This window comes from Pholcus phalangioides, unplaced genomic scaffold, assembly GCF_987345545.1.
Source record: "Pholcus phalangioides strain wild (caught in Gottingen) unplaced genomic scaffold, Ppha-v1.0 ptg000017l_1, whole genome shotgun sequence".
Lineage (NCBI taxonomy): Eukaryota > Metazoa > Arthropoda > Arachnida > Araneae > Pholcidae > Pholcus > Pholcus phalangioides.
In genome coordinates, this window is record NW_028301610.1 from 51,768,852 (window position 1) to 51,888,353 (window position 119,502).

The 119,502-nt window shown below is 36.7% G+C and overlaps 4 protein-coding genes across 4 annotated transcripts; 1 reads left to right on the forward strand and 3 right to left on the reverse strand.

Moving 5' to 3' along the window:
* Window positions 1–55,793: 55,793 nt before the first annotated feature.
* Window positions 55,794–105,466, forward strand: LOC149074088 (EF-hand domain-containing protein 1-like). The gene is made up of 7 exons (XM_089246456.1): window positions 55,794–56,008; window positions 91,058–91,196; window positions 92,757–92,990; window positions 99,239–99,359; window positions 99,572–99,776; window positions 103,159–103,299; window positions 104,631–105,466. The coding sequence occupies exons 5-7, from the start codon at window positions 99,639–99,641 to the stop codon at window positions 105,000–105,002; spliced, it is 651 nt and encodes a 216-aa protein (XP_089102582.1). The 5' UTR covers window positions 55,794–56,008; window positions 91,058–91,196; window positions 92,757–92,990; window positions 99,239–99,359; window positions 99,572–99,638; the 3' UTR covers window positions 105,003–105,466.
* Window positions 76,649–77,119, reverse strand: LOC149074089 (uncharacterized). Its single transcript, XM_089247315.1, has one exon. It carries the CDS (start codon window positions 77,117–77,119, stop codon window positions 76,649–76,651), a length of 471 nt encoding a protein of 156 aa, XP_089103441.1.
* Window positions 105,467–111,546: 6,080 nt separating the features above from the next.
* Window positions 111,547–113,181, reverse strand: LOC149074090 (SCAN domain-containing protein 3-like). Its single transcript, XM_089247316.1, has one exon. The coding sequence runs from the start codon at window positions 113,179–113,181 to the stop codon at window positions 111,547–111,549; it is 1,635 nt and encodes a 544-aa protein (XP_089103442.1).
* A 5,589-nt stretch (window positions 113,182–118,770) lies between these two features.
* LOC149074091 (uncharacterized) lies at window positions 118,771–119,199 on the reverse strand. The gene has a single exon (XM_089247318.1). The coding sequence runs from the start codon at window positions 119,197–119,199 to the stop codon at window positions 118,771–118,773; it is 429 nt and encodes a 142-aa protein (XP_089103444.1).
* Window positions 119,200–119,502: the final 303 nt, after the last annotated feature.

The following is a 119,502-nucleotide window of genomic DNA, read 5'->3' on the forward strand; positions in this document are numbered from 1 at the left end:
TGAATATTGTGTTGCATATTCATCATAGTCGTGTAGCTGTAGTTGTTTATTCAGGAACAGTCACAATTTTTGCTATAGCTGAATTCCTAAATTCTTCCCCTTTGAGTATCAGGGAAACTCTTTTTCCTGACTACTTAGATTCATTTTGATTGTATGATCACTTGTCAACATTTTTATGCTGTGTTTAACACTTCTATGTCTTATTCATGAAGAAAAGCTAATTATATATATATATATACACAGTATATATTAACTAATTATTATACATAATATAACTAATAAATATAAGCAACTAAAATGTGTACATAATAACTGGAGGGGGGAAAGGAATTGGGATATATACACCTTTGATGAAAATAAAAAAATTGTGTTGTTTTGATTTTTTTGGTTAGGAAAAATTTATTCCGTACAATCACACTTGCAGCACGATTAGATCTGGAGTTGAGTTACTTAAATCAGTTTTCAAATTATTTTTAACTGTAAATAAATTTTCAGAATTAACAATTTTGCTTGGGGGGGGCGGTATTTGGGCACTTACCTTACTAACAAAACATTTTAATTCAGTAGTATAACTAGGTTTAGTTTTTTTTTTACATTCATTGCTAAATATTCTATTGGTACAGAAAAGAGCTGCAAAGAAATCCCTCGACACTGAAGAATTAACTAATTTAAAACACAAGTATAATTAAGTTAAGCACATTATATACGATATTTACTAATTTCTCTGATTTTTCATTTCAGAATACCTTAGCTTCAATAATAAATTTAAAGCAAATGATTCTGATGATCATCTTCCGATTCATATAAATCCTTTTTAAACAATTCCCAGCTGGAATAATTTTCCTTCCCCCCCCCCCCACGATGGCCCACAACTGTGGTCTACCACCATTTAACTCCCACATATTTCACACTTTAATATGGAAGCTATGTCAGATTTGTATTAGCCCTGCAATTCCTAAAAAATAATATTTTGCGCACTTTCATCTCGGATTTTACTACCCGCTTCTGCGTCGTGGCAACAGAATTTTTTTTTCAAAGGATAGCCAACTGAAAGTTGGACTAAATTAAATTTAGTCTACCACCACTGCGCATTAGCAGCCTAGCGAGTCTGAAACTCAGATTTTCATGACGTGAAACGCAGAACGGCTTGATGACTGGATATTTACGATAGATTTTTCAGATTTCGTTTTTTTTTTTCTAGAACAATCTCGGAAAATTGTATTACGATTCGAACGGACGATTCTTCAAAAAATTGCATTTGCAATCTCGTGAAATCGAAGCAAATTTACGTGGTAAATACGCTGTCTCTGACGTGGGTGGGTAACTGCGAACGTACCGTAATTTCCGATATATAACCAGCAGGAGGAAAACCCTCAGAAATTGGAAAATTCAGTATAATAGCCGCTCTCATTCTGGGCCGCAACTTGATATTTCGTCTGCCTCATTCATTTTTAAGGTCACAAGACCTTATCGCGATCATGATAGACGGTGAGGAGGAGGAAAAATAAAATAAGTTGGTACACACACAGGTTTTCCCCACTCCGTACTTTCTTCTTCTTAAAACTCGGAAAGTATGCGTCCCACGGGAAGCGTGAACAAAATTCTTATGCATCCTTTTCCGAAATTCCTGGTATTTGACGCGTAATAGCGCGTCGGCGGCATCTCCGCTGAGGGAAAGATTATCATCGAGTAAAGGGTTCAAACAACAGGTTGTTTTTTGCATATAGGCTAGTAACGCTCAACTAGTAACGCTTCTAGATGAGGTTTATCGCCGCTGTCAACCCCCCACCCTCCTCTGGAACTGTACCGAAAGTAGCTGAACATTGTTCGCGATTGGCCAACAAAAATTTCACTTCCGAATTTTTGCACATGCTTCAAATGACCGATTTGACGATTAAGAGGCCGAATGGACACTTTCGATTTGGCGAACTTAATCTTTTATTTATTCCCCAAATGAAATATTTTGTCGCGATTTGGCGCAATGGTCATCGGCAGCGCGAACCCTGTCCCCCACTCTGAAATCAGAATTTCCAATAAGTCAAAGTTTTTGTCTGCATCTGCACATTTGACTTATCGAGATTTGACTGTATTTTGGTCATAATGGATTGTTCAATAGTTGGTTTATTACTGTGTTTCCCAAAGTGAGCAATATTCCCCCCCCCCCCCCCGGTAGCGATGGAAGGGTCCATGGAACCGGTAGAAGCTTTGAGTTCAGTATAGGATCCTACGAGTTGGCTTGAGTTGGGGATGATGAGAAGAAACATTTTATGAAGAAGGGGAGAATGGGACAACATTTTTTTTTAGATGCTAAAATTTCAAGTCAAGTTTGAGAAAATTGTCCAGAATAATTTTCTTAGCTATCTCATCTGACTGATTTAAAAAGCAGAGTAATAAAAACTAAAACTACTACGAATTGAACAGAACCATGGTAAAGTCTTGGAATTGGTTTCATGAAACATGAATTCTGTCTCATCCTGTTAGGTTTGCTTCTTTAGCACTTCCTGGCCATGATGTTTTTGCTGCCCCTTGTCTCACCTCTTTCACTTCTATTTCATTATCATGTTTTGTTGCAATAAATGTACGTTATTTTCTACATAATGTCCTGCTCGCTAAAATCTAGTATATAATACACCTCTTCTTCAAAACACAACACTTATATATAGTGACCCCTTTCCCCCCCCCCCCTTATGGCTGATATGCTAACAAGCTTACAAAATCTTATGTTGTCCTCAGACTTTAATTTTGTATTCAAACACAGAAAAAGTTTAGTTGCAAATACAAAATTTTTAGTCATTATCATAACCTGGAGTTTGCAATTTGTCAAGTCCTGCACTAAATTGATCCCAAAAAGTCCCCCCCCCCCCAGGAAGAATTTTTATTTTTTTGCTTTCAAAAGCATGATCAATGAGTTACATCAAAAAGAAAAACAACTCGTAAAAGTTCGCCATTATAGCTTTTATTAGAACTGAATTCATAAGCTGATAACCAGTAAAAAATGATTAAAATGAACAAAAACATGAATGACCACTTACTTGTCGAGGTCTGGTCTCTTGATATTGGAGTAATGACGGATTAAATACAGTTTGTTTTGGAGCATATGAGTATGATCCATATTCTTCAATGATTTTCTGGATATGAGCTTCAAGTTCTTCACAGGCCTCTTCATAAAGTAGTTGAAGAGTTGTAGGAACTTTATGTTTGTGCTGGAAAGGATAATCTTTGGATAGTAGGAAACATACTGGAGGATTATGGCTAAGTGATATCAATGCCCTGCAAGATAAGAAAAATAATTAGAAAATCCTGAGAAAGCAACATACATTCATGCATGTATTTTCCCCCCACTTATGTTCAGGTGAAAACCACTCAGATTTACTGATTCTGAGGCTAAAGCAATGGTAAGTTTCATACACATTTTTATGAATGCTACTACTAAATAGATGAACTCTAAAAACCAGGTTACTCAAAAGTAATAAAAGAACTAAAAATTCAATAATTTAAAAAGCGTAGATAGTAGTGAGATCTGGTTTTGCAGCACAAAGACGGATAATATTTTAATTATGAATTAATTTGTTGATAGAATAGTTATATTTACCACCAACTATATATATACATACATTGAGTACCTGTGCTTTGCCCCCCCCCCCCCGGAAAAAGTTGAAATGACGGCCCTGTGTTGTAAATATGAAATCTATACTTAATCTTTCTTAACCATGAACCGCATTATATATATTTTTCCTTGTTTTTACTTTTACTGTGAGTGGCAACTCTCGCGGGTATATGTTGTTATCTTCGGCCATGTAAGCGGTTATACCTAAACTTTACTTATGAAATAAATGTTTTCTTAACTTCAAGACCTTTATTAAGTTTGTTTAGGCAGTAAATATAAGTGATTATGGGCCCAGCAACAATTCTATTGTGCGGATGTGTAATAGTTGATTGACAGGGCCATAACGTAACTGGCAGTACTAAGACTAACGAGGCGATTTGCACGTGTCTGTCTTCTTCCCTGTTCTTTGAGAGATTTCGATAATCCGGTATGGATAAATTTGGTTCCATAGGGAAATTAGAGGGAGAGAGCAACTGGGTGAGCTGGAAGTGTGTGTTTGACATTGAGCTCCAGCTTACGGTGCAAAAGGCCATGCCTATTGTGTTAGGCAGGTTGACGAAGCCGGAACTGCCTGCCGCTGCCGCGAAAGAAGAAATGAAAGCTTACTCGACGGCCCTTAAGGTATATGAGGATGCGGAAGCGATAGCCTGATATATCATAGGCTCGAGTGTTCGGGCTGAGCCTAAACAACACATCCTTGCATGCAAAACAGCAAGAGAAATGTGGAATGCCCTTCACAGTGTGTATGAGTAGAAGAATAAAAGACGACTTGATCTGTTATACAGTCAGTTATTCTCATACTCAAAAGATGCCACTCACAGCATTGCCACGCATGTGTCGAAACTACGGAGGATTTGGCAGGGCATGCAGGAGGAACTAAAAGATGGTGTTCAACTTCCCAAATCTATGTTGTTGAACAGAATTTTGAACACTTTGCCTAATGAATATCTGGAGTTCAAAAATGCATGGGAGTCCGTTCCTCACACTGAAAGAACTGTTTCTGGCCTCACAGAAAGGTTACGTTTGCATGAACAACGGTTTGAAGAGGCAAAGCCTGCTGAAAACAGGAATGTTGCGTTCGTTGCAAAGCTATTGGTAAATATGACGAAATTCAACTGCTATACCTGCGGTCGTCCTGGGCATTTGAAAAAGAACTGTTTCACCTTAAAGGCGGGAAATGCTGAGAACGGTGAAGCTCGCAAGTCAGGACTTGCTGGTATGCATAGGCGTAAACTTCTATACGGCCCATGGGCCCGAGCCCCCCCCCCAACATTTTTGAAGACGCGGGTCAGCCCCCCCAAAAATTCGTATGAATATGGCTTATTCATTTTGCAATGATGAAAAATTTTTTTTTAACCAAAAGTTATCCTAATTATGAATTAGTTAATGGAAACACAATCTGCTTAAAATTTTAGTTCTTTTAAAAAATCTGGATGGTCTTTGGCTTTCTTGTTCCATGACAATACGTTTATCTCATTTCTTCCCTGCCGTTCAATCCCCAATTGCACCCTCCATCGGTTCCAATCCTTACTGCCAGAAGGCACGGCTGAGAGGAAGATTCTTTGAGGTGTTGAGGGGGCTCTTTCTTCTTTGCCTGTGGCAAAAACTGAGTGTCTCTTCTTTTGTTCACTGCGACAGGAGGACGGCCATGGCGCCGACATGAAAATAAGCCTAAAGATGCATGGAGGGGGAAGTTTTAAAATTGGGAAGCAATGATATTGAAACCGAAATAAATTACACTCTATAAAGAATAGGTGCCAGAACCTAGAGATGAGGCCATTTGAGCCCCCCCCCGCAATAAATTTTGTAAGGGGCTGAGCCTCCCCAGTAATTACTGAAAAAAACCATTGTGAAATGCATTCCCCCCTCTCCTTCGTACACGCTTGAGTCCCGTATATGCGGGAGGACCAATAACTTTTAGGCCCCCCCCCCAATGTTTTTTTGAAAAATATTGGGGAAAAAAGCACATTCTAAATGCCCATTCATAACAGATCTTGAGGACCGATGCCGAAACATTTTTCAAGCCCCTTTGTAACAAAATTTGACTGGGGGTGGGGTAGAACATAGAATCAAATAAACAACAAGTGAATTATAATATTGATTTTAAAAAAGGAAATGAAAAATAAATGATAATTTTTCAAAGGTCCAAGACCAACCCATAATGGGCTTTATTGGCCCATTCGTTAAGTCACCACTACATTTTAACAATGAATACAAAATATTATCTTTATAACTAAGGGATTCCTGAACTATTTACGTTCGCAGCACTCATGGAAATTTTAAATGTTGCCCAACACCTCAGCCAACGTCTTCCTAAAGAGTGTAGTCAACACCATAACCCTTGTTTTGTGGAACAGATTTGCACCCTCCACTAATATAATTTGACTGGCTCTTCGTTTTCGTAAGAATGCTCATTTAGGAAAGAAAATTAGAATTTTTTTTCTGAATTTTTGAGTAGGAAAACTGAACATCCTAATCTAAATTGTGCATGTGCATCAATAAAAATTGTACAAACTGTATAATTTTTATCGATGAGGTGACTGAAAAGGCAGTGACAGCAACGCCAATGAGGTATGTGATATCCCCGCCCCCTCGACGTTTTCTCCCCATCTGGTTGGGAATTTCGAAGATAAGAAACTAAACTAAAACTAATTCAATAAAAAGTTATCAATTAGGTCATTGCAAAGATGGCCTACTGCACATTATCGGTGGGGGGGGGGGGAGAAAGGGAGATAGCCTACAAGTTGGCTACAAGACTCATTCATTCATAAAAAAAATATCGCTCACAAATTGAAAAGAATTTCTTCAATTTAAAAAGTAAAAATTAATCTTCAATTACCTAAGAAAGCAGGTTGGCCACCCCTTTATAAATAGTGAAATGCATGCACAATATCGGTATGTAAGTGCCGCAAAATGTATCTATTTAAAATTCAATAAATCATAAATAGTCAGTCCTCGGTATAACGTCACTTGGGGACCAAATAAAAATGACCGGAAGCTGCGATAACTTGATAACGAGTAATCCCATTTCACTAATTTTGTTGGCAAGGACTATAAAAGAGATGTTATAGGCATCCCCTATCCTGCATCAGGGCCTCAGGCTGGGGCCTTTGGTGGATATAGTGAATTTTTCGTGTGTAAAACAAAAAATGATGGGGGGGAGGGAATCGCCCCCCCCCCCCCGCACTGGAGCCCTGTTAGTCCAATACCTTCTAAAGCAGCTTGCTCTAGAAGGTGTTGGTTAGTCCCACCATTGAGCGGAGGGGAGCATGTTTATAGTGCAATGTATGTCTGATGATGTTAATAGTTATGACTTTACAACGAGATCTTTGGACGAGAGATCTTTTCAAGCCTCTCTCTCGGTCATCCGTTTATAAGATTTCAAATTGAAAATTAATTCAACAAAGAAAAAATTATACATTGATAGGTTTCCTTTCCATGTTTAGCGAGAAAATTCTTTTTCTATGAACACAGGACCATAGCGTGCCTTTTCGGGGCCCCCAGGGCACACTTTCTGGGGGCCCTTGGAAAGGATTATTATTATGCAAAATAAATGTACATTATTTTGTGGCGCCCAATTAGGCATGTGGCCCTGGTGCAATGCCCTGGTTGCCCCAGCCTAGTTGGGGGGCCTGTATGACCATATAGTAGTTATTCCAGACAACCAGCTTTCGCGGGTAGATAAAGGCAAATCGCTTTGGGACAAGATCAAAGAAAAGCGTTGGGTCGCAATAGGCAGGATTAACCATTGAGGACAACAAAGCACGTACTTCTGACACGGGCATCAGAAAAGAGCAATCACTAATTTATTTTTTCTTAGCTGACGATTGTTTACTGTCTCTGTAGATCGGCTGGCGACAGAAGTAGAAAATGCCATCAGTGAATCCTCTTGAATGCACTTCTGTACTATGCCTGTGACAGATACCCATTACGAGTTTAAAAAAAAAGAAAAAAAAGGAGAAAACTGTTCAACAGAATACACCCCAACCCCCCCCCCTCACTTGTTAACTTGGGAACTGGTTGACGGGTCTATATCGCTTCCTGTACGATCTCCTTCCTCTTTGTTTGTACACCCCTCTGGAGGTAGCAATGTATTATATGATAGCAATAATGAGATGGATGTTGTAGTTTTCCTGTCAGCGGCGCTTGACTATTTTTGTTCCACTGTAGAAATTTAGTAGTCTTTCTAGAATACAACTGCCCTGAAGCGAGGCGGAGCATACACAAACACACACATCAGGGGCGTAGCCAGAAATTTCGTTCGGGGGGGACCAAAGTGACAGAACAATAGATTTGGCCATCTTTTTCCCTTTTTTCGGTCATTTTCTCACATTTCGGGGGGGGACCAGACCCCCAAGTCCCCCCCCCCTGGCTACGCCCTTGACACACATATATATAGGCGAATTCCGAACAAAGACGCACACGAATGGGCAGCCAGATGTATTGGAAATTTTTCCCTGAGGAAGCGTGAGAACTTTCCCGAAATTTTCAGTCATGGATACCGCCATCTAACTGAATCATGTGTTTATAGGTGTTTAAGTAACACACATCTCTGTGTCCCTCCTTCAGGAAGCTAGCACAGTGTTACATTTTTATGTTGTCCAGATGTACTAACCATGAGAAAAAAACGAAGAATAAGACATCCGAAATGTTCACAAAAGATGAATTCGGCTGGTCAAATGGTGATTTGACCAGCCGAACTATAGTAGTTACAAAAGGTAATTGCCGACAAATGGTTGCGCACGAAGACGTGAGAAATTTTTCTGTACAGAGTTGACAATACAGAAAACAGGATTGTCATATTAACTATAGCATATAAGAACAGGAAGAAACATCCAGTTGTTTTTGAATCCAAGTGTCATCGTTGAGTGTTCATGTTACAAATTTTCAAGTCAACGCTGATCGATCGTTGCATCCTTACTCATCCTTCATGATGAAGGAATCATCATCAAAGCCCAATTTGTAGCAGAGCAACAATAATCTTGGTAAGTACAACCTCATTAGCAGTTTCTCTAATTTTTTGGGAATTTTGCGGTTGCATAAAATGTTTATACAGATATTCTTGAGGCCAAAAGCTTTTACGACAAACTTTGTTTGGAACAAGATTGTTAAAGAAATCTTAAGTACAGAAGAACCTCGATTATCCGAGGGTGGATTTTCCGGAGTTCAGACATTACAAAACTACGAAAGGTGAAAGAAAACCGACCATGAAATTATTGATCAGACAACACAAGAGATTTTGGTAATAATATTCGGTGATAGTGATTAGAAGAATGGGAACAGAGATTGTTATTGAAGTTATGATCAGTTAGATCAGAGTATCCTATAATGGGCAATATCGCCCCTTGGGGGCATGGAAAGGTCCGGGGGGGGGATGAGAAAAAAACAAATTCTGAAGAGGAGGACGATGAAACAAAAAGTTTGGAAAACTGTGAGTTGGATTATTCAAATTTGTTTTGCTTAAACAGTGGTCTCTAATAACAAGGAACAAAATAAGTCGAAAATAATTTGTGTAAAAAAAACATCTTATGACACCCAAATTTTTTGGTTTTTCTGCAAGTCAGGACTTTGACTTGAAGTGTCCCTAGAAAAAAGTGGACAATTATAACCCTGCATAAATAGGGTCAAAGATGCTTAGTTTATTAGCGAATAGAGTAAATACTGTGCTGTTTAAATTAAATGGGCCACTTCATGCAGAAATTAGGACCGGTTCAGAAACTATATAATTGTATAGCTAGGTTCTTGTGTGTATTTTTTGCGTAAATTTAAATGTGAGTATTTGACATGAACAACATGAGGATACAATAAATATTTATTTTAAATCAACGAAATGTATAAATATGCGTTTCATTCGAACTGTTTGCTATTGCTGCTATGTTTGGTTATTCCTGGTGATTTAAACCGTGGTTTTCGATAGGCCGTGGTCAGCATTACATGATTGAAAATTTTTATATCATTAGATTATTAAGTTATTTTTGTTAAAATTAATTTTTAGGATAAAATATGAATGGCATATCTATCACGTGGGTGTTTATGGTCAAAACTGATACAAATTGATTTATTGAAAATGATTGCAAATAAGATAATGCTTGACCAAAAATAATTACCGGTCCTGCAGGTCCTTCGACGTTGAAATTTTTTACATACATCAGTAGTATATGAGCAAAAAAACACTAAAATTTCTGTTAATAAGCACTCGCTCAGACGTATATTATATGTAAACAAAGATTTTCCCCCAACTGATTTATGAATTTAAAAAAAAGTATACTTTTACTGATATCAGTATGACTTTTCAGTATTATACTAATACTGAAGTGTGTGTTTGTTAAGAAAAATAAGCGAGCTGCTATGCCAATGGGTTTTTAAACGTTTGCTATCTGCGGCGCACCTTAATATTAATAGCAACTGATCACCTATGTTGGCCAAATAAAATCGAAACCAATGTTTTTATACCCTCTATGGTTCTCCTCTATAAAACGTATTGAAACGATGTAAATTGGCACTGTTAGCATATTTTTAACTGAAACAATACATCATCACAGCAATTTAATTAATTATACTGGATTTAACTAGCTAAAATAATTAATTAAGGGTAAAATATAGTCTGCCTTAATTTTAATGTTACCTATAAACAGATAGAATTTTGCTCAGCAAAGTTGAATAGTTTCGTCCTTGAATTTCATTTCCATTTCCCTCAATTTGGTGCTATAATATAAATCTCTGAGCACGTAAAATTGGGACAGCTCTCAAATATGACACCAACAAGGAATCAGCTTTTTCTAGATAGATAAAAATTATTGTACTTATATAGCTGTACCTTGTACTGAAATGACACTAAAGGATGTACTTTCTGAAATACCAAAAAACCTGTTTGTAGTTTTTTGACCATTTACCATGTCTATTCAAAAATCAACGGGACTACATAGGGTTAATGCGCAAAAAAGTTGCTCTTCCTTCACATTTTTTTAATTGATGCAATAAAATTATTGCATCATTGATTTCATAATGAGATTATCACCATATCAGATATTATCTACACCGAACTTTTGTCATTAATTACGCAATAATAATTTTCTCATTATTAATACGCGAAAGAGCTCAGTATGGTGTTGCATTTTTCCTCTCTTTAAACACTGTACTCACTCAGACATTTTAATATTTTTGTTTTGTTTGTTTATATTGAATTTTTTGCAAATCAAATACGGTACTCCTGTACTATATTGAAATGCACATTATTGAACACAAATGAAACGAAATTAAGTATTTCTGCTCGAAGAAATGCCGACCAACAAAAAACCAAAATATCAAATCGTAATATTTTCAGTGATTCTGTCCTCTTCACCCCCCCCCCCTATAAAAAGAAAAAGAAATGAACATGAAGTAAAATCATTTGTCAAACATTTCATAGAATAGCGGCTCTGGCTGCATAAGCCTATATGACCATGCTTTTTGAATTTTTCATCGAGTATAAATTTCAATACTGTTTTAAAACATTGAATGATTCCTGTTTTGATGTCATTTGAATATAGCCGATCTTGACAAATCAAAAACTATGTAGGAAACAGCCATATTCCTGAGGAGCCAAGCATGGTTTTTGCTGAAGAAGTTTTTTAGATTTTTTCAGGACTTACGGAGACCCCCCCCCCTCTCCCATGTCGAAAGCCACACTGTTTTCGTCATCCTATGATTCCACTCTAGCAATCACATGCAGAGAATGTTTGGTGCCGATACCGATTTTCTAGTCACCATGGTGACCTGGAGCCCAAGATTTGTCAAGCCCTGGTATATAGGGACAGGGTTCGTACCCTCCTTGAAAATCCTTAGAGAAAAAGTTCATTTACAAGTCTTTAAAAGTCCTTGAAAAAAGTTATAATCATTTTCAAGGTGTTTGAATTTTTTTTCGTGAATTTCTTCCATCAATTTTTGTCTTACCCCCCCCCCCCTCCGCAATCCCCGCTAAACTACTTTCTGCTGAGATGGAAACGAACTGAACAACAACGATCATATGAGTTACGTCAGTGTTTCTCAAAGTGTGCGTAGTGGCTTCTAGCGGTGTAGCTAACCTTTGTCAGGGGCGGCGCGACAAGCTGGAATATTGATTTGTATGCTTATTTATTCTTTGAAAAGTGGTTCTTTTATAAGTAAAAATATCTACCAAGCTATTCCGTGGAGTCGCGGATGAACCATGAATTGGGCAAAAAGCCGCTGCTGACAAAAGTCAGAACCTTTGAGTTACGGGACAATGTTCAAAACAGAATACATGGTCACGCATATCTGAGGTATTTCTGAGCTTTAAAAGGTGTTGCTCTTAAATCTGACAGAAAAATACTGCACTTGAGATATTGCTCTGAAGTTATTTCAAACTATTAAATTAATGAATGTCAGTTGCAAACACGACCGCAAGTAGATGCTTGGTCGGCCAGGGTGAGCATGCATTTTGACGCCCCTTTGTAATGTTGAAAGAGAGGTTAAATGGTGAAATTGGCACCCTCTCTGGTCCAGCGCATGGTGCACCAGAACCTTTGAACAGACTTTCCTGTAGGAACCGGGTATAACATATCGATATAACATATGTACTGAAAAAGTTCTTGGGGCCAGGCTGGTCGTTGATCGCCTGCGGATGTGACCACGGAATGGAGGTAGCTTCAACAATATCTGTTGCAAGTTCCGAAATGAACTGACTGCTAACGGAGGTTGATTGTTGACCGTAGATGCACGCAAAAACAGTTCTTTAAAGCAGAACTGATTTCTTTTCAAAACAGCTGAACTCTATGCTTGATTGACTTTTTTCTTGAATATAGAAATCGAACAACACAGACGAATTTTTTGTTTAAGTTCATAAATAACGCATTTTTGTATTTCAAATCTTGAAAGGAACATCATAAGAGCGCTTGAGGTTTATGAAACAGCAATGTTATGTCAATCTTAGTGCTGTATTTAGAGTAATTTTTTTTGTAATATAATTTTTTCTTGATTTCAATTTCATGAAATATGGTTTTGAATTACAATAATTTTTAGTTTTCTTAGGGAAATTTTTGCGGAAGAGTAAGGTGGAGATAACGTTTCAGTTATACGGTTTTTCATTTACACGACGCTTTGACCCGACTGTTCAGCCACGTGCTTAAAAACCTCGTTTATACGACGCGATGAATAAACGAGGTTCCATTGTATGGGGCTTGAGCCCCCCCAACATTTTCAATAACTTTACGCCCTTGCTGGTATGCAGAGCGAAGACTATTGGCTTGTCGATTCTAGTGCTTCACACCACATTTCATCCAAGCCGCACTGGTTCTCCTCATATGAACAGTTTGATACTCCAAGGCCATTGAGACTGGGTGATGGGCGATCCATGTTTGCCAGAGGGATTGGTGAAATAAGAATTGAAATGCTTGTCAATGGGACTTGGGAACCAGGCAGTCTCACTAAGGTTTGGTACGTTCCAGATTGTGACCAAAATCTTTTCTCGTCTGGTGCTGCATTAGATAATGGCCTACACGAGTATGCTAACAGTAAAGTACGTGACTTCAAGAAACCTGGTGGTAAAACTGTGGCTGTCAGTATCAGACATAACAGTGTGTATAGACTGTTAATGAGAGTTTTGAGTCCAGAATCAGCTTGTGTGAGTGTGGACAATGATAGTTTACAGCTATAGCATGAACGTTTGGGACACCAAAATAAGCGCTATGTGCAGAAGTTTTTGAGGCAACATGGCATTGAAATGAAGTTGGATGATGAATACCGTGATGCCTGTGTATATGGAAAAATGCATAGGCCTAGTTTTGGCTCTCGTTGAGATCGTCCTACTTCACCTGGTCAACTTGTTCATGCAGATGTATGTGGACCTATGCCAGAGAAATCACTTGGTGGAAACAGGTATTTTGTAGCATTTAAAGATGATTACTCCAAGTATAGAAGTGTATATTTGATAAAAGAAAAGTCTCAAGTGAAAGATATGTTGTCTAGGTTCTTGGCTGAGGTCAAGACAGCTGGTTATACCCTGAAAGAACTGCTAACTGATGGAGGTGGGGAATTTAATAACACACATGTCCACAAAATTGTGCAGAAGGAGGGTCTTGCTCATAGGAAATCGATGCCTTACACTCCCGAACAGAATGGGGCCATCGAAAGGGAAAACCGAATTCAGGTCGAAGCCGCTAGGTCAATGTTACATGCTAAAAAACTCCCAGAGAAATTATGGGGTGAGGCAGTAAATACTGCTGCACATGTTTTGAATCATACACGGCCAACTCCTGAAGAAGACAAGTTCCCCTTCGAATTGTGGTTCAAGAAAGCGCCAGTAATTGACCATTTGCGAGTCTGTGGTGCTGAATGCTTTGTACATATTCCCAAGCAAAAGCGAAGGAAGTTTGACAAGAAGGCTGGGAAGGGTTACTTAGTAGGATGCTGTGGTAACAAAGATGGTTATCGAGTGTGGTTACCAGATAAGGATGAGGTCATCTTGACTAGGGACATTGTTTTTAAGTGTGAATTGTCAAAAAGGATATATATGAACCAGTTGCCAAAATTTTCTTCAGAAAATGCTTGTGAAGAAACTGAAGAAACCAGTAACAATACAGGGGAAGCTATTCCAAGTCAGAAGAGCACTGGGGCTGAGGAAAGTCTGGTTAATTTCAGAGATCGGTCTCAGTTGCATAAACCATCAAGATTTGAAGGTTTCGTTATGCTTGCGGAGGATAATGAACCAACAACACTCAAAGAAGCATCGCACTGAATTTGAATGATGTTGAAAACTGGAAAATTGCAATGCAAGAAGAACTGGATTCACTTGCTGAAAGTGACACCTGGAAGTTGGTAAAATTGCCAGAAGGTAGAAAAGCGATAGAGAATCACTGGGTCTACAAAATTAAGAGAAACACAGATAGTACAATAGAGCGTTTCAAAGCAAGGTTGGTAGTGAAAGGTTTCTCCCAACAACCAGAAATAGACTTTCATGAAACATTTAGTCCCGTAGTTCGTTGGAGTACAATCACAAATGTTTTAAGTATAGCAGCCAGCGAACAGCTAAAACTAGCTCAGTTCGATGTAAGAAGTGTGTTTCTTTATGGGGAGCTAAACAAAGAAATTTATATGAAGCAGCCCTAAGGATTTGAGGATTGATACGGACGAGTTTGAAAGTTGCAGAAAAGTATATAAGAACTGAAACAGACCCCCCCCCCCTAGATGTTGGAATTATAGATTTAATGATTTCCTTCGGGGTTGTGACCTGGAACAGATGGATAGCGATCGATGTTTATTTGTCAATGAGAATAAGTCATTATTTTTGGTTCTTTATGTTGATGATGGAATCATTGTTGCAAAGGAGGAAAAACAACTGGAAATGTTTCTGATGAAACTGAAAGAGGAATTTAGCGTGAGGGTTGAACCCGCGAAATACTTCCTGGGAATGTAGATCCAGTGTTTGGATGATGGTTCTATTTTTATTCACCAGGTAAATTACTGCAATAAAGTTTTGAACTGCTTCAATATGTTAACTGCTAATCCTGTATGTATCCCTATAGATAAGAGTATCTTTGCAGGAAAATTCTGATGCATTAGATGAAGACGTGCCATACAGAAAAGCAGTAAGAAGCCTGATGTACCTGTGTATAGTGACTCGTTCCGATATTGTCTATGTGATAAGTGTGTTCTCTCAAGTCTTAGATAAGCCAACAAAAGTGCATTGTGGTCTGATCAAGAGTGTTAAGGTACTTGAAAGGAACATCAAAACTGGGTATTTTATACAAATCAAGTGTTCGAAATAAATGGGAAGCCTTCAGTGATGCTGATTATGCTGGCGATGCAATTACCAGAAAATATACTTCTGGCATGGTCTTCAAATATAGTGGAGGAGCCATCACCTGGGCAAGTAAGCGCCAGAGTTGTGTTTCGCTCTCTACTACAGAAGCTGAATTTGTCGCTGCAAGTCAGGCAGCTAAAGAAGCCGTTTGGCTGCACAGACTTTTTTCAGACCTGTGTACGACAATTACTGTGCCAGTCTTACTAGTTGACAATGAAAGTGCCATAAGATTGATTAAGAATCCAGAATTTCACAATAGAACAAAGCATATAGATGTGCGATATAAGTTTGTTCGAGAAAAGTTTCAGAGTGGATAACTAGATGTTCAGTACTGCAGTAGTGAAAATCAGGTAGCTGATATATGCACAAAACCTTTGTCAAAAGTTCGATTTGAAAGACTTTGTCAATTAATTGGCATATGTGAACTTTAAGAACATCATTTAAAGTGCTTTCTTTGTCTTCATTATTTTACATATATGTTGAAAGTATAGATTCTGGGGAAGTGTTGTAAATATGAAATCTATACTTAATCTTTCTTAACCATGAACCACATTGCATATATTTTTCCTTGTTTTTACTTTTACTGTGAGTGGCAACTCTCGCGGGTATATGTTGTTATCTTCGACCATGTAAGCGGTTATACCTAAACTTTACTTATGAAATAAATGTTCTCTTAACTTCAAGATCTTTATTAAGTTTCTGTTTAGGCAGTAAATATAAGTAACCCTGTATATGAACCTCATACACATTCTTCTGCGGAATTTATAATGAATCAGTACATGTCGGAATGTGTATTCTGAGTGTATGTGTGGCCACATTATGTTGTGAGAGTTATGCTTGTACCGTGTGCTGGCTCGTGCAACCTCCTGCCTTCCATATTTTGAAGTGAGGATGGTAAATGCTTGAATTTTCATGACATGTAAGCATATATTGTAGATCTGCCTTCTCTCTGTGAAAAGACATTTTCAAATTGGAGACCAGCTCACATTCACATGTCACGAAGTTGGGAAAAAGCAGAAAACCAACAGGTACACTACAGCATTTTCTACAGCAGTTACTTGGCACTTTTCGAATAGATCCGTCACTATACAAATTACTGCCACAATTGTTGGTGGCTTGGTGCCGAATGTAATTGTTCTGGTAATGAATTTTTCTTTTCAGTCGAGATTCATCAATTTTTAGATTGCATAAATTTTTACTTTTCTTGTTGCTTTTGGATCACCTGGTATATATAGTTTCCATTTGAATTTAAGAAAACTAGTTCTCTGAGCTCAAACCATATCCCTTGTTTTCAACATCTTTCCCATTCCCGAACCAATTGTTCAAGTCTGTTCGAGTTCGTAAAAATGAGCGTACATGTAAATAACATCCAACAATTTACAGAGAAAATGTGCGAATTTAATTTAAAATTATTATTTTCATACTTATATTGGAAATGAAGTCAAAGAAATGGTATGCTTGTGATAATGTTTTTATCTAGGAAAAGATGCTTCAATTTGACCCTTTTTGTCACACTGTAAGAATTTTCTTTACATGAGGGCTAACTAGACCGAAACTTGTAGTTCATCACTGATTCCAAATAGTAGAGGTAAAATTTTGAAATTTGTTTTTTTTTTACAAAGAAAAGTAGCATAAAGCTGAACACACAACAGGAACTTGTCATACACAATGGTTATTCCCCTTACCTTGAAAACAAACTATACAACATCTTGAACATGCTGGTACATCATAATGATATCGAAAAAAATTGTTGATGACAGAAAAATCAAAAAATATTTTTTTACTCGCTTTCTTAGTGATAGCATCTTCAATAGTTCATCAGCTCATGTGGTGATTGGCTATCCATCTTATGTGTCGTGTCCATGGCCATATATGTCTTAATTGAGTGAATATATTTGATAAAAATTGATTTTCTCTGAAGTATCATTTACTTACTTTTAGAAGAAAAATTCTAATTGATTCTCATCAATCTAGGGATTTCAAATCATTTTAAACTAGGTGAATCATCTTAGACTAAGTGAGGTTATATCATGAGGTGAATACTACAACTATCAACAGATAACTGAATTTAAGGTGTGTGTGTAAAACATGTTCTTAAGAAAAACATACTTCATTACTAAATGAAATGTTTCTTTTGCATTATTCGCTAGTGAAATTCACAAAAACTGCTCTGCTTGGAATGAAAGAGATACGAGTTGCTTAATTTTAATATACGAACAAACTTGTTAAGGAGCTTCATCTTTTGTGCTTTTCTAAAAATCATCTATTTTTGAGTTATCTTATTGTAGTATTAACCCTACAATACAAGAAACTGAATACAAGAGTGGAACACTCACCTTTCATGTTTTCCAAAGAATAACAGACTTGCTTTCCCATTGATGACTTTCAAAACCTGCATTTTGAAATTAATTTGAAAAACATGTATAATAATTTGAAGAGAACAAGATTCTTCACACGAATTTTTCATTCTTTTTTTGAGTACTACAGAATACTAACCAAACAAACATTAGAATGAACTTATCAAGACATCAACATTTTAACTGAAAATACTGTATTTTAAACTATTTTGCTCAATTCATAGTACTGCAAGCAGTAGATATATAGAATTATGAGTGATTGTTATTATGATATAGCACAAGAAAATTAAAAATAATAAAAATTAAATGATACGAATTGATATACAGTGGTACCTGAACCTATGATTGCCTCATCTTGTGAGTGATTCAAGAAACAAGAGAAAATTATTCACTCTGAAAATGAATTCACTTGGGGGGGGGGGAACTTATTCAAAGGAGGAGTATAAGGCAGGCCATTTTATAAAAAATTTGGACTGGTGGGGCACTAGGAAAAAAGGGCACTCAACGCGGAATAAGTTCCAGTATGTTTGTACAAATGTATATGCTTGTACAAATATAACTTGTTTGTACAAATGTATGAATTGTATATGCAGGCGAAAATTACAAATTTTAATAATATTAATTAAGAAATTATTAATTAAAATATTGACTAATAAAATTATTAATTATTAAACTCATTAATTATAACTGTAAATTTTGCTAATGATTCAATTTTTTAAATTAATACTCTATTAATATTATTAATTAATCAAAATTATTACATTTATTTCATACTGATATCCAGAAATAAAAAAACTATTTTCATGATTCACAATCGGTAGAAAGTAGAACAGAACAAAAACTAGGTTCAGTCACCACGGCTATATAAGCCCCATGCCACAAGGAGTGTGGCCAGTTGATTTATAAGTCCCATTGACTTGAATATTAATGATGTGATATACTAGACAAGAAAAGGGAACAAACATTGCATAACATGTGCAAAACAGGGAGGACGGAGATGTAAAACTTAAAAAAAAAAACATAGCAAATCTATCAGAAGTCTAACAAGCGAGATGCAATCAAAAATTATGCACAATGGGAATAATGACAGATTGTGTGCTGGCATTGATTCAAAATATTAAAAAAACATGCGAGGTAAAAAATTATTGCATGTACATAATGAAGCAAGGTGAAATTGTATATGCAGAATATAACCATTTGCAAAAATCTATACGAAGGTACGCAAAAAATGCATTAAACAGGTAAAAAACAAGAGGGTGCGCAGCCTGATCAGAGAGAATTGTCCAGTTCTGGCATTGATTAAAAACAGTTTTAAAAATATATGCGAGGTAGAAAATTAATACACGTGCAAAAGAGTTGTATATATATATAAACATTTGCAAAAATATATATTCTAAAGTATAGTGTATATCCAATTTGTGTTTATTTTTTTCAAGTCGGTCAATCATGTATAGTTTCTTAGTAGCCATTTCAGATCTAGTTTCATTCCTCGGCATCACTCATCTTCATCTGATTTTTTCAGCTCCTGCAATACAGTTTGAAGAGAGAACTAGAAGTAACAGGGGTTGATACAATTGAAACAACCGTGTTGGTTGATTGATTCTGTAGATTTTGTTCTGATGACGTAGATTTGTTTTCGAAAAAAGATGAAATTTTTTCGGCATTTGGAAGCACAGTCTACAAAATCTGCAGATAGTTTTTTTTTAATATCGTTCGGATGATGGCATTATTCTAGAGTCAGAGCTACCATTCTTTAATCCTGTGAAATTAAATCATGTGTTTTATTTTTCAAAAAGCCCGAAATAATATGTTGTGTGTATGGTGAGATTTATATTATCAAGAGAGGCTTATATGTGTGTATACATAATTGCCTAGAATTGGTGTGTTAAATAAGTTACGACAAATCGCAGTACCAGTAGTGACTTGTGGTCATGTTGCATGAAAAAAAGAATCGAAAAAAATGGGAGTAAAAAAATTCTCAAGCTCTTGGTAATACGGTAACGGGTACTCTAAAGTCTAAACAATCTTAGTTTTTCATTTACTTGTTTCTTTGTGGATATTATTAGAGAGATATACAGAGAAAAATCCTTTTTGATAACATTTTGCCGAACGTGACAGTTGTAATTGCTAAAAAGAAGAGTGATTATTATACTATTTTATTCTCCCTCAATCTGTGTCACAATTAAGGGGGGAACAGACGAGTCTAACGTCCCAATCGCTAGCCTTGAGAGGGCACGAAATCCACCCTTTAACTACTCTTTTTTCCAATACACGAGAGAAGTGCCAAAATACATGTTTTCCTCATCTGACAAAGTATTTAGTTGCAGCCCGCTCTCAACCTTTATTTGTACTCTTTATTTATGCACATCCCTGTTCTATGTATATGTTACGATAAATATGATAAATCCGGTAAATATGCATAATCACAAACTATTTTGGTAAGTTTGATAAATTTTGTTCATATATTGCAAGTTTAAACATTTACATATGCCCCCGGAATGTTATAAATGTATAGACCTGCGTATAGATGGATGGTATCAAGAGAACCCCTAGAAACTATGAATACAGCATATCAGGGGTTCAAAGTATGGGTTGCGATCCTCTGGGGTGGGAGGGTCGTAAGATAATTTCCAGAATAAAAACATGTTTGACAAAATATTTATTTTGATCAGAAAAACTAGTAGCTGAGGTCATTTGAGGGCCCACCAACAATAGATAATGTTAGGGGGCTGCTGCTGCCCTTTCCACAATAATTTAGGAAAAAAAATGCAATGTACCCTCCCCTTTGCTTACGCGATTGAGCCTCCTATATACGGGACGCCCAGCAACTTTCAGCCCCTCCCCAACCTCCCAATCTTTTCTTCACGTCCGAGTGGTAAAAGTGACCACAGACAGACAGCTCAGAAGAATTAAATTTTTCAAGTAAAATAGTAATGTGACTATTTTCAAAATGCAACACAGCCCCATCTTAACCTATGGGCCCATGTGAGCATGACCCGGGGTTTCATATCCGTTGGTAGTGAGATCCGTACACAATGAGATCTGGGGGTACTATGATTTTTAAATGTGAGTATGTAAATATAAGTGAGCTGTAATTTCCAATTAAGTATCGGACTCCAAAACATCACTTTGCCCGATGTTGAGACGGTCATGCATACATGCCAAAAAATGAAGCTTACCCAGGGTAGGCGTGGTCTCAGGGTGATGTGTCGGGAAGATCGGTTTAGCTTGTAAGTTCACTGAATCACCCAGTTTTGCACAGATGTTATAGTGCAAAACAAAAAAAAATTTTGTTATTGCTATAGTTTGGTTTTGCCCAACCACTCAACAAAATTTGAAAGAGAAAATTTACTCACTATCTCCCATATTAAGGTCACTTCATTCTTGACAACCGGATTTCGATGAACAGTTCCCTTTAACTTGAACACTCAGTACGGACAGTTCATTATTTCATGTCATCCTTAGACGGACGAATCTGCTTGACCAATTGAACGATTAATGTCCTCTGTATCTGCTGAAGCGACGGTCCGTGCACATGCTTTACGATGTAGGAGCATCAAAGTTCTCCATCTGTACTACCACTCGGGGTAGTGTGGACATGGATGACGTAGCATCCTTAGACTGGACTGCAAGAGACAGCTGCTGGGTTTCATCTTATATGACTTAGCTGCTCCTGGGTTCCTGGCATTTAGTACGAAGGTGTAACAGCCGGTGAACCTTTCCTGGATCAGTTGGGAGCAACTGATATTACGAAATGACTCTTCATACTGTTTTTTTTATAGCTGTTTTTCTTGAACTTACATCTTCAAGTAAAATATTACGACTTTTGGCAGTTCTAAATTAAATGGGGTTTGAGTAGGGTGACCATACGTCCCGTATTTCCCGGGACAGTCCCGGTATTTTCTCTTTTTTTGGCCGTCCCGACTTTTTGGCAAAAGTGTCCCGGTTTTTCCCGTATTTCACACGAAGCCTACTTGAATTTTTATTCTTTATTAAAGTCGAAGATTGAAATTATTTTTCAACTCAAATTATTTTATGATAGTTACAACTATATATGGGATATTAATCTCCCACATTTGCCTTGGTAAACGTTTTTATTTTTCTTGGAACACATTTTAATCCACTGCAATTTTCAGTAATGCATCATTTCCCGCCACTGTGATTTTTCCGTAATTTCAACAATATTTGGCAACTTTGTTTGGTTTTGGCATCGTTTTTGGCGATACTTGGCGATGTCCTGTATTTTCCCGTATTTGGAATCCCGATGTCCCGTATTTCTCTCGAGGAAATATGGTCAGCCTAGGTTTCAGTGACTTGACTTGGGATTTGAGTTTCAGGGGATCTTCAAGTTACGTGGGGGGGGGGGAATTCTTCAACGGCGGGACCGCTCTTTCTCATGCAACTGGTCCCGATAAACTGCACGCCTCCAAAGTTTTTCAGTGACAATATGTAAATTGAGTGATAGGCGGGGCTTGAGAAAGCGCATCCTCTAATTCGTCGCGCAAAATGCGTCATCCAAAATTTTACCCAATTGTATCATGAGGCGCGAACACAAACATGAAACCAAAAGAAAAACATCTCTCAATACGGGGTCGATTTAAGAAAATGAACGGCTTTCAGCAAAGTTTATAATGACAACAATAATTTTCAATATAAGATTTCCGGTTTAAATGCACAAATATTCATCAAAATCAAAAAACATTAACATCATTGTGTGGGGGAAAAAATTAGCTTTCAAACGATATGCGACATCATATATAAATATTCTTGTTTCGCGACATGCCGAAAAATTTAAATCCAAACAAAGGAAATTCTTAGAAAAATTCAAATTCAACACTTTCTCGATGACAGAGAATAATTTCAAGCATATAACATTATTTCAAAAGTTTCTCTCCCTCACAATATTTTACAACACAAGTTTTTTTCTAAAGCATTGGAAACAGTGGAGAGAAAAGGGGGAAAAAAATTAAATTTTAAAATTGAAATACACGGTCTCAAAATTATTTAACTCTTGATTAACAAAAATGTTTGCTTCCCTTATTTTAAAAAAAACATCGACTCAGAATATGCAAAAAGCGAAAAATCGGCTTTTCAAGTATAAAAAGAAATATACAATAGATTACGAACAAGTGAGAGAGAAAGAGAAAAAAGAAAAGGAATCTTATCTTCCTTTTACATGTACGGGAGGCATTTGCGTTCGTGCGGGAACAAGAAAACTGACTCATCAATATGGCGATGATATCTTTGATTATCAGTGAATCATTAGGTGTGTCTCTCACAAAAGAAAGGATATATTATTCAAAAGAACACGCATTTTCTTGTTCAATTTAACTCGGAATTTCACAGGAAGAATCATAAAAATTCAAGGAATTTGTTATTGAGTTCAAAACATTGAGATGTCAAAGCAAAGCATTCAATAATTTGGATTTTCCGACAAACACATACAGTGTGATGCATAAAGAGTGTGTGTCCACTCTATACAAACGATCTGTGGTTCAGATCTCGGGCATTTTATGAATATCAGACGGAATGATAACACAAGAGGGAAGGAACTAGACAACCACGAGATTCGGTTCAGCCTTCCACAATAAAATAAAGACAGAAGCTCAATAATTATTTACACGACAAACACAAATCTACATTTAGCAAATTTCACTTATTTGACATGACAATTCTGGGTTGAAAATATGTCAGGCTTCTTTGTCAAAGGGAGGGAAGTGTCCTACTTTTCCCACCGTGACACAGACCTATTTTTCCGATACAATTCGGTTCTTCGGGAAGGGATGGTCACCCACCTTCTGGTACCATGCCTGGCCCAAGGTTCCAGAGATCGATCTTATCTGATATATCTTATCTATAAAATGTTTGTTCATTATTAATTTAGTTTTTAATAAATTCAATTCAATTAGTGCAAAGTGCCTAGCTCTCTCACTATTGGATGAGAGTTGGTAGTCCCCGGTAAGACGAGAAGGACAAGAGGAAAATATTGTCCAAAAGGCACTAAAAGAAGGATGAAGGAGGTATTTTTGCCGGGACAGTGGCAAAACTGGCAAAAACTGGTTTCATGAAAAAAACAATTTTGACTCAATGTGTATTATATGCATATGCAGAATTTTCTCGAGGATGGTTTCCAGAATTTTTTCCTTCTGAGGGGGGTTTACTTTTTTTCCAGCAAAATAAAACTATAATCTTGGCTCAAGGGGGAACCCCAACCCGCCCCCCCCTTGCATACGCCAATGATTATATGTAAACTAGACATAGAAATCATTATAACAATCAATTTTATAATGTTGTATTGCGAAGCAATCTGATGGAAAATACATATACAAATAAAGACACAGTCGGTGCTCGTTATAATGACCCACACCCACAATATAGCGATCATTCCATTACAATGACCTGTAGGAAAAGTCCCCACAACCTAGCCCTGGGGCCGGGCAATTCTCATCATTTTTTGGCTTTTTCACGCAATAAATAAATTGTAGAAGGACCCATGAAAAGTTTTACCAGGGGCCCTGATCTAGGATGTGACCATGACAACAATCACCGATCACAGTTCGGGATGATCATGGTCGTTATAACAATATACAATTCTTTTGCATTGATTTTTTTAATGATTCTAGACATAAATATATAAATGTGGGAAGTATCGATTTGTTTTATGCATGGCAAAAACATATTTTTAGCAGGGCTTTTTTACTCTACGTAGTTTTTCCTGATATGGCAAAAACTTACCAACCCTAAAAATGATTGTTAAACCAAAATTTGAGTTCAAACTGTCATTTTCATAATAAATAGAAAATAAATGCATATCAATGAATTGGATGCATACATGGAGGAAAAGAATCTATTTTTCCTGACAGTTTTTACCAACCCTGATACAGTGAAATTTTGATATAATGAAGCTCTGTGGTGAAAAAATTATTGTTGTAGAGGGACAATAGTAACAGAATCACTCTTCAAGTATTGTATATTCACATAGTGGGGGTGGTTTAGTATACACAGAAACACTCATAAAACCCACAGTACAGTGGAAAACTCGTTTATACGACTCTCATTCATGTGGCTTTTACTCATTCATTATACATGTTTGGCTCTCGGTCGCAGTTCATTCCTATACATTTTAATGTTAAAATATTTAATTCATTCGACGCACAACATCAATTACACGGCGTTTTCATTTCGACTTGAACCCCGAGATAGAAACTCCGTAAAAACTTCATTTCTGTCAATAGAATTTCAATTTTTTTGTAAACAGCTAAAGACGTCACTGATATTAATATTATTGCGAATATTATCGCCGGAAAAAGCCATAATTTTTAGTGTGATTGCAAACGGATACGTAAAAATTCAGCAAGCTGATGACCCCTTCAAAGTGGGTTCTAAAATGGTTTATTTAGTGTACGTTTTTGAGAACTCTGGAAACGCGCTGAGAGCCATAAACAAAATAATTTACATTTTTCGAAAGGCATCCATATTAAATGTACAGACCATACTTATTCGCATACATGTTCTTTCCCAGTTTTTTCCATTGTTTTAGTGTTTCGTTTCCCAGCGTTATTTTTGAAGCATTTGCAACTGGTCTGCTGGTGAGAAACATGTGCAATATATCAGTTCATTTTTTTAATTTCCAGTAGAATTTCCTTTGGTTGTGGTATCTTGTATGCTAGTTGGCTACGTGGAATCAGCTGTTCTTAATTTCTGAAAAAAAGAAAAGCCCCCCCCCCCCACCTTCTCTTGAACGTGAAATGAAAATTTCGACAAAAAAATCTGGATCTATGAAAGAGTGAAACTTGTGAAGAAATTGAATATGTCGAGTTACTTTTGGAGACGGTTGCAAAAAAAATATAATAAAAATAACTCCGTAAATATATAAACAGTATTGTTCGCCGAAAATCGTACAAATTTGTTTTTAATTTTATTCTTTTTCCTGTCATTTGTAAAATAATCGTAAGAATCCTGAAGAGAGAGAGAAAGAAAGATTAAATAAGCAAAGTCATATTGGATTAAATTTATCAAAAAATCGCAATCTCATGACCTTTCTTTGTTTTCTTCATATTCAGATTACTTTTAAGCATAATCCGAAAGTTACATAAAAATTAATTTCTGAGAATTTGAGTTACGGCTAAATAAAAACTATGCCGTGATTCGGTCTCTCGAAAGTCGTATAAACGGGGTGCTCTCTCTCTCTCTCTCTCTCTCTCTCTCTCTCTCTCTCTCCACTGTATTTATTTTATTTTCTTCATTCTCTCTCTCTTCGGATCTGGAGACCACCCAATGTCCGAATTCGACTGTTCTTGTGCTACTACACTGATGTTTATCTATATTGCTCTACAATAGAATGTTTGAACCCCGGCATCTGATGACAACCCGGTTACTAGGGTTATATAACTAAATCGTTTGACTTTGATGAGCGTAAAAAAAAAAAATCAGTAAATGAATCCTTGGCCTCTACCATCCCCCATCTGTTCTTTGACTTTTTATGAGAGCGAAAGACCTATTCCAGAAAAGTCGGTCCCTGAAAAACTTATCTTTTCAGTTGAACTTTCCTTTTCCTTTTTGAAAAAAAAAAAGGATTAGTCATAAAACATCGATCTCACAAATGGCGGAATCTTTTTTGTGCAAGACTCCCTTCATATTCATTTGAAGCTGCTTCAGGAAAACAAGAAAAGAACTTTGCCCCACCAGTGGTAATTTTTTATCTCCACTGGTGAGGCAAAATCCCCCTAGTTAACATGTTAAAAAAGGGCCTGGTATAAGGAAGAGGTGTGACAAGCTTATTTAACAATATATATCGTTCCCCCACATGCCAGAAGCACAAACAAGCAAATTTTCAAGGTTTTTTTGTTTTTTTTATCATCTGGTTGGATACCTTATTTTGCTAAGTTTTTACCTGAAATGAGAATGTGCATATTTATTGAAACACATGTTACAAAACATTTTAGGAAAATAACTTCCATAGAGTAACATGGATAGACTTAACATTCAAACGTAATTTCCCAGGCTCTTTTATCTCCCCCCCCCCCTCCGAAGGAAATTGCACAATCATGCTTCTGATATAAAGGAGACAATATGTTGGCAACTCTAAACAAGGTAAAGCCAAAAGGGAAGAGGGGTCTAGTTTTCGTCGAAAATGACATATATATACCTCCCCCTCAAACCACTTAGAGTTCTTCCCTTTTAGAAGAAATTTCTGGCTACAGCTCTGAGCACTGATATGCACAACTGCCGAGAGAAAAATTTACTGCCAGTGTCTGGGGAATGTGTGAATCTTTTTAATGACAATATAATATCACATTTTAAAGTAATAACTTGAATCAACCAGATCTTTAACATCAGAAAAATTTGATTCAGGACAAAGTTTTCATGTTGCGTGAGTTACAAACTTTCAAGAAAATGTGTCAATCTTGTAGTTTGCAGTACCACTTTATTTCCTACCACTATTGGTAAAGGTGGCTTTGAAATCAGTGCAATAGCAGTACTTTTAAAACAAAGAAAGGGAACCACCAATAGAATGCTGCAGTTCTTTCTCTCAAGTGATGCTTGAGAATGCCACTTTCACATATTCCGCTCATCTAACCACAATTAGTTCTGTTTTTGTAAACTTCTAAAACAGATACATAAATGGGCTGAAAGAAGTCACAACTATAACCTGATAATTTTTGTTTCTTTGATACAATCGTTCCACTAGTCTGCTTCCATTCAAACAATTAAATAAAGGATGACTTGAGGCTTCAAAATTAGAGGCTGCCACTTACTGGGTACTCAGCATAACCAAAATGATGTTCTCACAATGTTCGTTTTTTTCCTCAATAATTTTATCAATGAGAATGAGAAAAATTAAATTGATGAACACAAAAATCTCACCACAATGGTACACTAACAAACTGATACTCCAAACAAATTTTTTTAGATCAGAATAAGAGAGTCTCTCTGGCTTTCAAAGGTATATAACTTACCTTTAAATTTATGAAAAACAATCATTATAAATCAACTCAAAAATCCCCTTTCTCAAATAAATCCATACTGTAATGATTAATGAATGAATTAGCTAGAGTCATTAGTGTAGGTATTTAGATACAGCATGACAGGTATTCATATTGTGTCTGCCATAAAAGAATGAAAGTAAAGGAATTTCAAATAGTAGTGGCTTCAAACTAGCACTGCATTAAAATGCATTCTAAAATTTTTACAAAAGAATGGAAAATCTCCATTACTGAGATGTAATGGAGATTTTCCATTACATCTCAGTTCGCCCCTAAAACAATTAATTACTAGTACCTACACTATATCACTATATGTCACATATGGGAGAGAGAATATAATCCACGCATCACTCACCAAGTTGCAGAGAGAGACCCTTCTCCAGTCTTTAGCTTTAGCCCCTTAGACACTCATCGCAGCCAAGAAACTAATTCCTCTGATTACAACTCTCGTCTTCACAAATCATCTCTTTTTCAGTCTAGTTTTGTTACTGCATTTCTCTCTAACTCTCCAATTCTCAATTCCCCGTATCCAGATTTTCTTTCAGATTTCATTTCGGACGTCCCCCGTCCCTTGGAAAACTCCACCCATTTAATTTGATTTGATATTTACCCATCATCTATAAGTTTCTATTCGTTTCTTGAAGGTTTATTCATAAGATTGGCCACTGCCGATCCATCCCTAATTTCTTTGTCCACGCGACTCTCCCTTCAGGACCCCGAGAACCCCAACGGCCATGGCCTAACCTTTAACCTACATTGAAGCTTCCCATGACTAACACTCGGCATTTTAGATCCTCTGTTCCTCTGTTATACTTTAATTGCACCCCCTAAATAAAGGGATTCTACTTCTACTTAAATGACCGTCATCTATTCTCAATCTTGAAATTTGTCTATTCATTCATTGGTCCCCTTTATTCTCTACGATTCCCCGCTTTCTCTCCAAGAAAACACTCCTCGGACGATCCCTTTTGCCTAGGGCACCCCTGAAGTACAACCGACCAGATGCTTTGTGACGGTAACTAAAAGATTCCCTAATGAATGGCGATTGCCCCATCTACTTACATCCGCCTGTGATTGTATTTCTTTTAATTGGGACTATGTTCCCACCGCTTGGACAAAGCTTCTTCCATCCACATGATGGCACTTACTTTAAACCCTCAAGAAACATGTCTACCATCCATAAACAACCATTCTTATTTACGTTCCTGTTATTCAATTATTTGTTTGCTGTACTATAGTATATCGGTTACTGTCGCCTGCTATCGGCGCCTGACCTACAGTTCTAAATAGTTAAATCCAAAAATAACTAACAAATTTAAATACTCCAAACTATCAATTTTGAATATATCTGAAAATAATAATTTTAAATATTCCCTCTATTCTCTATTTCTATTTTAACTAGCACAAGCTAGTTAACAGTATGTTACACATTAAACAAAGGCTATTTTGTCCACAAAAGAAAGCAATATTCAATGAATGTTAGAAGAGATAACAGGATATGCCAAGGAAGTTCAACTTATCTAACTCCTTCAGAATGAAAATAAGACAAACTAGCATAAACACTGAGACAGAAAAAAAGTCGCAAAGCAAATATAGTCAGAGTAAAGCTTATCCATAAATTCCCTGGGATTAAATTTGTTTTAGTATCCTGAACTGATAGGATGGAAATGAAAAAAAGTTGCATAAAAGCCATATTATTATTAGGACAATGAAAGCTTAACTCTTTTATAGCTGGTTTTTTTCCTCAAAGAAGACTCGCCCAAGTTTTGACTACTTTTTTCTCTTCACCCTTCTATGTGACTTGGACTTGTTTTTCGGATTTCCATCTCTGACAAGATCTTTCTTTTTTTTTTCTCACCTTTCACAAATCCAAAACATACCCAAACTCCCTATCTGGGCTGTCTTCAGAAATTTTGGACTTTAAAAAGTTAAAGAAAATAATGGTAATCATAGCTACAGATACTTTTTCAAATTCCAGATAACAATTCTAAAATAAAACAATCCTCTCTCTATCAGTCATACAATAAGACTTACTTGAAACAAAGTTGATCATGTTTTTGAAACGACTGAATAAAATTATTTTTTTACTCACCTTAGCAGGCCAAAATGGATGTCCTTTGACCTTCCCCCAAACCAGAGTATGTCTTTCAGACTGCGAGAAAAATATATTCAACTGATTCAGAAAATTTGTATAATAAAATAAGGCAGTATTTATCAAACATTTCTATACATTAGTTGATACAAAAAATACTTTTAAACATTTGTACACAACTGCACTTGTCCTGTTTTTAAAACATATGAGGGTGAATCAAATATAAACGGTAATTTTGCTCTTCTGCTTAACAACAAGTTGCGAGCTAGATAATCTTGTGCGCGGCTGTTGTTTGGTTCATGAGAATTAGGGGAACCGGCTTGGTTAGCGGGTGCGCTTGACTCTGTCGTCAGTACAGCCATGAGCGAGCAAGAGGTACATAGGTCTGTTGCGCAATGGATTATTATAAAGTTTTTAACAAATGAAAAACCATCGGAAATTTTTTTCCGTGGTTACATCATTACACTCCCGAGTCGAAAATGGCAAGTAAGGAGTGGCAAAGGAATGATGAAGGCTGCCCAATGAAGGCCAAAACTCATCTCTCAGCCGGAAAAGTTCTTGCAACAATTTTTTCGACTCAAAGGGAGTTTTACTGATTGATTTCCTTCACGAACAGTGAATGCAGCTTACTACTGTCAGTTGTTATACTTGGCAAAAGGCACATATCGAAACAAAAGACGAGGTATGCCCATTAGAGATGTCATCCTTATTCATGACAACACCAGGCCTCACACCGCGTCCTTGACAAGGGATACATTGGAAGAAATGGGCTGGGTGTTGGCAAAGTGTGGTTATGCGCGAGTACAGACGGAAAGAATACGAGAATAATGATCGGCAAAATAACAGATTTATTTAACGACAGCATATTGATCTCCACTAGAAATCATTGAAAACTAAAGTCCATATTACGTCTAACATAACTGATGAGACAACGCAAACATAACACTAAGACAAGAACCACAAAAAAAAAACAGGATCCCAAACAGTTCATATATATACACTTTACAAACATGTGCGATCGCGTCATGATTTGCATATCGGATCGTGATCGATCCAGTTACAGTTGAGTTCCTTTAATTTGCATGAAAAAGAAATAAACCTAACACTGGGAAACCCTCGAACACCCTCCTTATAGCCCAGACTTGTTTTATTGCACAGACTTATCCCCCGTGACTATTTTTTATTCGCGCCCTTGAAGGAATCACTTGGAGGAAAAAATTTGGAAGTAATGAAGTCGAGGAGCACGTGCACAATTGGCTAACAACTCGCCCTAAATCTTTCTACGAACAAGGGATATTGAAGCTTCCAAATCAGTGGGAAAAGTGTGTAGATCACGCAGGAGACTAGCACTATATTGAAAAATTTTGATAGTATAATTAGTGTGTAACATTATTCAATAAATGTATAAAAAGAAATTACCGTTTATATTTGATTCACCCTCGTATAATTATAACTGATAAACTCTCTAATATAAAACTTCTTGCATATGATGCTCAGTGGAGTTGAAATATTGAAATATCAGGTTGCTGAACATGAAATATTAGATTTTGTGATGAGGTAACTTGCATTTTTTTATGAACACTCCCTGCACAACAAAGAATCATTTGAGTGGTAACTTGTAGTGTGATCATCTATGGAAGTGAGACAAATGTGGATTTTTTTTTGTCATTGAGTTAAACTTAACCATGATAAAGTCAAATTCAGTTATGTATGATCACATTCATGTAGATATGTTTCATAAATTGTACGGCAATTATCACTGATCTGTACAACAGCAAGATTCCTATGAATGCTCTGAAACACATGCCAAAAGAAATGAAAGATATAGAAAAGAGATAAGGGACTTTGGCAGCCTCTCTTATTAATATGTCCATACATGCCTATATCTTTTCAACCCTCTCACCAGTACTGACAAAATTTCTTGCCTCATCTAAAGGCTCTTATTTCGGCACTAACCACAACAGATGTACAAACAGGATATGTACAGCTACTTTTTTCAGTGTGATACTTTTCGTACCCTCCCCTCCCCTACCTTGCACTGGTTTAAAATTAGAAGAAAGCCTGCTTCGTAGAAAAAAAAAGTGAGGCATTTCAAACAGGATTTGGCAGTTTTTACTATTATATCTATGAGGCACATCTGTGTAATGAATCATGCCAGGGAAAGGGCTGATTATATTGGTAAATAGTAATCATTTTGACAATATGGATTGTTATCTTCACACCATTTGACTTAAAACCATCAAAAGTACCCTGCATGGGTATGGTTTGTCACGGGTAAGTTCAGGGTGATGTCTCAGTGATTATAGTGTTATAAGATAGTAACCATGAAATTTGTGTGTTTGTGCATTGCGTAAATGTATGAATTTTGACATCAGGGTAACATCAAATTAATATTGAGCTACAAAAAGAGCACTAAAATTAATGAAAAATGTGAACTTTTTGAATAATTAAAAAATAAGAAATTCTACCACAATAGTTGAAGCAAAACTAAATAAAGCCCTGTTTACATGTGCAAGATTGGGGTTTGAATGGGGGTGGTTTTGTGAACATAACTTGCTTGGCCATTTTTTTTTCACAAAGAAAAATTTACACACTTTTCTTTTGTGAATTTTCGCAGTTTCGCAGCCCTTTCCCATAAACCTTTGTGATTTTCCCCTACTGCCAAGTGAAAGAAACTGGCTTTTTCATATCCCATGTAAACAGTGCTAAAATGGAAGTTACAAAAAACCATATATTATATACTATAAAAAATTATAAATAATTTTAAGTTTTTATTTTGAAACAAAGGATCTTGAAATACATGAAAAAATAAGAAAGAAAAAAAAAAGACTTACACATAATTCTTTGAAGTAACCTTTTTCATTTTTGGACATTCGAAGATAGCACTGAGGGCAAGCTTCGATGTTAATGAGTTCGGTTCGCAACTCTTCAATGATAGTTTTTGCATTAATGGTGTATTCATTTTTAGCTATTTAAGGAAGAAGTGGGAGAAAAAAACCAATTGTAAGATCAGATGCAAGCCTTATTAACTAAAGTAATCTGAAACTAATGGTTCTCAGTGAGAAAAATAAAAAAAATAACAGCATATTTCACTGAAAGTGAAACTCTAATAATTATTATAAGTAAATAAAGATGAGGATGTGGTGTCCTTATAAGAAATGACTACAAGAACTAAACTGATAAGAACATACAACGCCACCTAGTGTTGTGTAAGGGGAACTAGTGAGTTCCACCTCGGACATCAAGTAGACGGCCGGGAGTCGACCCTTTTAATTCTCCATGTGGTGTCCTTATAAGAAATGACTACAAGAACTAAACTGATAAGAACATACAACGCCACCTAATGTTGTGTAAGGGGAACTAGTGAGTTCCACCTCGGACATCAAGTAGACAAGATGTCTAAATGTTCTGCTCTTTCCGCTTTATAAATTCTTCCTATCTATATGTATGTAATCTATCTAAGTCTAACGTAATACTAAATACTCATCAAAATAAATATTCATGTGTTATCCACTCGGCTAACAAAGTGTTAAAGAAAACACAACAGAGGAATCATTAAAAATTAATTTATATGAAATGCTGACAGGTTTGCATAAATAAGAACTTATAGTAATCTTAATTTCAAAAAGCCCATAGGTGATAAAATCAGAAAAAAAGATTGCTCATAAGAATGTCTTGCAATACTCACGGCCGCAAATTATATAAAATCGATGGTATATCCACTTTGCATCTTCAAGTAAACTGGCTGTACTTCTATATCCTTCAAATCTCAATTTCTATAATTATTAAAAAGATAAGAAATGGGTGTGTTTGAAATATGAGAAATTTATGTTCTTTAAAAATCTGTTATGAATTCAGGCTTAAATTTAGAGAAAACTACAAGCAGGCCACTTGTTACACTCAGAAGCCGGAAAAACTGGTACAGACAAATTTATGCAGATAAGGGAGAAATGTAACCAATCAATTTAACTCAATGCAGTGCCTATATAAGACAACAGGTAGCTAAGGAAGCTGTCAGATCCATTTCTACTGCTACAATGGCAATTCATCACAATTTAAGTGACACACTTTGGACGTAACTTAGTAACAAGCACTTGTGAGATTGGTCACAGCATTTCTGGATTGGATTGGATTTATTGGCGCAACACAGCATTTCTGAAGTAGAGATGAAATTTGTATTTTCGCGCGAGACCATCACAAGAGTGTAATGTAAAAATATAAGGACATATCAAATCTCCGACAGGTATGGGAGGAAAAGACCCCAAAGGAACAGAATCATTCAAGGGCGTAGCGGGGGGGGGGGACTTGGGGGTCTGGTCCCCCCCCCCCAAAATGTGAGAAAATGACCTAAAAAAGGAAAAAATATGGCCAAATCCATTGTTCTGTCACTTTGGTCCCCCCCCCAAAATGAAAGTGGTCCCCCCCCTCCGAACGAAATTTCTGGCTACACCCCTGGAATCATTGATGACCAACAAGAATAATTTTACATTAAGATGTACAACACTGCCTCAAAATGCTATAGATTTCAATGTTGGGCAGGGAAAAAGTGTCAGCGGGCAAACTTTAAAATGGTCCCTTCTTGATAAGGGCTTTTGCAGTCAGAGGCCCACTAGAGTACCTTAAATTATTGCAAGGCAGAAAATTATGTGACTCACCCCTGGGCTCACTGGAATGTTGACACTGGAAACATGTTGCCTGGTCTGAAGAGTAGAGTTTTCAGTTGTGTGGGTAAAACTCTATGGAACTATGAACAGGGGACTGTTCAAGCTGTTGGAGCTCTATTATGGTATGTGGCATGTGTGTAGTTGGCATGATATGGGATCCCTGATAAAACTACAGGCAACTCAGAAGGGTGACCATACATAAAAATCCTTTCTGATTGCTCATACCCATTCATGTCCTGTGTGCATTCCAACAGGCTTGGACAATTCAAAAAAGAAAATGTGACCACACATTTGTCGGGAATTGCTACAGAGTAGTTTCAGGAACACTCTTCTGATTTCAGCATCCTCAGTTGGCCACCTAAATCCTCAGACATATATATTATTGAGCATTACATGAGGTACCCTGCAATGTGCTGTATGAAAGGGATCCCCATAATCTCGCACTGGTTTTGGAATTATGGACTGCCAGAATATAGTGTGAATTGCCTGCAGCATACCTTCACACACATTAGTTGAGTCCAGGGCCATCTTAAGAGCACCATGGGCCCCCGGGCCAGGCGATTTTTCTGAAGCCCCCTACCCGGTTAATTCTAGAAAATTTCAACCGGAACCTTCATGATAATAGGTAGGTGTACCAGTTTTTCTTCGGTGTGTATCAAAATAGACTGCTTATAAGCTAATAATATGTTAATAAATGGAATAGCTTACCCCAGGAAGTAGGAAATTGTAACACAATTGACACGTTTAGAAAGAAATACAATAAACATGTTGGGGTAAATCGAGAAGCTATCCATACTTAGAATAAGACAACCATAAGTATTCTTTATGGGCATTGTATAATATTTTATCATGTGTATATATTGTTTACAATTTTTGTTAATTGCATTTTTAATTGGGTTGCTATATTTTTGAAATATATGACATCCATATTTTTATGGGCATCTTTTTCTCAGCCACCTCATTGGGCATTTTGCCTGTTGTGGCGTTGTATTTGTATTTGTATTGAGAGAGTGATCAAGTGACATTGTGAGTGATTGAGTTACCTAATGGGCGAGCGATACAATGAGCAACCTATAGTGAGCAAGTGACAGAGAGAGCTATACAGTGAATGAGTAATAGAATGAGCTACCTAGTTATTGACTGAGTGACCCAGTGAGTGAGTGAGCTAGCTCTAGTGACAGGCTGATGTCAGTGAATTTTCCCAGTGATGAATTTTTCCGTCTGTGAATTTTCCAGGCACACTCAAACATTATGTGTATGCAAGTGTCATTTGCATCAGTAAACAAACGAAAGTAACCAATTTGGTTTTTTTTCTGTAATTTCATTATGAAATAAAATTATGCGTACATCTCCCGCTTATGCATATGTCATATTTTTATGCATATTGTTGGTAAAACCAAACCAACCAAAGTTTGTTCAAAGTTGGTTTTAACCAAAGTTTTTGTTTCAAAATTCTTTAAAAAAAAGTTTAAATAATTTAAAGCTCATGAAAATATTTCATTTCATCATTATTTCATTAGTATTTGTATTTGTAAAGAGATATCAGTAATATACTCACATCACTCAAATAGCATAAGTCTACAGGATTTACAACATCAGACGATTCGTAATCAGCATGATTATGCAACTGCATGAAATCTTCCTAAAAGCACAAATAAAACAGCTCAAAAAATAAAAATCTCACGTGTAAGAGTTGAAAAATGAGCAATCAATAAAAAATGCATGATTTATACATCATTTTAGAATAAAATTCTTTAAAAATTCCCAAAGTTTTAGCTATAATGTGTTGATTTTTTTTTTAATTAAAAATCTAGGACATGGAATAGCCTATGAAATGTATAGAACAAATTTTTCAATTCCTTCATCTGAAAGGTTTTCTTTCATTTACATTACCCACAAAAAAAAAATGTATATATCTGCAGTAAACCCCCCCCCTCCCCAGTTTTTCTAAGTATGAGTGTGGTGTAATAAGTGAGTAATTGTACCATTTTAGGCCCATTGCTCTGTGACGAGACTTTTTAATGGAGAGATCAACTTGTATTTGCACCTCAAAGTTGGGTACCACAGAAAACCAACTTCAGTCAACCACCACTGTGGCAACAGTGGGGGTTGAACCCAGGTCTTTGTGATGCTCCACAAAGTGGGACAGCCACAGTGGTGGTCGGCTGAAATTGGTTTTCTGTGATTTCCCACTTTGAAGCGCAAATGTGAGCTGAAACTCTTAGTGGCTGTAGCACACACAAACTTGAAAACCATTGAGTTAACCTGATCATCTAAAGCAGTGATTACCCCCCCCCCCCACAAACTCCCTCCAAGTGACAAACAAGCCATTTGCACACCTCTACGTTATGACACGCATTGCCCTAAAACAGTTGTTTTTCATTTCAGAGAGCAAGCAGAGCACCTATTTTCCACTTGGCTGCTGGGCATCTTGAACCAAGAAGGCTCGAGAAATAAACTTCAAGACTTAGTTTATTTCCTGAAGCAGCATCTAGATGAAATTAGTGCATCAAACCCGGATCCAGAGCCCATTGATGAGACACTATCAACATCTGTTAGTAGATCTACTTGAATATGATAACAAATACATCTGGATAGCACACTGATCAAGCTGTTCCAAGAGGAGTAGCTACCAGCTTGGACATTGTGAAAAGAAGTCATCAACAAGAGACTAAATTATGATATTTTTGATGAACTAAGATTATAATTACAGTTTTTCTACCCAATTCCATATTTCTGATAGTTTTTGGTTTTTGATTTTATACTCAATTTATCTAAGCAGATTGTGACTGAACTCACTGGCGATGTGCGTAGCACCTGCCCATACATGGTCTTATTTTGTTTTTGTATCCAGTGAAGGCAGGAGTTGCTTTTATGTGCTCAGTAAAGTTCTGTGAAGCTTGAAATACAGTGTTGACATTTTCTGTCCAACAGAGCCTGGGTGCCACTCTGTTTCCTGAATCCTCAACCCCTACACCAGGGCTGCCAAGTTTGTAGCCATCAGGTTTTTTATAGCAACTAAAAAATTGGTATAGACATACAAAATTTTCTATATGTGATTGCTAAATTAGAGTTGGAGGACAATAAAAAATTTTCATAAATCATGTCAGTGTGTTTACTAAAATAGAAAAAGGTTGTTAAATCTTAGAAAAGTTGAATAAAAAAAACTATTTTGAACTATTTCCCCCAAAGGAAAAAATAGTCTGGCTCTCAAAAAAATTGTCTGGTAGCTGCCAAAAATTGGATGATGCCTAAATTTTTTTTTTTTTTTTCAATTTATCAAGCTCTACCCTACGCATGCTCTATAAAGGATAATGTAATTTCTCACGAATGAATGAGCCAACATTCAACATAAATATGCAGTAAAACTTCCTATTATGCCTACTTTCGAACAGCCACATTTTTAGGGAACAAAAACATCCCGTTGAATTAACTTTGAAGTTAGGCGCTAAATAAGAATTTCTGGCCGATCACTTTTGGACACGCAAACAAAAGAAAACTCAGAAAACTCATGCATATCCTAAGAAAAACAGTAAAAAAGAATTCTCTCAAGAAATCCCCCCCCCCCAAACCACCTACAAATATAAAAAAGCATGGTTTTGTTCCATAGGGTCAGTGGTCATATCTGCTAGCTTTGTCAACTCATTCTGATGAGTTCAAAACAACAATTTCCAGGATTTAAAGGTAAAGTTATCGATAATAGTCATAAAACATGAAAATTAGCTGGAACCTACTGATGTGGATGTATTCAGATGGAGACGAGGTTTCAAAGAACCAATCAGTTTATTTGACGCAATCCTTCCAATAAGTTTAGCTGCAAGTATGCAACAAAAGCATCCAAAAAACTTGACAGCTTGTTGTTAAAATGAAAACTAGGTCTACCCAATTTATTAACAATTGAAAATTATTCTCAATCACATATGTTTTTGTGCAAATAAATTTTAAAAGCCCGATCTGTACGAAAATGGTTTTTTTTCAATTAATTATGCTATGAATTGTTATAATTTTACAGGCAATTCAATTTTTAAAAAAAGCTGAGTCTCTCAGCAACGGTAACCTCCCAATATCAGCCTTATTTTCACAGTCCCTTTGGTGGCTGCTGTTCTTAGGCTTCACTGTATTAGAGCAAAATTTCACATACCCATTTATCACGGCTCTTGTATATTGCAATGTTCAAAAGATTTTGCAGGTCAGAAATGGCGACTTTTTCACTCCCGTCAACTGACACTGCTGTACATGCAGGACATATTTCATTATTGATGGCACCATGTTTAGAAACGAGACAGCCAACATGGTAAAGTCTTGGACACTTCTTGCACACAAATGTCTTTGCTTGCTTCATACCCGCCGCATGACATATCCAGCAAAACGAATCCTTATGTTATAGAGAGACATATATTACAATAAGAGCCGATATTATAATTGACCAGTTTGAAATAAGATACAAACTGAAAGATAAGAAAATTTGTATGAATAAAAATATATCATAAATTTGTTTCCTGAACTAACGAAATGCAGTCTATATACTCCAAATAACAAAGTTGATCCGTTCTATCCAAAAAAAAATTGAGAAATCATTTTAAATGTGGAGTAAACTAAGGGAAATGTTATTTTAACAAAAAAAATTTCATAAAAGTTTTTACATAACCAACTCTATTGTGTGTGCGAGGTAAAAGAATGAAAAGAGCACACAAACACACACCTTTTTCACCTTAACCTTTGGGCATGGATCCAATAGCCATACATTGGTTGCGCCTTCGAGAATACTGATACTGGCACTGGCCGAACGTGATGACTGCGTCAACTTTGAGGAACTCGGCAGTGAACACGCTTCAACTGCTCCAATAGTTTCATTGCCTCTGCTGAGATTTTCTGAATAAAAAACGAAAAAAGAAAATACAAAGTCAATTTTTGAACGCTGGAGGTTTCCTCCATTAAAAAATGCATGCAAAGGCATGCCTCCCTGGAAAATTTAAAGTCATTAGTTCAATTATTTACAATGAAATTGATATCAGTTTAATAGCATTGAATTATTTTTGATACTATGAATTTTGATAAAATTTCACAAAAAATATGTGAAAGCGATAATTAATCACTTAACAGTTTTGCCCGAACACTGTTCAGATGCTGCAAAAAGGGACTTTTCTGATTTGCCTGCATGCCGCTAGTTCATCTTATTTTTGCCATGCCAATCCACCGATTTGCCTGGCTTTCACAGCATTTTAGTTCGCAGTGTTTTTAATAGATGGCTCTAGTAGTACAGTAAAGATTGGATTTCAAAATGAACGTACATCAGTTTCAAGTCAGGTTTTACTCTGCTCTTTGTTTATGCGGGAAAAGGAGCAAAATTTGTTTATACTTGTTCAGTCTATCATTTAAATACAAATACAAATACAAATACCACGCCACAACAGGCAAATTGCCCAACGAGGTGGCTGACTTAAGAACATCATGGATCCCCGAGCCATTTTTTGGAGGCCCTACCTACTACTGCTACACCCCCCCCCCCGCGGAACCCCCAACGAAGAAAAAAACCCAGAACAAAAAAAATTGTATTCCAAGAATGTGCTTATTTTTGGACACAATATGGCAGAAAAAAGAAACTTAAGTGGTTAAAAACGAAATTTATCCAGTAAAATAAAGGTTATATGGTTACCATGAATGTAAAACAGCACATTAGAGGCTGAAAACGGAATTTCTCATATAGTTTACTTCACTTGCTTTGGTGGAAGGATGTAGTGTTGGGAGCGGGACATTCAGGTATCATGTGTCAGCAGATTTTAACCATTTTTGACCCCCTCCCTCTTGTCAGCTCTGTCCCACCCCCTAATGCATAGGGGGTGATCAGAGACGTATGCGGGGGGGGGCGCGCATGAGCTCCCTATGCCCCCTACACCATTAAAAATTTAGTTTTGATGCAAAAAAAATTGTTAAAATAATTCAAATATCAGAAGAAAATACCTATATTATTATGATCAATTTCTGTTAATTTCAATGCTATTTGAAGGCTAGTAACTCGAAATTTCTCTTTGAGCAATTCATTGCGGTTCCCTCTAACCTTTTGAGCCACCTCTAAAGGTCAATCTTCTATGTACAACTCTGATGGGATTGCTCTTTGAGAATATACCTAGGAAGTCTAATCACCACCATCTGGCACTGCTGGGGTGAAGTTTGCTGTATATGCACAGGGATTATTTTACCCGACCCCCCATCACCATGCACACCCTTGGTGAATCTCATTTCCATCCCCTTCAAAGAGCATGAATCCACTTATATATGGGAGTCCAGAAAATCATCCAAGGACAATGCATGTGGCACATTGAGTGAGCACAAAACAGTTTAGCCGCCCCCCTCCCTATAAGTCAGATAGGGCAGGGGGCGATCTGTAGAGGTCTACTACAGAAGGAGGTCTGTAGAAAAAGGACATATCAATGGGGGGGAATGTTAGTTCAGGTGCCCACAAACTAGGGAAAGGTTTTCCTCGTTTTCTGCATTCCCAGTTAAGATGCAACTATAAAAATATTTTACATATATACATTTTTTTAAAGAGTGGTTGAATGGTGGTTGGTGGATGACATAAGCATCATTCAAGCTCCCCCCCCCCCCCTTGTCATCCAAAAGTCAACAAATCCAAAACTTTTCCCTTCTTATCAATATGCTGACGTAATATTTGAATGGTTCCTTGAAAGAGATAGCAGATATTAGTTCCACAGGTCAAATGTTGGTTTTGTGTGCCTTTAGTGATTCCAAAAGTAGCTACACCAAAAATTGCAACGCTCATCACATAACAACCAGTGCTGCTGCAGAAACGTCTCAGAAAGAATGTTAAGAAAAGGATATCTTTTATGTAGAAAAGACAAGTATGGGAATGTTTACCGCAGAATATTTTCAGTAAGCTGCAGGGTTTAAGCTAGATAAAAAAATTCCTTTAGCAAAAAATTGAAAATGGGGAAAAAAGCTTTAGCAAAATGTTAATAATTAATGGATGGATGTATACTCATTTTGTACCTCCTGTATGCATTTTTGTGAAAGTGGCTACTTCTTCTTTGGCACTCTAAAGCTTTTTTTTGCACTTTGCAAAATGGTTGAAGTTAAGGTCAAATATCTTCAACCTTGGTCAGCTGCTCCAAAGCAGGCTATGCTGAAAAAATTTAGTGATACTTTTTAGTATTACTCAAGTACGTCATTATCCCATACGTTACAACTGTTAGAACGATTGAACGCTGGAATAACTTCACAAGGCTTCTTCACCAAACACCAACTATGGCCATATTGCTGTATTGCAATTTACTGCCATTAACGAGATGGGTTGGAAATGAAGGGGGTCTATATTGGTGGTTGCCTCAAGTTCGATTAGAGAAAATATCTTATTTAGGTATGCTTGCTCTCTGCAAAGAGCCCCCTTTTTAAATAGGAGACTGGCACGCATTCACGCTTTAGAGTTGGAAAAAAGTTTTACCACAGGACATTTTCAGTCAGCTAAGAGCCTGTTGCAGAACAACGCAGAACATTCTACTTTGAGGGGTTCAGGATGTTCAGAAAACAGTGCTCATCATGCTGACATCTATCTCCCAAAATAGAATATAATATGGAAAGGAAAAAGAGATCTATTTTCTCAATTGGTAATAAACCCCTGCTCTTGGAAAATGCTCAACCAAAACACTAATTTTTCAAATTGGAAAAATGGTGATCAGGTGAACTGCTCTCATTAATTTGTTGCTTCAATAACTACAACTTGATAATTTGAAAATTTATGATTTTTAGATACGTACAGAAAATTACACATCTTAGCATGCACTTTGATATGCTATAACTAGGAAATATGTAACAAAACTCTAAGTATAGTTATTATTGTTTGTTTCTATTTAATATTATGTAAAATATACACTTCGTGCAGTGTTTAAACATGTTTTGCTCAAAACATCTAAAATTGAGTTATTTAGTTGTAGAGTATCGACATGACATATTGCTTCTATATTGTGCCAAGTATTATATTCCCTATGGCCAGATGAAATGTAAAAATAACAGAAATAGAGCTGACCAACAGTTCCTTAACAAAATGCAAAATCATTTTGATGCCCTACCATCATTTTCATACCACAAACAGGTGCTGATTTTAAAGTGAAAAATATGAACACTCTCTTCAACATCAGTTGAAATAAAATTTTTCTGATGGCGAAAATTTATATGAAATCTTGAGCTAATTAAATAAATTTGCAATCAGAATATATGTTCATTTCGACAAAATTCACAATCATATTTTAAAAAAACGGACAAAAATTATGCAAATCATTGCACCATTTTGAAAACATAGTTTTATCATATCTTACCTTGATTTGAATTTGATGCGGATTTTCCTCTGTAAAAACAAAAAGAAGAAAAAGCAATTTCAAAAAGTTTTTTTTTTTTCATAAATGCAAATAAAGAGCAATAGTTTTCTCTACGCAACATATTTGAAGACAAAAAACATTTTCACACAAACAAAAAATGTTTTTTTTTAAAAAAAACGCTTTCAAACATTATTCTTGCTGAATTGCAAATGGAAACAAATTTGTTTCATTGATTCATTATCAACAAATCTGTACCTCAGAACCATACTATTGTATAAAAACCAGTTCGGTTTTTCTCAAAAAGTCAAATAAAAGTGGCCTAAATATCATTTTTTCCTTAAAAAATATCATATTGGTTCATTATCAGACAAAATTTTTCATTTTTATCACATTTTATATTCTTGGGGTATATTTTGATGGTATATCTTTAAATGACATAAGATTTTATAAGTGGTTTTTTCAAAAAGTCTCATAAAAGTGGCCAGAATATATATATATTTTTCATATGAAGTATCTTAGTTATTTAAAGTTATATATAAAAGCCAAAATTTCTCATTCTTACCACATTTTCTAACCTTTGGCTACATTCTGATGCTCTATCTTTACCAAATTCATGAATAAGAATTGTATCATACATCTAAATGTAGTGGTGTATTTTTTTTATCTCACAGGTTTCTTTTTCCCTTCACAAAGAAGCAGCAACGGTAGTGATATCATCATGCTAGGGGCAGGTGGTCCTATAATCCAATAAAGACATCAGCTGTCCCTAAAGGACAAAGACTAGTGTACTAGTAGTTACATTACCTCACAGACATTTTCATTTTCTTTCCGATAAGAAGTAGCACATCTCCTACTGTATATCTCTCAGTTTTAATATTCAATAGTAGTTTTTTTTTATACTCTCACTGCTAGGCCCAGTTAATCAGGGTTCTACTGTATAGTAGTAGTAACAGATTTATGAAAAATAATCAGCAATATACAGGGTGATTATAATTAAAGTTTTAATTCAAAAACTATGTAATAAGTACTGGTCAGGTTGACTTGGAAATTTGCATGGATACTCCTGAAGCAATGGAAGTTTCTTTGGCGAAAGAAAAAAGTGCAAGTATTGCAAAATGTGCAAGTAGATGATGCTGTACTTGGCCAGCAGTATAATCTATTTTGTGCAACCACATAATTTCAGCACTTCCACAGCATCAGTATGTGGATAGAACAACTTCTATCAAGATGCACATTGCAATACCTGCTGAAGACCCATTTTGACAATAACAGGATTGCACGACACCTGGCCGGCCATCAGTTCATTTGACCTTAACCCTTGCAACTTCTGGCTGTGGGGGGTACCTAAAAATGTTATGAACAGGGGTCGGATTGCAAACTTTGAATTGCAAGCTTCAGCGCATCCCCTATATGTTAGAAGTTCCTCAGGAATATTAACGTGGGGGCGCATTTGGTTTAATAAAGGTGAATTGCAAACGCATTCACATCATGACCATGGCATGCTCTGATCTGTTGTTAAACAAGGATTTTTGTGCTTTCACCTCATAGCCAGAACATGGTGGACAACATATTTAACATTTCTTGAATAAGTTGTAGTTATTTGTTCAATTACTTCACTTTTTGTGATGTTTCCATGAATTATGAAATCGTGTAATACTATAATTAAGTTATCATTTTGCCATGACTGGACATTGTTTCCATTCTGCAAGCAAATTTCCCATGTGTTGGATGATGTCATTAATTTTACATTTTAAACTCTTTTTTCCCCCCTTTACTTAATAAAATTATATTTCTTCAGGAATATTCATGTCAATTTTCAAGTCATTCTGACAATCGTTCTTTTTTTACAGTGTTTTGAAATCAGAACCTTGGTTATAATCACCCTGTGTATCGTAAATCGTCATTAATTAATCTGCATTATTTATGCTTCATTAAATACATTATATTCACCTAATTTTTATTCCAGTTTTTGCAAATTAGCTTACTAATTAAGCATACTGAAAGTAACTGGAGAAAACATCTTTATATTATCTGATTAATAATAACACTAAAAGAATTTTCAAACACGAAGTAATCCATTGAGTAAAGCAAAAGATAATTAAATTGCAAAATTTGGTTTTCGTTAAAATATAAGAAATATTTATTGATTAATTAAATATGGGAATAGTGTTAATTATATTAATAAACATTTTATTTAATTAATTATTAGAAGTTTGAATAATTTTTTAGAAATTTTATTGTTTTTAATGTTAATACTATTTAAAACAAAAAAACCCGGTTTAAACCAAAAAAAACCTGGTTTAAACCAAAAAAACCAGTTTTTTTTACCAACCCTGATTGTATGTTCATTTGAGTGATTTTACAGTATGAGGAAGAAAATAATATATCCCATTACGCATACTAGTACATACTACAGTCTGGTTCTGGCTACATCATTTAAAAATTATTTTAGCTAAAATACAATACTATGGTCCCGAAACTACAGAATTAGAACTACGAGAATACGGTAGGTAATGTCTCAATATTGAAAAAAAAAAGAACAAACAATAGTATGGTTATGAAGGTACACAAGCCTCTAAGTACCAACTAAGAATATTTGCTTTGGATAGAAACAGAACAGAATAATGCTTCTTTCAACTTTTCCAGGCATTGCTGAACCTTCTCCATGCTGATAGATAGATCTTTCTTTTTCTTCCTTTCTTTCAAACTGAGCACAACTCAGGTCTATCACCATGGGCACTTTGTGTGCTACCTATAGTGAGTTGTGCCGGAAGTGTAAGTGTGCGTACCTAACAGTCTGAGTGCATATCTAGTGATTTTTCAGTGCTGTCATCTATATTTCAGAAGTGAAGTGTAATGACTGAATATTTGTACTATTTGTAGGCCTGTTGCTGTCTGTGGCAAGACTTTTTAACACGGAGATCGACCTGTATTTGCACCTCGAGGTTGGGAGAACCACAGAAAAAAACCAACTTTAGCCGACCACCACTGTGGCGATGGTGGGGCTCCAACCCAGGTAGATAGATCTACACAGGGTTGACAAATTTATGCCATAGCCACTAAAACACTGCAATAAAACTATAGAAAAACCGCCCATGTAAAAAACAGTTTTTAGCAGTGGCAAAAATTAAAAGAATTCAAAATTTGAACTTTTATTTTCATGAAGCAAGTTCTGAGAACCTTAACTTACTTCACAAAGGTGAAATATTTAAAACTACTTTTTTTTTACCTCTGGAATCAACGCTGTTTTCCTTTCAATTAGACAAAAGGGTTGGAGATAGATATGAATAAAAACTATTTTTGCCACGCAAATTGCTTGCATTGAAGTTCTTAATAAAGTATGTCTTTTTGTAATGAAACCCAGAGCCGCCCTTAGTGGTGTGTGACAGTTGAGGTTGCACCGGGCCCTGTGCTTTGCAAGAAAGAGGCCCCACAGTTACATTAATAGAGGTGAAAAAAATATGTATGTGTATCAAATATATTTTCAAGTCTAGGATTTTTACTCTCATTAATTCTGTATTTTTCTCTCTCTGAATTCTGGAATTTTTCTCTCTCTGAATTCTGGAATTTTTCTCTCTCTGAATTCTGGAATTTTTCTCTCTCTGAATTCTGGAATTTTTCGCTCATCAAGTTTGGATTTTCAACAATTTTGAGATTTTTCTCTCATTAATTATTAATTTTCATCAATTCTCAAATTTTTTTCTCTCATTAATTCAGAGTTTTCATTGATGAGTAAGTATTTTTCAGTATTCCTGCATATTCTGTGATAATATACCAATCTTCGGGCGGCAATTTCCCAACCCCCACTAAATATATAAAATCAAATTATTTTCGCACCGGAGCATGCATCTCATAATGGCGGCCCTGATGAAACCTAACAACACGAATTGATATGAGCTGTATCACCAAAGTGGGAGTGTGGAAAATTCCTTTTCATTTCATTAGTTTTGATAAGGGTCAGTAAAGTTAGTGCCACAAAAGTTGCATTCCAAAGTATTACATAGGTAATATGTAAATAAATCACATTGACTAAGCTCACAGTATTTTAATTTTCAATCTTCATGTTAAAAATTCTGTCTTTTTTTGTTTGGCATCTCTTAAATTAGAAGCAAACATTACAATAGCTTACTATTTTAACATTGGGTGATACAAGGATTATAAAAAGAGATGACAAAATGAGGGAAATTTGGCCATATGTAATGTAGCAAAACTATTACAGCCAAGATGAAAGCACATAAAAGAGTAACACAATTATAAACTTTGTATTCCAGTTCTTTTGTAGTATTATTAATATTTTCTCTACTGCTCAAGTTCATAATCACAACTAAAATTTAAATTCACCGCTCCATATTATGAGAACTATTTAACAAACATTGAATAACATTTAAACTAATATAGGACACCTGAGAATGAAAAACATTTTTTTGGTATGTAGCATTTTTTTGTTATTATTGTTAGGAAAAATGGGTTTGTTAAAATCATGCTCAGTTTTGCTCAAAATACACTTCCACTTACACATGAAAAGCTTCCCCCAATTCAGAGTAAGCCGATTTTAAATCACTTGATTTTTTAAACAAAATCTCACACACATAAAAATTGATTTAAATTTCATTTTTCCTTTATTTAACTTCAATGATATTGAAGTAAAAGTAACCTAGTATGGTATGCATGTTATTGAAATGCTGTAAAAGTTGTCGATTAAAAGAAACATAGGAGATCTAGTCCTCAAAGCAGAATATGCATAAATCTGCGACGTACGTCGCTGAATAATCAGTGCTACAGCAGAACAATCTGGAAGAATTTTACGAAAAATGTAGAAAACTCGGTTATGGGAATTTTTATTGCAGAACATTTCCAGTCAGCCAAGGATTCATTGCAGAACAATATAAAACATTCTGCTTTAGGGATCTAGTGAATATAGACTTGAGAAACTATATAATTATATATAAATCCTTAGTTACAGTGCAGAAAGATAGCTGTTCTATTTTTGGATTTTGTGCATGGAAAAATTTCAGAAAAATAAAGTATAAAGCCTTGAATTTTATGCCCCCCTAATTGCCGATTTAAAATAATAGATATTGTACCAACATAAATACTGTTCAACTTAAAATTTTAATACAAAAAGTGAAAAAAGTCTCTAGAGTTTGCTTGTTTTTTTTACCAAAACTCAATAGAACTGTGAAAGAATAAAAATGTGTAAATTATTAAGCAACATCACGGCAAGTCAAAAACACATCATAATAAATACATCTATCAATGGTGCAAGAAACATTCTTGTCAATAATATTTTTCATTTAGGCTAGTTGAGCCCTTTGGTTGAACATTGAGGGAATAGAGAAAACCTGCACCATATGTGGCACCTTAAAGAGGTGAGGGGGAAGCCCTCATGAATAAAAGCACTTTTCTCTATAAGAGAAATATTAATCAATGAAGTTAATTTAGACACATTGACCTTTCATATTACATAAACACAGATTTTTGGTATTCATACTTCTTGGTTCTATAGTTTGTTTGCTGTTAGTTTATTCATTAATGCTGAATTAAATTTGAAAGATTAGGTGAAAAAATAGGTGATATTAAAATATGCATTCTTAAATGATTAAAATTTATTTTAGTTAATAAGCAGTCAGTTAACTTTAATCAAATAAAATTGGATTTAAAAATCATGATTTTTTTTTCCTTAACCTGCCCCCAATTGGTCATATCAATATTATAGACTTCAATAACCTTAATAATACAAATATGGGAGAAAATAAATAGTAGAAAACTATATCCATCAATATTGTTGTTCTAATAATTGATTATTACATAACATCCATAATGTTTATAGTTGAAACTTTTGTTTCAATAGTTTTATATATTTTCCACTTTCGCAAAAATCCAACCCTGGTCCTACATGAATTTAAAAAATTTGGTGTTGCTCAAAGGCTCCAATTTAGTTATCACTAATAGAAAAATTTCAGGAGCCAATAATTTTTTTTTTCAGTTGCTACAAGATTTGTCAAACCCTGTTGCACATGCACGTCATAAACATTTAATTTACACTTCCATATTTTATTACTATACTGACCCCCCCCCCCCCAAGCAGAATGTTTTGCTTTGTTCTGCAACAAGCCCTTGGATGACTAGGAAATGTTTTGTGGTAAAAATCCCCCATAACTGTTTTCTGCGTTTGTCTTAGGATTGTTCTGCAATAAAACTGATTGTCCTGCGACGTACGTTGTAGATTTTGCCACATTTTGTTTTGGGGTACTAGGCCACATTTATTTTACATCAATGCACTGAATTGGAATATTTATTACATATTTATACTTTTTCCGATTTCTCCCATTTTGCTCATTACTGAATGGTTTGGACTTCCCAACCATATCCGGTCCGAGATGGTGAATAGCCTGAAAGAAAAATCATGAAAAATATCTTTAAAATGATGATGTACTTCAAATTACGACATCATAAGATAGACAGATTCAGTAACAAAAATTTCTGAACACAGCTTTTTCTGGGGGCCTTGCAAATAAGATTAAAAAGAAAACTCTGGCAATAGCCAGTTTTCTTAGGAACGAAGCACTTTTTACTACCGGTTATAGCCTCATACTCATTTTAAGCTGAAAATTTACCCTTTCAGAGGTCCTTTCAAAATAATCAGACTGAATTTTAGTTTGGTGATTCTCAATGTGTGGCCTACGTCTCACAAGGGGGGCAATTTGAGTTTTGTATGGAGGTTTGGGAACCTTTGAACTCCCTTCATTTTTTTTTTGCATCCGTTCAAATTTTTAAATTTTAAACAATTTCTTGATGACTATTTTCTTTCATTTTTCCCTTTCAGTAGAGGGGTTTAAGTAAGATCATTCCCATGGGATTCCGCCCCCCCCTCCCCTGTGCCAATAAAATGAAAAAAATGAAGGCCATGAACTCCTTTAAAAAATAATATTCTATATATATAGCAATATACAAACAATGAGTTAATTGAGAATAAGGACTTACCAGGCTGTTAGGCCATGGTCTGCTATTTTTTTCCCAATGCTTTGTCCGCAGCTGTGTGGTGGGCATCTTCAAAGATAAGTCTGATACTACTGAATGTCTACGACATGTCTTTCTTATCAACTTTTTTGGCTTCGCTTGCTATAGGTTGCTATTGTCGACATCTGGTAGTACCAGACACACCAGTGAAAATGCCCACCTAAGCTGCGGGTGAAATGTTTGAAAGAAATAGCAGACCATGACCTAACAGTCTGATATAAATCCTTATTCTCAAGATAAATCCTTATATGCCGGCCGTCAAAGCCTATGCCAAAATAATCAGGGTTGCCAAATTTGCGCCCTGGGCTGGGTTTTTTGGGGAATATGGGTTTTTACAAAAACACTTCTTTATACAGTCAAATCCCGTTATAACGAACTCCAAGAGACCGGAGAAATCACTTCGTTATAACGAAATTTCGTTATAAAGGAATTTAAGGTTGTTTGTATTGTTCCTATGTAAACTTATTTGAGGGATTAGAAAAGTGTTCGTTAAAACAAGATTTTCGCTATAACGGTACTCGTTAAAACGGGATTCGACTATATCTTTATGATTCGTCTGACTACCTTTTTTAATGTAAGCATTTAGGTGCGAGATTCACATCTTACAATGTTACAAGAAACCACAAACAACAAATGTAACCATAAACAACTTAGATATGTAATATATGCATGATATACCTGATATGTAATATGTGATAAACATATCCAAAGAAATTATTGCTTAGTTATGATACACAATAATTTTTCACACACACACAAATCCTTGTATAAATAAATTGAAGCCTCTGTGAAGAAGCAAACCAATGCATGTAAACTGAATTTTCATTAAAAATATTTACATGTTTTTGCATCACATTTTTATAAGTTTTATACGGGCACATGAGACTTTCATAATTCAAATATCAAGAGACAAAAATAACATTAGCTCATAACGAAAAGAAAATAACTCTGTGGGATTCTTGAATTGAACATTGGTAACAAACACCTTCAAGTGAAACAGAACAAAAAGTATAGTTTTCTCCAAAACTAAGACCTAACCAGAAAATAAGCCTTAGCTTGATTTTTCAAGATGTTCATAAGCCCAACCCCAAAAATTGGCCTGTTAAAATCATCAGCCAAATGAAGGCATTCTGTAGGTCTGTTGCTATGCATGACAGGTTGTCTTGTATAAAGTGGTATTAACACTAGAACTGCAGAGTGGGCCAATATGACCCAAATCAAACTACATTTTCATTTATCTCGAAAACATAGGTGCAGATGTTAAAAATATTTTGTGACTTTTCATGATATCATATGAATATTAATTCACGAAAATTTTGTTATCTTCACACATTTCGTGTTTCACAGCTATAAGCACTTATACCTAGAACGGTGGTTTTGGTCATTTTGATCCAACGTACTATTCTATAGGAAAAAAGGGGTGTAGAATTTTCTTGGAAGTGGTTACCCTTTCTAAAATTATTTGTAAATGAAGAGAGAGTGAAGAATAAAGGTCTTTCAATGTCAAAGCCAATTCATCGTCAGAGCATATTACCTTATTTCAATGGAGGAATGGCAAGTAGAGCTAAATATTTTTTTCTTTGTAAACTTGAATACCTGGAATTCTGACGGGACTCAATAAAGATTTTGGGCAATAAAAGCTCAACTCTAAAAAAAAAAAGTGTAATTTAAATTTCTGTAGGCAAACAATGTCACAGAAAAAGAATAAAATTCTGGCTTGCACTAAATACATTTTGCTCAGATTTCCAAACCTTGGGAAGTATCAGCGTCTAACGAATCTCTCTCTTCAGAGCACAGTGATGCAACTGATCAAGCCATTTGAGAACAAGTGCGAAAAAAGGTGTCAACCGACACCTTTTTTCACTACACTGAAGCTGGCTCAAATGAGAAAAGCCAAAAAATACAAGCTTAGTAGAGACGGTTAGAAGAAATTGAAGAGTAATATTATCTGACGAAATAAAGATTGTGAAATTACAGTTGTATGGAACAATGATAATATAAGTTTTTCATTACTCAGCAAGCCAAAAGCTTCCACATGCACACAGAAACTATTTCACACTACAATTCAACAAAGTGTAACGATTGTAGTTGTAGCAATCAAATGCCCAGAAAATATTCGGCGGAGGTGGCATCACAGATGTTTTCTACAACATCCTGGATCTCACTATAAAAATATTCCTGGATATCGAAGGAAACGTTCGTGCGCTCTTGATCATGTAACTGTTCATGAGCGATCAAAATAATAATAATAATAAATAAAAATAAACGAGTCTGATGTCAGGTAACATAAAAATGTGGAAACAAAACTTAATTTTTGCATAAGTTGTGCAACTTCAACATGCAATGAATGCGCAAAAATAATGAAAAAAAAATTTGCTCAACTGCTCATCATAAATTCCACTTATCAGTAAGAAATCAATACTTATTTAGCTTTTTATTAGACTTTTTCATACTCAATTTGACACATTTATTTTACATCTTTGTCATATTATGGGATTACTGAAAAATGTTTTTGGACTGAATAGAGTAAATAATGTATACTAAATCTTATTTTTACCGAATTACATCATTTTTTTAGCTAATTTTTGAAGCCCATTTTATATTCATAAACAAATAGGCCTATAATTTTCCATTATGAATACACAATTAAACAACATTAAATAAGAGTAGGGGAAAAACCCAGAAACCAAAAATAAATTCCTGTTTTCGTTACGAAACACCATTCTTTCACAGTTTGGGTCAATTTGACCCAATCCGCGGTTCTAGGTATACCAAAAGTGCTGCGATTATAGTATTAATATACAATCATATTATTGACATTTGTATATGATGAAAATTCAAGTTATTCTGTAGTTTAAAGTTCCCAAAAATTTGGACAAGTGGAAAGCACCTGCAGAGTAATGAATCCTCAGAATGACTGCCATCTCCTCCTCTTAACCAGATCATTTTTTAACTAACTTTTATGGTTCGGGTTACATAGCTAAAAGTTTTATTTTTGACAGATCACGACACTTTTGGATACATTTTCTGTGGGGTTTGAAAAATGTGGAGAAAAAAAATTGAGGCACCATCCTGATTTCGCAGAATTTTCATTATCCAAATTCATTTATTTTACCACAATCTTCTTGCTGCAGTTTTGCATACAACTCAAGGTTCGGATATAATTACACAGAAGTGGGTGTGTTTGTGTGTGAACAATTATTCCCTTATTTTGTATGGTCAATTTTATTAATCAAATACATAGTTTAACATGCACCAAAAATGTATATTTAGACATATTAAAGGATGTACATACATGTTTAAATTAAATATTTTGAGGTTGTGAAAATAAGAAATTCAATTTTCCCCAAAAAATCTTGAGTTTTTTACAACCTTGAAAATAATGAGTTGAATGTTTACTCATTCTAAGTCACAGACCTGCAAAAGTCTTTCCCAGGACCCCTGATTAAGAACCACTGCTTTTGATTAAGTAAAATAAGTAAAGGGAAATGGAAATTACGGGGGCAGAAGCAAAGACTCTGCATTTTAAAATTTAAGGAAGCAGATCAAAAAAGTATGGTTCTTATATAAAAAAATTGTTATGGAAAGATGCTTTGGTAGGGGCATGGCCTAAAAAAAGGTTGGGAAACCACCAATTTAGTTGATCCAATAGACTCATCACAAACATTTTTAAGCTCGAATGGAATTTTAGCTTTTTTTTTTTTGCATTTTTCATTCATAGGATACAACCTAGACTACAACCAGACTTCTACATCCAAAAAGCTGGTGTCCTCTGATTTTTTTCAGCATGCCAGCTAATGGGGAAGAATAGGTTACGCTGGTACAGATGTGATTAAAGACTGAACAGCATTTCTAGTGAACATTTAGGAAATTGCAGCTTTTGAGTGTTGCTAAATGAAACTTGGAGAGTTGAACTTTTGCATAATGCTGTGATGCGTTTGAAATAAAATGATTACAGCAGTCACAGGAATTCTTTTTCGTACCATTCATTTTGAATTACTCTATATATGTTGTCAATGGCTATGATTTGGTTGTCACAATCACCATAATTCTGTGTTGTGCCTCTTGTTTGAAAATGGGTCAAAGCCAATCACACTATATGACTAAGAATGCTACAAATACAGAGGCCACAACCGAGAAAATTCCCCAACAAGGTGGCTGAAAGAATTATGCTCATAAAAAATATGGATTATAAATAGATCCAAAATACAGCCACCCAATATAAAAGCATATACCACCAAAAAAAATTTGTAATTTCTACTGTCATTATTTGTATTTTTGGATACTTCAATCAGCTAAATAACAGCTTTTAGCAAAAAATGCGTAAACATTCCTTGTGTAATGTTTATACAGCATTAATTTTTCCTTATACAGTGATACCTTGACTAATGAAGGTAATTCAATCCAGAATCACATTCATTAGCCAAAACACAACTTCTTATAGGTTTCTATGTGAAATAATTTAATTCATTGCAGATGCAGCTCAAAATTTGAAGTTCCATAAAACATTAAAAAGCACTGTAAAAAAAGACAAACTGGCCGAAGAAGCCGAGATGAACCAATTAACGATTGGATAAACGAGAATTTACAGCAAGGTGAGATACTAAAGACCATTTTAATACACTATGTACAAAACCTAGTCGGGTTCATAGATGGCCTTTTATGTGATGTGGTCAGCTCATTTCTCTGTCTCGTATGCAGATGGAAGCATATATGAAACAGAGAAAACTAAGCTCCTAGAATGTACGAATGATTCAGTTTGGTGCTTTGCACTAAGAACATGAGCACTGAAAACATTCATGTCTAAGACCCCCCCCCCCTTCTTGAAATGCATTTCCAGTTAGCTCAATCAAGCGCCCGGAGCACCAGACCTGCTTTCCGTCTCGCTTCCCCCCTTCCCCAGTTGCGGACCTGCCCCTACCACAAATGAATATGGTTGAGATTTAAACAAATAATTTGATGTTCATCAGTTCTTATCAGTTAAAACTCTTAATATGAAAGTGTAAAAAAATTCATAAAACTATCCACGACATGAAAAAGTAACTCGTAAAAGTAACACACCGTAAAAGTTCAACAATCTAATGATTATGAAAAAAAAGGCATTGTCAGCACGTACTTATAACTAGAAATCAATTCTATCACTGGATTAGTTGAAATTCAGTAGCCTTGATGAAACGGGATAATTTATAATCACGATAATACAAGTATCATTCCATCCACGTGGCGTAAAACATAACGGTTTTTTCCTTTTTCTTCTTCTTCAATTACACTGGGCTTTATGGCTGAGGGCCATTCCCTGTTTGAGAAGGAATTATGCAAAAATATAGAATATAACAATGGTGACCATACGTTCCGTATTGTCCAGGACAGTCTTTTTCTATTTTTTACAATCAGGTATTTTCTATTTTTGTGGCCGTCCCGACATTTTGGCAAAAGTGTCCCGGTTTTTCTCGTTTTTTTCCGTGAGCCCTACTTGAAGTTTTATTCTTTATTGGAGTCAAAGATTGAAATTATTTTTCAACTCATAAATTATATTATGATAATTAAAACTATAAATAAGAATATTAATCTCCCACATTTGTCTCGGTAAACGTTTTTTTCTCGTGGAATTCATTTTAATCCACTGCAATTTGCAGTAATGCTTTATTCCCTGCCATATTGTTTTTCCCGTAATTTCAGCAATATTTAGCAGCTTTGTTCCGTTTTGGCAATAATTGGCGATGTCCCGTATTTTCCCGTATTTGGAATCAAAAATTTTCAGTATTTCTCTGGAGGAAATATGGTCAGCTTAAATATAACGGTCTTAACCGAAATGATAAAGCAAAAAAAAATAAAGTGCCGTGTAATTCGGGAAAAGCCAAGCCGTTGTAAAGGCAAAACTTGTCTGTCGGTCTCTTGGCAACTTTCAAATACTGTTGGGCGTTTGGGATGGCCCAAAGGCATAAAGCCCTGTATAATTGAAGAAGAAGAAGAGGCGTTTGTTTACGTGTGCCGTTTACGTTGAATTTGGAAATGTGTGTGTCCTAGTCGGTTATCACATTTTTGTTATTTTTTTTTTTTTTAAATCGTAGATTTGCTCGTTGTTTACTTGGCGAATGAATTGAAACGTTCAGCGGCACGGCTCTACCATTTCTCCCTGGTTCACAAATCCCGCTGTGAGTGAAATTAATTTTATAGTATCTATCCACATGGTTATTTTAATTAATGGGGAGGGCCGTTAAATCTAGGGCTAGTGTTTCCGTTGTGATACCGTTGACCCTCTGTATTTTATTTTATTTATTTATGCAATATTGTTGGCCCTTGGGCCTATACAAGAGGATGCGATTGAGAATGACAAAGATATTGTTTGATGTTGGATAAAAAACTAGTGATAGAGGGAGATTCAACAATAGAGCTTGGGAGTTTGTTCCATTCACCAATGGTATGAGGAAAGAAGCTGTATTTAAAGCAGTCAGTGGAAGCAAAAATAGGTTTTATTTTAAGGGAATGGTCGAGTCTTCTAGAGATGTAGGATGGTTTGGCTAAGATACCAGAAGTATCCATGTTGAACTGACCATGGAAAATTTTATAAAACAATGTTAATCGAGAAATGAGACGAAGAGTAGAGAGAGGGAGGAGATGAAGTTCATTTTTAAGTTCGGACACAGAAATGAAAGATGACCAGCAGTCGTGAACAAATCGGGCGGATTTATTTTGAATTGATTCAAGTTTGTCTGTATTACTGGAGGTGTAAGGGTCCCAGATTTCAGCGGCGTAGGAGAGGACGGGGGATATATAAGTTTGGTAACAGAGAAGTCTGATATCCCGAGTAGAGTGTTTAAGATTGCGGCGGAGGAAGAAAAGTTTGTTAAGACACTTCTGGTAAATGTAGTCGATGTGTTTGTTCCAACGTAGGTCGGCTGAAATAATGACACCAAGGTATTTGATATGTGAAACTTGGGATAACGGTAAATGATTGATGGAGTAGGAGTATTCAAGAGGAAGAAGTTTACGGGTAACTTTCATGTGAACCGTTTTTGAGATATTCATTGGCATTTGCCATAGGGAACACCAGTCGGCGATGGAAGCCAGGTTATGTTGGAGAAGTTCTTGATCAGATTGATGGTGAATGATACGGTAAATTACACAGTCATCAGCAAAAAGTCTAGTGGTGCAGTTGAGGGATTGAGGAAGGTCATTGATATAAATTAGGAAAAGTAACGGGGAGAGGACCGATCCTTGAGGGGTCCCAGACTTTACGGAGGCGGATGATGAGTTATGATCATTAAAATGAACAAACTGTTTACAGTGTTTTAGGAAAGCGTCCACCCAATTAAGTAATTGAACGTTAAGGCCAAGGCGGGAGAGTTTGAGGAGAAGTTTATCGTGGGGAACTTTATCAAAGGCTTTAGAGAAATCTAGGAATACGATATCAGTTTGTAGGTTTTTATCAATGGCTTCAGAGAGGTCGTGGATGAAGAGGGCCAGTTGAAAGGTAGTAGAGAGAGATTGTCTATAGCCGTGTTGGTTGGGGAAAAAGAAGCTGATGGAGTCTAAGTGGATACAGATTTCTTTTGCTACAATATGCTCAAAGATTTTACAGCAGGAGGAGGTAATTGCTATTGGCCTGAAGTTAAGGGGATTGGAAAGTGAACCCGTTTTGTGGATAGGAATAATTTTATTGATTTTCCAGTCGTTCGGGAGGGTAGCAGAATTTAGTGAAACATTGAACAGGATTAAAAGATAGTCGGCGACTTCATCAGCACAGAATTTAAGAATAGAATTTGGGATGTCGTCAGGGCCAACAGAATGGGGTTTCAGTTTTTTCAAAAGTTTTAGGATACCTTGTTTGGAGAAGGATATAGGGGGTGAGTTGTGGATAGAATCAAAAAAAGAGTATTGGGGAGGAGAAAGGTCTATTGAGAAAACCGAGCAGAAAGCTAAATTGAATTCGGTAGCCATCTCTGAAGGAGAAAATGTATATTTATTTGAACTTCTCAGGGAAGTGGGACCAACAGATTTAGGTCTAAGGTAACTCCAGAATTTTGTTGGATTGGTTTTTAAGTAATGGGGTAGAGAATGAGAGAGGTATCTGGACTTTTGGACGGAAATGAGGTTTCTGAGGTCTCGGGTGGAGGCTGAAATTATGGATTTGAGTGAATTGGATTTGTTAGTTTTATATTTGAAGGCGATTTGGCGGATTTTCCTCTTTAAATTAATAATATCTCTGGTGATCCACGGATTAAAAAAAGACTTAGGAGAAACATTTTTAATTGGAACTGTAGTTAAGCATTTGTCTATAATACATTTAAAAGAGGTCCAGAGGGTGTGGATATTGTTAGAAGAGGATATGGATAAGAAATCATTGAAGTGAGAGCTAAAAATATTTTGCATAAGTGGATAATTTGCCTTGTTGAAATTACGTTTAGGGGCGAGTTTGTAGGATGGGATAGAGTGGCGGAGGGAAAAGTTAATGACTGGGATATTATGGTCGGAGCAACCCTCAAAGATGGAGGTGGAAAGGACTGAAATTCGATTGGAGGTAGCAATGAGATCTAAGGCCGAACACATACTGGGGAGACGACAAAGAGAGCGATTTCAAAAGAGAAAATACATCGATGCTTATCTCGATGTCCCCTCACATACTGACGAGGCGGAGAGAGCGAAAATGACCGCAGGCGTTCCGAAGGGTAAAGAAGAGAAGCCTTTGAGCGGGAAAAGTGACATCTCGCCAACTAGTAACCCTACCAGCCTGTTCATGCCAAATCAATCAGTTTGGCAATATTGGAGGATTCCAATAAACCAGCGGTTCTCAACCAGTGCTCCGTAGAGCCCTTATGGCCCCGTGTGAACTCCCAGGGGCTCCGTGGCCACTCGAGGAAAATAAATAAAAAAAAACCAGTAAATTTGAAAAAAATAATTAATATTTTTGAATAATAAAAATAAGTCAGAAACTTTGATGAATAAATACAAAAAATAGGTGTCTGGGGCTCCGCCATAGAAATTACATACCGGAAAAGGGCTCCGTGGGTCAAAAAAGGTTGAGGAGCGCTGCAATAAACCCATTAATCCTCAAAAGACTACAAGTCCTGTTTATATATGTTTTTAATGACTTCTTGTATCAAACCGTTGTTTCGAATATTATTATTGCATAATGTTATTATATTATAATATTATTGCATAACGATTTAAATAATTACACTTCAATCAAGATAGAGACAACAGAATTAGTTAGACACTGAATAAAAATACATGCCTATAATCCGCAGAAGATAATTTCGATACTTTCTAAACAAAATATCACCGTTAATGAGATGAAGTGAGAAGTTATCCATACACCCCTCGATGATGAAACCGTAATGTTTTTATGGCCACCGTATCATTATGAAAATGATTGTTATTAGCGATAAATGTATACGTGGTCGTTAAGCACAAATTATCAGTGTGGATCCATTATTTATGAATTATTATTATGCCGTCTTAAGAGCATCATGGGCCCAAGGGCCAAATGATTTTTCTGAGGCCCTACCAGGCAAATTCCCGAAAATCTCAACCACATCTCACTTTTGTGAAGCCTTTTTTATCTTTAGGTCCCACGGTCCTTGCCCTGGTGGGCTCATGCCTTACGACGGCACTGCTTATAACCGCCATGTTCTGTGCATAACCAATTTCAATGAACGCACGGATGCTGCAATCAACTGGTTTCGATTTTTTAAGAAATACAGAAATATGTATTGCGTGTGAGATGTTCATTATTTGCATCAGAAAAAATCTTGTGCCTCTTTCATAACACACGACATTCCAATTCAAATCCACGGAAATAACAGATATTCAGTACAATAAAATAAAAGAGAAAAAAAGCAGAAACAGTGTTTCGACAATGTTAGTAAGCGATGAGCAATCATCACGGTGTTTATCCGTTTTCCTAAAAAACGGGTTCTCAATCTCAAACATTTTCCACCCGCGCCGCCCATTTCTCTTATGAAGAGCCATTGGCGTACGCAAAGGGGGGATTTGGGGTTCTAACACTCCCCCCCCCTTAAGCCAAGATTATAGTGTTATTTTGCCGGAAAAAACGTAAACCCCCCAGAAGGAAAAACAAATCTGAACCCCCACCCCCCGAGAAAATTCTGCCGTACGTATGCCTATGTGAAGAACAGTTTTAAGCAAAGCATTTCTTTGAAAAACCTTTGTCAGGACCACTGCGAAGCTGCACCCCTGACGAAGGTTGGCGTGCACAGTTTGAGAACCCCTGCTAATCCATCAACGTGTTGACAAATACGGGGCCGTCATTCGAGGGAGGGGGGGGGCTTTGGAAAATACACTAAAAATGGTATATATACATACAAATATATATATATACTAGGGGGCTCTGCCCCCCCCTGTCGCCTTTGGCAACCAACCCCCACCCCCCTTTTCTCATCACAACATATCTTGTTTATTTCGTCCCACTTCATCAGCGTACTATGGAAAGGGACATGTGAATGCACCAGCTTACTGAAGAAGCAAATTTTATAATAAGAAAACAACAAAAAACAAATGTGATTCATCAAGTACCCCCAGAAAACTTGCCCATGGGGGGTCCCCAGACTCCAGTTTGCTGAATTTTAGTGGGGCCCAGACTGGATTTATCTCGGGCTACCGATGTGTTGCAAATTTTACATTGTTAAACAACAAAAATCAATGAGATTCATCAAGGGACACCCAAAATGAAACCTGTCAACATTTCCATGGGGCCCCGACCTGGAGACTTGTCGGACATCTCCCCGGTGAGGAGCTACGAAAATTTTAAATTTTTATCAATTTTACAACGAATGAAATCCAGGGCCCCCATTCAGCAGCAGGGACCCAATATCCGACATCCTCCCTGTGAGTGCCACGGCAAATGTTCATTTGTATCCATTTTACCAACGAATAAATTCCAGCCCCCCCCCCTCAATTACCCGTGACCGAATTCGCAAATTTTATGGGGTCCCCAGACTGGATATAGCTTGAGCTTCCGCTATCGCAAATTTTTCAATGTTAAAGCAGCAAGAAAACAACGAGATCCATCAAGGGCCCTGGAAATCAAACCTTTTAACTTCCCCATTAAGGTATATGTGCAATCCCCCCGGGTACCCCGACCCTGTGTGTTGGGAGCACTGGTGTTATATGTATATGATACATATATATACCTCTCAGCATGACCCCCCCTTCCCCCACAAGGGCAGGGCTGACAGGAGCCGGAACGATTCTTATCACTTTTTGATTTTTCACACTATAAATTAACCACAGAGGGCCCCCGAAAAGCTGGTTTGGGGGCTCGCCATCTATTCCAGTCTAGGGGCCCTGCTGTAGGATGTGGGAGCCTCTCAGTACATGCACGTAACTTGGTCCCGATGGGTTAAAGGGGTCCCGAATATGCTAGAGTTAAATGAATACTTGACCTAAAATCGTAACCGATTTCCATCACTCAAAAAACGTCACTCACTTCGGTAACATAAAATCGTCACTAATTTCGGTTGCTTAGAAACAGGCCCTTTTCGAGTTTGTGATTTTATATTATAGAGTAGATATACATAAATTGAGTTCATGTTCTTTGCCTGCCCCCTTCCCTGGAAAACGTTGAAATGACGTTCCTGGAAAAATCTCTACAAATTTTCGTTGAAATTCTAAGAACATGTTCAGTATTGAGTAGAAAATTAATGTCGTCCATGAATTCTCAACCTTTTTTCTGCGTCACGGAGCCCTTTTTAGAATATAATTTCTACGACGGAGCCCCGTACGCCACGGTTTTTTTTTTCATTTGGTCATAAAATTTACTGATTCACTTTACTTCAATTGAGTGAACGTGGAGCACCCTCAACCAGTGCACGTGGAGCACTGGTTGAGAACCGCTGGTGTAGACAGTACATAGATAAAGTTTTCTTTCTAAAAGATTTTTGATGTGTTTGTGGGGAGGACAGGTTTTTTCCGCCCCAGCGACTGCATAATGATGTATAGTGATATATAACTTATGATTTTATAGTGGTTTTCCAGTTTCCGACAGAAATTTGCCACCCTTTACATTTTGCAGCCCAGAGCAAAGGCGTGGGCATGAAAAACATTGAGAGGGCTGAAAGTTTCCAGTCGTCCCGTGACGAGCCTCGAGCCCGTATGTAGAAGGATGCAGTGCCCCGCTTTATTTATTCATTAATTGGGGAAGGGGGTTCTCAGCCCCCCAACACAAAATTTATTGGGCCCCGCCATGTTTTGGTGCCTACGTCCCATGGCAGTACGGCAGTACGTTTCTTATTAAAAGCTATTCAGAGACAATTGAAAAGATGAAATTTGAAGGATGGAATTTGCGCCCCTCCTGATACTACGCCCAGGAAACCAGACCAACCCCAACCCCTAGTTGCAGCACTGTCCGTTCATCAGAAGGAAGTTAGTTCTCTTGCACATAGTGTAGTTTTCCATGCAAAAAGCGCAATGGGATGGGCGGAAATTTGAGAAATATCTATCTCGTTAGTCCAGTAAAATTTTGAAAAATATTCACGTCTAAAAAAATGACGGGGGGAATTAATCCGTAAAATGCTACCACAACAATCGTCAAACTTTTAAATTAGGATACAAAATTAAGGATCAAAATTAATTAGGATTTAAATTAAGCACAAAAAATGGGAATCGAAAAGAAGAGAGAGCGCCAAAAGTGAAAAAAAATCCGACGCACTCCCCCCAAACCAAATGGTGTGATGATGATGATGATCCCCCCTCAGAAGTTCTCTTTTTTTTCCAAGAGAGTGAGGAGAAAAAAAAAGGGGAGAAAACTGACCAATCCCCAAATAGCGTCTGATTTTACCTCACGATGAAAACAAACCGGCTTGAAAGAATCGCGTACCTCTTGAGCTGCCTCTTTCTCCTCCTCGTCTCGCTGCCCGAGTATGTGAGGCGCAGAACAAAACAGTACATTTGTTTTCGCCGCTATTTCGTACCTCTCCTCTCACATCCCCAGTATGTGTTCCGCCTAAGGTAGAGCTGGAGTAGAGGGTGGTTCTTGTGGGTTCAAAAATGGATTGGACCAAGTTAAATTTAAGGAAGATATCTAGGACTTTGTTATTAATTCCGTGATTGCCGGACAGGGATTTCATATTTTTCCAGTCAATGCCGGGAAGATTCCAGTCTCCGGAGATAATAATAGAATGTGTGTTATAAAATTTTTCAAGAATAATTTCCAGTTGTTCAAAAAGGTGGAAATCAAGAGAGGGAGGGAAATAGACAGAAAAGATGGCAAGTGGGGGACAGTTGGGTTGAAGCCATTTGGCTCCAACAATTTCGAGTTCGGAATCTAATAGAATTTCAGTTAAAGGGATAGAATTTTTGAAAATAAGTAAGACCCCGCCCCCCCCCCCGAGAGTTTCTATCCTTTCGAAAAGCATTGTAATCGGGTGGCAAAATTTCGGAATTAGAGATTGTATTATTTAGCCATGACTCTGTAACACCAAGAAAATGGGGATTATGGATGAGTAAGAATGATTCTAGAAAATCAGTTTTATTTTTCAGGCTGCGAGTGTTAATAGTTCCCAACTGGAAGGTATTTTTTAATTTGGAGGTTGTGTAGACGGAAGGGTTGCTCGGGGGGAGTAGCCTAAAGGGGGTACCAAGGAAATATGGGAGGAGAGGGAGGGCATAGAAAGGTTCGAAGCAGCATGAGCGGGGAAGATGGGGCGGATATCATTAATATCGGGATCCCAGACATATTTGGTATTATTTATGAGTGCAAAATTGTGGATAAGTTTTACTTTAATGCCTTCGTCACGGTATTTTTGACTGGCTCTCCAAATTTGACCACGAAGCTTGCTTGTATCGAGAGAGAAATCTTCTGAGATAGATATGTTGCTGTTTTTAAGTTTCGAGGCATTTTTTAGAATCTCACTTTTGATTTTAAATTTGTTGAATTTTATTATGGTAAGTCTGGATCCGTGGGTCTTTTTGGAACCTAATCTGTGACAGCGGTCTATCTCACTAGGTGAAATATTTATGTCAAGGTGATCAGAACAGCATTGGATGATTTTGGATTCGAGGGAGATTCGAGGCTGTAATAGATGCCAATGGCTGGAAACAGAGTTCAGTAACACTCAAGACAGGTTTTTCTAGGAGCAGGTTATCTGCACCGTGATTGGTTAAAAAACCACCAACCACTCTGACTGGTTAAAAAAAACTGAATTTGGAACAGGTGCTCCTGAATTTCAACCAATCAGCATTTTCACGCTGCATACGGCGCAGAAATTCTATTCCTAGTAAACCCCGGCTTTCAGACGGGTTTTTCTAGGAGCAGGTTATCTGTGCCGCTTGCAACATGCATCACCTAGCGCTACACGCCGTCCACCTACCAATAAAAAAAGCAGTAGTGCAACAAGCTTCACTGCAGCGCTTTACGTCGGGCGTGATGGAGGAGTTGAATGCGTCTGTAACAATAGTTGGGAACCTTTGGGGAATTTGCCAAACCTGCCTCTATCTCTTATGCTGCTCATACATTTCGCGGATCTTCTTTTTCACTTTTGTTGTGGTTTCTTTTCCTTCCTTTCTGTCTCCCTCTTGTATTGTGCAAAAATACGTGGATGTGCAGACGACAGAACAGATGATGCATCACGCTAGGAAAACACTAACACATAGCGTCATAGTGCTTTCCTAGTCACGTTTCTGCTAACGGGAAATAGCCCTGTTCGGTTCACACAGCGCAGAAGAACCTGCTTCGGGTGGGATGTAGTTTAGACCCCTTCAGAAAGTCGCCAACTGTGGCACCTCGGAAACGTTTGTTTACCTTCAGCCTCAACTGGATTATACTGTCTTCTCGGTCTGCTAGGGCTTTATTCCTGCTTAGTGAAATAGTCTTGCCATGTATCTTGCTTAATGAAATAATATTGCCATGTTTCTGGTTCTGATGCAAACAGAGTTGATAATTACAGGCCGGGGGTAGGGGCCCTCTTTAATGGCCGGAGGAGCGAAGCGAGGCGGCCAAGCCCGGACGAAGTTCAGCCTACAGGTGCAGCTACTGATTTGCATATTCGCATGCACTTGGTTAGCGATTGGACGAAACGTTTTCTGCGCTAATGCATTGCTGAACTACGTGTCATTTCACTTCCATCGCACGTTGTTGCAGGATGTTCTGCTCGCAGTCGCGTTTCAGCACCGATTTTTTTAATTCTTGACGGTTGTAAATGGCTTCTGTTGGGCCGAGGCCTAGTAACTTCAACAACAGCGCATTTTGGATTTACGTGTTTGTGCATCAAGGATTATTTCTGTTTCTAATGGATTATTGCTGTGCCGTTCAGGATGGGAAAAAAAAGAGGTGAGCGGTAAAAAAAAATTTTTATTTCCCTTTCTCGGGGTTACATTAGACTCGACACTGCTTGGCGCCAAAGCACTGCCATGAAGGGTGCTTATACTGCTTTTTCACCAGGTTTTTTTTTACCGCTCACCTGTTTTTTCCCCCATCCTGAACGGCACAGCAATAATTCATTAGAAACAGAAATAATCCTTGCGGCACATGCACGTGAAATTATCCTCAGGACACAAACACGTAAATAATCCAAAATGCGCTGTTGTCGAAGTTACTAGGCCTCATCCCAACAGAAGTCATTTAACACCGTCAAGAATTGAAAAAATCGGTGCTGAAACGCGACTGCGAGCAGAACATCCTGTAACAACGCGTGATGGAAGTGAAATGACACGTAGTTCAGCAATGCTTTAGCGCAGAAAACGTTTCGTCCAATCGCTAACAAATGCATGCGAATATGCAAATCAGTGGCTGCACCTGTAGGCCGAACTTCGCCGCCTCGCTACGCTCGGACGTCGCTTTGCTCCTTCGGCAATTGAAGGGGGGTTCCTGCCCCCGGCCTGTAATTATCAACTCTGTTTCCACCACAACCAGAAACATGGCAATATTATTTCATTAAGCAGGATACATGGCAAGAACATTTCACTAAGCAGGAATAAAGCCCTAGCAGACAGTATAATCTAGTTGCAGCTGAAGGTAAACAAACGTTTCTGAGGCGCCACAGTTGCCGACTTTCTGAAGGGGTCTAAACTGCATCCCACTCGAGGTCTCGCTACAGTGTTGAATGTGTGTTTTTATTAGCAACTTATTGCCAAACATGATAGTTGATTGCCGATTTCGCTGAAATAAACAATGTTTATGACTGAACATTCTCTCAAAAAAATGATGGGTGATATGATTTTGATTTTATTTTGTTGTGACGATGGCCCCCGTACAAAGGTGGGGCTGACAGGGCCTGGGACGATAATTTTTTTTGTCATACTGTAAATTCATTATAGAGGGGCCCGTGTAAAAGATCCCAACCTAGAAGTCCCGAGTGTAACAGTGGTAAGATGCTCGTCTTCCACTATGAGCGTTACTATCAAGGTCCACGGGTTTAAATCTGGGCAAAGAACATCAGAAACAATTTCTTCACTTACAGAGCCTAGGGTGACCGCCAATAGATGGCATCTTCATTTCCCTGTGCCAGAGGAACTAAGGTGCCATGAATGGGATCGTGAGATAAGAAAAGTCGTGGCCCAGCATCCGGGCTGGCCACAAAGAATCAACGAGCCCACAGAGCCATCTAGCCAACACCTGGGCTGGCTACATAAGGACTTATATACTGAGGAAAGACTTTCGAAATTTCGCTGATAGAAAACACCAATCGCTCCCCTATACGGGAATCTGTCGCATGGCGGAACGCTGTAAATATGAAAGCCGCGTCCCGTGGAGGCATATGTCACATGGGCGCATCATAAGTGACTAACTGTAAATAGTCTCAAGATAAATAAAACACCCTGGAGATTTTTGGGATCGGATCTTGGGGGGTCTGAGTTGGGGACCCCCTTGCCGCTGCTGGGGTTTGCGGGCCTGTCCTCGAAGATGGCTGCTACCGCCACCCCTTAAGGACACCCTAAAAGTCTAGGCTTCGCGCTTGTAGCTAGGACTTAGTTGGGGGCGCCTTCTGGTGATTCACCGACGGCCGCCTTGGCCTGGCACCCCCAGCACAACCCAACCCACGCGGGTAAAAGGCTTACATCCCGGAAGGGACAGAGCCTGGGTCATGTCTTGTCTGACAGAGGAACTAATGCCCAGTTTTTATAATCCAGTCTTTATAGGGCTGGCGAGAGCAACTTCCCTCAGGCTGGGTTAAGCCTACAAGGAACTTGAAAACCGCTGGTTGTAGGAATTGCAGAATGGCGATATATGACAGGAGTTGGTGTGCTTTAAAGTAGCCTAGGAGCTCTGCTCCAGGATGTGGGGGCCATTGTCGTGATGGCTTGCACTATCGCGCGGGGCTGGTAGGCTTGCTGTTCCGCTACCCCACACAATAAGCGTATCATAATCCATCACTCTTGAATGGATCATTATACAGTTATTATACATGAATCAATCTATCCTTGTACTTTTACTTGTGACAACTCATGCTGGGCCTGTAGTATCACTTCGCTTGCTAATCTGCCACCCCCATGCAGCAAGTGCGTCATGACCCCTCTGGGGATGTTTAATATCAGTTTTGAGAACACTTGAATCTAAACTTCGTTTCAAGGCCCGTTTACACGAGGCAAGCGCTTTAGTTGGTAACTTAATTTTTAGTTGCCAAGTACGATACAATGTATGCAGACGATAAGGGCCATTTACACGGCTTTAGTTGACAAGTGCAGAAGTGATTTAGTTGGTAAGTCAGATAAGAACGGTTCTATTTTTTCCGGTTAAGTAGACGTATGCGCATGCGCCAGTGGGCGTGACCTGCCGCGCTAGAGGGGTCATTTTGCTCTCTCACGGAGGGGTTCATTTTGATCTCAAGCGTGAGCCTGTTCATACTCCGTCGTCTCCTGAAGTTTCGCTAGAATTCCGCGGAAATATTGGATGGTGAGGTGGCCAGAGGACACAACCTTCAAGTTTGTTGAAAAATATCTTCACCATGAATGTTTGTTGAACTATAGAAATGAAAATTATCTTAACAAACAAGCTAAAAATTATTCGATGTTTTAAAAAGCTATGGAATATTCTGTCAACATGATGTCAGGAGTGGAAAAAAATTGAAGATTCAAAAATATATATCGGGTGGGGAGGATTTATATATTAAAAACTGGAGGGGGGGGTTTCGAATATTTCTCTCGTCCAGAACGAATTTGCTGCCATCTGTTGTGAAAATACATGATCAAATATTTAACATAAAAATGTCATCTCTATAGATTAAATTAAAAAATAATAATGATTTCGAAAATTTGGAAATAATTTTTGTTTAATGAATTTTTATTATTTAATTTTTAACCCTTAGAATTTCCTACGAATGCCAAGAATCTTCTCCAGTATTTTCGGCTTCCATAATTCATAATTTATCTCCTCTTCAACTTCGATTAAAATATCATATAATTGATATTTACAACTTGGACGAGAAATAGAGAAATCTTATATTTCTTCTCGATGACTTACATAAGTTTATAATATGTTGTGTATTCTTTTTTCCCCTGTGGTGTCATCTCTCGCCCCCCTTACGTGGGTGGCAGAGGCGAAAAAAGGGGACAAGCGAACTGTTTCCCTTGCGTGACCTACTTCTTGCTCAGTGTGTTGCTCTCGTGCAAGTGAGGAAAAAGTTTCCCCTTTTTTATTGAATAAATTTATTTAAGTGAATAAATTTATATTCTTTAAAAAAATATCATATAATGTGGCTCTGATCACAGTATTCTTAAGTTCTACCTGATCATCTTCATCCATCGTTACGAAAGCTATGAGCTTTAAAAAAAGCACCTCTCTGAATGCCAAATAAATAAAAAATTATTACTATTATACTCCCGCGCGTTGTGAGTCTGTCTCTCTCTCGTGGATTTGAGTAGACTGAAGCGCGCATGCGCTAACTGTGCTCACCTCCGTAAAAATTATCCAATGAGCGCCTACTTGCCATTCATCGTGTGGACAGTTTCAAGAAGAATCGGTAAGTTAAAATGAAGTTGCCCACTAAAGCGCTTGCCTCGTGTAAACGGGCCTTTACCAGCATTTAAGAAGGAATCTTATCTCACTTGTGCAATGGTAAAAAAAATTGCAGGTAGCAAGGTGTAGATTCGGACCCACAGTGTTCCCACCCACCCATTATGCTACCGACTGCGCCATCGATGAACAGTATGTAGAGGTTGTTGGCAAAGTGTGGTTATGCGCGAGTACAGACGGAAAGAATACGAGAATAATGATCGGCAAAATAACGGATTTATTTAACGACAGCATATTGATCTCCACTAAAAATCATTGAAAACTACAGTCCATATTACGTCTAACATAACTGATGAAACAACGCAATCATAACACTAAGACAAGAACCACACAAAAAACAGGATCCCAAACAGTTCATATATATACACTTTACAAACATGTGCGATCGCGTCATGATTTACATATCGGATCGTGATCGATCCGGTTACGGTTGAGTTCCTTTAATTTGCATGAAAAATAAATAAACCTAACAATCAGCCCCCTCATGCAAATTAATTAAAAAAAAATACAATATATACACACATACATATATAAACACAATACCAATAAATTTTAGATATAACAAGACAAATTTATAGCATTTACATTACACATACATTTTTTCACAAAAGTTATTTTTTGCTTCTCTAGTCATAGGCTTTGTAAATATATCTGCCATATTTTTGTTACTGTTGACAAATTTAACATTAAAGCACTTATCACGGACAAGATTTCTGAGGAAGTGATATTTAATGTCTATGTGCTTTGTCCTGTGAGTTTCTAATGGAGAGCTTGAGAAATCAATTGCAGCCTGATTATCGCATAGTAAATTACATTCGGTCATTTTTAACCCTATTGGTCTACATTCTTTGACTATATTTTTTATCCACATTAATTCTTTAGTAGATTCAGTAAGCGAAATATATTCTGCCTCCATTGTTGACAAGCTTACAGATTTATGCTTGAAGGTGCGCCAAAAAATGGGAGATTTGTCAATTAAAATCAGTGTACCTCCCATAGAGATTCTGTCATCTCTACTGGCTGCAAAATCAGAATCAGAAAAACAATTCATGTTAATATTTCTGATTTTTGACAAGTCTAATTTATAGTCTTTTGTATATTGTACATATCCTAATAATTTTAATAAACAGTTCCAATGTCTAATTCCTGGGTTTTCCTGAAATTGAGATAAAATATTTACAGCGTAACATATGTCCGGTCTGGTTCTAATTGCAATGAATGAAAGGCAACCTAAAATATTTCTATATGGAAGTTTTGACATCTCATTTATCTGGTTTTGATATGATGGCGAGTCAAGTTTGGACAGGATTTGACTTTTGGCAATTGGTAACGTTGCCAATTTGAAATTATACTTAGAAAACATTTTACATATCTTATCAATATATGAACGCTGATGAATGGATAAAAAACTATCAGTTTCTTCAAATTCAATACCCAAAAGTTTTTTGGTTTTACCCAACATTTTCAATTCTAATTTAAGACCTAATATAGTGATAGCTTCATCTATAGCTTGCTTAGTTTTTCCAAAAACTATTATATCATCAACATACACTAATAATATTACAGTTTTTCCTCTCCTGTATACACAATTGCACCATTTAAATTTTACAAAGTCCATTTTTTTTAACATTGTATCCAGTTCTAAATACCATTCCCTACCACTTTGATGTAAACCATACAAAGCTCTTTTTAACAGACATACATAATTTTTCTTATTGTCATTTATATATCCTTCTGGTTGAGACATAAAAATAGGTTTGGATAATTTTGCATACAAATATGCACTTTTTACATCTAATTGATAATGTAACCAACTAAGCATACATACCAATAAAGAGAAAAACAATCGAATGACACTGAAATTTACTACTGGACTATAAACTTCATCATACGATTCCCCTTTTCTTTGTCCATAACCTTTGGCTACTAAGCGAGCCTTATACTTAACAATTTCCCCTTTTTCATTTAATTTTGTTGTATATACCCATCTGCATCCAATAACTTGTTCTTTGGGTGGCGGAACTAATTCCCAAACTTGCCTGTCTTTGATAATTTGTATTTCTTCATCCATAGCATTTTGCCAATTTTTTACCTGAGGAGAATTAAATACATCTTTATAGTTCTTAGGAATCTTCAATTCTACTTGGTTTGCTTCTGGAAAATTCTGCATCATGCTTTGGGTAATATTGTATTTACACAACTCTGAAAGTTTACCTGATGAATTATCTTTACCACTAAAATTAAAAAGTTCATTTCTAAACTCTATACCACGTTTCGCACAGTATTTCTTTATATCATGTGGGGATCTAAATCTTGTTTTTGTCCCTTCAATATAGTAATATATATCTGTCCTTGACTGATCTTTTCTCAAGACAGCTTTTCTAATCCATGGGATTGGTATACAAGGAACTAAATTTTTTTCTTCCTCTGTTAGAAATTTTGTTTTGTGTGTAACTTTTGTTAGATGTGGGTTAATTTTAGTGATGAATTCTGAACTTTCAGATAAGTCTACTGACTTAATTTCATCATCTGAGTATGAAATGTCATCTATTTCGAAGTTAGCATAACCTTGTTTATTAGAATATGTCATATTTCCTTTCAACTGCTCATTAAAGTTAACATTCACAGTTTCAATCATTCTGTGTTCATCTCTTAACCAAATTCTATAACCACGTGTTCTTTGGGCATATCCCATCATGGTTCCTAAACGTGCTCTCATGTCTAGTTTCTTTCTCTTTTGTTTTGGAACTCCTACATAAACAGTACTGCCAAAAACCTTCAAATGGGATACTGTTGGTTTGTTCCCCCCATATAACTCAAATGGCGTTTTTGTTTGGTTCTTGTGACAGACTCTATTCCAAACATAAGTAAAACAAATTATTGCTTCTGCCCAGAACTTATTATCAATATCACTATCTTTCAGCATAGCTTTAACACCATCCAATGCTGTTAGATTATAGCATTCACTTACACCATTCTGTTCTGGGGTGTAATCATTTGTCCTTTCATATCCTATTCCCTGATTGTCTAAGAATTTTACAAATTCATTATGGCAAAATTCCATGCCATTATCTGTACGAACAGTTACTATTTTCAGATTTAGAAACCTTTCTTGTCTCTTCTGAAATTTTACAAAAAGTTGGAAAACTTCACCTTTTCTTTTCATTGGGAAAACAAACACTTTTTGAGAATAATCATCTGTTATAGTTAAGAAATATAGATTCCCTCCACAAGATTCAGTAGGCATTGGACCACATACATCCATGTGTAATAATTCCAAAGGTCTACTAGATCTAATTTTGTCAATAGGTTTGTAGGGTTTTCTTTTGGATTTTGCCAGTTTGTAACTAACACATTCTTCCATAGGTTTATTTAACAATGGTAACCCTCTAACACTTGAATTCTTACTTGTATTTTGCAAATAATGTATATTCACATGACAAAAACGTTTATGCCAAAGTTCTATATTATCATTAGTTCTTGCAATAGAATTATACATTTCTTTCTCTTTTTTGACATTTGTATCAGCAGATGTAGCTAGCAGAATACTAGCTCTTTAGCGACTTTATCAAAGAGGAAATCTTTTTCAGGCCATCTATATATAGTTTGAACTATTCCTGAAAATTCTTGTGGGAGATACCTCATCAATTGAAAACTCTGATATAAAGGTTCTAATGCATGTCCAGCATCTTCTAATCTTTGTACGCAATTTCTCAATCTAGCACAATATAACCCTGTAGTTTCTGATCTCTTATCAAATCTAAGTGAGAAAAATTCATCTAATAATGAGATGACATGTGCTCTTGTATTTGGCTCAAAGTACTCTTTTAGTGTCATATATGCAGATTTCCCATCAGTATTTTTAGCTATCAAATTTCTGTACTGAGGATCAACTGCATAGTATATTGTTGAATATGCCCTATTTTTTCTCAAATTATAATCCAATACTTCTTTACGTGATGCAGTTTCATCATCCAATGGAGGTTCCGTTTCATTTATGAAAGACCAATAACCCCTATCCATGAGAAGGACCTTAATATCATCTATCCAAGTATGCCAATTGTCCCCATTTAGGACCTTAATTTTTACATCCTTCGTCTCCATAATGTATAAGATTATAATTTATAAGCATACACAAAGAAATAAATAAAACAATAGAGTATAATAATTAAATTGCCAGTAATTCATTTCTTAAAAAAAATTTTGCAACGAGTATAAGCATATAATACAACCCTGCCAGCAGTCTAGTACCACAATTTTCTGCGGCCCCCGTCGAAAAAGTCGTATTGTAAATGAAAAGTCTTAGAATTTTTTTCATACCTGTAAATTTCTTCATCCTGTTATTAATTCAATCAGTTTTTAATTCAGCGATGTTGCCGTTGACACACTGATTAGTAAATCCAGTTGTTTTTTTTTTTCAAGTTCACTGATTGTCCTTGATGAAAACAAATTGGCTACGACCTTGAGCGGAATAGGCTGATCAACGAAAACCGCGAATTTCAAGATGATTGGGAATATGCACTTTCGGTGAAAACTACGATTCCTTCCCGGTAATCGGCAAAATGAAGCGCTCATCGGTCCCATAAGCTCGATAAAGGACGAATACGCTAGTCCCGATGAAAACGGCGATCGGTGAAAATACGATGTCGAAGATCCCGATGACCTTGATCGGTAGCAATTCCGATGAAGCCGGCGATCGGTGAAAATACGATGTTGGAGATACCAATGTGGAAGATATTACGGACGGCGAATAGAAGTTTCCGCTTTAAAATTATAGTTCGTTGATCGTTGTCGCAAATGCAATGAGAAAAATGTGGGCATGTTTGCACAAAGGACTTTTTAACTTTCCGATTCAAAAACGTAACTTAACGTTTAAGGCTGGGCCCATAACCCTTGTTGGCAAAGTGTGGTTATGCGCGAGTACAGACGGAAAGAATACGAGAATAATGATCGGCAAAATAACGGATTTATTTAACGACAGCATATTGATCTCCACTAAAAATCATTGAAAACTACAGTCCATATTACGTCTAACATAACTGATGAAACAACGCAATCATAACACTAAGACAAGAACCACACAAAAAACAGGATCCCAAACAGTTCATATATATACACTTTACAAACATGTGCGATCGCGTCATGATTTACATATCGGATCGTGATCGATCCGGTTACGGTTGAGTTCCTTTAATTTGCATGAAAAATAAATAAACCTAACAGAGGTGTGGTAAAATATATAAAATTTAAACATCTGCTAGTTGCCAGTCAGCATCAATTGACTGTAGCAACCTATTTTTCATAATTATGTGCATTCTGACATGTTTAACCCTGCAGCGAACCGCTTATCCAAGACCTTACAGTCGCACCCCCTGGTGCATAACATTAGGAAATGAAGGGTTTTTTTACCACTCACCTGTTTTTTCAATTTTTTCTTTTCATTCTTCCTTTCTAAACAGTAATAATCCACATTATAAGTTGGAATAATCCAAAGGGCATCCACACATGCATTGAACAGATGGTACTATCCAATTTAAAATAAAATTCTGAAAATAAGAAAATTGAGTTCACTGCAAAGATAAATTCAGCAGGATTTGAAGAAGTTTTGAAGCCTCAGCCCAACAGAAGCAGTTGAACACTGTGCGCTATAGAGAAATGAGTTGATGCTGAAATATATACGACTGAGAACAGAATATACAGCATCACCCCTCCCCCACACACACACCGCAAAATGACAAAGTTTAGCAATGCAGAAAATGTTCTAACGGCGCTGTCATTATTATTTCACTAAGTAGGTTTTTGAAGTCCTTGTAGACAAACACGACAGTTAAATCCAGTTGGAGCAGGCAACACCAGAGAAAATTGGACCAAGATACCACATTTGGTGACTTTCTGAATGGTATCCGAACTCCATGCCACCCACTTCCTCTCACATGCTGGTCGAGCCCCCTAGACCTCTCTATGCTATAGAAGCAACAAACTTATTTCCTTAGAGCTTGTATGCACCAAGCCTTTTTTTAACATGTTAACTGGTGGGGATTTTGCCCCACTAGCTTTTCTATTTGCCCCACCAGTGAAGATAAAAAACAACTACTGGTGGGGCAAAGCCCTTTTCTTGTTTAGCTTCAACTTCAAACCCTGCCAATGTGCAGGGAGTCAAAGAAAAAACTCACACAAAAGGATTTCCCCATTCGCGAGAGCGATTTTTTATGACATCTTTTTTTTCCAAGAAAGGAAAGTTCAACTGAGAAAAGATAGTTTTCCACGGACAGACTTCAATGGAATAGTTCTTTTGCTCTCATAAAAAGTCAGACAAAGAACAGATGGAGAATGGTCAAGCAGGGCCGCAACTAGATGCTTGGTCACCCGGGGTAAGTGCGAATTTTGACATGCCCTTGTAATGTTGAAGGAGAGGTTTTAGAATGAAATTGGCCCCCCCCCCAGGGTCTAGCGCCCGAAGCCCGCCTGCTCCCCCACCTTAGTTGCGGCCGTGGTTATCAGAATATGAAGCGAAGAAAGGTCATGAGATTATATATTTTTGATAAATTTAATCCAATGATGATTTTGCCTTTACTTTATTCTCTCTCTCTTCAGGATTCTTACGATTATTTTACAAATGACACAAAAAGAAAATTAAAAGCAAATTTGTAAGATTTTTATTTATTTATTTTTTAAACCCTTTCCAAAAGTAACTCAGCATATTTAATTTCTTCACAAGTTTCACTCTTTGATAGATCTAGATTTTTTTGTCGAAATTTTCATTTTACGTTCAAGTGAAAAGAGGAGTGGGGGGTTCAAAAATCAAGAAAAGCTGATTCCACGCGGCCAGCTAGCAAGCACAATACCTCAACCAAAGGAAATTCTACTGGAAATGAAAGGGAACGAACTCATATATTGTACTTGCTTCTCACCAGCAGACCAGTTGCAAATGCTTCAGGAATAACACTGGGAAACGAAGCACTGACACAATGGAAAAAAACTCGGAAGGAACATGTATGCGAAGAAGTATGGTCTGCACGTCTAGTATAGTTGCCTTTCGACTCGACAAATGTAAATGTTTATGGCTCGCCGTGTTTCCATAGTTCTCAAAAACTTACAATAAACAAACTATTTCAGAGCCCACTTTAAAGGGGTTATAGCTTGCTGAATGTTTATGTATCCATTTACAATCATACTACAAATTATGGCTTATCTGGCAGCAATAATTGTAAAAATATTCATTTCAGTGACGTGTTTTGCTACCTATTAAAAAAAAATGAAATCCTACTGACACAAGTGAAACTTTTACCAAGTTTTTGGGGTTCCAGTTGAAATAAAAATGCCAAGTAATTGATGTTGTGCATCGAATAAATTAAATACTTAAACATTAATATGTATAGGAATTGCGGAGTCACCACACAGAGCCACAGCTTCAGAATAAACATTTATTTTGACGACACATAATGATTATCTGGGTTAATGAAAAAGTAAGACAGGCATAGAAATTTTCGAACTTCACGCTTTCGTGTGCAGTGACTCTCTGCTCTGCTGTTTTCCAGACGGTCGTCTCCAGTACCCGGGATCATTTGACACACTCGAGGTCGTTGACCCGACTCTTGGGGGGTCGTCTGCGTGAGACACCACACACTCCCTCCCCAGCGATCACGAGTAATAAGAGGTGATCGCGTACTATGGAATAGCATCAGTGATCACGAGCACTGTAGACGATCTGGAAAGTGGACAGTACGTCCAGAACGAGTGGTTCTGACTGGTTTCACAGCAGAATCAGCTGCGAGTCTGTCAGACGTAACTGCAGTTGGTACATTTGGAGATACGGGTACCGGCTCTACTGTCGGATTGACAAGAAATGCCGGTTTGATTTTCCTCTTATGTCCACGTTGAACACTTTGTCGGTCCGGCTGATCACTCTGTATGGTCCTTCAAATGGCTGTTCCAGAGGACGTTTCACCCTATCAGTTCTTACGAAAACGTGAGAAGTAGTTTTGAAATCATGGTGAACAAATGGAGGATGTCCTCCATGCCGTTTGATTGGTCGTGGCTGGAAAGTTTGGACGTGAGTTCTCAGCATTTGTAGAAACTCAGAAGCGTCAGTTGAGTTGGAATTAGCTTGTGCTTGGAAAAACTCACCAGGTAATCGTAAAGTTTCTCCGTATAGTAGTTCTGCAGGTGTGCACCCCAAATCTTGTTTCAGAGAGCACCGAAGACCGAGTAGAACTGTAGGTAATGCTTCAGTCCATTTATGGGTTTGGTTGCATTTCAACGCGGCTTTGAGAGGGCGATGCCACTCTTCCAACATACCATTCGCCTGTGGATGGTATCCAGTTGCCCTAACCCGTTTTGCTCCGATGAATTTGGAAAGCTCCCGGAATAGCTGCGATTCAAATTGGCGATATGGAACCAATCAGAGTACGGCGCTGTGGTCGACAACGCAACAAGTGTCTGGCATAGTTATTAGATCGGTTACTGCTGCTACAATGGCAGGTTATCGAGATTTAATTGAGTTTGAACGTGGTGCTATTTTTTTCTCCCAACCCTTTCTTCCTTTTGTTTCCTTCCTAAATTTATAAAAGTAAAAAGGACATAATCATTATAAAAAGGACTGTTTTCAGTTACTTTACTGCAAAAATGTCAGTTTTTTTTTGGGGAAATACGGTCAAACCCAAAGAGTATTAAAGAAACCCGAGAAATCACTTCGTTATAAGGAAATTTCGTTACAAAGGAATTCCAGATTTTTATATTGTTCCTATGTAAACCTATCCGAGGGATTAGAAAAGTTTTCTAATTTTAATAACTATGTAATCCCTGGCAACATGAATCAAATATCTGAGTACTACACATTATTCGGGTACTTTTTCCAACTGGAAGTATGCCTCTAGGACCAATGGTTCGCCAGTAAAAAATGCCTATGCATTACCTATGCGCCCTGTATATTAAATATAGTACTGACTGTTATGTAAAATATTGTGTTGTGTTTAAGCCAGCACGCACATGGCTTCGTTCGCCTGCGAGAGAGCGGCCGCATAATGAATCAAGAAGCCACTTGAAGGTAGCTTGTCACATCCAATGAAATATCATATTTTCACCGCATCAAAATTGAAGTCAACAAACTGATAATTTTCTTATTTGAAAATCTGATTATTTATATTTTCCGATGGGCTTCAAATCCTAATAATGAATCATTATGTTCACACGAACAGTTTTGTCACTGCGGATGATTTCTCTGGAATGAATGGTTCAAACAAATATTTAAAAAATTTTCATACGTATTTTAGTTCATTTTTTTAAATTCGTAGTAGGGCTACAACATGAACCTATATCCTTGATACATGTATTATTGTTGAAAACGATGTGGAAGGTTGAACTTTTCAATTGTGATTCGTTTGTGTGGCTACTCCCTCATTACTACTTTTATCCGCACGAAGAGAATAAAATTAACAAAACTGCTTGCTACCACTTTTTGCGATTTTTTTATCATTATAAGAATGCATATTTTGGAAGCTACGACTGATATTTCTCAATGAAACCATAATCTTTTACACAAAAAAAAACTAATTTGGAAATAATAAAAATTTCATCCAGTACAGTAACTTGATGACATTGTGCCGTCTTCAAGCGCAGAGTTTACATTGGTTGTTTTTACTTTATTTTATTTTTCGTTATTTTGATAAATTAAAAATTAATCAAATAAAAAATTTATTAATTAAATTCAAAAATATTTATGCTTCCGACAATTTTTGAATAATTATCTTGGAATAGGAAAACGGGGGGGGGGAGAAAGGAAGGGGGAGTAGAAAATTATCCATGTTCGCAAGGGGGGCCACAGGAATGAGAAATGATTCAAAGGGGGCCATGGACAAAAAAAGGTTGAGAACCACTGGTCTACTGCACATCATAATATATAGAGGTGTCAAGTGTTACAAATGTTTTATTAGATATAGAAGGTTAATAGTGACAACAACTCTTTGCAACACTACAATTCATCCCTTATCTCCCTATGCATTTTTAGAACACAAATCACTTGATTTTTTGAAACCGTATCAACCCTTTTTTGAGTGCAATATCTCACAATATGCTACATGCACAATGCAAATGAATTTTTCCCTTTCCCCCTCCCCCATTTTCTCAGCCTTCATCATTCAGTAGTGAGGTACAATGTGACTCAATGTCCGAACAGACCAACACTAATAAATAAGAACTGCCAATGCTATTAAGTACACTTTTCTGAATAACATACATCCCCCCACCCCATGCCAGAAGCATGAATGTGTGAATTCCAAAAACTTGGGGAAATAACATTGGAATGTTTACTCTAGCCATGTTAATCTATGGATGTCATTTTCCTAAAATGTTGCAACACTTTTCAAGAGGAGATACTTACAGGCGTTTCTGGAAAAACTTAGATAACAAAATAAATTATCCAACCAGCTGATAAACCCAAAAATTGAAAATACACACATTCTTGTTACCACACCTGACACGTGAGATATTACACATTTGCCAGACCAAGGTTATGATATGTTAATTTCATCCCCTGTCATAGCATGAGCAAAACAATAAACATGAACCACCTACATGCACGAGCCCACTGTTTTCAACATGTGGATGCCACATTTCCATTTCGTTATCTCGCAAATAGTATAGGATTCTGACTCGGTGAATTGGAATTCCTCTCCCCAACAATCACTTACTTCTTCTCGATAATATCCATAAAACCACAAAATCTGGAAAAGAAAATATCATATTATAAATGTATTCAAAGCAAGTATAGAAAATTAAATCAAACAAAAGAACCAAAAATCTAAATAAGAATAAAAGCTGCTGTAAATTGAAACCAATTTGACAGGTCAACCAATTACAATGAATATTTTGCCAATCATGGTAATACCACTGAAATTGATACAAGGTACATAAGGAAAATGAAATTTCTAATGATCAAGCATAAGGTTGCCAGACTTTGCAACTGATAAACTGGGAGACTCCAAGTGAATATCTAGGTAATCATCAATAAAAACTGGCACCCACAAGCCCATGAAAAGGACTACTATCACTTAACAATATGTGCAACTCTGTGCAACCAACATTCTTTTATGGGAATTAATGACTTGACTTGTTTTCTGTTTTTTTGTACCAACCTAGGGCTTTAGGACAAGAGGAGAAAAAAGAAACATACAAAGTTAGTGTGTTAGATTGTTAGTTTTTTAGAAAAAGAATTTGATGCATGAACATATATGAAAAATACCATACAATTAGAATATAGTAAACATCTTAAACATATATACTTTTAAATAGCTATACATATTCATGTGGTACCACACACAATAAACCCACACAGGTGCAGTCTTTTCACAAATTGTACAAATATTAAGTGAAATTTACAGTATATACAGCACAAGAAATTTTCTCAAATCAAACCAAATAGCTACATACAAGAAAAACAATCATACTTGCATGATCCAACTGAATTATCCATATAACAAAAATCACAATACATTTAGCAAAAAATAATTCCAAAAAACAAATGCATTATACACAAATATATACAAGAATTACAAAACATGTTTACAAGATATGAGTAGATGGAAAAAAAAATCAGATATATTTACATCAAATCAGGGAAAACTTTAAAAAAAAAACCAAAAAAAACACTTGACCATTTAAAAAAGGATGCATAAAAAATTAAAAAAAAAAAATTCAGAATCTAGGCCTATTACATTTAGATAAATACATTTCTAATCTTTTGACAAATAATTTTGGAGGAGCAATAAACATAGCTTTCCAATTACAATTCTGATTATTTCTTATACCAATACTTTGGAAAAAAATTAATGCGAAATTTATTCCAATGTTTGCATATAAAAAAGAAGTGATCGTTAGATTCTTGATCATCACGATAGTCACATTTCGCAGAGTCTTTCTGATTAATTCTGAACAGATAACCATTAGTCTGGGTTCTGTTTGACAATAATCTGTAAAATAATGTTTCATATTTTCTCTTCGTAAAGTAAGGAGAATATTTATTCATAGTATTGAAAAAACGTGATGCAAGTGGATAAAGAAACTGATATCTGAAATATTGATCAATGTGGATGGTCCAAGACTTATTAAGTAAATTCAGCACATCTTCAACATATGAAAAATCTGGAAAAGTAGGGTTTGCATTATTAATAGTGGTACGAGCCAGTTTATCTGTAATTTCATTGTAGGAGATATTCTTGTGACCAGACAATTGAAATGAATTCGGCCTGGCTGGAAGCATCTATTAAAGAGAGATATGTAGTAAAGATGGCTGAATGTGACTTTGGATTTACGGAGGCTAATGCAGAAATTGCTGATTTGCTGTCTGATAATATAACATAATGACGTTTTTCAGATATAAATTTTGAAGCAGCAACAGCAATGGCAAGACACTCAGCTGTAAAAACAGAAGAAGAGTCATGAACGGTAGCCTGGAAAGTTCTCATATTTTTATTGCAAAAGACACCGATTGTGGTATGAATTGATTTGGATGCATCAGTTGCAATTATAATTGAGTTAGACCAATGTAATTGTTCATATTGTTGAAATAAAGGGTTGACCAAGTTTTGATCTGTCGTAACCTGGAATGGCAGTTCATCAGTTGTATATGATATGTTGGAAATAATCCAGGGTGGATTAGCAAAAACTATAGGTTGAACTGGTATGAGCAGATGATTGTCCTGGATGAAATTTATGACAGAAGAACTAAACATGGGTAGAGAAGAAAAGTCACAGCTGTATTATTTAAAGAGATATAGATGGCTTCTTTCTCAGCCAGAGATATCAAGGAAACAGTTATTTTCCGGATATTATGCCGAGGCGAGCTCGGAAAGAAAAGTCATCACGTCCGCCGGATAGAAAGAAGCCATCAATATCTCTCTAAACCGTCCCACCCGGAGGCCATTTCCTGAAGTTAAGAGAGGCTACTAGTGCCTCTACTTCAGCGCCTCATGACACAGTGCATGAAATTAGGAAGGCAGAGTCATGTGTCTCCAGTGGTGTAGATGGTAGCATGCTTGCCCGGTATGCAAGAGGGCCTGGGTTTGTGTCCCGGCGGAGACGAGATGACTTTTCTTTCCGAGCTCGCCTCGGCATAATATCTGGAAAAGAACTGTTTCCTTGTATTATTTAAGTTGGCACTAATGAATTTGGAGCTGTTGTTGTACATTGATGCTCTGGCTTTAATAATTTGTCTTGATACAGATTTCATAATCATTAGTTCAAAAGGAGGTTTGCCAGAAATACGGGGTGATTATAAAAAAACTATCCCAACATATGGGCCCCTAACTATCATACCATTCACAGAAACTGAATGAAATTTTGGCATAAAGTATTTTGAGGTATGCGCTCAAGAATGATATGGAAAACAACAGTGTCACTCTAACAGTTACGGTTACAGTGAGAAAATTTCGAAAATATCAAATGACAACACCAAGTTTTTTGTATTGGAATGCGATCTCCATACTGAAAAACACTAAATAGCGTTGGAATGGCACCTGCAGCACGAAAATCCCCGGAGCTAGGCAAGGAAAAAGTAAAAAGGACTTTGCCGTGCACCAGAGCATTAATGTTCGTTTCATTCATCACACCGTTTCTTCGGCTGAGATCCCAGCCTGATTAGTATTCTGACAAAACGAGAAGAAGAAACCAAGAAATGCAAATTTCGGGTTCCACGTAAGACACAGTCATGACTGACGTCGTCACACTAGGTGAAAGAAAAGGCACTGCGAAATGCGAGCCACGTATGTTGCTTTCTGCCATTCCAAACAAGATGCCGCTTTCAGGAAAAAAAGTGGGGAAATCGTAAAGATTTATTATCGAATGGACAAAATGCCGCCGAGACATTACGTGTTTACCGCAGAAACCATGGATTACGGCGAGGCCCGTGCACTGTCAAAGCTGTACGGGACTTGATTCATAAATTTTAAGAAACTGGTTGCACATACGATCGACCTGAAGCTGTTGCAGAAGTTCATCAGACGATAAGCACAGTTCGTCCCGCAAGTGCACGCAGTGTTTCACGTGTTCTGAATCTGCCGAATTCAACTGTCCGCAAGATTCTGTGCTCTGTTCTAAACATGTTTCCGTATTGATTCCAGCGTGTCCAGATGTTGGAAGCGGGAGACTATCAATTACGGCTGGATTTTGCGAATCAATTCCTTATCCGGTACGATGAAGATAGCAGCTGGCCTTTACGCATTCTGTGGACAGATGAGGCTCATTTCTCGTTAACTGGTAAGGTGAATTCGAAAAATTGTGTGCACTGGGCAGACAATAATCCACATGATGTGCTTGCACATCCATTACACGAGAAAAAAGTGACTGTGTGGTGTGGTATAACAAGTACGTTCATCCTCGGCCCTTACTTTTTTGAAGAGGTTACTGCCGGTGATCTGCAAACATGTACAGTAACGAGAGCTCGCTATCTGGACATGTTAACTCATTACGCGATTCCCGCATTGCAACGGCAAAATGCTCTATCGGAAGTTGTGTGGATGCAAGATGGCGCTCCTCCACATGTAGGGTCTTCAGTCAAACGTGTCTTAAGTCAACAGTTTGGTGACAGAGTTATCTTCCGTCATTTCCCGTTTCCGTGGCCACCAAGGTCTCCTGATCTCACACCAATGGATTTCTGGCTGTGGGGCTATTTGAAATCCAAAGTGTATCAGTTTCGTCCACAAACTGCATCTGATTTGAAAGATGCCATCAGAACTGCGATTCAAGAGATTCCTATTGCCATGGTACGTGCTGCAGTGCTATCCACCATCTGCCGCATGCAAAGTGTCATCGTGTGTGAAGGAGGTCATGTGGAAAATTTGTGAAACACAATAAAATGCTTTATTTTATACTGCTTCTCTGTCCTTATTGGTTGTCCTCACTTTTAGCCTATCTACCGCCGGTGATTTTCATTCTACAGTTGCCGTTCGAACGCTATTTAGGGTTTTTCACAATGGAGATCACATTCCAATACAAAAAACTTGGTGTTGCCATTTGATATTTTCGAAATTTTCTCACTGTAACCGTAACTGTTAGAGTGACACTGTTGTTTTCCATATCATTCTTGAGCGCATACATCAAAATACCTTATGCCAAAATTTCATTCAGTTTCTGTGAATGGTATGATAGTTAGGGGCCCATATGTCAGGATAGTTTTTTTATAATCACCCTGTACTTAATAATAACGGTATTGGAGTTGAAATGGGTAATCCGGATGCAATTCTGAGAACTTGACGATATAATACTGCACATCTGTTTAAATTTCGTTGTGAACAGTTGTGCCAGAGTAAGGAACTGTAATTGAAAAAACTGCTGATGATATTTGATGCAACAGCAAGGAGTTTACTACCAGGGGCTCCTCTAAGACGACCAGCAATGATTTGAATTATGTTTAATGTTTTTATGCCTTTTTTTAGAATGTGATCAACCTGAGGATTCCAAGTTTCTGGTCAAAGATGACACCTAAAATCTTGATGTTTTGTACTAATGACTGAGGGTTCCTATTAATGGCTAGATTCCAAGTACCAATAAAATTTTTCTTTGTAAATATACTATACGAACACTTTTCAACTGACAGAGTAAAGCCCCATTCTCTTAACCAATCAGTAATCTTCAACAATGCATTGTTGATATTATTTTCATGATATTATTTATGTCTTTATTACTACACCATTATAGTATGTCATCTGCATAAACAAACTGATGGATAGAACTGGGTAATTGAACAAACATATCATTCATATATAAATTGAAAAGCCATGGCGATAAAACTGATCCTTGAGGAAGGCCTCTGTCAAAATTGATTAGATTTGACTTGTGATTTCTCCAACTAATATAACATTTTCTTTCAGATAAGAAACTTTTCAACCAAACAATAAATTTACCATAAAAACCTGTGGATTGAAGTTTATATATAAGAGCAGAATGTATTATAGAATTGTATGCACCCTTTATGTCTAGAGAAACTAAAATTCCAATCTCTTTAGATTTGAAAGTATAAATACAAATACAAATATACAAATACAAATACAAATACAACGCCACAACAGGCAAATTGCCCAACGAGGTGGCTGACTTACGAACATCATGGATCCCCGAGCCCCTACCTACTACTGCTACACCACACATGAACCCCCCCCCCCCGCAGAACCCCCCAACGAATCGGGTACATGCGGGAATGTGCGTGTACGTGTAGTGCAACCTGACGTAAAGTTTTGTTTCTGTGTAATGCTTGTTATGTGTAGTGCTGTCATCTGCCCCCAGTTTTACTAACTATGAGTGAAGTGTTATGGTTGAATGGTTTACCGTTGTAGGACTGTTGCTCTCTGTGGCGAGACTTCTTAAAGGGGAGATCGGCTCGCATTTGCGCCTTGAAGTTGGGAACCACAGAAAACCAACTTCAGCCGACCACCACTGTGGGGTTCGAACCCGGATCCTCGCATCACGAGTCCGGCACTATAACCACTCGACCACCACAGCGGTATGGACAATATTGCACTTTAAATCATTTAATAAATTTTGTGTCCCAGATTTAGATTTAAAAGCATATGTGTTTGAAGGGAACAGTTTATATTTCAATGATACCCAGTTCAATCGAGTATGCGTTCAAAAATCTTCATAATTGTGTTTGTGAGAGTAAGTGGTCGATATGATGAAGGGCAAGTAGGTGTCTTGTTGGGTTTGAGAAGAAAGATTATCTTTCCCTTCTTCCAATCCAAAGGAATGGTGCCTGATGACCAAATCTCATTAAGTTCAGAATTAAGGAATTTTAGATGATCATCTGGAATTAATGAATAGGCATTGCTGTTAATTGAATCAGGACCTGGAGTTGTATGTGGCGATTTAATAATTGCTGTCTTCAATTCAGAAATTAGTATTGGAGAATTCATATCTGTGGCAAAGTTTTGACAAGGACCACAAAAGAAATCAAAGTCTTTATGGATATAAGGTTTGATAAGGGTTTGCTGTAAGAGTTCAGTTTGTTTGTAAGGATCACTGATGACTGTATTGTTATGATGAAATAACAAATTATCATCATCATATACTTTGGAGTGAATAACTTTGTTTTCTTAAAATGGTAAAAATTTTTTGATAGGCAGCATGTTTATAGAGTTTATCTTCAAATGATTTATTTCTTTGATTTCTCAGAGTTCTTTTAAAAATAGCTGAGTTTTTCTTATAAATAATCCAGCATACCTGACATGGACATCTCCGGTATTTAAGAAATGATCTTTTCTTTGGTATTAGCAGCATACGTAGATTAGCATCAAAATAATCATTGTATTTGAAATGATGACGATTTGAAAATCTTTGAGCCTCCGTGTTTATTTTTAACAAAATGAAAGTAAGGAATATTTTCATCATAGTTATTCAAACTGTCATTAAATGTTCTCCAACTAGTATATTTATAAATACTGGATGTAGATCTTGCTTGGGTTTTCAATTCTAATGTTATTGGAATATGGTCACTATCGTACAGAGTGGAAAAAAGAAAAATGGCCAAGACGGGCTCGGTTGTGCGTAAATGCCTTGAAATTCCACTTGTGCGCAAGGGGTTTCGTGCCTGACTTTCAGTTTTAAATTCCAAAAATCTCCTTCGTCATTTTGATTCGAACTCCAAATCTTTGGCATTTAGACATCATTTCCAACTATCAAATCCAAGCAGTTTTTGCAGATTGTGAAAACGCGTCGCTGAATTGGTTTTGCATGCGTATTATCAACACTAAAAACCATAAATTTTAGGTTGACAGATACAAAGAGATGCATTGTTATGGACATTTCAAAGTGAAGACTTACGTGAGAATTTATTGCACTTTTTTTAGAAATCAGCAGATGCAGTGAGTCTCTAATAAACGGATTTAAATTGCTTTTAATGTAGTCATATGCCTTTTTAGAATTTTTTTTCTAATGTCCACAACATTGTTCTTGCAGGATAGGAAAATTGCATTGAAATTATTTTGGATGTTCCAGGCCAGTAGTAGGGCAGTTAAAAGTAAGCATTACAGTATCGATTAAAAAAACGTTAAAGGAGTGGTGTCAATCTTGGAGGAAATCCCAATACAGGGGCGGCGCGAGCTTACCTGCCGCCCGAGTGCGAAACCTCATGTGCCGCCCCTACTGGCCACCCTTGCCAGGAAGCTGATAGGGCTTCGGTGAAGGGCACCTGGAGATAAACCTAATTTTTTTTCAGAAGAAAGCCGCACATCATTGTTTATAGTGCAAAATGTGCGTGACCATACGTCCCGCTTTTGAAGTAGAAAATTTTTTGTCTTTGTTAAAATAATTCTAGAACAAAAAACATTCTTAATAAATGCCAGATAACTTAATCCTCTTTAAAGAGCACTTATTTTTGTGAGCCATCATCACTTACCCTGTAAAGATGATATTTAACGGGGTAATTTTTATTAAGAAAGTTTTTTTAAAGTTGTTTCTGGTATTCCAGGGGCCAGACAAGTGAAAAACCAAATTTTTCCTTTGCATTCATTTGACTATTGTGGATCAAATTCTGAATGAGGGTATGGGCCCCTAGGCTGGGATCTTTTGCAGGCCCCCTCCCAGTCAGATTTCTCATGACCCCTTCTATAGTTAATTTGTAGCCTGAAAAAGCCAAAAAATTACGAAAGATTCCCTGACGTAGGAGGTGGCTATGGAGGGAACAATAGGTAGAGGCGCAAAAAATAAGTCCCACACGGGTACAGGTTTTGTCTCGAGCCGCCCAGATAGCTTACATTTTTGTTTCTGGTATTACGATCAGAGGCCTTGTCTATTTTCTCAACGTTTCTGTTGTCAAGGTATAGTATGACTCAAAAGCGTGATGTCGTGAATTTTTACTGTGTTAAATTTTGTTGTCTTAAGTAAAGTCTACACTGCCGTCCCTTACAACCTGCTGCCCGGGTGCGCCGCACCCCTTGCACCCTCGCTTAAGCCGCCCCTGTCCCAATACATTATCACAGTTATGTAGTTTTAAAAAATTAAATTTCGCAGGTATTTTTCCCCATGTATGATTTGATCTCTTGGAGTTCGTTATAACTGAATTCGACTTTATTTCTTTTCAGCAGAGGCAATGGATTGGCAACCCCTTTCAAAATTCATAAAAAATACCCTAGAGCAATCATTCTCTATTCGATTTTTATAAATATATTCCCCATCAGACCACTCAGTGCTTGCTGAAGATAGCTTTGTGCTAAACTAGATGGTTATCCGTCTGTAATTGCATGAAAATGATGGGTTTTTTTACAATTTAGCTTTCATTTGTCATTCATCTACTTCTTGGATTACATTTACTACCAGAACTCAAAAGAATGTCAATGAATGGTCAATAAATCTTTGTCTGTTTTCTTTGTGGCAGCCCTCTTTGAATGAAAAGTCTGAACGCACACAATTTTCTTTCTTTACAGTTATTCTATTTCATTTAAATCTCTTCTATAGTTTGTGTCAGGGCCTACTATCACCCCCAAGTCGTAAAACCACCAAGATTACATGAACCACTTTTTTTATTTCCTTCCTCATGTTAATGTTACTTGACTGGGGAGAAATTTTTTTAGTCAGAGTGACTAAAAAAAATTTAATGTCACAAATTTCTTCGTGGCCCCCATATCAGTAGCCGTGGCTCCCCTTTTGCAAGATTTTCATCCGTGGCCCCCCTGGAATATCCTAGGGCCCCGGTTGAGAACCACTGCAGTAGACTCTCAATCTGGCCGTGCACTAATCCATCTAGCCCATAGTTTCCTAAACTTTTTGGTTCCATCCCCCCCCCCTTTTCAGAAATTTTTACTCTCATCACTCCTCAACTCAAGCATATGCTATACCCGTAGCTCCTATCGCCCCCTCGATAATTCCATTTCCCGCAGGGGGTAATATTGTCCACTTTGGGAAACACCGATCTAGCCCATCCAGGGATCCAGCATTTTTATAAGGTTTTTCCTCAAGTATAGAAGAGGAAAACATGTCACTGCATGTCTGTCGCCAGAAGTTTAAATGGTTTAAATGGGCTTTTTCAAAACTAATTTCTGGTGATCCTACAATTTCGTTAATCCAACACACCCTGGTTTGATAGGGTACAACAGATATGATGACATGACCACAGAAAAAAGATTACTACTGCAGGGAGTTCCACACCAAGGGGCTATCATACCAACCTCTCGATCATTATAAAAAAAAGTGCAGTTTTGAATCGGCAATAAATTGTAGGTCCCTTTCTAATTAGCCCTCATGTGTAGAAAATGACCATGGTGCAACAAAAATGATCAAATTACCCTGGTTTGATATGTGCCAGATTAGCAAGAATTTACTGTATTTGTAGGCCTTATACCTTTTTGATCAAGGATTTATAAAATCTTTGGTGATTATTGAAATTTTAAAAATTTGTTCTCTCAAGATGGCAAACTCTTTGACAGAAGTAGCCAAAGCGTTGGATACAAGATCCAGCAAAACTGATCTCACAATGGTATATATTTAACACAGTCATCTAAGTTACATGATTATAAATCAGACATAGATCACAAGGACAATGTTCCCGGGAAGGGCAAAAAATTGTATAGGTTTGAAGATTGTCCTGTATTTTATGGGACACGTAAATTTTTTCCATCTGGTTCTTGAGAGGACTGATCACTTCCACCCACTCTTTTTTAGATCTGTGCCTGTCATAAATTTGTGTAGAAAAATTTAAAATTAAGAAAAGCCTAGTCACTGTATCATGTGCTCATCTGATTTCTCAAAAGTTTATGCAACAAAAAACATTTCCCTTATTGGAATACATATTGCACTATGCAAAGGTATTACCATCAAAGCTCTGTGATACAGTATGATTCATCTTGATGCTCTTTATTGTGTGTTGAAGTCCCATCATGGTGTTAGGTATTGTTTGGTTTCCTATTTCAGTATATATTAAGTCTCGTCAATTCTATCAGAAGTGGTTTGTCCTTGGTGCTGTTTTATGTGCACTTCTAGTCACATCATCTTGAAATTTTTTGGGATGTGTTTTCACAGAGACAAGGTAGGATTGAGTTTTGTTTTTTTCTTCAGGAATTCATAATAGAGACCTGCGTACCCAGTTTCTGGGTACAGCAGGTTGTGCCTTAGTCCGATAGTTCCCACGGCGATAAGTCCTGCGTTTCCAGTATGTATGTCGACGAGTATATGTCCAGCGGCGACGGTGTCCTGCGTAGTAGCGCCCTGCGAAGTATCGTGAGTTGTGCAGCGGTATGTACCCCGACGGGCCCGGTATCGGCTCCGTAGTCTGCGTGTCCACATGCTTGGCTCGTGAGTTCACGAATGCTGTAGGCTTTGACCTCGTTCCTATACTTATAGGAAATAACGGAACTTGTCCCTCTGTGGACTCTGTACCTTGTGCCGTTAGATAAGTGTACTGTCCGTGATAAGAGTGCTTGAGATCCTGATCAAAGTGCATGATAAAGTTTAGCCTTCTGAATAGAGCTGATCTGTTTACGACGTTCGGATACCAGTCGAACAGATCTTGATTAGATGTTATGAATTCTGAATTTTGTTCTTCCATTAATAGGAACGAAGCAATAAACCTTTAAAGTATCAAGCAACAGCAATAAACCTTTGATATACCTTTGAGCATCATACATTTTTACAAGTGGATTTTCCCATTTGGAAAATTGCAACCTGTGGACAGGTTGACCTGCTACAGCCTGGATGTTCTTTAGTGAGCAAAAATCAAAGAAATGCAACAATAAATAAAGTCGAAAGACCATTGTCTGAATGAGCAAATTATTCATGGATTTCGTGATAGCATATTTTATCACAAACGTTCAGAAAGATACAGCTGTCAGTATCGAATGTGTCAAGTCTGTACTCCTCATGCTCAAACGTGAAAAGAAAGACAAATGCACTGTAAAAATTGGTTTCTTTACCAAGGCAATTCACCAGCTCATATGGCTGTCTGATAGTCTTTAGAAACATTCAAGATGGCGCTTGTGTCTCAGTAGATGGAAGAAAACTTGCTTAGAGCTAGTATTCCAGGTAAAGAGTTCCATAAATGTTTCCAGAAGTAAAAAAAAATGCTAGAACAATTGCAAGATCAGCGAAGAATACTAAAATGCACATGATTGTAAAGCTCAACACAACTTCAGAAAAAAAAAATTATTATAGTTATTTTTGAGTGCACATGGGTATTATTGAAGTTTTTTAGGCAGTTATATTGTTTTTACACATTTGCTTTTTATTTCAATCTATGAAATGCAATATCAATTCTTAGGGAAAGCTTCTGAGGAAACAGGTGGTACCAAAACCAGATGGTGAAGCCATGTACAAATAGAAAGACCTTAATATTGGTATGGATCTGATAGTGTATGGAAAAAGCATCTGGATAAACAGACTGTGATACATGGACGAAGGTCAGTCTCAAAAAAATATTAGATGAGTAATTCTGCATATTTTCTCTGTTAGGTTCAGTTGGAAGAGTGTGTGTGTATGATGTCAAGTGAATGTGATGTTATACTCACATGAATCGTGTGCATTTTTTTTATTTTTGTTTGACAAAACAAAAATATAATTTTTTAATAGAATTTTTTTTTTGACAGCAATATCTACTAAGGGGCCATTCAAGTATTGCATAACTAGAATTTTAAGGATTTTAGAACTTTTCTGCCCTCCTTAATAGCAAAATCAAACAATGATCCAAAATGAATTTTTAATATGTGGTAATTTTAATGTCTAAAGTAGATGACATCATAATGGGTCTCGAGACAGTGGAACTTCTCTCGAAGGTCACCTTTGATCGATTTTTTCACATGGTCTAAAAATTTCCTGTGCGTGTTATTTAACCTATATTAAGCAGCCACCTCTCTGAAGGGTTGTTTTTTTTGAAGAATGAAAGTCTGTCATCTTAGAGAGGTTCCAATATAAAATACTAAACTGTGATTGAGAGAAAAACTCCATTCAATGTGTGTGCAACGTAGCAGACAACAATGGAGACAATATAGTGTTAATTCCCCCCACCCCAATTAAATTTATGAATATTCTTGTGAATTTACAGTGTGAAAAAAAATTGACACTCAATATAACGACCAGTTGAACGTTCAACCCAACAAACGAGCAGTTAATGCTCAATATCATGACCTCTATTGAAAGTATATCCATCAAAAACTGGTATTATATTTGGTGGTCTTAAAATATAAAAAAGGACATATAGGATAATAGTTATATGGATATATTTAGGCCCTATATTATTGGTTGTTGTAATGGAACGGTCGCTATAACATGTGGTTGTTATAATGAGCCTTGACTGCATGAGGTCAATCCCCTACTTTCATTCTGGAGGAAAGGGGGATGATGATGCTTTTTCCTTTGTTTTTGCTTGTTGTTGATTCTGTGTTGATTGGTATGGTAGCTCACATCGATGAGACACTAACTTACTGTGCTAAAAGAGATGATCAAATACTCGTGAGCTAGATATCATTTTGGTCCTGGTAAGAATTTTTCTTTAAACAGATGCAAAACAAGAATGGTGTGTAGAGGACTGCTAAGTATATTAGTATTTGCAGGAAAAGTCTCTATACAAAATGGTTAACACTCAAATCTATCAGCAAGAAACATAAAAAGAAAAAGCTGTTATGCATCAGCAATTAAACTGTTTGTCTATGTGTGATCAGCCTTCGTGCACAGAAAATACAGTGGTGCAATGAAAATGATTGAAATGATATTTTTGTGTTGGCAAATGCAAATTTTTACACATTGTTTGCTGACATAATCATGATTCAAACTTCTCCCCCACCCTTGCCATCAGAAGTAAATAATAGCAACCCCCACCCACCACCCTCAGGACTTAGGCAGTACTTGGATGCCTTCTCCCCAAGAGTCTAGAGCATTTGCCTAGCATGAAAGCATAAATAGACTTTATGTAATTCTAAATATTCACTTGAACATTTAACAGATATCATTTGAATCTTCTCCAGGAATATATGACAAGTGCAGGAGTTGTGGTGAATTCGAAAATTGATGATGTACCCGAAAATTCCTATGGTAAGAAATTGCGGGAAAAGGCTGCAAAACCACGCATGGTATCTCATAATTTAAATGACGAGAAACTATGGAAGTTTCTGAACAAGAATCAACAGGTTCTGAGGTTTTACGCACTCTGGGATGACACCAACAATGAGCCAAAAGAAATGAGGAAAGTCAAGATTCATGTATGTGGGTATAGATTCATTATTAATAGTTTCAATTTGCACCAATGCATCTCAAAACGATAGGATCACCTGTTGAAAATGAAAAACCACGAAATGACAAGTACAATATCGTGAATTTATCTGTAGGGAAAAAACACTTCAAACAGAAAAATAACAAATGTTCACATCAAGCAAATTAAATTTTGGAAACAGAACACAAGTTTGCAAACCCTATCTCAAAATTTGCTTCAACAAACAAAAAAAAAGATTTAATGTTTAAAAATCTGATAGGAAATTTCTGCACTTTTCCTTAGTATTAGTTCATAACCCTTCTTTAGCATGTCTTTTTAACAGGTTTCTGTGTATATAATGTTTGCTGATTTTATGTTTTTTATTTGGATAAAATACAGTAGCTACTTTCAATTCCATCATAGACCTTTACTATTTGCCACCTGCATATTCTTCTTTCTCAAGTATATCTCCCATCCTATATATTTCTAATGGACTGCAAAATGATTAGTCTATAATGGGGATTCCCATGCCCCACAAGGGGGCAATCTGAGTTTTTCTATGAAGGTTTGGAATCTTTCAAACTCCCTTTATTTTTTTATATCAGTTCAAATTTTTAATTTTTGAATGATTACTTCATTACTTTTATTTTTCCCCTTCAGTGGAAGGGTTTTGACTAAGGGCTCTTAATGTTTTGTGCTCCCAGGAAAATTTGTGCCTGTAAGTCTACGGACCCCCTGTGCCAATGAAATTCCTTTGAAAAATATTCTTTTTAAAGCAATGTAAAAACAATTGAGTTAATTGCTTTCTCGCCCAAGCACTTGAGGACTCCTCCCCCCGAAGACTCCTGATTAAAAGAACCACTGCTTTTGATAAGTAAAAGTAGACAGAAATGGGGGAGGGTGGTGTTAAGACCCCTTGTTTTAAAATTTAAGGAGCAAAGCAAAAAATAATGGTTCTTGCATTTGAAAAAAAAAAAAAAAACTTCATGGAGCTATGAAGTTTTGGGAGATGTACCTCTCTGACAAAAAGTACAGGGGAGACATCAGGATTTTAGAGATGCTTTAGTGGGGCATAGCCTAAAAAATATTGGGAACCCCACTGGTCTATAATGTGAATGCCACTGTCTAGTAAACTCTCCAAAAATGGAATTTCCAGCATTCACATTCCTGTTGCCTATGCCAAAATGTATGACTTCTTTATGCTCCATATACCTTGGATTTGACGAGCTCTCATGCCTGGACTCTAATTCTTTTGAAAAATATTCTCATTGCTGCAGTGTTCTTCAGCTGCTCAGATTTTTTTTTTCTGTATGCACTCCCAGATTGCAAAATAAGCTGTTCAAAAAGTTAAATCTTGATATAATGATACTCTGGGAACCACAAAAAAATGTCGTACAGGAATTGTTATTTTTATCAAGAAGGCATCATATTAGATTATTGGTTTCATATTAGATTATAGCCATGTCCTAACGAAACAAATTTTTTTATAGGGATTTATCATTTTTATCATTGTAATGAGCTTTCACTGTACTATCGTAGAATCGTTTGGATGTAATTTATGAGGAATCCATTACCTATAGCATTACATGTAAGAAAACTAGGGTGGAACAGATGTCCTGGTTTGACGAGGACAGGCCTGCTGGTTTGTTTCCCTGTGGCCAATGTGATGTATATAATACAGTAGTCTCTCACTGCAGTGTGACTTGTTATAATGCTCATTTGGATACATTGTGCCTTTTGTTAGAATAGGGTTACCAGATAATGAAACTCAAAAATGAGAACACATGCACACACTCCTAACAATGCCACACTTACTTATGTTTGAAATAGATGGCACTATCATACCAACAAAGAACAACTGTTTCCAACCTAAACAGGAACGCTTATACTATTAATATGTGTACAGTATTGTTTAGAGCAGTGGTTCTCAACTGGGATACCTCAAGGGGGCCACGGAAGAAAATGGAAAAAGGGGCCATGACAGGCGGTTTGGAGGGCTTCAGAGAGCTGAGAAGAAAAATTAAGGTGTGAAGAAATAAAGCTTTTATATTAGTGACTATACACTTACAGAATCCAACAAAACCACCCATAAAACCATGGCCGTCTTAGGGCATGGACCTACCCGGCCTCACCGCCTACATTTTGCAACAACTTCCCTAGGATGAAGTTTTTCGCAGGTCCCTGGCTAGATTTTTCACAGACCACCCCCCCCCCTTCTCTATATTGAATTATAGGGTGAAAAACAAAAAATGATAAAAACCGTATCAGGCCCCAGGCTGCAGCTCTGACTGTCCCACTCTTGTGAGGGGTCATGCCCGGGACCCTCATGTCCATAAGTAAGGTAGGGACATTATATTTGTATAGTACAATAAATTTTGAAAATAAGTATGAAATGTATAGGCTGTTTATTTCCAGCTATGTATGGGACTTACATAGTATCACTTTGCCTTGGGGGGGGGGTGCGTGATGTTAAGACGGTTCTGATAGAACTCGGACTAGCGGGGAGATCGATAAATTTTAGGCCAGTGGTCTGGATGCCAATTTTCTGTGCAAAATTTTCGTTCAGTATAAATTCAATGAAAAAATTATTTCAATACATATAAAGGATCTTGCTTCTAGATGAGAGTTGAAGACTCGGGGTAAGATTGGGGGGGGGGCACAGGCAAAAAAGGGTTAAGAAACACTGGTTTAGAGGGATGTTTTTCATCAGAAGATTTTTTTAAGGAATCACAGCATGTTTCACCCATGGAAGAGATGAATCAAGGGCCATTTTATCACATGTGCCACCAAGACACTGCCGGGGAATTACCAGGACCTGCTTCTCCCATGGACAAACGGGGCATGAGTCCAGAGGCCTCAAATTGATTGCCTTTTGTATTATAGGTATAGGCCCCCCTCTCTCCCAACACCTCTGCCTCAAAGAACATTATAGCCTATAACAGTGTTTCTCAACTTTTTTCAACCCATGCTCCCCCCAGGACATATGTTCTACTCATGCCCCCCCCCCCATCTTTTTTGGGGTCCCTCTAATCCTGTACCAAAGCAAGGCCCTTTCTATTTACTGAATTTAATCAAAACTGATGAACAAAAAATTTTATAAATATGATTGATCCCTGGCCAGGCACGGATCCAGAAAGTAGGTAATCATCCCTCTCAAGAGCTGAATTATATGCAGGGCTCGGCACAGGTCACTTTTTCCCCTAAAAGTCACTTTTTTAGAAGCTGGTCACTTTTATTACCTATTTTCGGGCCCAGGTCACTTTTTCCACTTTTTTTAGCAAAAAAACCTCGGTCTCGCTCGCTATCGTTACTTTTATTAATTTTTTTTAATATTTGAAATGACGATTTAAAGGCTCATTTACATTGAGTGAGTTTATAAAGAGAGCCCGTGCAGAAACTAACTTACGCTAAGCGGGAGAATACCAAAGCGCGCGTATTAAAGATGCGTACTATTAATACGTATTAAGCGTATTATTAGTACGCTTTGGAGAATACTCATGTAGCTGGCCAACGTTAAAGAAGCTCGCAAGTATTTTGAATTCACTTACAATGAAAAAAAAATCATCCGACTGAAAATCGCGATCTATTTAGAAATAAAATTCGTACTATTTTTCTAACTGGATTTAAATCTCAGCCCTAGATATGTTCGAAAGGAGAACTATGTATGAAAAGATCACAGAATCCTGCAATTCAACGTTTATGGAAGGATGACGTCACTCTCTGCTACCATATGAAGGTTTTTAACAACTGGCTGTTGCGAAGATATATTTTGGAAAGAGAGAAAATTCAACTGCTCCTGCTGGAAATCGAACCCCCGTCCTTTCACTTTCCGGTTGAATTTTCTCTTTCCAAAATATATCTTCGCTACAGCCAGTTGTTAAAAACCTTCGGATTGAACGTTTAGTTTAACCAAATCAGATGAAAATTGGTCATCAGGCTGATGAAAACTCAGTTAATGTGCATGCGAGCCGTACATAGAGGCGGATTTAACGGTGGGCACACCGACCGCATCTTTGGCCCCTACTTTATACTTTTTTTCCTAATTTAAGGGGCCTAATATTAATTTTTTTTTATGCCCGGGGCCGTCAACAACCAAAGCTGCATTAAGAGAGAGATTAATCTTTCAAGCGGCTTTGTCAACAACTGACCTTTATCCGCTTCTGGCCGTAACTTAATTTAGAGCATCTTCACGATGCTGATTGTTGACTTAATATCGACATATTGCGCTCCATTCTCGGTGTTGTGTAAAAAAATCCCCTTTTTAGACCTCGGAAGTTATTAAAACGTTTTTGTCTCGAGTCGCTGTTATGACCGCAATAGGAGAGGGCGGGGTCTGGTTCCACGGGTGTTGAACGAGGAAGGATGCCGAGTTTACTCTTTTTTCTGTTAAAAAAAATGGATACCGGCCCCGGGCGATAGTAAATTTTCGTTCGTACTTGCGGCCCGGGTTGCTACATACCGTGATCAAATCCAAAACTAGGGGGGGGGGGGGCAATGCCTCGAATGGAATTTTTGATGGAATGGTATGTATATTTAAGAAAAGGAAATAAATTCCTTCGCAAAATTATCGAATTTCACAGGCAAGGGGCAGTAAAATTACGTTTCCCCTCCAAAAAAAAATATCGTATTACGGCCATGGTAAATCGGGTGCCCCGGGTGGGGGGCGAATTCACTGTTTTTGTTCGTTGAAAATTACGGGAGGAGTCAGAGCTAACGTGGCGACTTTTTTTTCACGCTAAAATAGGTAGCCCTGACAGCAGCATCCATAAACTCTATCAACCGCATTTATAAACCCCGTATGTCGTTGATTCGATTTTTGTGTCATTTTATCCTAATTTTCCGTATTTCCCGATATATTTCTATCGGTTTTCGCATATTGCCGCATATTTGGTTGATTCATGTTATAAATTATATATTTTTTTCTAATTTTATGTGCCCTTTGTCAGCCATCTTGAATTGACCGCCGCAAAACGGCGATTGATTGGCACGGACAAAAGTCGCCACGTTGGTACTTACAAGGTTCATGGGAAATTTACCGGGGAAGACCACGGAGTCTTTTTCTGTTAAAAATTATGGGGGTGGGGGCAAAATTATATTGTTTCTGGGTAAAGTAGTGAATGTTTTTTTTGCAGGGGTGTATGTTGTGTGTAAAAAAAAAAGAAAAATATATATTTACAAATTTTTCTCTCAAAAACCGGTTTATTTTCTCCCTCACCCAAGGGCAGTATTATTTTGGAGCCCCCTCCGCCTGTAAAAGAGTAGACCCACCCACCCTTCCCAGTCCAGCCATAGGTGGAGATAGACTTGAAGGCCTTAGGGGGTGCGGCAGATGACAATTGATATACATCAGTAGGCTCTGCCATTGACACTGGGGGAAGGATGGATTGCCCTCCCTCAACGTATAAGGGGCCGTTCAAGTATTATGTAAGCAAATTTTTAGCCATTTTTGACACCCCCCACCCTCCCCCACTGTCAGCAAAATTTCGTCATCAGCTCTGCCCCTCTGAATCCTAACTCATATTTTCATAAAGGGTGGTTGATGACGTAAGCGTTATCCAACCTCCCCCTTTGTCATCAAAAGTCAGCAAATCGGGAACCCCCTTCCCCCCCCCCATCGATGATGACGTAATACTTGAACGGCCCCTACGGGGGGGGGGAAGGCATTGCTACTGTTACTTAGAAAGGATGTAATGTTACTCTCTCACACATAGTTGTTGATAAATTTGAAAAGTTATTCAAAACTTTTCTGGTTAGCAGAATGCATTTGAGTTTGATTTATTTCACACTATTATGTAAAAAAAGCAATTTCGATGAGCTCTATTGAAATACAAAGTTTAGTAATAATTAAATTCAATTTCAATTGATTCAATTTGGTAATAATCAAAATTCATTGTCCATTTGGTCTCTTTCTAAAATTATTTTGGTCACTATTTGGTCACTTTTTTAAACATTTTGGTCACTATTTTCACTAGTTTTGAGGCCATGATCCGTGCTGAGCCCTGTTATATGAGAAAAATAGGCCTGCATAAAATATGAGACAACCCAATGAGCCTTCAAAATAAATCAAACTCCCGATACATCACTCTGGATCCATGCCTACCCTGTGCTAGAACTCAGTGAGCTTCCTTCTTGTGAGGCTTTTAGGCATCTCATTGAAATCTGGTCACCCCAAAACAGACCATGATCTTCTGTTATATTGGGTCTATGTCCTTGTTGTACAGACAGGATTATTCTATAAATTTCTATATTTTGTTTTAGTTCTTCTTGGAAGATGACACTATGGAGGTAGTAGAAGTTCATTCTGTGAATGATGGGAGAGATCCATTCCCGATGGTTATGCGACGACAAAAAATTCCCATTGATATATACACCGTTTCAGGTATGATGATTAATTGAGCTTTTCTTAGATTTCTTTTTCAGTAGAAATCATTTACGTGGCTGTGAAAAATTCATTGATGGTATTTGCCACTTGTTAAATGCAATAAAAGCCAGATTGAAAGCGAATCCACAAATGGTAAATTTTAATTTTCACATTGAAGTTCAAATATGATAACTCTTTTCTTTTTTATTTACATGCATAATTACATCTAGATACGTTTTCATCCTGTTACATGGAGTACAGTAAGAAATCAAAAACTGGTGTCTTTCAAAAGATCTCATGGTTGGAAAAACGATAACTGTGATGAAGGAAAAGTTTTTCATCTACAACTACAAGTTTACAAGAAAGTATTACCAAGACTTTGACATGCCACCTGCTATTGATGTCGAGGAGAAGCCAAAAAAACCTATTCCAAAGGTGAGTCAGTGTCTTACTGGAAATGGTCGTTTTAGGGGATTCAACTACTTTACAGTTCAGTAATTTTTGTAAAAAGAACCATCAGTTACTGTTATCGGTAAATTTCTATTTTTCTTGAATTTCAGAAATTTTGACTTACTTTATGCAGGAAAAAAACACTTATTAGCCAAATTTGAAAATAATTACTTTTGTAATGTTAGCTTCATACATGTTTCAATGGGTGTACAACAGCCAACTTTACGAGATCAGGATTTTTTACCCTGAGAACATAGAATAATTTGCTTACAGGTTATGAAAACTTTGTCTTTCAACTTAATACATTGGCTTATCTTTTTTACTGGAGCCCCAAGGTGACTTTAAACTATGGCTCAAGCATCCTCTTAGTGTAGGATGAGCCATTGAGTTATTTATACACTTTCAATCAACTGCTTCAACAAGGGTACACCAGTATAGTTTAGTAAGGGACAATTTCAGGTTGTGATGTCTCGTTGTTTTTCTCTTAACACTAGAACTGCAGCACTTTCGGTATACCTAGAGCCGCGGACTTGGTCAAATTGACCCAAACTGTGAAAAAACAGGAATTTATTTTTGGTTCCTGGGTTTTTCCTTACTCTTATTCAATGTTGTTCAATTGTGTATTCATAATGGAAAATTATATTTGTTTATGAATATATAATGGGCTTCAAAATTAGCTAAAAAATTATGTAATTCAGTAAAAATTAGACTTAGTATACATTATTTACTATATTCAGTCCAAAAACATTTTTCAGTAATCTTATAATAGGACAAAGATGTAAAATAAGCGTGTCAAATTGAATGAGAAAGTCAATAATATGATTCTGTCAAATAAGTATTGATTTCTTACTGATAAGTGGAATTTATGATGAGCAGTTGAGCAAATTTTTTTTTATATTATTCTTGCACATTCATCGCATGTTGAAGTTGCACATCCCATGCAAAAACTAACAGTTTTGTTTCCACATTTTTATGTTACTGGACACATCAGATCGTTTATTTTTATTTATTACTATTAATAATTAGTTAATTTATTTATACTTTTGCGCAAGGGCAACAAGTATGATGAACGCAGTTCTTCAATAAGATTTTAGAGGAACTGCTTTCCAAAAACTAATTCTGGCCTTCTGTACTGCTCTATACAAAATACAGGAATATGTTTATAGTGAGGTCCAGGATGTTGTACAAAACGTCTGTGATGCCACCTTCACCGAATATTTTCTGGGCATTTCATCGCTACAACTACAATCGTTATACTTTGCGGAATTGTAGTGTGAAATAGTTTCTGTGTGTGTGGAAGCTTTTTGGGGCTACTACTGCCAATATCGACTACCAGATGAAGCGTGCTGAGTAATGAAAAACTTATATTGTTCTTTCCTTGATAAATTGTAATTGTGGCATCATTGTTCTATACAACTGTAGTTTCACTATCTTTATTGCATCAGATAATATTGCTCTTCTATTTCGTCTCACCGTCTCTACTAATTTCGTATTTTTTGGCTTTTAGCATTTGAGCCAGCTTCAGTGTAGTGAAAAAAAAAGTGTCGGTTGAGGTGTTTCTGCCCTTATTCTCAAATGACTTGATCAGTTGCATCACTATGTGCTCTGAAAAAGAGATTCGTTGGACGCTGATACTTCCCAAGATTTGGAAATCCATTCAAAACGTATTTGATGCAAGCCAGAATTTTATTCTTTTTCTGTGCATCGTTTGCCTACAGAAATTTCAACTACACGTTTTTTTCTAGTTAAACACTTTTACACTTCCAAAATCTTTTTTGAGTCTTGTCAGAATTCCAGGTATTCAAGTTTACAAAGGAAAAAAAATATATCTAGCTCTACTTGTCATTCCTCCATTGAAAAAAAATAATCTGCTCTGACAATGAATTGGCCTTGACCTTGAAAGACCTTTATTCTTCACTATCTTCATTTACAAATACTTTTTAGAAAGGGTAACCACTTCCAAGAAAATTATACACCCCTTTTTTCCAGTAGAATAGTACGTTGGGTCAAAATGACCCAAACCGCGGTTCTAGGTATAAGTGCTTATAGCTCTAGAACACGAAATGGGAATATAATGAAATTTTCGTGAATTAATATTCATATGATATCATGGAAAGTCACCAAATTTGTTTAACATCTGCCGGTAAGTTTTTGAGATAACAAATACAAATACAACGCCACAACAGGCAAATTGCCCAACGAGGTGGCTGACTTAAGAACATCATGGATCCCCGAGCCCCTACCTACTACTGCTACACCACACATGCCCCCCCCCCCCGCGGAACCCCCCAACGAATCGGTACATGCGGGAATGTGCGTGTACGTGTAGTGCAACCTGACGTAATGTTTGTTTCTGTGTAATGCTTGTTATGTGTAGTGCTGTCATCTGCCCCCAGTTTTACTAACTATGAGTGAAGTGTTATGGTTGAATGATTTACCGTTGTAGGACTGTTGCTCTCTGTGGCGAGACTTTTTAACGGGGAGATCGGCTCGCATTTGCGCCTTGAAGTTGGGAACCACAGAAAACCAACTTCAGCCGACCACCACTGTGGGGTTCGAACCCGGATCCTCGCATCACGAGTCCGGCACTATAACCACTCGACCACCACAGCAAATGAAAACAAAGTTTGATTTGGGTCAAATTGACCCACTCCGCTGTTCTAGTGTTAAAGGGTTGTCAGTAAATTGAACAGCTTACCTCTGTGGATCGTGAATTCTAACACAATCGACACATTTAAAAAGAAGTATGGTAAACATAGTGGGATAAATCGAGAAGCTATCCATACTTGGGTAAGATAACCGTATTTTTTTTATTTTTTTTTGTTGGCCATACATTACGCAGCATTAATTATTAGTTTTTTCTTTCATGATCTATGCTTTTATTTGACATGCATATTTTTATGCGCATCTTTTTCCATCCACCTCGTTGGGCAATTTGCCTGTTGTGGCCTTTGTGTTAGTATAACTTATGGCTTCCTCAAGCTTGTGTCTGAGAAAAAGATTTCCATAGGAAAGGGGTTAAATTGAAAATTGACACTCTTTCTATGTTTGGCTGACATGTACTATACACTTAAATGCAGGTAATGCAAAAAACATGGTTTGGCAAATATAGTTTTTGGAATGGGGTTGGAAAATGATCCATTGCTGAAAAAGATGAAGTGTTTGATATTCATCAACATCATATTTAAAAGTAGATCATAGAAAAATTCAGGAAACATTGTATCAAGAGAACAAATTGCCACTTCTTGTAATAGATTGCTCTCTTTCTCTTATTTGTAAACAGTTTTCTTTTCTTTCTTTTTTTTGCACTTGTATCTTTTTTGTACTAGTTTTCGTAACCATCCCATCCTTTTGTATCCATCTACAGGATGTGCCTCCTCATAATGGGATCGGAACATGGGAAGATTTGTTGCAGTCTTGTATATATTCTGTGCCTAGACCACCTAAGAAAGATGTACTGAAAGTTTATGAGAGTGATGACAAATACCTGAGGTTTCGTGCTCACATGGTAAACATGTATCTGTATTTTTGTCATAAGTTCCAAAAAATTATTTTTACAGTTTTCTGTGCTTTCAAAATTCATTGTACGCCTGGGAAATATTCCCTCTGGTTTTTTATTTTATGTGTGTTGAGCTTGTTTGTGAGCGGATTGGCAATATGTCATGATCACCTATGGTGTATTTTGTGATTTTGGGTGCACTGAAGCATTTTAACCTTGCACATACGCAGAGAAGTATTCAGTTGACATACTCCAGGAGTTGAAAAAAAATTGAAGATTCACAGAAATTGGGTGCAGGTGTGGAAGCACTGTGCTAAATTTATAAAAAATAATTCAAATTATTATTTTGCTTGATGAACCTGTAAAAGTTCCTACAAACACCAAGAAATTTCCCTCATGGACCATTTTGGATGTGTTGATAGGGATGATTCTTATATAAAGTCACAAGAAACATTCCAGAATCTCAGTGTGTTAATGACACAGCTGAAAGAGGGGTGAAATTGATGCAAGATTTTAATGGACTTAACTGGGGATGAAGAGCAGAATCAATTTCTTCTCCAATGTATCGAAGACCACAAGAAGCAGTACCCAGACTGCAAGAAGGCTACTCTTAAACAAAAATTTATTTAAATATATTATTGAAAAGTGAATTAGTTGTGTGTTTCATATGCCCTTTTGAAGATGCCATTTGATAATTTCATGGCAAAATCATACAATTTCTTAATATGCATAATAAATATGCATTTTCAAATGCTTAATTTTTAGTAAATTTTTTCTCTTACATCTCTATTCAATCAAGCTCGATGAGTCACAAGTTAACTTTTATATATTGGGGATATATTTGGTATACTTCCACATTATGGTAAAAGGAAAAAATTAAGGAGTGTGCGCTTAAAAAAGGTTTTAATTAAATTTTTTACCATTATAATAAGGGGGCTACCCTAATATATATATATATATATAAGCAGAGAGTTAAGAATCAGATTTTCCTTCAGTTTTTATGTTATGCTCTATTTGAATTGTATATTTTGCAAAAAAAAAATACATATATATTGTCTAAAATAATTCTGTAGAGCAGAAAATTGTTTTACAATCATATCAAGTATTTATTCTTTGTATAAAATAGTCACTTTAAACTGTACATGCAATCCATGAGTGTATTTTCAATGGGAATTTTATATTGAAAAGCAATATTTGAGGTTTTCGATGTGAAAGTTCAAACCAAGGTTTAAACTGTCAAAAACCTTCCAGCCCTATGTATGGGTCAATTAATTTTTTGACTAAAAATAGGGGGAAAACGATCTCTGTATAATCACTTTTTTCCTCCATTTTTCATACAGGACACAGAATGGCCAATAGACAGAAGCAGACAACTCATCATAACATTTTTTGTTGGTGATGGCACAGTGAGCATATTCGAGCCGGTCATAAACAACTCTGGAATAGACGGTGGGCGTTTCCTCAGACGCACTCGCTTGAGAAAACCTTCGCAAGCGGATAAAACCTGGCCTGAGTATTATGAAGCAGCTGATTTCTACCTAGGCGCAATAATATATGCGTCGGGTCGGAAATTCATCATCGACAATGCTGACAGATATGTACTGTCATTCATGGAAGCAAATTCACAGTATTATCCTCGTGCGATTTTTTTTTTTTTTTTTGCATCTCTGCTTAAAGTTTGTTTATCTTGTATGAATTTTATGAAAATGTGAAATCGTCCTTTGTATATTTTTTGTATTTACATTTTTATATTGTAATCATTATTGCAGGGCTGTAACTAGGATTTTTGATTACCCCTTTAAAATTAGATAATTTTATAAAGGTGTTCTTTGTTCCCAGCTAATAAAAAATTGCCACCCTCTAAATTTTGCTGCCCGGGACAGTTGCCCCCTCCCGGCCCTCCTCTAATTCCGGCCTTGATTATTGCTTCAGTGATTATGTGCATTTTCAGTGATGCTCTAGAGTAGGGGCTTCAACGTTTTACGCTCGAGGGCCACATAAAAAAAATGTCGCGTTCCGCGGGCCACTCATTTATGACATGGGGGCACCCCCCCCCCCCAAAGACAATCACAAATTGAATATATTTCAAAATATTTTATAGAACTTAAACATTCAATTCAATTAATTTTAACAAATATTAATTTTGAATGATTTAAAAAGAACATTTCGAATTATAGTGTCAAAAAATTCATTTTTTGCTATATTAATACATTTCTGTTACTGGAAAATGCTTTTGAAAGGTGGTAAATTGTATGAAACAGAATGAAAATGGTTGATTTTATACATATATATATGTTGAATTAATTACGCACCAAATAAAAAAGAAAATCTTTGGTTACTTACATTATGAATGCGAGTGGATGTAATTCCTAAATTAATGCTAATTAACTTGACTGTGTTTTTGCTTGACTAAAGCTTCAATGTTAGGCAAAATTTGTGTTGTTGCTATTCGTGAAGTATCCTCCAAATGCTGATCAGTCAGACGTGTTCTAGTTTTTGATTTTGTGTTCTTAATTCGACTAAACAACTATTCACATATGTAAGTGCTGCCAAATATAATAAATTATGAGACAGCAAATATAATAAAAATATGCTGCCTATATATAGAAGATATGAACAATGCATATTTGCGTATTTCTGGATACTTTTCTTTGAACACATATTTAGAATAAAAATCAATTAATGAAGGAATTTCAAAAAACTTTCATTTAACTGCAGAGTCATATTGCATATCTGCAAAGTGTAATTGCAGCTCAGGTGGAACACTTTCGATATTGACCGAGAATGGTGAGGAAAATGTTTTCATAGAAATTTCGTTCTCGCGGAAGTCTGAAAATCTGCTTCTGAATTCCATTCTCAGATTTGAAATGCACTGTCCATAATCGTCTGGTTTCCAAGTTGTAGATCTATTTACCAACTTCAATAATTTTGTATGCAGTTTTTGTTTTGCAATTAACGTTTCCAAAGGACTAATTTAGTTTCAAACGCTTTTACAATGTCATAAAAATTATGGACAAGTAGGTCTTTTCCCAGTAAGTGGTAGTTTAGATCATTCAGATGACCAGTGACATCGACAAGAAATGTGAAATCTCCCACCCACTTTTTATCTTGAAACTCTCCAGTAAGTTTTCCTTTGGATTTCATGAATTCATCACCACCTTCCTTCAAGGGAAACAGGCGCTGAAGCATCTAGGGATGACCACTTTCCTTGAAAAAAATCTCATTTTTTCAACTTTCCTTTGTTTTGTTATCACGATTTGCAATCGTGCACTCATTAAAAGGCTTCTGATGAAAGGCTTCAAAGACCTAAAACCAGGGTTGGTAAAAAAACCAAAAAACTGGGTTTTTTTGGTTTAAACCGGTTTTTTTGTTTTAAATGGTATTAACATTAAAAACAATGAAATTTCTGAAAAATCATTCAAACTTCCAATAATTAACTAAAATAAAATGTTTATATTAATGTAATTAACACTATTCCCATGCTAATTAATCAATAAATATTTATTACATTTTAACAAAAACCACCTTTTCAAATTTAATTATTTTTTGCTTAACTCAATGGATTATTGTGTGCTTGAAAATTCTTTTAATGTTATTATTAATCATATAATATATAAAGGTTTTTCTCCAGTTACTTTCTATACTTAGTTAGGAAGCTATTTTGCAAAAAGTAATAAAAATTAGGTGAATATAATGTATTTAATGAAGCATAAATAATGCAGATTAATTAGTAATGATTTACGATATACAGGGTGATTATAACTAAGGTTCTGATTTCAGAACACTGTAAAAAATGAACGATTGTCAGAATGATTTGAAAATTGACATGAATATTCCTGAAAAAATTCAATTTCATTTGATAAAGGGGAAAAATACTTAAAAATGTAAAACTAATGACACATCATCCAACATGTGGGAAATTTGCTTGCTGAATGGAAATGATAGTCAGTCATGGCAGAATGATACCTTAATTATAGCATTTCACGATTTCATAATTCATGGAAACATCACAAAAAGTGAAGTAATCACACAAATAACTACAACTTACTCAAGAAATGTTAAATATGTTGTCCACCGCGTGTTCTGGCTATGAGGTTGAAAGCACAAAAATTCTTGTTCGACAACAGAATCAGAGTATGCCATGGTCATAATGTGGATGTGCTTGCAATTCAGCTTTATTAAACCAAACATGCCCCCCCCCCCCGTTAATATTCCTAAGGAACTTCTAACATGTAGGGGATGTGCTAGAGATTGCAATTCACCAAAGGTTTGTAATCTGTCCACTATTTATAACATTTTGAGGTACCCCCACAGCCAGAAGTTGCAAGGGATAAGGTGCATCCTGTCAAAATGGGTCTTCAGCAGCTGCTTTGCTGGTATTGCAATGTGCATCTTGATAGAAGTTCTATCCACACACTGATGCTGTGGAAGTGCCTAAATGATGTGGTTGCACAAAATAGATTTATACTGCTGGCCAAGTACAGCATCATATACTTGCACATTTTGCACTTTTTTCTTTTGCGAAAGAAACTTCCATTGCTTCAGGAGTATCCATGCAAATTTTCAAGTCATTCTGATCAGTACTTATTGTATAGTTTTGGAATCAAATCTTAAATTATAATCACCCCGTATATAGCTGATTATTTTTCATAAATCTGTTACTACTATACCGTAGAACCTTGATTAACTGGGCTTTAACAGTGTGTGTGTGAAAGTATAAAAAAACAACTATTGAATATTAAGACTGGGAGATATACAGTAGGAGATGTGCTACTTCGTATGGGAAAGAAAATGAAAATGTATGTGAGGTAATGTAACCACTAGTACACTAGTCTTTGTCCTTTAAGGACAGTTGGTGTCTTTATTGGATTATAGGACCACCTGTCCCTAGCATGATGGTGTCACTACTGTAGCTGCTTCTTTGTGAAGGGAAAAAGAAACCCTGTGAGATAATACACCACTACATTTAGATGTGTGATGCAATCGCCATTCATGAATTTGCTAAAGATATATAGAGCATCAGAATGTAGCCAAAGGTTAGAAAATGTTGTAAGAATGAGAAATTTTGGCTTTTATATATAACTTTAAATAACTAAGATACTTCATATGAAAAAAATATGTATATATTCTGGCCACTTTTCTGAGACTTTTTAAAAAAAACCACTTATAAAATCTTATGTCATTTAAAGATATACCATCAGAATGTACCCCAAGGATATAAAATGTGGTAAAAATTAAACATTTTGGCTAATAATGAACCAATATGATATTTTTCAAGGAAAAAAATGATATTTAGGCAACTTTTATTTGATTTTTTGGAAAAAAACCACTTAGTTTAAACCAAACAACCTTGCCTAAAACACAACTAAACGAACTGTACCAATATTGTACAAATCCTTTTTCCAACCAATCAAGATGCATACATCCACCTGCTCCTTACCCAACCATGCACCCGAGAAGTACGATACCACGGAAATTCCGTTCATTTCTGCTTTCTCCCACTCAAGGAGAGTGGGATGTACTCGAATTTATAGTGAAGAAGTGTATGGCTTTTACGTTAAAAGCCTTATTAAGAAGCTAAATACAAATACAAATACAAATACAACGCCACAACAGGCAAAATGCCCAACGAAGTGGCTGATAAAAAGATGCCCATAAAAATATGGTTGTCATATGTTTCAAAAATACAGCAACCCAATTAAAAATGCAATTAACACAAATTACAAACACTATATACACATGAAAAAATATTATACAATGCCCATAAAGAATACTTATGGTTGTCTTATTCTAAGAATGGATAGCTTCTCGATTTACCCCAACATGTTTATCGTATTTCTTTTTAAACGTGTCAATTGTGTTACAATTTACTACCTCCGGGGGTAAGCTATTCCATTTATTAACAACCCTATTGGAGAAAAATTCCCTGCGACACCATAACCTTGCATTGTCCCTCACCAATCGATACTGGTGTCCCCTTGTAAAAGCAGTCGATTGGCGGTGTACTAAAAGTTCATGGTCCATCCTATCCATCCCATTGAAAATTTTGAACACTTCGATCATATCTCCTCGACACCTGCGTTCATCCAATGTAAACATATTCAAAAAATGAAGTCTTTCTTCATAACTCAAGCCCTGTGTGCCAATAAGGACACGCGTAGCTCTTCTCTGCACCCCTTCAACCAAGTCTATGTCCCTCTGTAGGTATGGTCTCCAAAACCTTACAGCATACTCCAGTCCAGGACGAACTAAGCCTCGAAAAAGAGGAAGAATGACTTTAGGAGAACGCGAAGAGACCTTTTTGAAAATGAGACCAAGCATTCTATTCGATTTTTTGACAACCGCTGAACAATGTTCAGAAAACTTAAGTCGCTCGTCAATGAGAATTCCCAAATCGGTGACTCTAGTTGCATCCGGGATAGTGACACCATTCAACTCGTAAGAGAACCGTGGGTTGTTCGAACCAAAATGAGCGACCATGCACTTATCTACGCTAAACGTCATGCTCCATTCATTTGCCCATGCTGCAATCTTGTTTAAGTTGGTCTGGAGCAACTCCCTATCGCTTTCATTCCCGATTACCCCCATTAGCTTCACATCATCTGCGAATTTGCTAGTAATTCCATCGATACCCTGAATAATACCCCCTAAATACGGTACACTGATCAGCCTGTCCTTGTTATAAGTCAATATGAAGCTGGGTGACTTTTTTTTTTGTTGAAATCTTCGTTTTACCCTATTTTTGAATGATATTGTGTCAATCAATTGAAATGTTTTGACGGGCCACCAAAATAGCGACGGCGGGCCATGGGTTGAAGACCCCTACTCTAGAGCAGTGGTTCTTAACCTTATTTTGCCCATGGCCCCCCTTTCAAAATTTTTTGATTGCTGTGGCCCCCCTTGTGACAATAATTCACCCCCTCCCCCCCGCCGTTAGAAAATAGTTGGTCAAATATTGTTCATGTAAACATATATGTTTGAATTTATTTTTATTTTTTTTAATTTACTAAAATAATGGTATAAAAGTATATAATAATGGTATGTAATAAATAGTACAGTAAACGTGATACAATACAGGGAAGTTAAACAAGTAAATCAAACACTAGCAGGCTCTGTCACCGAAGTGATTTTCGCATAGTTTCCCGAAGGACGTGGTTGTGTCGGGAAAAATTCCAGTCGGTGACAAGGCCAAACGGTCCCCCCCCCCCACTCATCAGTCAAACACTCCCTCAGCGTGACATGAGACATAAAATATAGCTAAACAGTGCGGCACAATGCTTGGAGTCCACAAGAACAGCTGTACGAAACATTGAGAGGAGTATACTGATACGGAGAATGTGATGCAAAAAGAAATATACATATATATATATGCATACATATGTGCGGTATAGAAAAATATATTAAGCTATACAGTGCGGCACAATGCTTGGTGTCCACGAGAACAGCTGCACGAAATATTCATAGAGAGTATCTTGAGCAGAGAATATGATGCAAAAAAATATAAAATATGTATACATATGTGCGGTATGAAAAAAAAAAATTAGTGCGGCACAATGCTTAGGTCCGACAAGTAAAGCTTTACGAAAACTTGATGCAGAGAATGTGACGCAAAAAAACCAAAATGAGCATACATATGTATGTGTGTGTGAGACATAAAAAAAAAAATATAGCTATACATAGACGGTGGGTCACAATGCTTTGTGAACCACGAGAGACAGATATACGAAAAATTGATACATGTTGTCTTCTTAATGCAGAGAGTGTGGTGCAAAAAAAAGAAAAAAAAGTAGTGCCACACAAAAACAGCAGTTGAAATAAATTGTGCATTTTGCAGAAGATATGATTCAAAGATGGTTATATGCAATGTGCGACATGAAATGTGACATGCGGGAAAGTAGGGTGGCACCAAGCCGGGAGCTTCGAGAAACAGCTATACAGAAAGTTGATCCAAAATGTCATGTTGCAGAGAATGATCACATATTTGCAGTGGGTAGGAAAAGGCGAGAAAAAAAAGCAGCACAAAATTGATGCTAAAATGTCATGTTGCGGAAATTATGATACACAAAGTATTGATGCAATAATGACATGGTACAGTAAAATGTGAAGTAAAAAAATGGGGATAAAAAATGAGGCATGGGAAAATATATGCGGCTTAATGAGAAACACCGTATCACCGTATAGGTAGATAAAGGTGGACGGTACAGGGGCCTCAAAGGATAATGCAATACAGTAAAAAATGCAATAAGTGATTTTTAATCAATGTGACCCTTGTGGTTGATGACCAGAAACAAGTTTCTTTATGTCTGGTTCTATCAATGTGAGGGATAAACGTAAATCACCTCTGTCCATTATGTTGAGACGATTTCTTGCTTTGCTGAGTAAATTGTTCACACGACTAAACCCCGATTCTACTAGGTAAGAAGTCGGAAACGCCATGAAAAATAACTTTACTTTATCCCAAAGCTGTGGGAAGTTTTTAGAAGCAGCACTCCAAAAATTTTGTTTATCCTTATCGAAAGACAATTTTGCTGCCATGCTGCTTTGTAAGTCAATCAGCGCTTCTTGTAGTGAAATATCAACATCTTCGACATCCACAATAAATGGATTAACCACCCAGGAAGGAATTTTCATTTCGAGCAGATCATGGAAACAAATTTCCATGTCACTATGGAGTTGCTTTAGATGGCCCACGTACACAATTACATCATCGTCTTTCAGTTCATGGCTGATTACTGCCAAGGAAGGAAACTGGGCGAACTCTCGCCGTCCAACATTGGCAGCATACAACTTCACTTTTTTTAGAAAACCAGTGATGATTTCTTTGCTCGAAAAAATGTCACAGTGGCTACCCTGTAACATTTTATTCAAGGAATTGAGCTTTTCGAGGACATCACTTAGGTAAAATATGTCACACTTATTTGCGATCAATTTGTCTCCCATTTCCTTGTCTTCGAAGAATGTAACAATTGATTGCCAGAGGGTGACAAAACGGGTAAGGCAGTTACCCTGGGACAGCCAACGTATTTCAGTATGCATCAACAAACGTGTGAAGTCCTCACCATTGTCTTCATACAGCTGTTGCAACAGGCGGTCTTGAAGAGCGCTTGATTTGATACAGTTGATTGCTTTTATTACGATCTGAAGTGACTTGTGCAAACGACCTGCCAGTTTTTTTGAAACCAAGTGTTGTCTGTGAACTATGCAGTGAATGCAAAACACTTCTGGTACAACACTTTTCAAATACGCAATGAATCCTCTGTATCTTCCCGTCATAGCAGCGGCCCCATCTGTAGCACAGGCTAAAATGTTCTGAAGAGGGATATCTTTTTCTTTGAAATATGATTTAACCTCTTCAAAAATTGTTTCTCCTTTAGTATCTGTTTTAAGTTTGCGTGCAAATAGCATTTCTTCTTTCAATTTGTTGTCATGCAAATATCTAACATAGGCCATCAGTATTGCAGTGTTATCTGGTAATGTAGATTCATCAATTTGCAGAGCAAATTTCATGGTTTTCAACTGGGAGATGAGTTGGTTTTCTACATCTTCTGTCATTTCATCAATTCGTTTCGACACTGTTGAATTGCTCAAAGGAATGGATTCAATAACTTCACGAGCATTTTGGTTCATGACAGTTTTGATTACCACAGACACTGCTGGCAAAATCAGTGATTCCCCAATAGTGTGAGGTTTGTTTTCCTTGGCTATCAGTTTTGATATCTCGTAAGACGCTATCAAACCTTTTTCATTCACAATCGATTTCAGAGAAAACATTGTTCTTACTGTCGATCTTGTTTCAAATTTATCCCTCAGTGCTTGAAAATACTGTAATGATTTCTCCTTCTTGTCTTTATGAGATGATTCCAGATGCTTTTGCAACTTACACGGACGCATGTTTTTATTGGAAAGCATGTTCATGCATAACAAACACAGAGGCAATGTTTTCTCTTGTGGTGATGGAATGAATCCGTAACCAAGATACTCGACTGAGTATTGTCGACATTTTTTTTTTGCTGAGGAAGCCATGGGTAATCTAAAAAAAAATTATTCACTCAATTTAAACTAATTTTTAAATTGTCTGAAACCACAAAATGAAACAATGAATTTCATTTTGAAAACAGAAATCAGTGAAGCCTAGAAACCTTCCTCTCAGCCAATTTTCGGTAATTTGTAATACAAATACAACGTCACAACAAGCAAAATGCCCAACGAGGTGACTGAGAAAAAGATGCCGATAAAAATATGGATGTCATATATTTCAAAAATATAGCAACCCGATTAAAAATGCAATTAACAAAACTTGTAAACAATATATACACATGATAAAATATTATACAATGCACATAAAGAATACTTATGGTTGTCTTATTCTAAGTATGGATAGCTTCTCGATTTACCCCAACATGTTTATCGTATTTCTTTTTAAACGTGTCAATTGTGTTAAAATTTACTACCTCCGGGGGTAAGCTATTCCATTTATTAACAACCCTATTAGAGAAAAATTCCCTGCGACACCATAGCCTTGCATTGTCCCTCACCAATCGATACTGGTGTCCCCTTGTAAAAGCAGTCGATTGGCGGTGTACTTAAAGTTCATGGTCCATCCCATTGAAAATTTTAAACACTTCGATCATATCTCCTCGGCACCTGCGTTCATCCAATGTAAACATATTTAAAAAATGAAGTCTTTCTTCATAACTCAAGCCCCGTGTGCCAATAAGGACACGCGTAGCTCTTCTCTGCACCCCTTCAACCAAGTCTATGTCCCTCTGTAGGCATGGTCTCCAAAACCTTACAGCATACTAAAGTCCAGGACGAACTATGCCTCGAAAAAGCGGAAGAACTACTCTAGGAGAACGCGAAGAGACCTTTTTGAAAATGAGACCGAGCATTCTATTAGATTTTTTGACCACCGCTGAACAATGTTCAGAAAACCTAAGCTGCTCGTCAATGTGAATTCCCAAATCGGTGATTCTAGTTGCATCCAGGATAGTGACACCATTCAACTCGTGGGCGGTAATGCGGGGGGGGGGGGGGCACCACCCAGCGTCCAAGGTGGAGTCGACTGATCTAATGTATAAATGTACATACGAATTGACGTCATCATTATCTTGTCCCCCCCAGCAATAATGACCGTGCCCCCCCCCCAGACTTCCAAGTCTATCTCCGCCAATGATTCAACTGGTAAGAGAACCGTGGGTTGTTCGAACCAAAATGAGCGACCATGCTACCCAAAGGCTACCCACTTCTTAGCTTGATTCTTAGTAAACATTTTTTTCCTTCTATGCGAGATAACCTAAATTCTTTCTTTAATAGAAGTTTTCTATGATTCATATTTTAAAAAATGGAAAAAAAAAATTAACAATGCATTTTTATTTCAAAATAAGGAATTCGTCAGACTTTTTAAGTTATCTGAAGGTTGTGTGGGAGAGTTGAAAACAGTGTTAGAGTCTATATACAGCACATATATGTTGATAATAGTGATAAAATATCGGATTATTTCAATAAAGTTTGATAAATTTTGCTACATTTATCACATTTACCAGTGATTATGCATAATTCTCAAATTTTCAATCCATAAATATCATGATCGATGAGTCGTAAACACAATTTTTTTCATATTATGGGAACTTAATATAACTCATATTATGGAATTATTAAATTCAAATCATATATGATTTGAAATTTTTTATTAGTTTAAAACTTGAGAGAAAATTGAATTTCGCCCACAAAAATGTGAGATAAAGCTTCAATCGGCCGAAATATAATTGTACATAAATTAAAAATCATTATTAACCTGCTGCTGCGTTTGTTTTTTTCACATACTTTGGTGTACGTGAAAAAGCCAACATTACAGAAGCGATGACCATTTTTAATATTGGTGTATTATCTGATCACTATATATTATTTTTATTTGGCCACGAAGCAGTTATGCAATACATGTACAGTACCACGTTCATCTCGCCATGACAATTAATTTAAAGAAACATGAAGCATATTATAAAAATTATTGTTACTCTTGTAATGTTAGCTTCACTTACATACATAATGTAAACACAACGATGATTCATTTATCGCATTAACTATGGTTTGACAATTATGCATAATGACCTACAAATGTGATAGATTCACGGTATATGAACAAAATTTATCAAACTTACCGAAATGGCCGGTGATTATTTATATAATAACCGCAGCTCTTTATCACTTTCACCATAACATATATAGCATAGCCCCTCTTCATGGAGGGTGGCAGGGATCCATCCCAGTGAACGTGGGATGAATCTTTGATTCGAATCATATCGGATGATTAAGTATGGATATGTTTGTTTTTTACTGTAACATGTTAAAAAAATATTATGTATTTATCATTTCTTCAAAACCGTATTCACATTTGCTGAAATAATCTCCGCCATTTTTTCAGGCTAGCGTCGCTCTAAAATTTCTTTTCCTCCTTATCTTGTCAACAGCAAGCTGTTGTTAATTTTTAGCTGGGCGCTGATTGGCCAATGGCGAAATTCCCCAAAAGGGAAATTTATCGGCCTGTCCATCGTCACGTGACCTTAAGAATAACTTTTAACAATCACATCGTGGTTGCATTCGGAGCTCGATTCTTAACGTGATTCTTACGAACCGATTCTTACGTATGGATGATTGGTTATTAAGAATCAGAAGGTGGTACACCCCCTGTTTAAGTTGGTCTGGAGCAACTCCCTATCGCTTTGATTCCCGATTACCCCCATTAGCTTCGCATCATCTGCGAATTTGCTAGTAATCCCATCGATACCCTGATCGAGTTTATCCAAAAAAAGTGAAAAAAGTATAATCACTAAATAATGTCATTTTGACGTGTGAAAATTATTGGACCTAATTTTTAGTTTAGTTGATAGATTATGGAAGGAAAACACTTTCTTTCTTCTAGTTTAAGTTGATTGCCGCTAGTTATCAAAGTAGAGCAGGGGTCTTCAACCTTTCAGACATAGCGGGCCAAATCAAAACTTCCTACGAAGCCAGCGGACCACCAACTCATATAATTTAATGTTATCTGAATAGAAGGTGCCAATTGGGTCCCGAGTCAAATAGGGACAAAAATAATTGAAGACTTTTCATTTACTCTAATATTATTTATTTTATTAATTAATTAATTTTATTAATTTTTATTATTAATTATTCTGAAAAGTCTTTGATTAATTACTGTTTCAACTAATTTATTCTGAAATTTCAAGTGTGTTGAAATTACTTTAAATCATTATGTAATTACTTATTTCAGTAATTCTAAAATTATTTTCCTTCTCAATATTTCTTGAAATTATTTTTTTCAAGAATTACCCAATTATTCTTTTATTGATCGTGAAATAATTTCTATCAGAAATTACGAAATTATTTCTCTCATTGATTTACAAGTTATTTTTTTTTCACAAATTCTGAAATTATTTGTTTCATCAATTCTAAAATTATTTCTATAATCAATTCCAAAATTATTTCTATAATCAATTCCAAAATTATTTCTTTCATTTATTCTAGAATTATTTCTTTCATTTATTCTAGAATTATTTCTTTCATTTATTCTAGAATTATTTCTTTCATTTATTCTAGAATTATTTCTTTCATTTATTCTAGAATTATTTCTATAATTGATTCCGAAATAATTTCTTTCATTAATTCTAGAATTAATCGTTAAATGACCGGTGGGCCATAACAAAAAGCTCCGAGAGACGAATGCGTACCGCGAGTCATGCGTTGAAGACCCCTGTAGTAGAGATTCATCATTAATGTCACAGTTAATTATACTGAAATGCGTTGTCATATCTCTAAAAACTATTATATCTCTAGGACCAAACGTAGGTCCCGAGGGGAAGGATCGCCTCCCCCTCCCAATTGCCGAATAATATGAGAATTATTGTTCTGTCCTGTATTTTACGGGACAGTCTAACAAACCTACATAATAAATCTCCTCTGACACAACTCCCTGGATTCCCACGATGTATAAACAAATACGCACGGTGTCACTTGCGATCATAGGGACTTCGGGGCATTTGTGCAAAAGGTATCTCCCATCTAGTTGCCCTTTTATCTCTTTTCCTTCCCGTCCCTTTCTTCTTTTCTTCTCTACCATAACTAACAAAGGGACTGTATCCACACGATATTGTTCAACTGAAATCTTTCATGCATGTTGTCAGGAGCAATTAACAGTAGCTTCTAAAATACTTATTCTTGATTTGGTTGAAACAATGATTTATTGTTTAATAAAAATACCAAAACAAAATTAAAAATGTATTTATAAATTATTAATTATAATAATTAATTAATATTATGTATTATAAATTAAAATCTAACACACTTTGAGAAAAAAAATTAACTTCCTAAAATTACCTGAAGAGCTACAAAATTTCTGAACGAGAGTGATTTTTTAAGAAGTTTAGATTGATGTGTGCGGTATACTTGAAGCTCCTTCTGGGCAAAAACTAAGATGCGTGATGAGCAAAGAAAAAAAAAACGCATCAAGAAGGTTAGAGTTTATTCACTCTTCATCTGTGAAAAAATCAGAGTTGAACGACAAAACTTTTTTTGGGGGTTTTTTGGTCACGATTTTTGCAAAACTGACCACTATGCGACGCGCAACTTCAATTAGAGTATTTGACATTTTCACTTCGACTTGAACTCTAAATGTTTGAAATCTATGTAAATTATTCCTATGTATAAAATCTGCGTAATTTTTTACCTTTAAATTGACAGATACGAAGAGATACATTGAGCCAGCTATAGAAATTTTAATGCATAGATACACTTAGGTCAGAATTCATTGCATTTTCTTAGAAATCAGCAGACACAGTGAGCCTCCAACAAATGGATTTGAATTAGATATTTAAAATGTGGCCATATGCTCTTTAGGATTTTTTTTTTTTCTTCTAATGTCCACAACATTATTCCTGCAGAGTAGGAAAGTGCATTGAAACTATTTGGGATGATACAAGGCTGTTAATAGGAAACAGTATCGGTAATAGGTCAGTATCGAACAGCATATGTACAGTGGCGCTTCACAATATGCACCTGCTGATTTCTTTGGGGCTTGCTTCGCAGTCGCTTGTTCGGAATTATGAGACGACTTTTTAGAATTAGATTTAATTTCTTCAAATATAAAGCATGCGAGCTACATACATGTGTGACTTGTTTTGAACGATGTTTTGAACGTAACTGTTGCCATCTTACAAAACAGTAATAATGAGAATAAACGATAAAAAGGAAGAATACAAAAATAAAACTATCCCCAATCGTCCATACTCCCGCCCCAAAAAGGTGACAGTCAATAATCGACTGGCAAACGACATAGATGATTCACGGAACGTTTGTATAAATCATTCACAGTCTTGATTTCCACAACTCTGACCTTTCCGTCGTCACCTGGAAAGACTTGGGTCACTCGAGCCAAGTGCCACTTGAGGGGAGGTGTGTCTTCCTTCAAGATAACGAGATCGCCGACTGCTATGTTTGACGTTTCCACTTCATCCTTGGTTGAAGACTGGTCAAATATTCCCTGGACCATCGATTCCAGAAATCCTTTTGCAGTTTTTGTATCTTGGCCCATTTGGCTTGTAGACTTCCCGATGCTTCACCATCACCTTCGGGTACAGCAGTCATTGGAGTACCGATGAGAAAATGTCCAGGAGTCAGAGCTTGCAGCTCGTTTGGATCTTGGCCGAGTTGAGTTAGGGGTCTTGAATTCATGCAAGCTTCAATCTGGACAGTCAGAGTAGTTAACTCCTCATAAGTGAGAGCACTTCCCTTGCACGTTTTCAACAGATGACGCTTTAAACATTTGATGTTGGATTCCCACAGTCCACCAAAGTGAGGTGATAACGGAGGAATGAAGTGCCAATTGATTTTTTTCTTCAGAGATATCTTTCTGTACATCTTGAGATTTACAGAAATCGAACTGCACCTTTAAATAATTGGCAGCACCCTTGAAGTTGGTTGCATTGTCCGAATACATATCTGTGGGCTTCCCTCTTCTGGATATGAATCTTCTAAATGCTGCTAGGAAAGCTGCAGTACTTAGCTCTGACACGATTTCAATGTGAATGGCCTTTGTTGTGAAGCATACGAAACACGCTAAGTATGACTTGAGTCGAACCTTCGACCTCTTCAATATTGGCTTCGTTGTAATCGGTCCGGCAAAGTCTACACCAGTTCTTTGGAACGGTCTGCAGGGCAAGA

Excerpts from the sequence above, each read along its gene's own strand:
- LOC149074089 (XM_089247315.1), bottom strand. The coding sequence starts at position 77,119 with ATGTTGGAAGAGTGGCATCGCCCTCTCAAAGCCGCGTTGAAATGCAAC.
- LOC149074088 (XM_089246456.1), top strand. The coding sequence starts at position 99,639 with ATGGTTGGAAAAACGATAACTGTGATGAAGGAAAAGTTTTTCATCTAC. Across the intron at positions 99,777-103,158 it reads CAAAAAAACCTATTCCAAAG|GATGTGCCTCCTCATAATGG; the intron begins GTGAGTCAGTGT and ends ATCCATCTACAG. Across the intron at positions 103,300-104,630 it reads TGAGGTTTCGTGCTCACATG|GACACAGAATGGCCAATAGA; the intron begins GTAAACATGTAT and ends TTTTTCATACAG.
- LOC149074090 (XM_089247316.1), bottom strand. The coding sequence starts at position 113,181 with ATGCGTCCGTGTAAGTTGCAAAAGCATCTGGAATCATCTCATAAAGAC.
- LOC149074091 (XM_089247318.1), bottom strand. The coding sequence starts at position 119,199 with ATGTACAGAAAGATATCTCTGAAGAAAAAAATCAATTGGCACTTCATT.